At 34.3% G+C, this 144179-nt stretch overlaps 8 protein-coding genes, 3 non-coding genes and 1 pseudogene across 14 annotated transcripts; 7 read left to right on the top strand and 5 right to left on the bottom strand.

Moving 5' to 3' along the window:
• The first annotated feature begins 13716 nt into the window (after nucleotides 1–13716).
• Nucleotides 13717–13824, top strand: LOC126685212 (small nucleolar RNA R71). Its single transcript, XR_007643323.1, has one exon. It is a non-coding gene; the product is annotated as a small nucleolar RNA R71 (small nucleolar RNA).
• Nucleotides 13825–26703: 12879 nt separating this feature from the next.
• LOC126682532 (senescence-specific cysteine protease SAG39-like) lies at nucleotides 26704–28128 on the top strand (annotated as a pseudogene).
• A 7275-nt stretch (nucleotides 28129–35403) lies between these two features.
• On the bottom strand, nucleotides 35404–44448 carry LOC126682166 (uncharacterized protein At4g19900). The gene is made up of 5 exons (XM_050377756.2): nucleotides 43053–44448; nucleotides 42818–42967; nucleotides 40734–40868; nucleotides 39777–39971; nucleotides 35404–35909 (listed from the first exon to the last, which is right to left on the bottom strand). The coding sequence occupies exons 1-5, from the start codon at nucleotides 44357–44359 to the stop codon at nucleotides 35723–35725; spliced, it is 1974 nt and encodes a 657-aa protein (XP_050233713.1). The 5' UTR covers nucleotides 44360–44448; the 3' UTR covers nucleotides 35404–35722.
• Nucleotides 44449–46639: 2191 nt separating this feature from the next.
• LOC126681594 (uncharacterized) lies at nucleotides 46640–47308 on the bottom strand. The gene is made up of 2 exons (XM_050377142.1): nucleotides 47218–47308; nucleotides 46640–47061 (listed from the first exon to the last, which is right to left on the bottom strand). Exons 1-2 carry the CDS (start codon nucleotides 47306–47308, stop codon nucleotides 46640–46642), a joined length of 513 nt encoding a protein of 170 aa, XP_050233099.1.
• A 6911-nt stretch (nucleotides 47309–54219) lies between these two features.
• LOC126682223 (uncharacterized) lies at nucleotides 54220–57810 on the top strand. The gene is made up of 6 exons (XM_050377822.2): nucleotides 54220–54330; nucleotides 54801–55135; nucleotides 55612–56263; nucleotides 56341–56540; nucleotides 56633–56877; nucleotides 56980–57810. The coding sequence occupies exons 2-6, from the start codon at nucleotides 54867–54869 to the stop codon at nucleotides 57738–57740; spliced, it is 2127 nt and encodes a 708-aa protein (XP_050233779.1). The 5' UTR covers nucleotides 54220–54330; nucleotides 54801–54866; the 3' UTR covers nucleotides 57741–57810.
• A 5625-nt stretch (nucleotides 57811–63435) lies between these two features.
• LOC126683402 (F-box protein CPR1-like) lies at nucleotides 63436–66124 on the top strand. 2 transcript variants are annotated; one of them, XM_050379280.2, is made up of 3 exons: nucleotides 63436–64654; nucleotides 64733–64792; nucleotides 65875–66124. In XM_050379280.2, exons 1-2 carry the CDS (start codon nucleotides 63504–63506, stop codon nucleotides 64770–64772), a joined length of 1191 nt encoding a protein of 396 aa, XP_050235237.1. In that variant the 5' UTR covers nucleotides 63436–63503; the 3' UTR covers nucleotides 64773–64792; nucleotides 65875–66124. The 2 variants fall into 2 exon arrangements, with proteins under 2 accessions (XP_050235237.1, XP_050235236.1); XM_050379279.2 differs by having other exon boundaries at nucleotides 65852–66124.
• Nucleotides 66125–82390: 16266 nt separating this feature from the next.
• LOC126680117 (uncharacterized) lies at nucleotides 82391–85575 on the top strand. Of its 2 annotated transcripts, none has more exons than XM_050375172.2 (6): nucleotides 82391–82501; nucleotides 83226–83450; nucleotides 83533–83709; nucleotides 83823–84047; nucleotides 84145–84273; nucleotides 85051–85575. In XM_050375172.2, the coding sequence occupies exons 2-6, from the start codon at nucleotides 83238–83240 to the stop codon at nucleotides 85282–85284; spliced, it is 978 nt and encodes a 325-aa protein (XP_050231129.1). In that variant the 5' UTR covers nucleotides 82391–82501; nucleotides 83226–83237; the 3' UTR covers nucleotides 85285–85575. The 2 variants fall into 2 exon arrangements, with proteins under 2 accessions (XP_050231129.1, XP_050231130.1); XM_050375173.2 differs by lacking the exon at nucleotides 82391–82501 and adding an exon at nucleotides 82556–82793.
• LOC126685255 (small nucleolar RNA snoR14) lies at nucleotides 84643–84732 on the top strand. The gene has a single exon (XR_007643366.1). It is a non-coding gene; the product is annotated as a small nucleolar RNA snoR14 (small nucleolar RNA).
• Nucleotides 84863–84958, top strand: LOC126685247 (small nucleolar RNA Z101). Its single transcript, XR_007643358.1, has one exon. It is a non-coding gene; the product is annotated as a small nucleolar RNA Z101 (small nucleolar RNA).
• Nucleotides 85576–85664: 89 nt separating the features above from the next.
• Nucleotides 85665–87435, bottom strand: LOC126680121 (uncharacterized). The gene is made up of 6 exons (XM_050375177.2): nucleotides 87309–87435; nucleotides 87037–87213; nucleotides 86767–86943; nucleotides 86467–86691; nucleotides 86221–86349; nucleotides 85665–86075 (listed from the first exon to the last, which is right to left on the bottom strand). Exons 2-6 carry the CDS (start codon nucleotides 87211–87213, stop codon nucleotides 85848–85850), a joined length of 936 nt encoding a protein of 311 aa, XP_050231134.1. The 5' UTR covers nucleotides 87309–87435; the 3' UTR covers nucleotides 85665–85847.
• Nucleotides 87436–107524: 20089 nt separating this feature from the next.
• LOC126680120 (uncharacterized) lies at nucleotides 107525–115633 on the bottom strand. Of its 2 annotated transcripts, none has more exons than XM_056105704.1 (6): nucleotides 115541–115633; nucleotides 115199–115390; nucleotides 108948–109127; nucleotides 108602–108826; nucleotides 108396–108524; nucleotides 107525–107805 (listed from the first exon to the last, which is right to left on the bottom strand). In XM_056105704.1, exons 2-6 carry the CDS (start codon nucleotides 115379–115381, stop codon nucleotides 107578–107580), a joined length of 945 nt encoding a protein of 314 aa, XP_055961679.1. In that variant the 5' UTR covers nucleotides 115382–115390; nucleotides 115541–115633; the 3' UTR covers nucleotides 107525–107577. The 2 variants fall into 2 exon arrangements, with proteins under 2 accessions (XP_055961679.1, XP_050231133.1); XM_050375176.2 differs by having other exon boundaries at nucleotides 115199–115393; nucleotides 115541–115562.
• A 9367-nt stretch (nucleotides 115634–125000) lies between these two features.
• LOC126680119 (uncharacterized) lies at nucleotides 125001–126765 on the bottom strand. Its single transcript, XM_050375175.2, has 6 exons — nucleotides 126670–126765; nucleotides 126347–126536; nucleotides 126080–126259; nucleotides 125783–126007; nucleotides 125571–125699; nucleotides 125001–125498 (listed from the first exon to the last, which is right to left on the bottom strand). The coding sequence occupies exons 2-6, from the start codon at nucleotides 126527–126529 to the stop codon at nucleotides 125259–125261; spliced, it is 957 nt and encodes a 318-aa protein (XP_050231132.1). The 5' UTR covers nucleotides 126530–126536; nucleotides 126670–126765; the 3' UTR covers nucleotides 125001–125258.
• Between the last annotated feature and the right edge of the window lie 17414 nt (nucleotides 126766–144179).

Genomic DNA, 144179 nt, shown 5'->3' with positions numbered 1-144179 from the left:
AGACGAAAAAAATTCAAAAAAGTTTATTATTTGCATAGATTTTATAAATTGAAGGAGTGATATTTAATTAATTTAGACTTTAAAAGAAAAAATTCCTTCAAAAACAGTTGAAGGGTGCATGCATAATCTTTTCCATTATTTAATTGAGGTTTCTCGACAAAGAGTTTTGCCTTTGGCCATATCAATATGCCTTGGACAACGCCTAGAATTTTTTCGCCATATCAAAAATTTGTATTTGTATTTGTATTTTATACAATTTCTTATATAAGAATTAAACTTGTAATTTGTAATAGATTAGAATTAGATTTGTAGTTACATTAGAATTACTCTATTATATCTTTATTTGTCTAATTTTATTTAAATTAAACTCTTATTAATTTTATATTTTTAATACGAATTTTACCCTTAATGAAACTTATTATCATAAGAATTAAACTTGTAATTTGTAATAGATTAGAATTAGATTTGTAGTTACATTAGAATTACTCTATTATATCTTTATTTGTCTAATTTCATTTAAATTAAACTCTTATTAATTTTATATTTTTAATACGAATTTTACCCTTAATGAAATCTATTATCGTAATTTTGTCTGCCCCCCTTCCCACATATAAGATAGTTATAGATAGATAAGTAATTGAATGAAGAAATAAGGATATCTCGATCTATTTTTATAGAAGTGGTTTAGACATACCTAGTTGAGTCGTATCTGGATTGTGTCTCTATTCGAGATAGTATGAGAGTTTTCTGAATATTCAACTTCTTCTGGGACTTGATCTCCTTAGTGAATATATCATCTCAAAAAGAGTCATTTTAGGACATCAAATCTATTCCAGATAAGATGATTCTTATCCTTCAACGAGTATGTCGATGTACGCGATAGGCGAATCCTTGAAGGATAGCAAAACCTTGGGTGTTGGTCCTTTATTCAGATCCTTTTGGGATTTTTGGTCAAGTCGTCTAAAGCTCAAATATACGTTCAATATCCGAACTCTAAGGATCAATATCCATCATTTGCTCATCCACAAGTCTGCTGATTCCATACGACGTCTGTGCTTGTTTCTCTTTTAGGATTTGGTCACTTGTTTATCATTTGCATGTGCTTGTGTTTTTAGCAGTCCTTTTCACTATGTATCACAACTTTCTCTATTTTTTTTAGGGTTCGTGGTCCATATTTTAGTTTTGACGGCACATGTTAAATGCTCCCCTTGATTATTCTTTATGTTGTTGCCGTTTTTCGAGGAGGGACTTTTGGTTTTTCTCCTCGTTTTCTCTCCTAAGACATATTTAAGAGCCCTTCTTTATCATTTTTGAAAATATTACTCCCTCCGTCCCAATAGAGTTGTCCACTTTACCTTTATCACATACTCCCTCCGTCCCAATAGAGTTGTCCACTTTGCGTTTATCACACAGTTTAAGTATAGGTTTTATAAAATTTTCCTTACTTTTCTTATCATACCCCTATTAAATATAGGGTCCACTTCCAATTTACTCATTAGTGGACTTTAAATAGGGATAATATAGGAAAATTAAGTGTAAAAAGTTAGTTACTTTTTGAAAGTGGACAAGAGTTTTGGGACAATTTTTTTCTCAAAGTGGACAACTCTATTGGGACGGAGGGAGTATTAGTTTAAGAAAAGCAATTATTATTTATAGGATTTGTAAAATTTTACTTTCTTTTCTTATCATACCCCTATTTAATATAGGTTCCACTTGCAATTTACTTTTATTTTATTTATTAGTGGATTTTAAATAGGGGTAATATAGGAAAATTGAGTGTAAAAATTAGTTACTTTTTAAAAGTGGACAAGAATTTTGGGACAAAAAATTTTCTCAAAGTGGACAACTCTATTGGGACGGAGGAAATATATTTTTTCATTTCTTGCTCCCCGCCGTTGTTTTATTTCAAGCTTTTCAAATTTCTTATCCAAAAAGCTTCTCGTTTAAGTAACAATTTCAAGCTTTCACATTTCTTCGTTAGAGCTTCTTTTTAGGTATCCTTTGGAAATTTGAGTTGATTCTTTTTTACCTTTTTCTGTTTTACAGTGTTTGATTTTGTTCTAATATTTTGTTTGTTCCGGGTTTGTTGATCTTTTGTGTGTTTTAATAGCTTACTTTTTTGTAATGACTTTTTAACTTCGTAAACCTCCTTTAAAAATAACTAGTGAACTTCATAGTGAGGTTCTTGCTTATGTGAATATTGCACACTTTTGTATAGGTGTTAATGATATGAATTCTCTTAGAGAAGATTGTGCCATCCCTGAAAATAATAGTGTGATTACCCCAAACGCACTCTTCATTGCTCATCTTCACACCTCACAATTTAATAGTCTTTAAGGAACAGATCAATGGCATTAAATTTTCTCTCGAGCCTTTAAGGTTTGTATTGTTTTATGTATTCCTTACTGTCAACTTCTTTCCAACGCAATTCGGATCCTTGTTTGCTTTATTAGGATACGTAGAGCTAGAGGGTGGATGTGGAGCTTGGGGCTTTTTCAATATATCAATTGCTTTAGTAGGAAAGGTTCATGACTTTTTATTTATGTTAATGGTAAGACGAAGCAATTTCTCTTATCAAAACTTCCATCTTCTTTAAAAAAAAATGGAAAAGCTCTTTTCTTACTTCATGACGAGTGTTTTTTTCTAATATTACCCATATTTGGCTAAGGAGTGTTATTTCACCCAGCCATAACATTAATTTTTGATGAAGTTGCAAACTCTAACATCATAATAGTGTTAAACTTCAAAGTCTTTGGTGGATATTTATATAAATACGTATATTAGGAATCAAGAGTGACTTAAGACGATCCACCCAAAGCCATTGGTGCTCTTTCTTCAGATGAAGAAGATTCAGAGATGAAGGTATCATTTCTAATTTTTCTTTTCATTTTTTTAGATTTCCATGTGCCTTTGGAGTATGCCTCAACATCATCAGAATCTGGAATGCCATATTGATCCTGTTGGACATCAGACATATCAAGGAATTCAGAATCACCAAATCCTCTCTCTAAACTTTGTTGGACTCTTTCCGTCCATATATAGTGTGGCAATACTATTTGTACACCACAATGATCTCCACATTTTTGATCAATTTCTCTTGGCTATCCTAGTATCATACGCCTTTTCGCGTGACAAATCTTCCATATGACGTTCTCATAAAAAATAGGCGGGAATCTCATGAAGTCCGCCTTTTTCCAACCAAAAATCTTACTCAACAAATCCACACCAACAAAATAAGTCTTACCTTTCATTTGAAAAAACAGAGATGCTACTTTTTTCTACGGTTGGTGGACTATGGAGAAGAACTCATATGACAATTCCCTGAAGGAATCATGACAGTTGTCCTCCGACGATGTTAGACGCCATCTGCGGAGATGCTTCCTCGCCTCTTTCTCTATGCTAAGGCAGACATATTAATTATGTCAATCGCCCTAGTCTTATTGAATCTTCGCTTCTTAAATGTCTGGAAGCAGACACCTTCATCCATTGTGTAGATGGTGACCCGTATCGTGAAGCCAAGCCTATTTGAGGCCTAGACGACCACTCTCCAGAGGCTGCCTACGGCTGTTGTTGAGCAAAAACCCAACTCGTAATACTCGATAAATACGAGATCGAACCCACAAGGAGTGAATTAGGAGCAATTGATGAGAATGAATTTCAATTATGATTCAATTCGTTTAGCGAAGCACAAATAGTCGAAGTTTCAAGTATCCGATTACTACTTTAGAAATAAACTAAACATGAACTAGCAATTAACAAGTAAAGAGAATTAAATAACAAGAATCTAATTCAATAAAAGGGGAAAGTCAAGGAGTTAGTAATCCAATCTAGGTTATGCAATCATGATTGGTCAAAGTGTAAGCTACTAAGGACCGAGCGAGGCCTAAAACGTCATTCCCGCTCTCTCGAGCCTCAAGGAATGCCAAAACCGCTATCTAATCAATCAATCACACCAAGCTCACTCTCGTGTTACAAGGCAAACTAAACCATTATCAAACGATTAATCAATCCGCTCCAAGGTCACCTAGGTTCAAGCCCACTCTCGTGGTGCTCTAAAATCTAGGTTTTCTAACCTAAGAATTGATCTAATCAACCACCTCTCGGTGTATCAATCAAACTATAAACATTGATTAAGGTAGCTAATCCTAATCAAGCAATGAGTAATAGGGAAGAAACATAAGCATACAACACTAAGAACCAACCAATCAATCAAACCCCTAAGTTATCATACTAACCCCCTAACAAGGGAGATTTAGCTACTCATATTTAGATTAACACAAATAATTAAGAAATAAGAAAAGTAGAACATTAAAGTAAGAAGAATTACCTTGATTAAATAAGTAGAACAAACAACCATAAAGATAATGAAGATTCACACTAAGTAGCTTGTAATAACAATGAAGGTCTTGTTCTCATAAAGCAAATAAAACATGCATTAAGCTCCAACAATGGAGGAAATATAAAAAGCTGGAAATTCTATTGAAGAAGAAGACTAAACCTAGGGATTTCTAATTTAGGAGAAGATTCAAAAGTACACACTATAGAATAAAGTCTAGGAAAATCTCCTTAACCTAAAATAGAGGAAAGGTTCCTTATATAGTACTTACAAAAGAAGGAAAAAGACAAACATTCATTTACACATGTGTTGGGCCCAAAATAGCAAATTAATAAAGCCTTGTTGCATCTTGAAATAAGATTTCCCCATTCCAGCAAGCCCAAGCTCGAATAGAGCTCCTTGGGCTAAATGAGGAGCCCGATTCGAGCTGCCATTTTCTGCTCCGGATCTCGATCTTCAAACCTCCGTAACTCGGTGTAGAAATGTCCGATTGAGTCGATTCTTGAACCGTTGGAAAGCTTAGGACGTCTACCTTAACTTTCATGAAGATCACGAGTTCATTTGAGGCTTATAGCTAGTCCACATTGGTCAATTAGTGCCCAGGGGTCAGCTTTTCAGATTTGCAAATGAGCTTCCGCATCGCTTTTGTCGTCTTTTCCAACTTTTGCACCAAAATGCTTCTGTAATGCTCCTGAAATACTAAAACACGTAATAAGGCATTCGAAATACCATAAAACCGTGATAAAACGTTAATAAAGCATGCGGAAACGACACTAAAGATAGGAGTAAAATACTCCTATCAAACCTCCTCACACTAAATCTTTGCTTGTCCCCAAGCAAGAAATGAACTTAGGAAAAAAAACCGACTACTCGTCAACGAAAGTAATCCCAATCGATAAAGGTGCAAATGCAATTCTCTAATGTCAACAACTCATGATTCATGCAAACAAATGAAGAATGCAATAGATAAGACATATGAAAATGGCACTCAAGATAAAACAAAAGTTTAACAAATCTTTTCGAACGGCAATCACGAGAGTACTATCACTTAAGGGACATGCGAGCATTTGGTCAATCTTAGAATATGAACACAATGGAAATCACTCATAATCATTAAACACACGCAAAAGTATCTCACAAGATTTCGCTCTTACACACAAGTGTTTAAGGCAAAGAAATGAAGCAGACAAAACACGGAATTCCCATAGGTTTGCTCTTAGTCCTAGACTCCACTACTTAGCTCGGTGATCAATAATTATCATATGGACTTTTACGGGTTGTAACTTGGCCAAAGGTCGGGGTAGGTTGAAGTTGATATTTAAGCTAAACTTGACTTGAAACTAGATAATACATTAATATCAAAAACTTGGGCTAGCTTGGAATTTTAGCACAATTGAACTCTTTTTACATTTGAATGCCTTTATTTCTTTTTTTTGTAATTTTCTTCCTTTTATATTTTTTTTTCTTTATTCTTTCTTTGTTTTGATTTTCTTTCTTGTCTTTCTTTCTAGGCATAAAACTCTCTTATAAGATCAAGTTCAAACTTTTTCTTTTTCCTCAAGCTACTACCTCAACCTCCTTACACTAGTTCTCAAGTCAAGTTCGGGTGTTTAGAGTGGAAATGGAAGACGGGATTGGTGTGTGAAAGCGGTCATATCAACAAAGGTCTAGGCCCAACTTGGCTATCTAGAGGTACAAGATAAGCATTTAAAGTGGTCTCTAGAATTGGTTACACCTATTGCCATATTCATCTAATCATTAATCACTCAACAATGTAATCTCGAATGGACACTAAGCAAATTCTAGGAATTCCGGCACAAAATGACACTCACAATAATAAATTAGGCTCAAAATGCTCTCAAAATTTAGCAAAAACAAATGGTGTCATGCTCAAATGCTTAAATCCTATGAATTCATGCCAAAATATGCTCATACTCCAAGTGACACAAAAATTTCAATTCAAAACACATATCATGAATCCGAGTCAAGTACCTCGATCATACCCAAAAATCATACCATTTTAAGATTCGTTTTTGAATGCTAACTACACATGTCTAATTCCATTGCATTTCATTAAGCAAGCATCAACCATAAATTGTTTAAACTAGACAAAAGCATTTAGACATTCATAAACCGGGAGATACTAATTGTTGACAAATTTCCAAAAATTGCATAAGTCTCATTTCCATAAACATGATTTCAAGACAAGAGATTAGTGCTAAGCAACACTACAACTAGACTACTAACACAAACTAAAACAACAAAGCAAAATAAAACACACTAAAGCATAAAACAAGATAAATTTCAACTAACGACATACAATTGACTAACCCTCCTCACACTATTTCGAACTTAGTCCCTAAGCAAGAAATATAAAGTAAAATTGTATGAGTTGAGTTAGAGAAATGCAAATCTTGTTTTAGTCGAATTCCGGTGGTTCGGGCGATGAAGTTGGAGATGTATAAGCCGGCGCCCCCGGGGCATTGAAATAATCACGTAATTTCTCCTCGTGGCGTCTTTGTCGATCATGAAGCCTCGTTATGCGATATTCCATACGTGCCCACATCTTGCGTTGATCCTCCATGAATCGGAGTTGGGCGGCTTCAAAGTCATTCCTTGTATCCACATTATGAGCGGGAGGCTCCCATTGCACGCCCTCCGGTATTGCTCCTCCTTCGGCGCTTGTTCCGGCCGCATGTTTGTCTTTCCTTCGCACCGCCTCTTTAGGTCGCCTCGGCTCTACTTCTTGTCTTGGTGATGCGCGCAACCTAGGCGGAATTGGTTCGCCGGGATGTGCTTCCACCCAATTATCATGCTTGTACTTTCCCACAACTCTTTCCTTCCTCACATACCCTCCGATACTCAAGTGATCCATGTCTATCATTCGTGGCGGTTGAATTTGATACTTGCTTTCATCAAACTCCGGATCTTTTCGTGCCAAAAACAACACCAACCATCTGAATCCTTTCTTCTTTTGAGCTTTAGGCTCCTCTTGGAGCAACTTCATCAATCGATACGCCAAATGCACCTGCTTCTCTCGTTCCGTTGAGTGATTCAAAGCTTGCAAAAGGAACAAATCCGACCGTGCTACTTTGTGATGCTCATGGCGTCCATAGAAGGTGTAGCCGTACCACTTAAGCAAGATTATGGTGGCAATATCTCGAACCTCTTTCAACTTGGAAATGTGTGAGTCGTAACTTGGTTTCCCCGATGCATTGTTCCATATCACGTTTGCATCAAAATCACCCTTATCCGACAATTCTTTCATTCCTAAGTCGGTTAACCCAAAGTCTTGATACAAGTTGACCATGGAATATTCCCGCTCCTTGCCGTCCAACCGAAAGGTAATAGAAGTGTCGGTGGTGGCCTCAAGTGTAGTGAAGAATTCGTATGTGAGCGCTTCGCATTGCTCATGCGGTATCCTTATCAACTTATCAAGAAAAAGGAATTGAATAAGATCATCCAACTTCTCATGAATGCCCAATTTTTCCATAGTCATCCAACAAATTTCATACGCATCGGTGACACCCAATTCCTTAAGCTTCTCATAGTGCTCACCCTCACTAACCGAGCGGATTTCGAAGGGTGCCTTGTATTTCCGTGAGAGAGCCCCGAAAGTGGTTGTTTTCTTTGAAGAACGGATAGGTTGTGGTGGTAGCTCATCTTGAAATTCTTGCTCACTAGGGGGTATGGATTTTTGCTTGGAGGCTCGGCTTGCTCTTGTATTCCGGGACATTATAGAGGAAGGAAAAGGGTGCTTGGAAGTGTGTTTAGTTTGGAGTTTGGCTTTAGTATGGTGGATATAGAGCTTGAGGAATATTTGCTAGAAGAAAGAGAATGGAGTTCTTGGCTATGGAGTTTTGGATAATTGTGGAAAAGAATTTGGAGAAGAAGAAGTGTTGGAGTTCTTTTTGTGGTAAAATTTCAAAAATATGAGAGGAGGGGTGGAGATCTTGCCATGTCAATAATCTTTGTGAATTGTGTTTCTAATTTGAAGGCCAAGATTTAAACACCTCATCAATCCAAGAGCCTTAAAACACCAACCAATAGTAACATTTCAAAAAGAAAGAAGAAAAAAAAAATCACCCCCCCTTTTAATAAGGTGTAGCTCCAATCGAGCTACACCCATTAATGTGTAGCTCGAATCGAGAACAGATTTGTGTAGCTCGAATCGAGCTACACTTCTCTCAAAGGTAGCTCGATTCGAGCTACACAAATCTGTCACCAGATTTGTGTAGCTCAAATTGAGCTCTCCTTTTTCCAAGGAGAGCTCGATTCGAGCTCCCCTATACAAGGGGAGTTCGATTCGAGCTCCCTTATACAAGGGGAGTTCGATTCGTTTCCTTCTCTTTTTTTTTCTCGTCGTACCTACACATTCAAAACCAAACACACCGGCGTTATCTCGAACAAAAAGACATAAAACTAATAAAAAACAATATCAAACAATCTAAAGAAGGTAAAACAACAACAACAAAAACATTAAATCGAACCTCTTGGGAATGCCTCCCAAGTGCGCTTGTTTAAAGTCGAAAGCTCGACCGTCTCACGGTGGACTCATGTAGGAGTCGTGAAAGATATCTCATCTTCCACCCGATTCGTCAAGGGTCCAAGATATGGTTTGCACCGGTGACCATTAACCTTGAAAGTTTCACCCTTAGAATTCTCCAATTCCACCGCACCGTGATTCGCCACATTCCGGATTTTGAATGGGCCACTCCAACGAGATTTCAATTTACCCGGAAACAACCGCAAACGTGAATTGCAAAGAAGTACAAACGAACCAACCTCTAAAACCTTTGGGGAGATGTGAGCATCATGCCATCGCTTCGTTTTCTCCTTATAGAGCTTGGCATTCTCATATGCCATGAATCGGAATTCATCTAACTCATTCAATTGAAGCAATCTCTTTTCCCCCGCCTTCTTGAAGTCAAAGTTCAACTTCTTAACAGCCCAATACGCTCTATGCTCAAGCTCTAGAGGAAGATGACACGCCTTCCCATAAACAATACGGAATGGTGACATACCGAGTGGAGTTTTGTAGGCCGTCCTATACGCCCACAATGCATCATCCAATTTCAAAGACCAATCTTTCCGGGATCCATTCACCGTCTTCTCTAGGATTCTTTTCAATTCACGGTTCGAAACCTCAACTTGGCCACTCGTTTGGGAGTGATAAGGTGTGGCGACCCAGTGATGCACATTGTACTTCCTCATAAGAGCTTGAAATTGCCGATTGCAAAAATGCGAACCACCGTCACTAATAACCACTCTAGGAGTCCCAAACCGATTCACTAGCCGCTTAAGAAAACTCAACACCACTTTAGCATCGTTAGTGGGCAAAGCCTCCGCTTCTACCCATTTTGAAACATAATTCACACATACCAAAATGTATTGGTTTTTGAATGATACCGAAAAAGGCCCCATGAAATCTATACCCCATACATCAAATATCTCCACTTCTTGAACCGAAGTCAAAGGCATCTCGTCTCTTTTTGAGATGTTGCCTACACGTTGACACCGATCACAATGGTCCACAAATTCTTTGGCATCACGAAATAAGGTTGGCCAAACGAACCCGCTCTCAAGCACTCTAGCGGCGGTTCTTGCCAAACCATAATGTCCGGTCTCATGACATGAACTCAAAATGGGCATCATTTCCCCCAAGGCCACACATCGTCTCAACATTCCATCTCCACATATTTTAAACAAGAAAGTTCATCCCACAAGTACCTTTTAACATCGGATAAGAACTTCTTCCTTTGGTGGGATGTCAAGTCCGGAGGCATGACTCCCGATGAGAGGTAATTTGCAAAATCGGCATACCATGGTGTCTCCACTTCCCGAATCATCATAAGTGTTTCGTCCGGAAACCGCTCATTAATCTCCACACCCATAGGAATTGGTTCCGGATTCTCGAATCTCGAAAGGTGATCCGCTACCACATTCTCCGTACCCTTCTTGTCTCGGATTTCTACATCGAACTCTTGCATGAGAAGAATCCACCGAATGAGCCTTGGCTTCGCATCTTGCTTAGTGAATAGATACTGTAAAGCGGCATGATCGGTGTATATGATGCATTTCGACCCAAGCAAATATTGTCTAAACTTGTCGAGAGCAAAGACAACCGCCAACATCTCCTTTTCGGTAGTGGTATAGTTGAGTTGTGCTCCAGCCATAGTTCTACTAGCGTAGTAGATCACATGCACCCGCTTGTCCTTTCTTTGCCCCAACACGCAACCCAATGCTTGGTCACTAGCATCACACATTAGCTCAAAAGGCAAACTCCAATCCGGAGATGATATAATGAGAGCGGTCACTAGTGCCTCCTTTAGCTTCTCAAAAGCATCTTGACATTCCCTTGTGAAGTCAAACAGCGCATCTTTTACTAGCAAACTTGTCAAAGGCCGTGCAATAGACGAAAAATCCTTAATGAATCGCCGGTAAAAACCCGCGTGGCCCAAAAATGCCCGAACTCCTTTGACCGTAGCCGGAGCGACTAATTTTTCAATTACCGCCGTCTTTGCCCTATCCTCTTCAATTCCCGCCTCCGATATCCTATGCCCGAGTACAATGCCTTCATCCACCATGAAATGGCATTTTTCCCAATTTAGCACCAAATTTGCCTCCACACATCGTGCTAAAACCCGCCTTAGATTCGCTAAACAACCATCGAACGAATCGCCAAACACGGAGAAGTCATCCATGAACACCTCCATAATATCTTCAATCATATCGTTGAAGATTGAGGTCATACATCTTTGGAATGTGGCGGGTGCATTTCATAGTCCGAAAGGCATTCGCCGATATGCAAAGGTACCGTAGGGGCATGTGAAGGCCGTCTTCTCTTGATCTTCCGGGAGGATTAATATTTGATTGTAACCGGAGTACCCATCAAGGAAACAATAAAACTTGTGTCCCGCTACCCTTTCTAACATTTGATCGATAAATGGTAGCGGAAAATGATCTTTTCGGGTTACCTCGTTGAGCTTCCGATAATCGATGCATACTCGCCAACCGGTTACCGTCCTTGTGGAGATTTGCTCTCCTTTTTCACTCTCCACCATTGTCATACCTCCCTTTTTAGGAACACATTGAATGGGACTAACCCACTCACTATCCGAAATCGGATAGATTATTCCGGCATCGAGGAGCTTGACGATCTCTTTGTGCACTACCTCCTTCATATTCAGATTTAATCTTCGTTGCCTTTGAGCCGACTTCTTTGACTCGTCTTCGAGATTAATCTTATGCATCACAATTTGAGGACTTATTCCTCGAATGTCGGAGATTTACCAACCCATTGCTAACATGTGCTCTTTCACCACTTGCACAACCTTCCTTTCTTGATCCTTAGAGAGCTTGTTTGAGATGATTATCGGCAAGGTCTCATTCTCCTCAACAAAAGTATACTGGAGGTGTGGCGGAAGCGGCTTCATTTCAACCTTCGGGGGCAACTCCGAAGATGGTGGAGTCACACCATTGCTCTTGTTTAAACTTTCCGGCTTCGGTTCATCCTCTCTAGTATATTCATCATCCCCCGACTCGGAATGAAACGAAACTTGAGAGATTTGTTGAGGATAAATTTCTACCCTCTTTGCTTCGTTCAACAATTGCACATTCTCCCGGAGTTGCTCTTCCACAATCTCATCAATCACATCAATTCTCATGCAATCCTCCTCCTCAATGGCATTCCGCATCACTATCTTCATATCAAACTCCACACTTTCCTCATCAATTCTCAAGGTGAGCTTGCCGGCATGAACATCAATGAGAGCACGCCCGGTGTTCATAAAAGGGCGACCAAGAATCATAGGACATTCTTTATCTACCGCATAGTCTAAGATCACAAAATCCACCGGAAAGATGAATTTATCCACTTTAACGAGTACGTCTTCCACTATCCCATACGGCTTTTTGAGAGAGTGATCGGCAAGTTGCAATACCATCGAGGTGTGCTTTACCGGTTGATCACCAAACAAATACCTAAAAAGAAACAATGGCATCAAATTAATACTTGCCCCAAGATCACACAAGCAATTTATAGCATTCATATTTCCTATAGTGCAAGGTATAGAAAAACTCCCTGGATCTTTAAGCTTTATCGGTAAGTTGCTTTGGATTATGGAACTACAATGTTCCGTGAGCGGTATTGTCCCACCTTGCTCCCAACTACGCTTGTTCATAATTATGTCTTTCAAGAATTTTGCATATTGGGGCATCTCCCGTAGTGCATCCGCCAAGCTTAGATTGATTTGCAATTTCTTGAAAATCTCAAGGAACTTGTGAAATTTTTCGTTCCCTTGAGCTTTCCTTAGCCGGCTTGGGAATGGAACCGGTGGTACAAACGGTGGCGGCGGTGGTGGCCTCACATAGGGCTCTTCAACCTCGATGACCACTTCCTCACATTCCATTGGTAGTTCTTGGCTTGAGCTTGCTACATCAACAATCACTTGAGGCTCATCCTCCTCAACAACATGCTTCTTCCCATTGGCTTTCTCAAGGTTTCTCCCGCTTCGGAGCTCTACCGCTTTAACTTGCTCTCTAGGGTTGTTTTCCGTAGTGGATGGCAACCCTCCTTGAGGTCTTCCTTGAAGCGAAATCGCCATTTGAGAAATTTGAGTTTCCAAATGATGGATAGTAGAATCTTGATTCTTCTCCCTTTGCTCCATTTTCTCTAACTTCTCTAATACCTTGGAAAGCACATTTCCCTCATCCGTATTCTTTTGTGGTTGGAATCCCGGAGGGTGTTGAGGTCTACCACCATAGTTGTTTCCTTGCCCTTGATGGTTATGATAAGGGCCTTGATAAGGACCTTGTTGTTGGGGCCTATTTCCTCCTTGGAAACTAGGACCCGCTTGTTGATTTGCTTGCACATTGCCTTGGCCCTCTTGATTCCTCCATCCAAAGTTAGGATTGTTTCTCCACCCCGGATTATAGGTATTTGAGTAAGGATCATTCCCTTGGCGTTGACCTCCCACATAATTCACTTGTTCGCTCCAAGTTTGACCCGTGGCATAGCACTCATTACTTCCATGATTGAAATCTCCACAATGCTCACAACCTACTTGGACATACGCAACCGGAGCATTCCGTGGAGCCACTTTCTTCTTCAAGGCATCAACTTGACTTTGCAAAGAGGCATTCATAGCTTTCATTGCTTCAAACTCCTTGGATTGATCAAGCGTCATTAATGCCTTTTGAGCCGGTGGTCTTCTCCTTTCCGAGGACCAAGTGCTACTCACCATAGCCAATTTTTCAATCAACTCATTAGCCTCATCAAGCATCTTTTGCATCAAAGAACCTCCCGCGGCCGAATCAATGGTAGATCTTGTAATCTCTCCCAAACCATTATAGAATATTTGAAGCACATGCTCCCTTACAAGTCGATGATGAGGTACGTGCCTTTGGAGATCCTTGAACCTCTCTCAAGTTTCATAGAGAGATTCCCCCTCATATTGGTAATAATCAATGATGTCCTTTGTCAACTTTGCGGTTCTCCCCATCGGAAAGTACTTGTGAAGGAAAGCTTGAGCAAGATCTCGCCAATTGTGGATTGATGCATTAGGTAATGATCGAAGCCACAAGCTAGCCTCATCTCTTAGTGAGAATGGAAACATCTGAAGCTTGATTTGATCGGCGGTGACATTATGGAGCTTGAATGTGTCCAACACTCCCAAGAACTTGGATATGTGTTCATTCGGATCCTCACTTGGTAACCCAAAGAATTGGCACCGATTCTCTAGGAGTTAAATCGTGCTAGGCTTGATTTCAAAAGTAGTCGCGGTGACCGGTCTTGCAAAGTACCCATAGGTGGCATTATCCACATCCGGGAGGAAGAAATCCCCCAAAGTTTGCCTTTGTGCTTGATGGCCTTGAACTTGAGGGTGATTGTCCCCTTGTTGCTCTTGCCGATTTCTCTCATCGAGTGGAGGAGGCGGATGTTGCCTCACTCCATCGTCTTGAGGGTGATAATGCTCCTCCTCATAGTTATCGTCCCCATGTTCCATGATAACGGGTATACGATTCTCCCTTCTCACACTTCCTTCAAATCTCCCGAGGTTGTCTTGAAACGGTTCTAGCGGAAGATTGGCCCTTCGTGTATTGTGCATACACTATAGTCGATCTCCTACACAAACAACAACAAACAAACCACGCGTAAATCCGGAAAGAAGCAAAAACAACAAAAGTGATAAAAACAGAAAATAGAGCTAACTCGACCGAACAATAACTAATTTCAATCAATCAATAAACACTCGTCACTCCCCGGCAACGGCGCCAAAAACTTGTTGAGCAAAAACCCAACTCGTAATACTCGGTAAATACGAGATCGAACCCACAAGGAGTGAATTAGGAGCAATTGATGAGAATGAATTTCAATTATGATTCAATTCGTTTAGCGAAGCACAAATAGTCGAAGTTTCAAGTATCCGATTACTACTTTAGAAATAAACTAAACATGAACTAGCAATTAACAAGTAAAGAGAATTAAATAACAAGAATCTAATTCAATAAAAGGGGAAAGTCAAGGAGTTAGTAATCCAACCTAGGTTATGCAATCATGATTGGTCAAAGTGTAAGCTACTAAGGACCGAGCGAGGCCTAAAACGTCATTCCCGCTCTCTCGAGCCTCAAGGAATACCAAAACCGCTATCTAATCAATCAATCACACCAAGCTCACTCTCGTGTTACAAGGCAAACTAAACCATTATCAAACGATTAATCAATCCGCTCCAAGGTCACCTAGGTTCAAGCCCACTCTCGTGGTGCTCTAAAATCTAGGTTTTCTAACCTAAGAATCGATCTAATCAACCACCTCTCGGTGTATCAATCAAACTATAAACATTGATTAAGGTAGCTAATCCTAATCAAGCAATGAGTAATAGGGAAGAAACATAAGCATACAACACTAAGAACCAACCAATCAATCAAACCCCTAAGTTATCATACTAACCCCCTAACAAGGGAGATTTAGCTACTCATATTTAGATTAACACAAATAATTAAGAAATAAGAAAAGTAGAACATTAAAGTAAGAAGAATTACCTTGATTAAATAAGTAGAACAAACAACCATAAAGATAATGAAGATTCACACTAAGTAGCTTGTAATAACAATGAAGGTCTTGTTCTCATAAAGCAAATAAAACATGCATTAAGCTCCAACAATGGAGGAAATATAAAAAGCTGGAAATTCTATTGAAGAAGAAGACTAAACCTAGGGATTTCTAATTTAGGAGAAGATTCAAAAGTACACACTATAGAATAAAGTCTAGGAAAATCTCCTTAACCTAAAATAGAGGAAAGGTTCCTTATATAGTACTTACAAAAGAAGGAAAAAGACAAACATTCATTTACATATGTGTTGGGCCCAAAATAGCAAATTAATAAAGCCTTGTTGCATCTTGAAATAAGATTTCCCCATTCCAGCAAGCCCAAGCTCGAATAGAGCTCCTTGGGCTAAATGAGGAGCCCGATTCGAGCTGCCATTTTCTGCTCCGGATCTCGATCTTCAAACCTTCGTAACTCGGTGTAGAAATGTCCGATTGAGTCGATTCTTGAACTGTTGGAAAGCCTATGACGTCTACTTTAACTTTCATGAAGATCACGAGTTCATTTGAGGCTTATAGCTAGTCCAAATTGGTCAATTAGTGCCCAGGGGTCAGCTTTTCAGATTTGCAAATGAGCTTCCGCATCGCTTTTGTCGTCTTTTCCAACTTTTTCACCAAAATGCTTCCGCAATGCTCCTAAGTACCTGAAATACTAAAACACGTAATAAGGCATTCGAAATACCATAAAACCGTGATAAAACGTTAATAAAGCATGCGGAAACGACACTAAAGATAAGAGTAAAATACTCCTATTAGCTGTCCCATTGTGGCACTCACCCTACTACGCTTCATCAATGTTTCCAAATCTTCCTCTTCTTCATCAGCACGAGTGTTCAAAGAATGTTGGGCATTTTCATTCTAGAGGCATGTTAAGGTGTAGGATTAAAAAATTGAGACTTAGGGTTTTTCAAGGAATTTGAGTGAAACTTTTTATTTGGTGAAAATGGGAGATGATTTTGGGTAGAGAGAGATGACTTTTTCCAAATGAAAATTGGATTCATGAAATAGGATAAAGATTTTCCATTCCTTAACCTAAAAGATATATATGGTCATTAAACATGGATTACGTGGAACAAATTGACTGGGCGGTAGAGTCGTGGAAACACCTGTAAAGATTAGGGTTGGGTAATACTAAATTCGAGTGGATTTTGGTTGACTTTGACTCCAAAGTCCCCTCTTCAGGATTATCTTTTCATGGAACTTGGGACTTCAGGTCATCCTTGGCAGAAGACTCCTTAACAATATTGTCTGAAGGAGTAGGCGAAGGAACGTCTAATAAAATATCAGCAGCATTGCCAGCTAACTGAAATTCATTTCATTTATCTCGACGCTCCAACAGCTCGATCAAGCTCGGCAAATTGATTAGGATGGGAAAGGATTTGGCCGAAGGCCACTTCTTCTGGAATCCCTCCTAGGGCAAGCACACGGTCCACAACAATTCTACCGGTACCATCTCTACAAACCGAGGTACTAGCCAAAACAGGCTTCATCGTCTCCAATTTAATGGCCGAGATCTTAACCACAACTCATGTGGCTCACTCTCGCTATCAACACCCATGGGGAAGTCGGTCAAAAATTTTGGATAACACCCAGAATGGTGCTTCAAGTACTCTTCAGTTAGAGATTCTGTAAAGTCAGTAAGCTGCTCGGTCAACTTATTTATATTTCGCTTGCGCCTCTCCTTTTTTCGGGTGAGTCTCCCTATTTGCACAGACAGACAATTTTGGACCAGGATCAGCTTTGAGTTGAATGAGGTGATAACATTGTAAAAATCTTTCTTAAGTTGATCAAAATTTATGCTCTTCAATGCAACTCTGACTGCCAAGTCAATATTCTCCCTTTCCAGATCTTGGATCTCCTTCTTCATCTTGCTAACGGAGTCCGCCATTTTTATCCTCTTCTTTATTATTTTCCAAACATCGGAGTTTAACGTCTCGAATTTGGAGTCACACAGAGTGCTCCGCCTTCAACCTGTTGTGGGAGTCCTCTAGACCCATGTGATTATGGCGATACTGGTGGAAAGCAAGGAGACCCTGGACAGATGAGAAGAAAAAAGATAAATAACACAAGCAAAACTTATCCAAGAAGTAAAAGGAAGGGACAAATTACTTACTCTAACGAGAGAACACTGCACATTATCAACAAGGTCTCGCTTCTTCTTCTTGCTGAAGTAATGGCGTCCACGAGTCTGTGGGAGACCTTAGATTCATGGTGTTATGAATGGAAACCTTCTGCGGGAATCCTTAGCTTTATGGTGTTAGGAATATCGTACCTCTCCTCATTTAAAATTAAGGCATACTCACCCAAAACGTAAAGATATTCAGTAAGGGGAATATGCCCCTTCTTGGCAGCAGCAGGATAAATTGAGGATTCAGTTGAGAATTTCTTACGTTTCAACACAATAGGCTCCTCCTCTTCCTCCTCCTAAACCTCACCCTCTGCATTCTTACCTTTGGTGTTGGTTGCAGGAATTATATCGCCTGTATCTCATCTCACTAGAGCCATAAATTGGCTAGAGGACCCTTCCTAGCTATCCTCTACTATTCTTTTTTCTAAATCCTCTAGATCGGAGTCTGGTTATATGACATTTGGAGGGACATGAGAGGTTGACCTGTCACTAAAGCCTTCTAATAAAGACGAAGAAGAATAAGATGACACATATTTATAAAGAAAGAAAAACAATGTATAGTATAAAAACAAAGTCAAAGGAGATAATTTAATGATTTCTGGGAGGATGCTGATACTTTAATGACAAAAGTGAAGCTTAAAACAGGAACCAGTGGAGAAATAACAAGCTACAAGATGGTAAGATATCAACAGAGCACTCAAAAAGTAAAAGAATATCATAGCAAATAATCGAGAGTGTAAAAAGAAAACAATAGATTCTCACCTCCTTTTATAGGAAAAACAATGCAAGCAGTTTAGTGATCGACAACGTGTTTTAGCTTCTTTGACTTGACTATAGTTCGAAAAGTCAAAGCGACACGACTTTTTATATTTTGAATAATAGTTGAAGATGTTTGAAATTCAAACAAATTTGAATTTTAAAATTTAAAAACCAAAAAAGATGCCTAAGTCTTTTACTTGGTTGACCGGGGGATATCTGATACCGACCTCATAATATCCGAACTCAGGCGAGCCATGAATTGCCTTCACAACCATGGCTCGCCCGTAATTGAAGTTCTCCCGGATATTGAATGTATCACCATAAACATAGTCCTCCATGATTAATCATACATCTCCAATAAAACAAAATAGAGACAATATACAAACATACCCCCCCACTATGCGCAAATCTATGAAAACGTGGTTATACACGTGCAGATGAATGTGGGCTAAACCACGATCTGAGAAACAGCACCTTATGCCCACAGGCCTATATACCCCACTACCAGTGCTTGAAAAGGTATTTATTTTCTAACTCTAAATATTCAGTACATTCATTATCTATTAAAGAACCCTTACGGAGTTAAGTATCAAAGTGACTTTCAAACTTTTCTAGTCTGAGACCCTTTGAACTTTTATGTTCTCTGTGCTGGAAAATTAACAAGAGGCGATCTCGAAATTTTCTACCTGTATCAGTACTTATCTATTATATTGTCCTTAATATATTTATATGATTTTTTATTTAAAGTTTTAACTATAATAATTTCACTAAACTTAATTGAGTAATGAACCTATAGGCTATATTATAAGAATAATGGCTGATAACTAATTTAGCATTTAGTATAAAAAGCACATCTCCATTGCACTTCTATTTCATGTGCTAAATTTAGCATATGCTAAACTTTGTGCCAAATTTGTTAGAAAGTTTAGCATATGCTAAATTTTATTATATCTAAATTATTTACAGATTTGCCATCAATAATGATAATCACTTATAAAACTATAAATTTAGCATTTAGTTTAGCATTTTGCAATGGAGCAAATTTTAATAATATGTGCTATATGTAGCATTTTATCTTATTTTATGCTAAAAATAGCATAAAAAATACAACATGCAATGGAGATGCTCTTACCATAGAATTGGTTGATACAAATGGTTAAATAATTATTTAGTTATGGCTAATTGTTCAGTGCATGTCAGATTTTGTATGCTTCTTGATATACGTGACTCACAAGATCTGATAATTAACCATATTTTTTTAATAATTAGACAATTTTTAACATCCAATATTTATTGCACTAATAAATAAAACTAATAAGTACATTGATCAAAGAATAATTTTGGCAGATGGTACAAAAAAGCCATCGAGTTTTTTCAGTTGGTACAAATAACCTATTGTACTAAAAAAATACATAAAACCATCTGAATTCGATTTTTTTGGTACAAATAACTCACTGCCGCTAACAAAATCTTAACTCCGTTAATTTTATAAGTATAAGGTACAAAAAAACATCATACTTTTTAAAACGGACAAATATAGCCCTATAAAACATTAAACCTTATATTTATTTTTTAGACAATTATCTTATTACCTTAATAAAGGTATATATATTCATTATAATTTAGCATATTTTATATAGATTATATATATATATATATATATATATATATATATATAGTATTTGAAATATAAAAATATCTTTCAATCAATAATAACATATATAAATTATTTATTTTTATACATTCTTTAAAATATATATGTATATACTGAAATATTATAAATATATAATGATATTATCATTTCTAAGAATATAATAATAGTAATAATAATAATTTACTATAGCTATTTTAATAAAAAAATATTATATAATAACCAACGAGTTGTTACTCAAATGGTACAAGTGGACAACAAAACTGTCAAGATCGTGGATTCAATTCCTCTCACAAACGCTCCTCCTCCCTCAATTATAAAGAAATATATTATATAATATTAAATTTACATATGACTAGTATGTTAATATATATTATTATATTTAAATTTAAATTTAGAAATATTTTAGTACAAATATAAATTTATTTTAAAATTTACATATGATTAGTTTTTTTAATAAACATCTCATATTATTATTTTTATACTTTAGTCCTTATACTTCCATGTGTGCGCGCGCATGTGTGTATAAAAATATAGAAATATTTTTCAATCAATGTTATGTATAAATTATAAATTTTATATATTTTTAAAATACTAATATATAAAATAATATATATATATATATATATATATATATATATACATATAAATTTTTAGAATTTAATATTATTATACATTTATAATATAATAGTATATAAATAGATATTTTAAGAATGTGTAAAAATTAATAATGTATATAAGACATTAGTTAATGAAAAGTATTTTTATATTTCAAATACTATATACTCCCTCCGTCCCATTTAAGAAGGGACATATCTCATTTTTATTTGTCCCACTTAAGAAGACCATATCGTGTATTTTGTGACAATTTATATAAATTTTTCTTTTTTACCCCCTTTTCTCTTTACATGATTAATGACTATTAGTCTACACACAAAATACAACACTATCATAAATAGGGGTAAAATAAGAAAACACTATAATAGTTAATGCTTTCTTAATCTATGTGAAAAAGTCATTTGTCCCTTCTTAAATGGGATGTAGGGAGTATATAATTTACATGGTATTTTCTAAAATTATAACAGATATATAGCATTTTTAAGGAAATAATAGAAATGTTTAAAAAAATATAAGATTTAATAATCTATAGGATTTTATTTGTTGTTTTTAAAAAGTACGATGGTCTTTTTGTACCTTCTACTTAAACTATAACGGAGTTAACATTCTGTTAGCGGCAATGGGTTATTTGTACCAAAAAAATCGAATTCAGACGGTTATATGTACTTTGTTTAGTATAATGGGTTATTTGTACAAACTGAAACAACTCGATGGTTTTTTTGTACTTTTTGCCAATAATACACTTGAACATAACTTAATTAAAAATAAATAAAAAATGTCAGAAAATAATAAAATAAAATTTTAAAATTTATTCGATCCTTTTCCTTTTGAAATCTGCAATTACCTGAAGAAGCTATGAGAATTGATTTTGATTGAAAAATGTATAAGAATAATCATTATGTGGTGAACTTTCTATTATCTTTTGAGTAGTATTAAAATCTTTAGATAAATATTTTTCACTTGATTCCGTCAAATAAAAATAAGATAAAAATTTATTCAAATTATAAATCTATAAAATATGTCTTACAATAATATCACAAATATACGTGTACCTGATTTGTATTTTCCAATACTTGTAATTCGACATTCAGATATTTTTAATCATAATTGATGCATTCATCCCAAAAATATATTTCATTAGATAAGAAATTTTTATTTCATAAAAAATGATATAATGTTATATATTTTTGAGATTTTTTTACAAATACCGGGAAAAATGAAAATATTTATAAAAATACAACTTCAAAGTTTTGTTTACAAACAATACCATCTTTTTAAAAATATTTACCAAAATACAGTTTTTCTGTATACAAAAAAATAAATTTGTATACATTTAGCACAAAATTCGTATATAAAATCAGATAATATATATATATATATATATATATATATATATATATATATATATATATATATTTGTTATCAATAGTTCGTATATAATCTGTATATAATCCGTATATAATACGAATTATATACGTTTTAAAAAAATCAGATCTGGAAATAAAAATTTCAAATCAAAAGAATGGAGATGATGATGAAGAACTGGAAATTAAAAAACAAACTGAGAAATCATATGCAATAAATTCTAGATCTACAAATAAAACAACAACAAAATAATAGATCTATATATACAAAAACTAGACCTATACAAATAAATATGATTCCATAAGAGTTCATATTTGATTTTAAAAAAAAAAGAGCAGTGGCGGCATGGAAGAGCGGCTGCGGCGTCGGCATGGAAGGGCGGCGGCGGTGGAGGCATCGAGCAGCAGCTACGGCGGCAACATGTAATGGATGACAGCGGCTTCTCACGGTGGCGGCAACCTTTTGACGACGGCGGCTGTCGGCAAGCAATGGTGGTAGTGGATTGAAAGTGGTGGTGGAGTTAATGGAGAAAGAGAGAAAATAAAATTAGGGTTTGGGTGAAGAAGGTGGAAAAAAAGAGAGAAATGGTATTGTTGTTAATAAAATAAATAAAGGTTGTATTTTTGAAAATATGAAAAACACTCTTGAAAAGAGAAAGTATAAGATAACATGTTTGTAAATATTTTACCTTATTATGGTATAGAGTGTAAATAATTCTATATTTTTTATATCAATATTTTTTATGTCTTTCTTCTTTTCTTTGGACTTCTTAATATAATCCCTACTACCATCCTGTTAAAATAAAAATACAAATTTAATATGAAAATACAAATTTAAAATATTAAGTTTATATAAAATAACTCCATACTTTACATATAAAATAACTCTATATTTTATATATAAAAATTACATGTGATTTGGACTGACGTTTAAAATTCCTTTTTCTTTATAAAGCACCTTTTATCCTTTTACTTGAACGCCCAAAAGTCGTTTTTTTTTTTTTGAATTCGCATATAACAGGAGAAAATGTTTTGTTATCTTTTGAATTGGAGAGACTAGATCGATCATTACTTACCTTCATTATTTGTAAGTCTTTCAGTAATTTCTTGAAATCTTCACACGCATGCTCATGCATATCCTCACTTTCTGTTTGAAGTGTCAATATTTCTCGAAAATTATGACTCAAAGATGAATGCCTTTTTCCAATTGACTCTTGTGGATTACTTCCAACTGCAATGCTATAATTGTCCTCAATCATTCCAATCTTTTCATCTCTTATCAATTTCTTCAAGATGTATTATGGTGGAATCTGTTTAATAGTTTTCTTATCAAACATTTTCAAGGTATGTGCGCATAAGATTCCTACAAAAGTAAATTGCATACAACTACACTTAATTGATTGTGTTGATGCTTCTAATGTGACCAAATGTTCTTGATCTTTTCTACCACACTGGACATTACAGCTTGTAACATGTTCAAACTTGTCCACTTTCTATATAATACGATTTAAAATCTTCATATATTCATCTTGAAACATCTTAAACGCTGCTAGAGTATATATCTTTGAAGCATGTGTTAACATCTCTACATCAGCTTGTAAAACTGAAACCCTTTCTCTCATTTTGAACTCTATTAACAATTCATCATATCGTTCATTTGACAACAACCTGTTATAATTATTAAAGAAGTGCATAAAGTTATTCTTTGCATCCAAGTATTTCTTTAGGAAATTATTCATTGACTCACTTCGCTGAGTGCTCATCATATCAGTTGTAAATATATGTCGTCCATATATCATAGCCCATTATTTCCTCACTTCAAAAATTCCATTGCACCATTTATTATCAATAAGCATATACTTATTAAGCATATCATCCCAAGCTTGAAGCCATTTGTCTTCCTCTTCATAACCATATACACAAGAGCTAATTGTTCCAACAAGCTAAAATCATATGCAAATTGTTTTGATGAATGAAAAACATGACTTCAATTTTTAGCAGCATTCTGATAAATATGCTACACACATAATCACTGACGAGTTTTAGAAAATACTTCTTCAATTGATGTCACGACCCGATTTCGCGGATCGCGACTGGCGCTAGGGTATGGGTATGGTTGTACCGAAACTCGTAGATAGCCTTGCAAATAACCATACAAACATATAAACATGCAAGAAAACCACTGCTCGCGGGCAACTGAGACTCCAACCTAAGTCTAACAATTTATATAAACAATTATATAATAAAATGCTTGACTTAAACCCGAGACTCCAACAACATGCTTAAATAATCGAATCCAAAGTATAACATGCCAACAACATAAATAAACGTTCAGATCAATCGGACAACCAAAGTATAAATAATCATAAGCGACTAACTAGTTCTACTACGGTCTAAGAGTATAAAACAGTTGACTAGTTCTATTTAAAACAAGTGAACCTCTGAGAAAATCAAGAAATCAGAGATCGACCAATGCTCTCAATTCATAAACCTGGAAAATTTGGGAAAACAACGGAGTCGGATATACTGAGATGAGTTCATAATACTATTTACATTTATATAGTTGAAACCTTTAAAACCCGAAATTCTTTCATACTGATATATGTAAGATTATGGAATAACAATATTAAAATGAAATCCAAAGTATAAACCAAAGTAAATGGGAACAAATCCTCATCAATCCCAAAGTAGGCCGGACATTAGTCAGCCAATTTAAAGTACTTACTGGTGCACATAGTATCGATACAAGCCTATCGAGTAGCTCGTTTCAATCCAGATCCATAATCATTAAAATACTTCAAAAATATTTATGATATTAAAATAATATATATCACTTAATAAAGCGGTAAATAGCATTACAAACTCACTGCTTGCAAATTCACATGAAAACCTGGCAAGCAACTAAAACTGATTTGACTCTGAAGTACAAATAGCCGACGAGTCAAAAAACAAGGCACAGGTTAAAATCCATACAACCCCTAACTCTAAGAATACTAGACACCACATATATAGGACTAGCATCTCAACCACAACCAATGTGCAAAACAAAATATACATACATCCATACTAACCAATAAACAAGTTAAACTTAGATGAGTTCTCGCTTTAAAAGAAAAATCTGGAGTTCTTACATAACTTAGATAAATCATTTAAAATCAATTAAAATTCCCAGAGTAGTGTGTTAGCCAAAAACCATACTATAAACTCAACACAACATGTCGGGCGGCACAAGTCTAATCCGACCCAAACGTATGTCAATATATAATCCAAAGTTTAAATCTAAAATCCTTTAATTAAAACCAAAGTATTTTGAAAATGAGAACTCAAATAAAGCTTGGCAAACAACAATAATCCACTAGTAATAACATGTCAAACAAATTGCCAACACTTGGCAATTTCACCTAAAGTATTTACAATAAGATCAAACCACCTTAAATGAAATCAAATATGATTCTAATTACTTTTAAACACACAAACTCAGATATGAATTAATAATTTAATTAACCACAAAAACCTTTACAAAACCTAACATAACTTATATACCACTCCAACAATCGATTACCAAGAAATCTTAAACAATGCCAACATATTTAAATCACCAAAAACAGCCCTAAAACATTCTTCGGCAGCCACTGTCAGTGTCTGTTTGGTTTATTGGCTAAGAGTTCTGAAATGTGGCTAGCAATGGAGGACATGCTGCAATTTTTTTCTTGTGTTCTTAGATCAAAACAACGTCGTTGAACTTTTTAAAAACATTTGGGGAAAACGACGTTCGTTTTGACCAATTTTTAATTTGTTTTAAAAAGACTCAAAACAATGTCGTTTTTATTCAAGAACATAAAAGTAAAATTTGCATCGTCTTCTTCATTCGGCAACAACTGATATATAAAAAATTCAATTTTATACTCAAACTCATATTTTCTAGCTTAGGAACAAGAAAATGATGTCGTGATTTGAATTACATTTCGAAGAATTTCTAATTAATATTTTTAATAATGCCTCGTCTAACTTGATTTTGTATTTGATACGTCAACTATGATTATTTTTAAAATAATGTCAAATTTTAACCCATTTCAAATATGTCACAACTTTATTCAACATATTTTAATTACAAATGCTGACTGTCACTTAAAAATTGAATTAGTTACCTAAAAATTGGCCGATCAATTTGATTTTTAAATTAAGGATTATAGATGGTTTAGTTATATTTTAAGTGAAATATCAGCATTTGTAATTAAAATAAATTAAGTGGGCATTAATACGGCTGTCATGTGATAAAATTTGAAAATATTTTCAAAAATGACTACAATTGTACATTACAAATAATAATCAGACCAAATATGATGAGTTTGAAAGTATTGATTATAATTGTACTGCCCTATAAAATATTGGCATTTTTAAAATATTAAGCTTTTTATTTTTAAGTTAAAAAACATTGGACTATCTTTATAAAGACAAATTTTCCACTTACTGAAAATCAATCACCCTATATTCTTGCATTAATATGTCCGCGTGTAACACTAAAATATAAATTTCAACTTCACTACCACATACAACAATCTAATTAATAAGATCTCATTGTTCAAAAATTTAAGACCTCATAATGTTCATTTTCAAACACATGTCATACTTTGAAAGTTTCACATACTATTATTATTGGAGATACCCACATTACTACAATCCAACACTTTGAATGTTTCAGTTCTAACATTTCTTCAAAATCCTATTTAAGATGCAACTCATCATTAACTCAAAAACTATCACAGTAAACTCAAAACACTTTAAAAAAATCACTTCCCTTAGCTTCTACAACAATGGCTTCATTACAATGTTTTTCGATTGCCCTATTACTCATTTTTGCTAATCAAATAGTGTGTCGGGAGCTTCATGAGTTGACAATAGCGGACATGCACGAACAATGGCTTACGGAGTACGGAAAGTCTTATAAGAATAATGAAGAGAAATTAAAAAGGTTTCAGATATTCAAGAACAATGTTGAGTTCATTGAGAAATTTAATAATGCTGGTGAGGAATCATATAAGCTTGGGATTAATCAGTTTGCTGATTTAACCAATGAAGAGTTTAGAGCTTCTTGGACTGCTTATAAGAGACCTGCAGCTGGTGGTTCATTAATGGCAGCAACACCGTTTAAGTATGAAAATGTTACCGATCCACCTTCTGCCATAGACTGGACGCAAAAACATGTTGTTACTAGTGTTAAAGATCAAGGAACTTGCGGTAAGTTACATGACATTAGTCTAATTTGATGTGGCACCTCTCATAGCAATATAGTTTATCTTTCATTAAATTAATCTATGTCTATTTGATAATTAAAAATATTTTAATTTAAAACCAAATAAAATTTTGTATTGGTATTACCTTAGCATGATTAAAATTTTAAAACCAAACATAATATAAAAGTTTAGTAACATTCCAACGATTATATTAGCTTACTAATTTTGTATGAACAGGGAGCTGTTGGGCTTTCTCTGCCGTCGGAGCAACCGAAGGACTTCGCAAAATCACAAAAAATGATTTAACATCTCTATCAGTACAAGAGCTTGTAGATTGCGACATAAAAGGCGAAGACAAAGGTTGTGAGGGTGGTTCAATGGAGGACGCTTTCAAGTTCATCATAAACAACCGCGGAATCACTAGTGACCTTAAATACCCATACAAAGGAGCCGACCAAAAATGCGATCCCAAAAAGGTAACTTCACGCATAGCAACCATCACCGGATACGAAAAAGTTCCAGCAAACAGCGAAGAAGATTTGATGAAAGCGGTGGCTAATCAACCAGTGGCTGTCGCGATTGACGCTGGTTCAACATCCTTTTAGTTCTACTCCACCGGTGTTTATAGAGGAACTTGTGGAAGTAATGTAAATCATGGAGTTTTAGTTGTCGGATATGGCCACAGTAATACCGCGACAAAGTATTGGCTGGTAAAGAATTCTTGGGGAAAGAAATGGGGAGAGAAAGGGTTCGTGAGAATGGAGAGAAATGTAGAGTCTAAAGAAGGTCTTTGTGGTATAGCCACAGATTGCTCATATCCAGTAGCTTAGTTTTGTTCATTTATTATTAGCGTTTTAGTAATAAGTTGTTGATTTTTAATGATGTAGTTTGGTTCAATTTAGCAATAAATTATTTTTTAGTCTATTGATAATTGAGAATGCGATAAAATTTATTTACTTTTCAATATAAATATATATACCTATTAGCTCTACATTGCTTATACAATATTTTACGCTAATTTTAGCATAAAAATAAGGGCTAATTGCAAATTAAATCACAAACTTTACCCTAATTTACAATTACAACACGAACTTTAAAACTTGACAATGTCAGTAACGAACTTTCATTTTTTTGAAAAATTGGTACACCAATCTAAAAAACACTGACGTGGACATTGTACTTCACCGCCACGTGTTGTTGCATGATTGGTCGGTGTATCAATTTGCCAAAAAATGAAAGTTGGTTACTGACATTGTCAAGTTTTAAAGTTTGTTTTGCAATTGCAAATTAGGGTAAAGTTCGTGATTTAATTTGTAATCAACCCTAAAATAATAAAAATATTAGATATAGTGTATGTTTTAAATTTAAATTTTAACTTCAAAATAAAATGTTATATTAAATGACAAATCCCTAAATTTTGTAATTGGTTCTGATTTTGTATATAATGAATAGAGTTAATGTTAAAAAATCACGAACTTTACATGTTTTTTTCATTTTAATCACACAGTTTAAATTTTGTCAGTTTTACACAAGAACTACCGATTTTTTTTCAAATTCATAGATGGCGTTGAGTTGACAGTCATTCATTGGTGTAAAATAACTGCCACCTCAGCAAATCGTACTAATGGCGCCATGACACCTCAGCACCGTGTATGAATTTGAAAAAAAAAGTGGTAGTTCGTGCATGAAAATGACAAAATATAAATTGTATGATTAAAATGAAAAAACGTGTTACGTTCGTGATTTATTTTGACATTATCCCTAATAAATAGAAATTATTTGGCCTATTTTTCAAATAAAATGTAAAAAACTAGTTTCTTACAAATGAATCGTTAAAATTAATTCACCATTTTTTCTTTGTTCAAAATAAATAGCAGCAGAAAAGAAAAAGAAGAGGTACATTGAGAACGCATCAGAAACGCATCAAAAATATGATTGAGAAAAAAAATGACAAATAATATATAGTTAAACTCTGTTAAAAAAATTAAATAATTTTTTTATCTTAATTAAATTATAAATGATATTTTTTGATCAATTTAGATCAATATAACGATTTGGCAATATGCTGACTTTGTTTCAAATTTGGCATCAAATTTGAAATAAAATATACTAGTTCATTAATGAAGACAATATATTTTACCTAATAGAGGCCTTATTTGGTTCATTATAAAATACTTTTCAGGAGTTTATTTTTTGGAAATTCAATTATATACTGTTTGTTTCATTTTTTATTTCACAGGAAGTGTATATATACTTAGTATTAACATATTATATTACTTTATTAACTTTTTTTTTGGTAAATGATATATACATTAGCACATTCACAAGAAGTTGAAGACAAAAAGGAGCTACAAATTCGAGAACCGGAAACAAAGTCAATATCTAATAAAAAAAATCTAAACTCTTATAAACATCATTACCATCATAAGCAGAAGAAGAGTTGTGATAGTGGTAAAAAAATCACACTTCTTCTAAAACGAAGGGAAACTAAGTCCTAGTAGTCTGTTAATTTGTTGTTGAACATCCTTTTATTTCTCGATTTTTAGATCAACCATACGCTAATAAACCATATCGTTTCCCAAAACTTCTTGTACTTGCATTTTTCTAATACTACCCATTGGATATAGAAACTCCCGATATCGGACGGAAAAATCTACGCCTTCAAACTTGCACCAGAAAATCCAAGATGATTTGCAATGAATAATAATAAGTACCAATGTCTCCTATTATTTTTTTAACTAAAAGACATATATATCCTTTTTTATTTTTATATTATTAAAAATATATGTTTTTGTTCTTTTATATAATATTAATAAACAAAATTGACGCGTATCATTTGTCTTAGGGTTAATTTCTTATAATTCACCATCTTTACACGAAATTTCAAAAATAACACGACCTTTAAAACGTGTCAATTCAGGACATCACCTTTCGTTTCTTTTCAAAAACAACATCGACAATTTTTTGTGAAGTTTTTGCTGGCGTGGCATGACACGTGTCACTCCCATCGAGTGTCCAAGTCAGCAAAATTTTACCTAAAGATGTGCCCATGTTGTTTTTTAAAAGAAATGAAAGGTGATACCCTGAATTGACACGTTTTAAAAGTCGTGTTATTTTTAAGATTTCGTGTAAAGGTGGTGATTTTATATGTAAATGTAATTAACACTTTGTCTACTAATTCAAGCACAATTTTAAATATTGCTAACATTTTAAAATAACAATATATTTTTTGATAGTTTGATTAAATAGAAACATTAATAATTGCGGTATGATATTAATCAAAAATATTATTAAATTGAATTTCAATTTAGTTATGTTAGAACTAATGAATTGTTTTATTTTTCCTCATCCCTGCATCACACTCAATACTAGTAATAAATACTTTTTCCATCTCATTTTATTTATCATTTTTTTCATTTGCACCAATTTAACCAAAACAAATATAAGCAAAACCAACCCGAAAACCAACAATTAAACCACCAAACAAATAAACATCCAAAATATTAATTCTAAAACATCAAAACAGCCATATGTCTAGTATTTCCAGCCACCTAAACAATTTAAAAACAGCAAATATAACATGGCATAACTCACAATTCGATATATCCCTTAATATTAATTCTAGATCCACAATACCGAAGGTATAATCATTAACAACAACCTAACAATCTCTAGGCAATAAATCAAGGGATTAGAACCACATATCTTTTGATTAGCCAAACACAATCAAAACCTAAAAAATAAAGATCCAAATCAGCCTACAAACATACACACATAGAGCTATTGAATCTACAATCGAAAAAAATGATAAACTATAGAATAAACCACAAGAAATTGATAAAAAGGTTTACCAAGGATCAAAATAGGACCAAGGAATGATAGGAAAGGATTTTCAAAGAGTAATAGCAGTTTTAGGGTTTTAAGAAAGGCGTAAAAATGAATTAGGTCGAATAAGGTGAGTTTAAATAGAAATCAGCGAACTGAACAGTACACAAGTCGCGCCCGCTACACTTATGTCGCACCCGCGACTCACGCTTGTCGCGCCCGCGAAAAACTTCTATCCCCGAAAATTAATTAAATTTTTGAAAACGAGCTCGGGATCACTCCGAACCCTGAGGCCACACCCAAGACATCTAAAAACATATACTAGAAGGTTTGGAACTTAAAAACCATGATTCTAAGTGGTTGAACCACTCAAAACGAACCCAAAGTGAACGATAAGGTTAACGGAACTATATGGAAAAGTACGGGGTATTACAATTTCCTTGGTCATTGTGGGGCATTGATCTGTCAATATTGTCGTAGGATGCTTACCAAACACTGCACTGAAAAAAATCTCAAACAACCATTTAAATGATGATATAGTTTCGTCATATAGTAAAACTGCACCAAAAATAATACTTTTTTTATGTTGATTAACACCAATAAATGGAGCAAAAGGCTAAAGTACTCATTTGTTCTATAAGTTGTATCAAAACATACAACATCTCCAAAATGTTGGTAATCGATAATTGATTTTCCAGCTGCCCAGAACACATTTAATATGGAATTATCATCATTAACAAGTTGCTTGGGATTCAATTTGCAAAGATTATAGGTTTGGGGGGATGGGTATTTGTGATTTACGAATTACAAATTAAAGCCTCCTCTTCAAATGGATATGGAAGCTGCGCTCTACCAATCGAAACTCTATTTGGTTCGTTACTATGGTTGCCACTTCGGGAGTAAACTCGTGGGATTCTATTATTAATGATGATATTCGAAAGCTTTCCTTCATATGGCGTGGTATTCGAAAATGTTGTTGTCTTGATAAAACAGCATGGGCTTCATTCACAGGCAAAACGGGTTCTAGAATGGTAAATGATGGGTTAGTTTTTCTTTTGAATGACTGCTGCAAATTTGAAACTCCAGCTGCCATAACCTTTCACAGACTACATAACTTATCTCGGCAGAAGGAAACTACAATTCTCACGGTTTGCAGTAATGGTTGGTTGTGGCGCCGAAGATTGAGGATGACAGAGAAGTCAGAATTACAGCAGCTACAGACTTGGATCGATGGCATAAGTTACAGCAGCTCAGTTAATGATAGTGATGAGGTGTTCTAGAAATCTGGAAACAGAAAATTCACTCTGAGCTCCTTCGTTAAGCTTCGCCAAGTTCACACTCATGTTACCAAACAATTTTCTTTAATCTGGAAGTCGTATTCTCCGCCTCGACTGAAGTTTTTTCTTTGGACTTCCCTTCACGGTAGAGTAACTTCTCTATCCTTTCTCGCTTCTCGGAACATTATTTCATATGATAGTAATAGTTGTGAAATTTGTGGAGCACCGGAAGACCAAGATCACATTACTATGCACTGCACTTTTTCATATTCTGTTTGGAATTTAATTTTATCAAAACTTGGTTTGAATTGGATTATGCCAAGTACATTCGAGGACTTTATGGTGTAATGGAGACACTTGATTCAAAGGGTTCGATACTTCAATCTATGGTGTTTGATTTGGGAATCGGCAATTTGGGAACTTTAGAAAGCTCGCAACAAAAGAATTTTTTAGCCAAAGAACTCAGATGTTTCGTGATTGCTCAATGGAGCTTTACTAGGGCGGTTTTTTTTTTCAAATGTAATGATGCTAGATTTCCTTATTCTAGCATGTATTTATTCCGAAATCCAGATTGTATTGTTATGAACAATAGTTTGTTTCCTCATAATTCAAAGACGTAGCCTTTAATGTGAAATTAGCCATTATTAGTGCGTAATCTCTTGAGTTAGGTGTCTGCCACATCTTGTGGCTTTTTTAATACAATTTCATTCATAAATAAAACAAAAAAACAAGTTGCACCAAATTCTGTAAGAAGGATCTTGTAATTGCATTTTATGAAAATAATCCATAATAGCATGACGATCTCCTTTAATTATTTATGTTCTACGCTTGGTACACATATAGTTTCTAAAATCACTATCTAAAAATCCATTAAATTCATGACCTCCACTTCGTGAAGTTAGTAAATTAATAGTGAATTTAATATATAATTCAGCTTTTACAGCATCATCAGCAACAATTTTATGGGCTGATGTGATTTGTCTTTGTGATATTAACATATGTTTCATTGGTGTAGGAGTAAGTTCATGGCTATGTTTTCCATTAAAATAAATAACTTCAAACATACCGTTTAGTTTCAGTTGACATGTCATTTGTGCCAAACAATTGACTCGGAAAATTGGATGCTCAAATTTCACTTATTCGGATCTTTTGTCAACAGCTTTTTGACCTTGTCTTGAATAACAAATAGTTCTTCTTTTAATCTTTCCATCCACACGATGCACATATTGTTTTCTAACACTAAATCTAAGTTTAGGAACATAACTTTAATAAAAAGTATACACATTCTCTTCATTGTCAAATTTCATGCCAATACCTGGCTCCTCGATATCATAAATTTGATGAAAAAAATATATTTATTACATCAATTTTAAATCATTAACTAATTGTGCGATCTAAATTTTTCATTTAACACTCATTAGTTTTTTAAAAAAAATTATAAACAATATGGGTTTTCACAACAAATTTAGTAAGTAAAATAGTTAAATAAGGTTCAAAATAAACAAAATAATATTTTTGAACTAAATTAGAAAGTTAAGTGCATAAAATATAATGATAGAAATATATAAAATATTAAAGTAGTAATAAGATACAAGTATGTTTAAAATAAAAAATGCAAGCAGTACGTTAACAATTTATAGATTATATCATTTAAGAAGAAAAAAAATATTATTCAATGAAGAAATTAATAAGATGCAGGTCAATGTACTAATGAGAAGGACATATTAAACATATTTGAAGGATTAGAATTGGACAAAATAAAAAAAATAGGAAATGTCTAAATATAAAAATTTGGAGTGCACAAAATTAATGGAATGTAAAAATTCTTTCCCGATGGAAACTTTTAGCTAAATTTTAGATCATAATTTAATTTTTATGAATTGTTTAAATTTAAAGGTATTAAGTTTATGGTCTAATTATATAAAAGAATATGAAATTCAAACATTAAATTATTTTAATTTATTAATTATAAATAATAAAAAAAGAACTAGAATTATCCGTTTCTCGATGCTTGACTTCCGATTTGATAATTGTTTGCTTGATAAGTTGCTTCAAAGTCAATAAAAATATGAATACTCTGCATCACATGGTATAAATTAATATATTTTTCTTGATGAAAAAAAGACTAGCATAAAACTAATTTATATGATATCTGATTTTTTTCCGATATTTAACAATGGAAAAAATTGCTTTAGATAGAGGTGATTTTTAGTTTAGAATACTTAAATTAGAGTATTTGAATAGTATTCAAAATCATGTATCCTAATTAAAATTGAAACTTATATCATTATAGGAAAGTAAAGCATGTGAATATATTTAATTAACCTTCAAATTTTGTGAGTCCCGTATTTTTAGAAACATACAAAATTTGATTAATTATTCAGTTAAGTACATGGACAGAACTAGATAACTAACAATGACTAAATGGTTATTTAACTATTTGAATCGACCAATTCTATGGTAACGTGACAATGTTTGGGCCACTATTGCAGGAGTTCTTGTAAACACTATGGCAGGAAAATTTTGTTCTTTTTAGAATTCTATTGAAAATAAAAACCGAAAATACTAGATTTCATCGGGGATTGCTTGTTAAATCGGAAAAAAAAAATATTCAACTACCCCGCTCAACGAAAATGTAGTTTTTCGTTGTGTTAAGTTTACGGAATCCATGTCATAGATTCTTTTTATTTTCGATTTATTTTTATTGCTTATCTTGGATGGTGATTTAGTATTTAGTAGTTCAAACTTGAAAAATCATATTGTGCTTTTTGTGATATGACTTTCATTATTTATAATTTTGTTTTTATTAACGAATTCTTATTTAAAAAAAACACAGAACCAATTTTATAAGAATTTTAAAAATTTCAAACTAAATTAAAACTAAATAATCGATTATGTTAATTTTTTTACCATCAATTCAATTTGTTTTTCCCAATTCAATTTGCTCCAAAAGTGAACTGATTTTTTTGTTTATATAATTTCAAACCAAACAATTCAGTTTGATAGTTCAATTTCTCCGCTACATAACAGCGAGGCAAAATGGCATAAATAAAAACCAAGAATTGAACAATAGATTACAAGTACCCTGTAACTTCCCAAGAAAATTTATAGAAATTCTAAATTCATTAATTCAGAAAATTGTATATTTCTTAACCACCATGTATAAAGTGAACTCATCCTTTACAGCCACTTTAGGAACCAAGTTGTAGAAGTTTTACAGTTTGCTTACAAAATTGACTTTCACCATAAATTAGACAGCAGAAGATTAGACTGTACATATGATATGTTCTTCCTAATTTGACCATTAAACTTAAACCTCTCTATAAAAGCTAAACTATGCACCGCATATCTTTGGGATCGCCAGTAGCATTTCATAAATCTGGATTCCCTCGCTTGACGAAGTTTATACAAAATGCAGGAGAATCACAATATATCAGAGCAGTGGATACATGGGTGGTTCAGAAGCCGTGCCACGAGGCTGCCTGGCTCTGGAATGAGAGCGGACGTCGAGCTGCTCCAGAAATGTAATGTCAGCGACTCGCTCAAAATCTTACTGAACAACGCATCTTGTTCAGCCTTTTCATCCTCTGTTGCCGGTGTGGTGAAGTAACTGTTCACAGTTCAAACAAAATAAGGCACAAATTCTAAAAATAAGATCTTAGCCATTCAACTAACATGAAACTATTTAAATAAGAATTAGTACAAATAATTAAATAATCGGTCTCCCCTCTTGACCAATTCTAGTAAAATTTATTGATTGTAGGAATGGTACATGATAATCTGAATAGCAAAAATTAAATGATATGGCTATTGCTACAAAAATTACTTACCATCATCAACGACATTTGGAAATGGAAACGTGGAAATGGAAAACAGTAAAACTATATTTTTTCAATAATGGATTATCAATTTAAAAAAGTTCCGGGAAATAGAAACAAAATACCAAAACATAGGACTCATCAAGTTTTCGTGCAATATAGATATTTATAATCAGCCCTTGTGCAATCCAGTTTATCTAAATATACTGGCAAACAAGACTTGTCAAGCAATTTTTTTCATCTCTTCTAAAGGGGGATACAAGCCAAAATGCCAAGTTCATGGTGGTTTTTTAAAAGCCATGAGCTTGGTCTTAATTGATCTTTTGTGCCAAGTTCAGGGGTTAAAATGAATCTTTGTTGTCATAAAATGTATCAAAAAACTACTAGGTTTGTTGTATGCACAAGATTTCAAAATAATTCTACGAGAATACTCTTCATATATCACATGCTCATGTTAGCAGTATCTTGTACAAAGCTCCAACTAATTGTTGCGAATAAGTGCAGCAAATGCAATTTTCCATTTAATCAAAATTCACAACAGTCTCATATAACCATACACACAATTATGGCTGCATAAATTGAGACCTAGCTAAACTGTCCTTTTTTATTTCTTCCGAGTATGGAAACATGAAAACAGAATGGCGAAGACAACGCCCAAACAACATATCAACTGATAGCTGTGGCAAGCTCCAAATAGAGGAAACAGGAAAAGAAAGAAAAAAAAAATCTAAATCGAGAATTTGACTGCCAAGAAGCACAACAAAGCTAGTTTTCATACCCCGCCTTGTGCAAGCAAAGAAAGGTAGCACAAGTGCAATTCTCTAATTCAATTCTATCAAATATTCCGCATTTACCACGGTAAATATTGTAAGGACTTGAGAAATGCACCCAAAATTTGATCACGAGCTTTACAAGAAGATGAAACATTAGATGGGCATCCCTTTCATACATGTAAGAACAGCTAGTGGAATTGCCCCATTTTTTTCAAACTTTTCCAATAAACAATATTTTGAAAACGAGACAGGAGATCAAACTGGTTTTACTTTACAAGCCCATTTAACTCAGATTTTTATATTTTAATAATTAATAATTCTGAAACAAAAAAATTATAAAGGCCAATTTTAATTATAGTGACACGGACAAGTTTCTCAGTGCTGATATTAGTAGCATACGATCAAGCCAACTAACCAAGAACGAGATTGCGGAAAGCAAGAAAAAGAAAATTAGTGAATTCAAGTCCTAAAGCAGACTGCAGAGTCGCCAAGAAACTCAAGTTGCTGATATTATTAAGAATCAGCACAAGAGGAATGTAAAAGTGTAGCTCAAGAATTTTAAATGCCTCCACGTCACTGTTCATGTTTCTTGATGGAGGAGGAGGTTCAGCCATGGCGGTGGCGGTAATACATGGGATCATGAATAATGCAGCGGGATATTGAGAGGAGAGATTGAATTCAGAGAGAAAAGGGTCCATATTTTGGGTTAAAGATTTTAACTGTGATTGTGATTGTCATTATGATAGCAATTATTTAGGGAAATTCTTCCTTAAAGCTGCTTGAACCGCTTACCTGCCAATGCTGCCATGCCATGAAGAACCCAGTTCGCATACGTAAAGAAGGTGGTTTATTAAAACCGGACCAGTTTAACCTAATTTTTAATCGATGTTTAAATTTTTTGATTCTGATATCTAAACGGACCAGACAGCTAACTGGCCAGTCCATTCTGGTTTAAAAACGTTGCCAATAAATTATATTGACAAACAAAACAAGTTTTAGCATGTTTAGGTTCGGCTCACTCATCAAATGTACTTTAAGTTTAAACTCCTTATTTCATAAATAATTCCTGCTGAGCATAAAATTTTCATTTTCTTAGTTGAAAGAAGCAAAAAAAAGCTGAGATCAAGAGGGAAATATTTTATAAAACAGAATAATTTGAATAACTTTAATGGACAAGTTTAAGCTTGTAATTTCTTATCAGTGACATTTTCAAAAATACAAATATTTTCAAATATTAATTAGGTGAATTTTTAATCTTATAAACAAGATAATTCAAGTTAAACTCAATTTGTTAACTATACATGAACTAACCGTCAAACGTGCAGCCCTCAACATGCTAAGAAAGTCACCTAAGTTAAGCTTGGAATACCCATACCAAAGCATTTGAGATACTCTCTAACCTTAATAAGGAGTTTTTTTTTTTTTTGCTAATTAATAAGGAGTTCAAGAAAGCCATTACTGAACCAAGCTCCTAGTAGCTCACTGGTGGCTTATCTCATTTATAGCCAACACAACGATACTGAACTTATATTACAAATGCAGAGTACTCTTCAAACAATATGGAAGTGCCTTATAATGGAAGTGCAAGGAGCTCTAATTATGAAATTTGAATGTTTTTTTCTCTTGTTTTCTATTTCTACCTTGCTATGTAACAATAATAAGCACAGGCAAATAACAAGATTTGGAAGAACTATGGTCTAGCATAAATGTACAGACTGACAGCCTCTAAGAATCTTAATGAGTCTTGCATAGCTAAATGGAATTTTCCATCATGTTTATCTTTTATATGTGTGTGCCTAAGCAGGCTTTCTAGCAGCTGATCTAATCTGCAATGAGTTCTTTTGATTTACTATTTACGGTCAAGGATAATTGTACAACCCAAAGATGAGTGAAATGGACCAATATTGAGTTTTGGAAGTTCTGTTTGTGACATCAATCTTCAAAACGCAGCCTTTCTTCAGTTTTTGTCTATTAATAGTTAGGCTCCAATAGAGACAGAAGCAATGCAGATTCTATTACTTGAAGGCTACCAACATAAATTTCATAGGTACTATGCTTTTTAGGAGTATATTATTTATAAATTATAGGTCTTGACTTCTAAGGGTAAGATGACCTAGAATAGATCTCTTCTTTTCTTGTTAATTTATGCAATGTATAGTAGACTAAAACTAAATATTTCAGCCTCCAAAATCTCATTTCCCCATACTACCGAACATTAAGCCTTGATGACAAAATTGCCTCACAAATGTGAAAAAATTGCTCAATGAAATAGACAGAGTTTCCAGCCTAATGCAGCTCAAACTCCACAGTCCATTTAGCTAAAAGAATACTATTTGCCAAAAGGTGAGTGAAATATAGCATTTTCTGAACTTTTAAACACAACTTTTTTCATCTCCTTCCCGAAGTATAGGTAATACTCTGTTTGAAGCAGAGTGGGAAACAGGTCAGTGCATAAGAAATTATGTTGCATGTTTTTGTTTATTGGAACAGCCAACAAAAAGATCAACCAACTATGATTTTATTTTGGAATATGTTATACTATGGGAATGAAGCTGCAAGGATATGGCATCATTTTAGTACTATGGATGAGCGATTCTTAAGTTTTTCTGTCAGTTCCTTTTACAATTCAAGTTGAAAGAATTAGTTTTCAAATACAACTCATCATTAAACAAATATAGCTTGAAGCCTAAAGTTTCTGGTCATATTCCCCCGACTACTAAACATATTATTTGTCAAACAAACAAAACTATGGCACAGATATTAAAAAAGAAACAGAAGAAAAAATGCTAATTCTTAGTTCCTGGAAATGCCCACTCACCATATAGTGACATGCAAACCAGCAAGATTCTGCAAAAAAATTATTTTAACAAAAGCTTTAAACAATACCTTGTAATATCCTGTGAACTAATTGGGAAGAATTTGTAAGAAGGTTGCAAATTCAATTCAAGCTGCCTCAAGGATTTATCCTTTTTACTCAAGAATTTGTGTGCAACTCTTGTCAAAAGTTCAGCTCCGTTCCATCTCAAACGGGTATCATCATATGTCATATAGAACTCCTTCAAGCATTCCATTAAGAATGGACTGCGCAGAGAAGAAAACCACAAATTCAGAAGTAGGTTATATGCAGAGAAACTTAACTATGCTCAAGCATTTTACCCACCTTTCTTAAAATCTAATCAAGAAAAAAAAGTCAATAAATAAAAAATAGAAAAAAAAACGTCAATAAAAATGCAGTAAAAACAATTTCGTCCAAACAAATACTTTATAGTTTTTGCAACCATCTTGCCAAACTCCAACCCTTTGTCCCACCTTTCCTCCTGGATTTCAATCATATTTTTAAAAAAAAAAAAAAAAAACTGTAAAAAAGTTGATAGTTGCCCTGAATAAGAAATTTGGTAATGTGTTATAGTGAAGCACCGATACGTGGGAGGTTGCTCAGAAATTAAATAGCAGGCTGAAGCATCAAACTCAGAACAGAAAGTAAGTGATATTATACCAACGCTGTTGCTTTATGTGGTAACAGACGCAAGAATTACAGAAAGAATGGACAGTCTACCAAATTGCTATAACATTCTTGTTATACAACCACAAGGAAGAGTTGCAATATATCTCTTCAAGTTAATAACGGGAATCGAAACAGCGAAAAGAACAAAAGTCCCTCATTCAGTTAATTTGAGAAGGGGCAGTGGGAGTGAGAAGGTAAGAGAGGAGAAAGAGAGGACAGAATGCTAGGTCATTCAACCTCTGCAATTAGCACCATTATGTATTTAATGGCCGTCACTCAATATTTTGCTTCTAGTTTAAAAATTCTCTACAACTGAAGAAAGCAACAATCACGAGTACCTATTCTTTTTAAATGCCATCACAGCCCCATTCAAAGAACCTCCAGCAGTCTGGCCCTCCAGACCAACAGCATTATTAAGTGAAGATAATGGATTCAGAACTATTATGTCAGAATCAAGATAAATGCCACCATATCTGCGTAATCAGACAAGTAAATCCAAAAGTTAGTTTACAACAGCAAATGTATCAAAGCTAATCATTAAGAGTTTGTTGCGCACATCTGACGATTAAATTTAAAAAAAGGGTGAATTGGCATAAACAAAGGCCCCAACAGAATCTTTTAGCAATTTTTAATAATAGTCAAGGTTCGTTTAATACACAAACACTGCTCAGCAACAATTGGACAAGTATGGAATATTGGGGTGAGCCAAGAAGTTTGGTAGAGAACAAGGGGTGCTTCTAGTTTTGCCAAGAAATAATTTAGCTTATTTATTTAGTATATCTCTAGACTCTAGAGTCAATTTGCTTGTACATAATGATAGTTCTTTCTTTGATGTATAGAGGACTCCAAATGAAACCACTCATCTACATATATAAAGCACTTGAGATCCAATAAGAGAAAAATTTGAGGGTGGCAAGACTCACATAATAAAAAGGCATTATGTTTCCAACGACACAGGTACTCATACTAAAGTATCACTTTTTACTCCATATTTAATTTTTGTTTCACTCCTCTACTTGCATTGCAAATAATGGATTAAATGATGGTCCAAGAGCATCTCTATAGGTTGACATCATAAATGTAATATCTCTCATTTAATAATTGAAACGGAGGGACGAACTTGATGTCTAACAAAACTTCTTACATAGGACTTCTTGGGAAATGTTGGTAGGATAACTTCATGAAACCATATTTGGAGGATCGGAAGTATTGTAAATCTGATTCTTATCTGATGAGAAAAGTATGATGCAAATGAGCATAATCTAAGAGCTTAAGGGTGAAGCTGGAAGGTTTTGGATGTCTTTTCTTGACATGCACATTCTGTTTGTAGTTATGAAAAGTGCTCGTTGATTTGGTCTATAACATGGGATATGTTTGTAAAAGATGAGTGTTCACAAAGTAACAATAAGAAAAGGATGTTTGATTACCAAATCTTACTATCATCAATAATAAAGGAACAAGAAATGGCAAAGTTACTTCCCATGGAAAGCAACTCTTACGCTTCAACTAAGCTAGCTTCTTTCTACTTGAGAATTGGTATAGGATAAGAGCCTAAGTTTACCAACTTTTTAACTAATGACTAATTTTTTAAATTTACAGAGTAAGCTTTTCATTCACGGAAAACTGAGAGAAGTAGGTATCTTTTTTAAAACCTAGAACCCTATGTTTCCAATAACTAAACACCCTGAAACACTTCATCAAATGCTAACCTTGATCAAGACTCTAGAGATCTGTGTGTCAAGGCTCTCATATATTATCAAGGCCTGCATTTGTAACTATGATGGTCAAGGGGTTAAAGCAATTCCATAACAGGAAAAAAGGTTAAAGTTTAGTGATAATACTAATCTGCTTTCAACTTTCTGGATATAATTTGATATCCAAATGGCACAGAAAACTATCAAACCCTTGCCTTTTAAAGAAATAATCCAAATTAAAATTGTCCTAAACACCTTGCCTATTTCCTTGCTGAAATCACCAAATTATGAACTATCCAGGGAACATCTAACGTTCAGGCTAAATGATGTATCATTTAAGAAATCTCAGAAGAAGGACAAAAAAATACTTGAAGGGTAAAATATAAGGACATACTAGCCTCATTTCTGAGAGAAGAAACTTTAAGCTTTTATAACCATTGTTATTTTCATACCAGGCCTGGACCAAGTTTCTACTCAAAATTTGCTAGAGTTATTAATTGAGCATATTGCATTTCTAAGGAAAAGTTCCTCATTTCATATCGTGTATGGAGATGTACTCTGGCCCAACATCTTTATGAAAGAAATAGCTAAGTAATTTCAGGCCTATAAATCCAATATAGCAGCAATTAACGATTTGTTCAATTCATATTTGGCAGTTGTTAATTACTTAGCTTCTCTCTTCGATACAATTTTTTAAGGGCTCTATAAACCAGAAAATCTATACTCACTTGTAGATAGCAGCAAGCCGAACAAGCTCGCTATAGTGTGTGGCGTAAAATTTAGTTTTTCTCCACTCTGACCAAACATCAGCAAATACACTGGCCGGTGTGTCCTTTAGCAATTCATCAAGATTGGGCATGGCAACAGCAACTTTGTAACTGCATAGAAAGAACAGCAACCAACAACAATTTAGATTACAAACAAATAATTTAGTCTAGCGCAAATCCCAATGTAAGTCCATACCCATCTTTCACAAAGCTTCCTGCAAAAAAATCCAGCTCAATTGTCTCAGACAGAACAATAACACAAGCATCTCTATGGTGAAACAGCAGACTCTCAAGCCCCCTCTGGTGCCTAACCGTATACATCCAAGGCGGTGAGTTCCACACCATGAATACCCTCAATTCACACTTCCCCTTCCTGAAAAACGAATCCACAAAATCCGAGAACGACAAATGAGGATGCAAACGAGGAAAGTAACCCCATCGTTTTCCATCCGCATATATATAATTCAACTCCTCAGGCTTCCTTTGTTTAACTTTAGCCTCCCCATCTTCTAAACCACCCACTTGTTTCAATTCTTGAGCTACATTACTCTTTGCACCCTCATTTTCATCACCATTACTTCCTCTCTTACCATATGATTCAGTACTGACTTTGTCATCAAAAATCCGTCTTTCGGCAATCTTAGCGGCATCCCCACGGGTCATCCTTAAATCCCTGGAAGGCTTCTTCGCAATAAACGGGTGCTTCTTAAACTCATTGAAGAGCCATTTCTGCATTGCTTTATCACCTCTGGTCAATCCAGTAACCCCAACAGCATCAGGGTCTTGCAAAAGAGGATTATTTAAGGGATTCAAAACCTCGAAATTAGACTTAAACATCCTATCCCTCCTCAAGAAATCAGCTTTCTTATCAAACCAATCACCCCACCCTTGTCGTAGAGGCGAAACCTTTCTACTCCCCCCGATTTTGAGCAACAATGCATCTTCAATCCCATCAACTTCACTCATTTTCCTCCTCACATCTTCATCAACAGGAATATCATCACTCCCAAACGCAGCCCTACCACTACTCTTCTCAAGATCCTCTGCAAAACCCAATGAATTATAGTCATTAGAATCCCACTCGTCAATTGATCTTTTAGTACTAAAACCTCTACGAATTGATCCAGTAATGTGATCCACATAATACCCAGAAGCAGAAACTGGATTTTTCATGAGTTGGGTTTCATCTTCTTCATCGGTTCTAAAGCCGGGAAATATGGTGTCGTTTTGATCTTGGAAAGTGTCGAGCTCGTCAATATTGTCAGCTGTTGAGCTGCTGTTGTTATTATTGGCGTCGTCGGAGTCGGAGAGGAGGGTGGTGGTTGTTGAATCGGCATTATTGTTTTGAGAGTGAGGAAGGCGGTGGCGGTGGTGGGGAGAGGAAGAAGAAGAGAGGCGAGTGTGGAGGAGAGAGACGGAGAGGAGGAGGAGGAGAGCTGAAATGAGTGCGCAGAGATGTACTCCGTAACGTGGACGCCGACGGGACCGGAAAGAACGTAGCATTGATACTGATGCTTGCTGCCAGGATATGCCTCTTGTGTTTTTTTTGTTAGTGTGATGCTGCCTCACTTCACAACAAACAGACACACAGGCATTTTAGGGTAATTGATCGTAAAGATCACTGAATTTATGAATTTTTCATTTCAGTTATTAAATTTTATTTTATTTTAATCACTATATTTTTATTTTTTTTATTTTAATATTTTCCAGTTAAAAAATACTTAGGTGGGAGCCGGAATTATACCAACAGTATACCAAAAGTGTACACATCAAAATATACTGAAATTTTATTATTACATCAACATTACACCACATCGCATACTAAATATTAACCTAACAATATATTAAAATTATACCGATAATATACAAATTCTCTAGTTCATTACCAACTATAGTGAAAAATACATATAAAAAAAATATACATGTTATCAACTAGAAAATATATATAAAAATTTATAATCGATATACTGAAAATATACTGAAATTATAACAATAATAAACCAAATATTATTTTTAAATTATCTGATTTATAGTTTTAATATTCTAAAAGTATACCATAATTATACCGACATTATGCAAATCGTACTATTGTAGTTAATTTTCATTTTTTGGTACTTTTGCAATTAATTTTAAATCAGTCGTATTTTTGTAAATAAAAAAAGTTTATAAATACTTTTGTAAATATTTTTAAAATTTTAGATAATTTTGTCATCGTCCCTTTATTTTAACTGAGTGTCTTAGAGCATCCCAATGGCCTCTCTAAAATAGTGAAACTCTTTTAAATAAAGAGTTTATTAAAAATTAAAAGTCCAATGGAATCTCTATTATGTAAATTAAAAATAGAGAGTTGATTTGGCTCTCCACATATGGAGAGTCAAACCAACTCTTTATTTCACACATCATCAGTAATATTTCAGTTATTCATATATTTTTAATCTTTTTTTTTACTTTTCCAACAAACAGTTTCACGATCTCTGTTCTTCATTTATAAGAAACAAATAAACAGACCCTACATTCCTAAAACAAGAAAATATGAATTCTCAATTTGACGATGAAGAAAATTCTCGTATTGATTTATCGATAAATTCTCAATTCCCAACTCAGTTTTCAATTTCTGATGACATATCTCCTCCCACGGAATCCAATTCCAAAAAATCTCGTGGTGGAAATTTTATGATAGAAGAAGATCTTCTCATTGTATCATCATGGCTGAATATGAGTTTAGATGCTGTGCACGGTAATGAACAGAAACACAGAATATATTGGGCACGCTTATGGGAATATTTTCATAAATATAAAAAATTTCATCAGAACGGACACAGGTTTCTCTGATGAGTCGATGGTCAACAATTCAATTAGCTACCAATAAATTTTGTGGTTGTTATGCTCAAATTGAATCAAGACATCAAAGTGGTGTAAATGAGCAAGACAAGGTATTTCTCATAACTCTGATTCATATTCCTGTTTTTCTTGTTCTATAATTTTAAAATTGTGTTTTATTTTATGTAATTCTGATTGCTAAGGCAAAACTTTTGTACCATGAATTGAACAAAAATAAATTCCAATTTGAGCATTGTTGGAGTTTATTAAGACTTCAACCAAAATGGATGTAAGATTGTCAAAAGAAAAAATCAACAAAGAAAAAATACGTAATCTTGTTATTAATCTCAGTCCTAATTCAGAAACTCAAGTGAATTTTGGAGATGATAATGTTAGCTTTGTGGACCTAAAGAGACCACCGGGAAGGAAAGCTGAAAAAGATAAAAAGAAAAGAAAAGGCAAAGATATGGAAATCGACTTTGCAAGTTCATATGTGAGCTTAATACAAGAAATGAGGGAGGAAAAAAAACAATTGAATGAAAAAAAATGGAAATGTTCGAAAAAATTTATGTTCAAGGGCAAGAAAGACTTGCTTATGAGCAAGAAAAACTTAGATTAGAGCAAACAAAGGAGGATGAAAGAATAACGGCTATAGATACAGCTGGGATGCCTGAAATGCTTGCAAAATTTTATATCCAGTGCCAAAAGGAAATTATTGACAGAAGATCTAAAAGCTACTAAATTATGTTTGTAGTAGTTGAAAGGTTATGGCAATGGTGTGTTTTGTTGATATAGATTGGAGAAATTGTTAAAGGTTGCTTTTGTTTTTTTAATTACTGCACAATTTAGTTGAATATTTTTGAATGAAATTATTGGTTTCCTTATTATCTCGACTGCAATAGTCCAAATGCTCGTTCAACGTCTTTTCTTGTTGACTCATGAGCTGCAGCAAATGGTCTATGTTTATGACTTTTGTGGAGATGGAATTGTTTTCACAAATGTTGACCATGAAGGATAAATACCATCAGCAAGGTAATATCCCATTGAATAATGATGACCATTAATTGAATAGTTGGCTGGTGGAGATCGTCCTTCAGCAAGTTCTGAAAATACAAAAGATCGATTTAAAACATTTATATCGTTATGTGATCCCGGTAGTCCAAAAAATGCATGCCATATCCAAAGATCATGTGATGCTATAGCTTCAAGAATTATAGTCGGTTCACGAACATGACCAACATACATCCCTTTCCAAGGGACTGGACAGTTTTTCCAGTTCCAGTGCATACAATCAATACTTCCTAACATTCCAGGAAACCCACGACTTTCATTATCTTTTAACAATCTATCTGTGTCATTTTTATTCGGGGGCCTCATGTATTTTTCTGGAAAAAAATTGAAACTATTACTTTAACAAATTTTTTAAGACTTTCAATAGCAGTACTTTCACCAATTCTTACATATTCATCGACATAATCTGATGTAACTCCATAAGCAAGCATACATAATGCAGCTGTGATTTTTTTGGAGAGAAGACAAACCTAAATGTCCAGCAGCATCCCTTTTCTGAACAAAATATGGATCATGAGCTTCTATAGCAGATTGAATTCTGAGAAAAAGAGATCGATTCATTCGGAATCTCCTTCGAAATAAAGTTGGAGAATATATAGGATTTTCTCCAAAGTAATCGTGAAAAAGTTTATGGTGTCCATGAACTCTATTACGCCATATGAAAGTACGACCAAAAACTTAACCACGATGTAGTGATGTTTTTCTTTTTTTGTTGAGTAGTTCTCCAATGGCAGATATTGTTATTTCTAAATCGTCATCTGAATCAGAATCATCAAGAATAAAATTGATCAAATTGGTAGAGAGCATTTTCTGTACAAACAAATAAATTGGGAAAATGCCAAAGAAAGTTTGAGTTTGCAATAATATGGTTTATCTCATCTATATTAATTAGTAATCTTATCACAAGTTTATTTTTTGTTAGATTTAAATTTGATTAAAAAAATTTCCAGATTTTCAATATGAAAAACGTACTCTATAAATGGAGGGAAGAAAGAGAGGGAAACCGAAATAGAAAAAAAAAGAGGCAAATAAATTACTGCTATTTGAAGATTAAATTTGAAGAGTCCATTGGAAAAGAATTTAAATTATCATTATATATAATAAGGATGCTCTCTATTTTAATAAAGATGCTCTCTATTTTAAAAATAACCATTGGGGATGCTCTTATTACGTATTGTGTTTATCATGTTATGATAGAATTATTTTTAAGTGTTAAATATATTAGAGACAGATTTTAGTATATAAGTGATCTAAATGACCGTTTACAATCGATAGGGCGTACGAATAAAGGCATTATATTATTCGAAAAGATCGTCAGCTCTGTTTATCCTCCCTATTAGTAAACAGTTACTAATAATTGGAAGTAGTGTCCTTTGAGTACATTTCATGGGATCAGAATAAACATATGGACATTCAAAAGTTGAGTAGGTCGAATAAATTACTCTAGATGACTTATACATGGTATTTCATAAAAGTCAATATAATGTCATCTAGTTTATAATTGTACATATGTACATATGTTCTTAAATTCGAGGTGACAGTATCTCGTATATATATGATTAGAGTTTAATATTGTTTATCCCTAGATCTTTCATGAGTTAGGGTCGCGGGATGTGTTGACTTTAGTTAGTTGTATATGGAGATAGGTGTTTTACTTAAAAAGATTCATTATTCTGAATGAACGGAGATGAGATTCTATGCTATCTCGAGTTGTTCTTGATGAATGAATCCCTGGTCAGCAGAATATGACTTAATTAGAAAAGTTCTAATAGTAGAAAGTCGTTTCCAATATGTCATATTTATCAAAAATTAGATACGAGAGATAAGATCATTTGATCGAGACATTTAATGTTTGACTACATGTGACACTAGTCGAGATCTGAATCTAAATGAAGATTTTTTGAGTGTACGGTAATCATGAATATTGGTTCATTAGAATGCACCGAAATATTTATTTATATTTGGGAGTCGCGATATGTTGTTAAACGTCACTGTAGACACCACTTTTCCAGGCAGGTAAAAAATAATAAGGGACTAAGCGTCCAATGATGATTTTCAGAGTGACGAGCTATCGACTTGTTTGCTGGAATCTAAACAGACGTAATCAGTGCATAGTTGCGAAATTGGAGGATTAAAGCGTAACTAGCCGTAAATAACCTATAAAAATTCGAAGAGATTATAGTTTAAGTCAATAAATTGGACTAATACCAATGTGTTTAAAATTTATGTATGTAATAAATTCTAATATATAATAATATAAATGAAAAATGCTCGACGCTTTTCTTACTCGACAAAAGGTGCATTTATATACAATAACCACATCGTAGGGGATATAGTTTAGTGGTAAAAGTGTGATTCGTTCTATTAATTATATTCTAATAGTTAAGGGATAAAATGATTTCTTTCACTTCAGAATCCCAAACAATTCGATTCGGGGTCAATACACAAAAATTTAAGGCCCGCCAACGCTCATGAAAACCTGGATCAGTCCTCCCTGACCAAAGGTGTGAATAACGAGGCCACGTTCATAACCTTCTCCCCAATGTCCCTATTACCCTATGTTGTAGTAAGGTAGGACGGTTTTCTTGAGTTGCTCAACCGCCCCTTAGCCCGGTGCTCATGACGCGCTACGGAACCTCCACCGTGCCGGTGGCCAATTTGCAAGTTTGACAGGCTAAAATTGACCATACTTAAAACAATAGGACTTTAGGGGACTTTTTAAGCACTTCCAGGCATTAAAATGGACTTTTTGACACACTTTGCTTAGCCGTAAAGAATAATTCCGAATTTAATCAAACTATAATCCAAACACTAAAAGAGTTGTCACTTCACGCACTTGAACACTCCTGACCAAACTATACCTCTAGCTAACCATAGGTCACCCGCTATCACAATAAATACAACCCCTAGACAGTCTAGCCAAGGGTCGACAATTTCAATCCACCAAAGCATGCACCAAACCTTAAAAACTCTAATTGTTGGCTGAACCCTACACCCTGCACACAAACACACAAGTCAATCAAACTAAGCTTAAAACGCTTTAATTATTTAAGAACAAGCTACTACGTACTAATTTGAAACTGGATTCCACATCCACTTCGCCAGTAAACGAGTCAAGGACTCAAAACGGTATTTTAGAGAACCCTAATATCCTTGCGTCACTTTTTTTATCATAACTGTCAAATCATTATGCATGCTTAGATTAATATTATTGTTTTGCTATAACTGGTGTCAAATCACCATAATTGATGTCATAATATAATAAATGATGTTTTTATGTCTTTGCCATTCAATTGGGTTAGAAAGCATGTTTTACGTCCGCCTAGTATTTTTATTCAATTAAATTCGAAACTATCAAATTCCAACACTTAGGAAGCATGTTAGAATTAAAACTGCTTTTTGTATGTTCTTGACGTGCCTGTCGTCTTCTTCATTAAAATTGCCTTAAAAAGCACGATTTAGGGTGTTTATTGATTGTTTAATTATCTTAGATCAATTACATAATGTTTATATATCTATTTATGTGCGTTTAAAGTCTTTTTAATGTTTTTTGGCATGAAAACTGAATCAAAACGAGAGAAAAAAAAAACAACCAAATTGCTGCCTTCAGAAGAACCGGCGCCGCCACCATGAAGAACAAGCGGCGTCGGCACTGCAACCGGCGCCTAGTTCGTCCCTCCCCTATTTCCAGAATCGCTCCCGGATCCTTCCACCTTCGATCCAAATTTGTTTTTAAGTTTTTGGGCTCGTTTGGTCTCAGAATTAGGTTGTTAAAACCCAGATTTAGGGATATTAATGTACTTTCATATTCTGCTTTGTCATGGGCCAAACGTAGTGTAATTCGGCCCTCGAAGCCCAAACTTGTAACCGATAGTATAAATCGGGCCCATGAGCCCACAATCGACAAACCTAGCAACTTATAGACCAGATTTTGGGTTCACCCAAATTCGGAATCGATCCCGGTTTAAACTAGTGGAACCATATTGACGAGATGGACAACTTCGTTTTCTGTCCGAGAACCAAATCTGACCACGCCGACGGTCAAAACGTGGCGAGCGCCAGACGCTCAAGTCAACGAGGTTTAAAAGTATCCCTCCTCTTGTATGTGTATCCAACTGCAGATGAGCATGTCGATAATGTTTATTGCTTTCCAAAATCATGAAAATCCAAAAATTAACAGGCTAAAGGACTAACCACGTAATTTAAGAATCAAATCAATTCCAGCAAATAACCTATACATCTTAGGATTGCATCAAAATTGTAATTAGAGATTGTATAGGATTTTCAAGAATGACCTGATAAATAAAATCAATCAAACGTGTACATCCACTATTAGGTTTTGTGCATGTAATATATCCAAACCAACCAGACTAGTTATTTGTTAGAAACTGCCGAGTATATGAATGCTAGGAGTAATTGCTACTGGATAGTCCAAATCGAGTCATATGCACGTTTAACGTGTTTACCGCTTTCATAAGTGTTTATATTTCCAACATTATATCCTGTGAATTACAATGTATGTCAAGATGATATAGATACATCCAATAAGCAGAGAAAATAGAGGTTAATAAGCCAAGTACGTGAATCTCGGTGCGATCTACGAACCCCGTTTTTGGTCGGCGTACGGTAGCCTTACCCATAAGCGAGTAAGGTTATCGAGTCGATACAAAAGGCATTTTTTAGATGAGCTAGGTGGCGACTCCACACTTATTTCAAAACCGGTCCAGAATAGAGTCCTGTCATAAGTCTGGGAGAACGGGACCCCGAAACTCCCGCTTCCGCTCATAGTGGCGACTCCAATGGGAATGTATAAAAAACAGTCGTATTCAAAAACAAACAAAAACGTTTATAGAACTGTTTTCAAAATGGTTGTCATTCTTGACCGCATAGCTTGCGTCTTATCGACCTCAAATTCTTTATTGCATCTTATATGTACAGGATGACTCTTCCTATGATAACTTTGTTTTAGTCTATTTTATCAATTTTATTATTGGATGAATTTTAATAATTCATCCGATAATAACAAGTGGATAATGTTAGTGATATGCACTAGGTCAATCATGTTTGACCATGTTTTGACTTTATCATTTTATTATTTATTGATTGGCAGTTTTTATCATTTTATATTAATGATTAAAATACTTGAATGGTTAATTCTTTCTAAGGTCATCGAGTATGTGACTTGATAGTAGAACCCTTAGGTTTAATAAAAGAATTATATACCATCTATCCCTAGTCTTAATAGAACATTGAGACTAGTATGATGTTGACTGATGATTATGTTTTACTAATCATGTATATGAGATATTAAGTCAAATCATAGGTGCTATTTGAGAAATAAGGCACTGGATGACCCACTGTGAGAATACTACATAGATCACTGTCATAAGTAATTCTCATTACAGTTCTATTAGTATAATCCTTTGACCTTGAAATCATCATGGATTTCTACATAGCTATTTCATATTTTGATACAGTCTTACATTATCTTTAACAGGATAATGGAATAGATTGTCATTGGATATGAAAGTAACTATGTGAGAAATGTGAGTGACTGAGAAGGAATTTGTCCCTCATTTATTTGAGTAAGATATCTATGGGCCCCTTGAAGAAGATAGACTGAAGAAAATGCATGGCCATGCTAATTGATAAGAACTTATCATTTTCAGTCTACTTAGAGTCAAGAAACTAATGATTGAATGTTATAAGGATGACATAACTATGCCTTATATTCAATCTGGATATCGAGAGACAAAGGGATTAAAATATTATTGTAAATGGTTAAATCGGATTATCGATATTCATATAACTTGGGTAGTCATAATGTCTTGCTAGAGGCCACTTATGACTTGTGGGCTGAAATAGGGATTTCGAGCCTACTGCCAACGTTATATGAACCTACAGGGTCGCACACTAAAAACAGGCCCAAAACAGTTATGGGTTGTACAAGCCCAATGTGATTAAGTGATTAATTATATATATATATATATATAATTCGTAATATATATATATATATATATATATATATATATATATATTAATAAATATATATATTAATTCAAAATTTAAGGATAAGTGTTTTCCTTAATTTATTATTTTTTGGAAGATAATAAATATAGTAATTAATATATATGGATAATTATCAAAAAGGAGTTTTTGATAAACATAAACTTGTAGAATTACAATGAGATTGAAATTCGAATTTGTCTCAAACCCTAGTGTTATTTATCACTATAAATACTCATTAAGCAATTGGTTTGAGAATCACGAAATTCATTATTCACTAAATCACTAAAATTCGAAATTGCTTGTGAAGCAATAGTGCTAGCACACACAAGCACTAGTTTTGGCTAAGGTCTGTTCGTGTGGATACTCGTAGAGGACGCGTTCTTTTGGAGGCGTTTCTGATCCGAGGCCAGGTATCACCAAAGTGAACCACCTCCTTCCTTCCTACATTGCTGTTGAATTCGACATACAAGTAAGTAATTATTCTGTTAATTCGAATTACATGGATCTTGGTTTGGGTTTTTAGATAAATTTTTAAAATTACGCTGCGTTATGAACCTATAAAACCCAACAGATAAAATATAATATTAAACAAACAAAGATACCATAAATTTGTTCTTAATGGAAAATTATTTATTTTATTTTATTTAGACTTGGCTTTTTCAAATATAGCAGCCGAATCAGGTATACACACAAAGTGTTACTTAAACACATTTTTATTTTATCTTTAAAGTAAACTGTTAGCTTAGTATAAACACAATTTTTTTAATAAAATGAATTTCTCTTTTAGCCTAATTTTTTAGTTTTGAAAATTTTAATGTATACATTATAAGTGTATTTGGATGGCGCATCAGTGGTTAAAAAGTTTTAATAGATGACTGTTTGCCAATATCATCATTACATTTTTTAATAGTCGACTCATTGATGAAATATCGTTCATTTATATATAGTTACTATTTCACACTTTTTTTTCAAGCAAGAAAAGATAGATACATTACATTATAGTTAAAGGATGCAAAAATTTAACAAACCTCGCTTTTGCCAACTGGGCGAGGTTATGAGCTGCTCTGATATTCCGCCTCCCGACAAATATAACCTGACAAAGCTCGAATGACGATTTTAGAAGCCACAGATCTTGACAAATTCCAATGGACTTCTGACTTCACCTAGTGAAGGTTGTCTATGACACAAAATTTATTAATTTGAAAATACTTTACAAAAGTCCTTAAATTTAGAGATATGAGGAAGCCAAATAAAATTTAGAGATTTAAAATTAAAAGTGAGAGACATGATTAACCAAAACAATGAAAGTTTAGGAATTTAAGGAAGCCAAATAAAAGTTGAGAAATCTAATGAACAAAAAACGTATAGTTCAGGGACCTTAAAATAGATTTAGCCTATTCTAAAACATTGCTCAATTGCATACAAAAACGCAGCCGTTTCAACAGTTGCTGTTCCAATTTTATCCTTTGATGTGCAGCGCAATTTAGGGTTAGACTTTGAAGAAGAGGTTTATGGTTCATCAAAGCAGAGATAGCAATGAAGGTGCTGAGGCTTTGGAGTTTGATCTTTATCCGGTATGTATCTAACTTCATTGAGCTGTTGATTTGATTTGTTGTTTTCCTCTTCTTTTATACATATTTTTAACTGAGTTCGACTCAGTCATCAATTTCATTTTTTAACTGAGTTCGACTCAGTTTATACCCTCCCCAAACAAACATGATGAAGCTCCAAGAGATTAGTAGTATTAATTTTTTTAACTTTCTATGTCCAAAAAGTCTCTGTTAAAGGTTCAGAATTTAAGTTACTGATATGAATTGGGTACTTAATGTTTCTCTTTTTAGCCAATGGATTTTTGGTTTTTCTTTTTTCATTATTAAGTTTTCAATGTAAATTATGAAGTTTTGTGTCCGAGCATTTCTGAAACGGGATACATTGATTGAATGAAGCGTCCATGCTACCTAGGCTCCTAATGTTTACTTGTCTTAAGTTTGCAGCTGTTTTATGTTTTAGTTATGCAACTTTCTTGGGTGTTGAATTTTTGCAGATAGAATGCTGAAACACTAACAGCTTTTGATGGCTTAGCTAGAAGAGTCGGCTGAAACAATTGAATATGAGTATAGTTGAATCCTTATTTGACATTCCTGTGCAAAATCCTGCGGACGAGGAATTTTCGTCTGCTGATTTGACTTGGACTAAATTTGGCACACCTGATCGCCATGATGATGTAGCAATAATTCCTTATGAACGGGTTGATACTTTTATAATTGGTGAATGCTCTAATGTTGAATGCCCCACACGTTTCCATATTGAGAGGCAAAGAAAACGATCCAAGGGAAGTATCAAAGCGTACAAGAACGATGAGTTTTTGGAGTATAAGCTGTAAGTATCTGTTGGACTTCTCAAAATCAATTTAAAGTTTCATGTTATTTAAATTGCATCATTACAAAACTCAATGCTCGTCGATAAAGTGTTTTTTTTTTTTTGATTTCGTCAGCATTCAGTGAATTATTAAGTTAAATGTGATGCCCTTTTAAAGGGTGAAAGAAGAATAGCTTACTGTTATTTTCTTTTTCCTTGGAAGTTGGAATAGGTACCTGGCCATATATTTTACACTTCAGTTTTTGTACATATGGCTCTTTTAAACCATCAAGCCACCTTACTCACCTGACGAATTTTTGCTAAACTTGTATTTTACATATTGATTGTTATTTAATGTCAGTTTCAGTTGGCTGTAGAGCTTTTGGATGGAGATAATGAAGTTGTTCTGCATTTATTGTACTAAATGTTGGCGACATATTTTTGTTAAACTGAAATATCAAATTTGCGTGTTGATTTTGTGTAACCTTAACTGTAAGGTATTGGTGTTCCTTTGGTCCTGAAAATTATGGGGAAGGTGGAGACACATTACCTAGTCGGAGATATCGACTTAACACTCGAAATCGCGCTCCTAGGCCTCAGTCCATGCGCGGATGTACATGCCATTTTGTGGTGAAACGCCTTTATGTCCGTCCTTCCCTGGTACTTATCATATACAATGAGAGGCGTCATGTAAGCAAGTCTGGTTTTGTCTGTCATGGTCCACTTGATAGAGATGCCATTGGGCCTGGAGCCAAGAAAGTTCCATACATCTGTAATGAAATTCAGCAGCAAACAATGTCTATGATATATCTTGGAATTCCTGAAGAGAGTGTACTGGAGAAACACATAGAGGGGATTCAACGATACTGCAGTTCAAATGCAAAGGTCAATAGCCTAGCTTCACAATATGTTCAAAAACTTGGTATGATCATCAAAAGATCCACACATGAGCTGGACCTAGATGATCAAGCTAGCATCAGGATGTGGGCGGAGCGCAATAAGAAATCTATTTTTTTCTATCAGGATACTTCGGAAGATGGTCCTTTTATATTGGGGATTCAAACAGAATGGCAGTTGCAACAAATGATCCGTTTCGGCCATCACAGTCTTGTTGCGGCTGATTCAACATTTGGCATTAAGAGACTCAAGGTACTGTAGTTCTTGATATTCATTTGTATTTATTGTGGATCTGTAAAGTAGTTGACTGTTAAATGTCGGAATTGCAGTATCCGTTGTGTACACTTGTTGTCTTTGATTCAAGACAACACGCACTCCCTGTTGCATGGGTCATCACACGTAGCTCTGCAAAGCCAGATGTAGCTAAGTGGATGAAGGCTCTACTTGATCGAGCGTCAAGTGTAGAGCCTGGATATAAGATCAGTGGGTTTTTAATTGATGATGCTGCTGCAGAGATTGATCCGATAAGGCAAAATATTCTCTCTCTAAAGTTTAGTTTGATCTTGAAATATGCAACCATAATGTATGGTATTTTTATGCTTTGCACCGGCTTATCTCCAGGGATGTATTTGGTTGCCCAGTACTGTTCTCTCTCTGGCGTGTTTGTAGATCATGGCTGAGGAATATAGTAAAAAAATGTAATAACATTGAAGTTCGGCGGGAGATTTTCAAGCGTTTAGGAAAAATTGTATATGGCATTTGGGATGGAGATGATACTCTTGCTGCTTTGGAAGAATTAACTAATGACTTTGTTGATCAGACCACCTTCATAGAATATTTCAAAGCCTCTTGGGTGCCTAAGATTGGTTAGAATTCTTTGATCCCTCTCTTTCTCTCTCACACACACTTGCATGAAAATATGATGAATTAACCTTTTTGTGTGTCATTTTTTTGTCTGTGTTTTACAGAAATGTGGCTTTCGGCAATGAAAAGTCTTCCTCTTGCCAGCCAAGAGGCATCTGTTGCCATAGAAGCCTATCATGTAAAGCTGAAAACCAAATTATTTGATGATTCACATCTTGGCGCACTCCAGAGAGTTGATTGGTTAGTGCACAAGCTAACCACTGAGCTACATTCAAGCTATTGGCTAGATCGGTATGCAGATGAAAGTGATTGTTTTCAAAATGTTAAGGAGGAATATGTGGCTTCTTCATCATGGCACAGGGCCTTGGAGATTCCTGATTCGTCAGTTACTTTGGATGATAAGAATCAACTGTTTGCCAAGGTCTCAAGTCGAAAAGATGGCAATTTGATGCATACAGTGTGGAATCCTGGATCGGAGTTTTCGTTTTGTGATTGTTCATGGTCACTGCAGGGGAACCTTTGCAAGCATGTGATAAAGGTCAATATATTGTGTGAAAACCGTAAAGGGTACCAGCCGTCTATGTCTTTCCGGTCCTTAAAGGAGGTATTGACAAGTATGTGGAGAAAACCAATGGATGATTCCATTGCCCTAGATTTATCAATGGCTTGGGTGCATCAGATGCTTCCCCAAATAAAACAGCTTGTTGAACTAAACAATACAAATAATGTGACCAGTGTGGTAGAAAACATGCCCTTGAAATGGGTTTGTAAGAGAGGCAGAACATCAGTTGGCATACCATCCTCCATTCCTCTTCTTACATCTTCCCGTAAAATCAGTAGAAAGCGTAAGAGGTCGTCAAGATAGCATTCTTTTTGTCATGTATATATTTATTGTTTCGGAGTTCGACAGAAAATATATGGTGAAAATTTTCCAATCTGTATACAGTGGCGGATCTAGGATTTTATTTCAGCCCGGGCTGATTGACATGCGATTTTTAAAAAAAAAAAATTATTAGAGGCAAAAAATTAGAGGTTAGAAAATTATTATGTAAATTTTCAAACTAAATAATTTATGTAGATAAAATATATAAAAAAACTACTCAAAACCAAAGTAATTTGATTTTGAATGAAAAATAATTAGAGAATTATTAGAATTATTAATTGTTAATTGAAGATTTATTTTTATTTTAAAATATTACAATATTTAAATTATAACATTTTAAATATTAGGTTAGGGAATTGATGGAAAATCTATAAATAAATTCTAAAATTTTGGAAAATCAAAATTTTCTAACAAATGAGAATTAAAAAGGTTTTGAAAGATTAAGAAGAAATTGAAAAAACAATCATCAAATAACAGTAAGTAGAAACAAGAGGAAATTACACCCCATACCTCATTTTTCCTAAATGTATACATTAGTGACTCAGAAAATAAAAAAATGCAGAATTCTCTCATTTATTTTAAATACTTTTCATTTATATCTCAAAATATTTTTATTCTTATTTTACCCTTCAGTATGTCACGCACATTTGCTCCCTTCCCTTCTACTCATCTTCTCCGGAAAACTCTCTTCCTCCATTTTCACCACCGCCGCCATTAGGTGAATCGGCCAATCGGCCTGATCCAACAACCCAAATCGGACCGTCGTTGATAAAAGCTTGACCCGGTAACCCATCACAGTTAACAAAAGACTGAGTCATGGAAACAAGAAAAAAACGCTCAATATCAATAACCTCTTCATCAACTTGGTCGACGATGATCGTAGCAGAGCAAAAATTAGTTTGATTTCTAATAGTGGCTCGAATTTATCATCGATTATTGCTACGAGATCTAAATCGACTAAACATTATAGCTTGAATTTATAATAAGAACTTGATTTTATTGTGTTCAATTTTAAGGTGATGATAAGATGCAATCGGTTTTATTGTGTTCTCCAAGCTGCGCTTGATAATCTCGGCGATGGAAAATGCACTAGCCTCGCCACTATAGAAAGATCTGATCTAGCTAATGTGAGATTGGGGCCGGCTGTAGCTAAAAATTCAAACTCACAGCCTGCACATTCAAATCCTCATGTTGTGAACAGAGTCTACTTTTGTTGTTGGGCGCTTTGATGTGGATTTTGGTTACTCTACTGCTGCTCTTTGCTCAACCGACTTCCGTCTCGAGACACCCTAAAGTTGCTCATGTCTATTGTAATGTTGCTCCTGGCTGCTCATGGTCAGTTTGCTGATGCTCAAACAATAAAATCGACTTTGTGTCTTTTGCTGCTGAAAGAATCATGGGGGTTGCTGTCAAATTTTCAACAATTGTTGCTGCATATGGCTCAAATCATAATTCTGTTGATTCGCTTTCTCTCCTTTGAATTTATTTTTCTGATTTGCTGTTTATAATTTATATGTTTTATTAAAAAAGATTTTATTTTTATTATGATATGTTGAGGTTGTAACCATTAAAGAGGGACCTTCAATGTTTGGAAAGAGTTTGTGGATTTTCTTGGCATGTTTGAGAGCTATTTTCAAGTTGGCATCTTTGTATAATTTGGTATCTGTTATTGATTTTAGGCAAAGTGCTTCTTTTTCTTTCATATTTATGTCCACATTTTACACTTATCACATGCATAGGTAAAATTAGAAATGCCAAGAACATAAGAGAATGCATGTAAAAATCAGAGGGCTAAGTCTATTTTTAAAGTTTTTAACAAATGAAATGAAAAATACTAATTTTCTTAAACTGCGAACGAAGGAAGAGGGCAAAGTTTAAGATTAATTTTTTTATTCAAGATTAACATTTCATTTTTCTTCCATCTCGACGTCTTGACCTGAATTGCTCATCCGACTCTAAATATCAACCCAATGTCAACCAGTTGATTTTTTTTCGCGATACAGTTCAAAACTTTTATTACCATTTCTCCCCTTTAAGGTTGAAAAGTGTTCATTTTAACTGTTTTAATGAGTTCTATTTAATATGTTGAAACTGTTCTTGGCCAAATTTTAAATATCAATCAAATGTCAACCGAACATCAATTGAATGTCAACTGAAAATAAAATAAATGTCAACTAAACAACAATCGAATGTCAACCAAAATCAACCAAATGTCAACTAAAAATCAAATGAATGTCAACTATATATTCTAAAATTACTTTATTTTTGAGATAGTTTACGTCAAGTTTATTTCTGATTGTTTCATATTTATTTCTTGTCCATTTCCTCCATGTTGTTTTACCATGTTAACAAATCAAATTTTTCATTAGATAAAGAAACTAATACAATATACCATCAAAGAAAATATTAACATGTGAAGCATATACCATAGCCATTGCATCATCCCGTGATTTTGTGAAATAAAAATTCCTCTAAAAAATAAAAAATAGTTATTCTATTATTTATTGTCTATTTCGCTTTATGTTGAAGCTCTTATTTTTCAATTTTAACAAATTTTAAAGATCAATCAAATATCAACAGAAAATCAACCAAATGTCAACTAACAATTAACCAAATATCAACAAAAAATCAACTGAATGTCAACTTAAATTCAACTGAATATCAATATTATAATTTAGTTAACTAAAATTTTCGCGACACATTTCAAAACTACTATTACCATTTTTTTTTCTCCTTAATGCTAACAAGCATCGATTTCAAAAGTTTTGGGAGTTCGCTTTTTGTTTAAGCTCTTATTTTATAATTTTACCAAATTTTTTATGAGTTCTCTTAATTTGTTTGGAACTTTCTTTTGTAATTTGACTAAATTTAAAAAATAAACTAAATATCAATCAGAAATCAACCAAAATCAAATGAAAATCAACTAAATATCAACCAAATGTCAACCAAATATTAAAAAAAATTGGCTTTTCTTACCTTGTTAATAAAATCTTAGAAACTTCTGTGATGTCAAAAAATTCTGGAGTGCTTTCGGATTAGAAACTTTAGTGATGTCAAAAATTTCTGGAGTGATTTTTGATTGTAAGAATGAGAACACATGAGTAGCTAATTTTGGTGCTTTTGTCCTTGATATCATTTCCTTCTTCATTGTTAATATTTCCATACCAAAACGAATGAAAAAGAAAAAGAATGAGGAAACAAAATGAAACTAAAATATCCTTGCAAATCGACAAACATTCTTTTAGCTAGAAGTATATAACTCTATTCACTGAAATATAACATGAATTTAAGAACCCAATGTAGAAGAACAAATTTAAAAATTCATCACTATTTAGACAGGTAGGTCAATGCCACATTTACATAAATGTACATACATAATTATTCAGATGTGGCCATAGCAATTGACCAAATATATAAAACTCCAATTTACTCATTTTCTTGAGATTTTAATTGGCAAGTGGAGGAATGTATGGCGTAGGAATTATGCAGAAATCGAACGACAGCCTCCTACCACCGGCTTCACTCTCAAACCTAAAAAATCAAGATCTGTTTCAATTCCACCGTTTTGGTCGGCTATGGGAAAGAACTCTCTGTTCTTGAGATTTCTACTGTAATTAAGATAACTTCAAATTTGCTAAACTTTTTTGAATATATATAATTACAGGTCTGGAAGAAGGATAAGTGAGGACATAAACAATGTCTTTTCCTTCATATAGGCAGTAGAACAGAAAACGACATGTGCATCAGAAATAGAGTCTGCCTTCCACCATTCAGACGAGTAAAACCGATCACCTTCGTCCTAGACACGATGTCGTGTTGCAGTACATAATCAATGGACATTATGAAGTAATTCTCTTTTCCTGCAACATTTCGAACGTTCCGCCGCCATGATCGGAGATCTAACTTTCTCTGTTCAGTAGCTGTAATGTTTATCTACTTAATTTGTTTTTATTGTGTGTTGGGAAAAAGGGGCAGAATTGTCATATTATAATACTAAATCAGCTTATTTTGGAATTTGGGGTATATATGAAAACTGACTTTTTTTTGTGAGAGATTTTTGCATTTTTTAATTAGCTGATGTATTTATGAAAGAAGGGGGGCTATTTGGGTGATTTGTGTGCTTGGCCCTAGAAACAAATTAATATGGGCCATTTGCTTTGATGAAATAAAAGGCTGAACTTGTTTTAATAAAAGTGGGCCCTTAATACTTAAAGAGGACAATTAAACCACGTCATCCCCTTAAACATAAAGAACTGCTCATCTTCCTTATCAGCCCGGGCTAAAATGAAGAGGTGTTTTACAGTGAAACAGCGATAAACCAGTGCTCGCCGACCAAACCTCATTTAACCTCCGAATCTCCGGCGGCAACCCGTGCTGAAGCCTACCCTAGCCTAAGGGTAGATCCGCCCCTGTCAGTATATACATTATGACTTTTAAGATTCAAATTTTATGTTTAAAACTCTGCCTTGCTCTCCAATATATTATTAATTTTAATAAGAGAGTTATTTTTAAAGTACATTACTACTTTTAAAGTATATTTTTTTATGTAAATGATAAATAAATATACTCTACTAGTAAATCAATAAACCTTATGTCCTTTTCTTCTACACGACTACTCGTCCCTGACCAAGAAAATGTCGGAACGAATCTGTGACCCAGAAAATGTCGGAACGAATCTGTGACCCAGAAAATGTCACCTTCTGTTAGTTTCGGTGCGGCAATATGTAAAAAAATTTACTTTTAATGTTGATGGTCGATTAACTCAATTGAATTTAAAAAATGGGTCATATGAATGCAACCGATACGTGCTTTTACAATATTAATTAAATTAAACATACAAAAAAAATTAGCTTTTTAATTGTTTCACCTGAAGCATCGCGAGAATAATGTATTAGCAATATATTCTAAATTCAAAGTACTAATGGAAGTAATATGGCTATTATATCATTAGTTGGTGTTAAATGGAAGTTCAACATACAATACATTGTAAATTAATATGCAGTATTTGAATTATGTTTATTTTAATTTATACACAGTCGTTTATTATTTAAGTGAATAAATATTATATATTGTCGGTTTACTCACAAGGTACTATTATATTATCATATCATTTCTGTTAATGGTACGTGTCTTCTTCATCTTTAACATTGTCGGTTTATTTTATCGTTCTACCATTTATTTAACAAATTATTTAAACTTTGGTTTATCTTAATTTGTTAAATGGATGTGTATTTGGATGGGTCATATAGTAGCTACAAAGTTCACATATTACTATTTGTTTAAAGAATGATTCATTTCCTTCATGGGATGGTCATTCTTCTATATTTTATATATTGTTATCTTTGGCAAATAAATAAATATTATATATATTATTATTTAGATACAGTAGTAAGTTTTGTTTTTAATACCAGTTTTAGTAATGCAATGCCATTAATTAATTTTAATTAAAATATTGATGATATTTTTCATAAATTAATCTCATTTTATCTGAATAAAACAACTCTTTTTAATTTGTATATTTGTCCTGAAGTGTTCATCATTTAGAACGGATATGGTAGTGTTAAATTGAATTCAACAATCTATAAATAATTTACTAATTAGGTTAATTTTAAAATATTTTACAAAAACGCAGCCGTTTTCGCCAATTGCTGTTCCAATTCCTATAAATCAATAAACCTTCTGTCACCTTTTTATTCTACGCGACTGCTCGTCCCCTCTAAACCCTAAAAAAACCCGACCCAGAAAATGTCGGAACTAATCCCGCCGGAACTGGTAACCCTAATTCTACTCCGGTCACAAGTAGACACACTACTCCGGTGCAGGTCAGTCTCAAAAGAATGGCGTAGCATAATCGACGATCCAGATTTCATCACACAACACATGAACCATTCCACTAACAAATCCCTTTTCTTCAAAGAAAATTTTTCCGGTTACTTATTCCAACTCGACTTGGATAAACTATACGGTGCTGGCTCCATCCGGTTCTGTGACCAACCCGAGAACTCGGACAACCTATACGAGTTAGTAATCGGGTCATGCAATGGTTTACTGTGCAAGAGAAGTGCGAGAAACGATGGAATTTTGATACAGAATCCTCACACTAGAAAACACTACTCTTTGTCAAGCTTTTTGCCGTCTAATTTCATGCGTAAAGACGGGAATGGATTCGGGTATGATAGTGTCACTGGTGACTACAAGATTGCTATGATTGTGATGGATCCGCTATCGCGTCAGTTACAATCTGAGATTTTTATTTGCAATGTGAGAACTAAAGTAGTTCATGTTATTCAATTGCCTTACTTGGTTAGTACAGAGGGTAATTTTGTGGGTACGCTTGTTAATGGAACTTTGCATTGGCTTGTGAATAAGTATGATGGTCGTAGCACGGCCAATGTGATTATGGGTTTGGATCTTGGAACGGAAGAATTTGGAGAAGTTGCACATCCCGAGTTTAGGAGAAATGAGAGTGATGGTATTAAAATGTTTATTGGGGTGTTAGAAACATGGTTGTGTGTGTTTGTTGAGCATTATAGAGTTGGAATTGATGTGTGGGTTATGAAGCAATATGGGGTTCAAGAATCTTGGACTAAGCTTTTTACGATTCCTTGTGATGTTTTGAGCTCCGATTCTTGTGAATCGATCGCTGCCGTGTGTTTCTCTAAGTCGGGTTTGGAAGTTTTGTTGGAAGTGGATAATAGCAGGCTTGTTTGGTATGATATTGAAAGGAAAAAGGCGGTGGATATAATGATTCAAGGATTCGAAAGTGATTTATTTGAAACCATTATTTGCTTGAGAAGTCTTGTACCACTAGATGCAAGTGTTGTAGGATTTGATGAAGAAGAGCCTAAACAATCACATAATTCTAAACAGCAAAACAAAACAAGCAAGAAAAAAAAGTAAGATTTGTTCTTATTGATACCTTTATTTGAATGATTTCTTTTAACTTGTTGAATCTTGTTTTATTGTATGTGCAGAGATGATTTCTTGTCAACGGGTTTCAAGCTCAAACTGTAGTATCAAGGGCGATCAACAGGGTAAGATTTTTCGGAACAAAATCTGTTTTGTGATTAATGTGCAATGACTTGCTCTTTATGTTAGATATATATGCCAATCATTTGCTTATCTCAAAGTGTATGAGAGAAAGAGTTATAGTTTTAGTAATTAGCCTAATTGGTAGGATGGTATTTTGCATTATGAATTAGTCAGACTTCATTATCTTAAGCTGCTAAACTTTATAGGCTTCAAACCTTATAGGCTTCAAAACAAACTTACTTGTTGGTATATATCTATTTTATTTTATCGTCATTGATGTTGATGCTGAATTCTTGGTCATTTATGTTCTTCTTTACGCTGCTGCAGAATGATAGTTATATCAACAAAAGGACTAGTTATTCTTAGCGGGGTTAAATAATTGAGTGGTACTTAAACTATGTGGCATTTTCAATAATTGGAGATCTAAATTTTGATTGTATCCTTTTCTACTTAAACTTGAGAGGGTCATGTTCACGATATAAACCGTTCATTTTACAATGAACGGTGTAGATCAAAAAAATACAATTTTAATCAAATTAATCTACACCATTTATTTTACAATGAAGGGTGTAGATCATGAACACGACCCCCTCAAGTTCATTTGAACTTGAGGGAATCTCAATCCGATCTTTAATCAATATTTTTTCAGGCAAAAAATGTTTGAATATTTTCCGATTAAATTAGCATGATGTGGCAAGTTAGATGAAGCATATTCTTAAATCATACAGCCACATTAGTTGTAATGCTAGATAGAGACATTATAATTTAAAATATTAAGGTACTTTGACCTAAAATGATAATTAAAGAATTGGTATCATTACGATATGGTGTAATTCTAGTGTTAGAAATCATTTAGGTACTTGTATCCAGACATATAACCCTGTTCTAGTGTTGGAATTGGTTTTTTCCCGTCCCCTGTTTCCAACCCGATTATTATCACTTCCGTACATTTTTTTGTGTTGTGACTAGTTCATTTGATCTTTGCAGCACTAGTCACTTAATTAAATTTTGAATGTATCATTGCCAATTCTTATGAATCTTTTTGTTATTGTTTTTCTTAGGACTCATTTCAACTGTTTTTTAGGACATGAGAAAGCTTCAAAGGTGGAAGCACTAATTTTTGTTTGGTGATCTAATATCTGAGGTATGCACATTGAATGTTTATACAGTTTATATTTGAACCTTTAAAAAAATAGTTGGTTGTAAGTAATTTGGTTGCTCATCACTTCAACTTATTCTGTTAGTGGAGTTTTATATTTTGACCATTTAGTATTTTTTTAACTAACAATTGATTTGGTTTGATTTGTTTATGATCTTTCTTTACCACTTATGCATCATTAAGCACCGTACAACATAAATGGGGGAGTGTTTAGTTTAATCTTCAAATTTCATTCGTATCCAAATGAATTTAGATTGAATTAATTGTGAAATGAAGATGGAATAAATACTTGTAATATTCAAAAAGTCAAATATGAATTCTATTTTCAAATAAAATGGTAGAAAATGCAATAAATTGATTATAATGTAATTTGGGATACTGATATTCTAACTAAATATCTTTTTTTGGGTCAAAAATGTGATTTTTATGTATGAGGTTGAGATTTCAAAAAATATGTCTAAAAGGTTGATCATAATTTTATTAAAAGTTTAAATTTCTTTTATCATTATGTAGAATGCTATTAAAACTTAATTAAATATAATTAACTTTGTAGTATTTAGAAATCAAATCTTAGAGTGAATTAAATAAACTGTTAAATGCAAAATAAATTATGGACTTTAGCGTATCATGCAATTACAAGATAGATTTTAAATTTTGTCAATGTCAGACATGAATTTTTTTTTTGGCCAATTGAGTACGCCGAATAATCTTTGGATAAAGAAAATAGACGTCGATATTGGAATATACATCATTCTAACATTCATGTTTAACATAATATATTTTTTTGAGGAAAAAAGTTGCCCAATATTTTGGATCGCAACAAAATTGATTTTTTTTGTTTCTGACATCTTCAAATTTAATCTGAGATCGGAAATAAATCTGAAATGTATTAGAATTATATTAAATATATATTGAAAATGTATCAAATAGGTATATTAAAGATGTATCAGATACACACACACACATATATATATATATATATATATATATATATATATATGTATATATATATGTATACATATATATATATATATGTATACATATATATATATACATGTATACATATATATATACATACATACATATACATATATATGTATGTATATGTATATATATCAAATATGTTCGGAGATGTATCAAATTACATGTTTGATTATTTTTTCAAATTTTAACATAATTTAACAATAGTCTATTTAAAAAAATTTGTTGCTTCATTTAACGAACTTTCTCAATTAATATAAACCAATATCTAACTTTCCTTCTGTAATTTATTCAATTTAGTTAAATTTAGATAATTGCATTTCAATTACGGCTAAATGTCATGAGTAAATATCTAAGAAGCACGGAAACTTCGATAAAGTTGTGTGTCCCCTTTCAGAAATGTTTTGAAAACTAAAAACTTTTAGAAGCTCTCGAAAACTCATAAAGAAACATTTCGGGTTGTTTTTGTAAATAAAAAATAAATAAATAGTTGTATAAAGATCTAAAATTTCTCAATAAATAATTTTTTCGAATCAATGACCCACAATTTTTATTGTTTACATTATCTACAATATTATTATTTTTGTTGGGTTTAATTATATTTGATTTTTTTAATTAATTGGCATAAATGTATAAATAAAATTTTATATATATAACATTTTATAATTTTTAATATTATAGATATATTCTTATATTTTTATTATTTACACGTTTAATGTCCTTCATTTAAAAAAAATATCGTTTTCTCGTGTCCGTTTCGTGTTGTTTTTGTTTCCCGTTTTCATTTCTGTGCGACCTACGTAAATATCAATCAATTATATAGAACAGTTGGCTATAATTATCCGTGAACTTTACATTCCAATCTACACCAACTTTATTCCTTCCATTTTATACAGATCCAACCTCAAACCTTCTTCTCCATTGGAATCCCTCCATTTCCATCGATCAAAACGCTCACTCGTCACTGCAATGGCAAAATATTTCATTACAACACTTAACAGTATTCTCGTGTCCTTCCAAATCTGTAACTTTTCCTTTGTTTTTCCACTAAAAACCAAATCAAAATAATGCTACCTCGTAACAAAAACAACAAATGCAGATGAAAATAAAAAATTGTTAGCGCAACAGAAAATAAATAAGAAAAGAGAAAAAAACAATTATATAAGATTTTACGTGATTCGATCAATGCGATATACTCTACGGGCAGAGAGAGAATTTATTCTATATGTTTATTGTGAGTTTACAATAAGGTAATCACCTGTATTTATAGTGAACCCTTAACACACAGTTTAAGTCCTAATCCATTAAGGAACTAGACTACAAATCCTAAAAGGAAAGCAATGCTAAATAAAGGATTAAGTATCCTAATCCTAATAGGAGAAATATGAGCCATAACTCAACAATCTCCACCTTGGCGAATACACCCAACAAGATTAATCCTGAAACCTTCTTCAGCAAATCACAAAAGCCACCAAATTACATCACAGAATAAACTATTCACCTTAACTTATAATTACTCCAAGTCAAAGTTAACCAAGACCAACTCTCTCTCTGCCATTCATGCCCTTTAAGGGCCTCATGTAATACGTACATTGACCAAGTCCAAGCTGATCTTGAATTTTTCAGTAGACAACGACTTTGTCAACATATCCGCTGAATTAACTGCAGTGGCTATCTTCTCTATAAGAAATCTCTTGTCTTCCACGACATCCCGAATGAAGTTCATCCTCACATCAATGTTCTTTGATCTCTCATGATACACCAGATTCTTCGTTAAGCACAAAGCACTTTGACTATCGCAATAAATCACAGGCTTTTGAACTTCTAATCCCAAGCTATCAATCTGACCTTGCAACCACATACCTTCCTTGACCCCTTCCGTCAATGACATGTATTCTACCTCAGTTGTGGACAAAGCAACTGTAGATTGTAAAGTTGCTTTCCAACTAATAGCACATCCATATAGGGTGAAAATATAACATGTTAAGGACCTCTTTCGAATAAGATCTCCTCCATAGTCGGAATCTGTGTAACCCACAATTCCATCAGAATCACCACCGGAACCATAAACCAGACATATGCCACGTGTTCCCTTCAAGTACCACATAATCCACTTGATCGCCTCCCAGTGAGCCTTTCCCGGATTACTCATAAATCTGCTAACCACACTAACAGCATGTGCTAAATCAGGTCTTTTACAAATCATGGCATACATCAAGCTTCCAATCGCACTCAAGTACGGAACATCGCTCATGTATTCCTTCTCAGCATTAGTACTAGGTAGTGCATTAGCATCAAATTTAAAATGTGATGCCAAAGGAGTACTTACTGGATTAGAGGTCTCTATTTGAAAAGATTGCATCACCTTCTTAATATATTTATGTTGAGAAACATACAGCAGGTCTTCTTTCCTATCTCTCCAAATCTCCATGCCCAAAATCTTCTTGACTGCACCTAAATCCTTCACCTCAAACTCACTACTCAACGAGGCTTTCAAGTCATTAATTTCCGCTTTAGACTTAGTTGCAATTACCATATCATCCACATATAGCAACAAATAGATCAAGAAATCATCAGACAGCTTCTTAGAGCACACACAGTTATCAAACTGATTTCGAACATACCCATGAGAAAGCATGAAAGCATCAAACCTCTTGTACCACTGTCTAGGAGACTGTTTCAAACCATATAAGGACTTTTTCAGCAAATATACATAGTCCTTTTGATCAGAATCAAGAAATCCCTCCGGCGTTGACTTATAAATCTGCTCCTTTAAACTCCCATGCAAGGACGCAGTTTTCACATCAAGTTGTTCTAACTCAAGATCCAACGCACTCACCATAGCTAGAAGAACCCGAATGGTTTTGTGCTTCACAACATGTGAGAATACTTCATTGTAGTCAATTCCCTCCTTTTATGAAAAAACCCTTCGTTACAAGTCTTGCCTTGAATCTAGCTGATTCAACTCCAGGAATACCCTCTTTCTTCTTGAAGACCAATTTGTATCCTACCGGTTTCACTCCTTTTGGTCGAGGTACCAACTCCCATGTACTGTTCTTCTCAAGAGACTGCATCTCCTCATTCATGGCAGTTAACCATTCGAATGCTTCTCTACTCTCCACTACCTCGTTATACGACTGCGGCTCATCAGAATCAATGATCTCACTTATTGTCAAAGCATAAGCCATAGGATTAGTATCAATCGTATCAACACAATCCACATATCTCATTGGTGTTCTGATTTGCCTTCTTCCTCTCCTTGTTGCTATACTCTCTTCTACCACTTCTTCATTAGGCTCGCTTATAGGATCAGTAGTAATCCTAATTGGAGCTACAAACTCCACCTTCTGGCTAGCACCCAGATCAGTTTTTCCTGCAAGATTACTAAGTTCCTCTTTCTGGCCAAACATAGTAGATTCATCAAAGGTTACGTCTCTACTAATAATCAATTTTGGAGTTATATCCATCTCTGTGCACCATAGTCTGTACCCTTTAACTCCAATCGCATACCCTAGAAATACACATTTCATTGCCCTCGCCTCAAGTTTACCATCATAAACATGAGCATAGGCAACACAACCGAAAACACGCAAGCCAGAATTATCAGAGGGTTTACCATACCATACCTCTTGAGGAGTCTTCAAATCAATTACAGTAGATGGCGATCTATTCACCAGATAACAAGCAGTGTTCACTGCTTCAGCCCAGAAACGCTTTGGAAGACCCGCGTTTAATCGCATGCACCGAGCACGCTGTAGTAGTGTTTGGTTCATCCGCTCTGCAACCCCATTCTGTTGTGTTGTGTATCGTACAGTGTGATGCCTCACTATACCTTCCTTTCTACAGAAGTCATCGAATGGTGCATTGCAAAACTCTAACCCGTTGTCCGTCCTGAGTGTCCTGACTTGTCTACCAGTATTGTTTTCAACCATGGTCTTCCACTCCTTGAACCGCCCAAACACTTCATCCTATTTCAGAAAATACAACCACACTTTTCTCGAGTAGTCATCGATAAAGGTCACAAAATACTTGAGTCCCCCTATGGGATTTAACCCGAGCAGGACCCCATAAATCCGAGTGAATATAATCCAAGATGCCTTTAGAAGTGTGCCTTCCAGAAGTGAATTTCACCCTGCGTTGCTTGCCAAGAATACAAGTTTCACAGAACTTCAGCTTTCCTGTTTCCGCTCCTTCTAACAACCCTTGTTTACTCAATATGGATAGCCCCCTCTCACTCATATGACCTAACCTTCGATGCCACAACTCGGTTTTACCATCATGCACCTCCAAGGATCAAGCAACCGCCACTTTTCCCACTACCGCACTCCCTGTGAGAATATAAATGCCGTGTTGTAGCACACCCTTCATCATAGTCAAAGCACCTTTAGAAATTCTGATATGCCCATCTCTGCCTGAGTGGTTGTACCCTTGTTTATCAAGTGTACCACAGAAATCAAGTTCTTCCACAGTTCAGGAATAAACCAAGCATCAAATGTTCTAACCATACCATCATACATCTTGATCTGAACATAACCACTACCCTTGACAGCAAGCTCCTTATCATTCGCCAAAGAACATAAGAGAATGAGGGCTTGATCCTCTTCTTCAATCGAAACACCAACACCTTGTAAATCTATAACAATTCGATTGAAGTTATTAACATGATCTTTTACCTGAGTATTCTCCGTCATCCTTAATGTATACAAACGTTGTTTCTGATACAACCGGTTTGTAAGAGGTTTCTTCTGAAACTTGCTTTCCAACGCTCCCCATAAAGCATCAGCAGTTCCTTCACCAATAACCTCTCTCAACACCTCATCAGAAAGACTCAATAAAATCGTACTATGTGCCTTTGACATAATAACCGTCTTCTCTCTCACACACAAATCTTCCGGTAAATTGCCTTCTTCTTCTAACGCCGCAACGCATCCTTGTTGAACCAAAACAGCCCTCATCTTGACTTTACACAAAGTAAAGTCATTCGAACCATTGAATTTCTCAATATCGAATTTATGAAGCGACATCTTCAATCAACAAAATATCTTGAATCTTAAATTTGAAATTTAGGCTCTGATACCGCTTGTTAGCGCAACAGAAATTAAATAAGAAAGGAGAAAAGAATAATCACATAAGATTTTACGTGATTCGATCAATGCGATCTACTCCACAGGCAGTGAGAGAATTTATTATATATGTTTGTTGTGAGTTTACAATAGGGTCATCACCTGTATTTATAGTGAACTCTTAACACACAATTTAAGTCCTAATCCATTAAAGAAATATACTACAAATCCTAAAAGGAAAGCAATTCTAAATAAAGGATTAAGTATCCTAATCCTAATAGGAGAAATATGAGCCATAACTCAACAAAAATACTATTAACATAGATAATTAGGATTTCTAGTTTCAAGAGCATCCGTTACAATAAATCCACACGGTGCCGTTTGAACCAAATCCCCTACCGGAAACGACAGAGGCCCAATTACCGCCGCTATTGTTACTATCATCGCCGTCGCTATTAACCAAAAATTCCTCTTCCTCATCGCCGCTTAGATCCGAATTGCTATCCCTCTTCATAACCATCCAAGAAATATACTGAAATTGTAATCTAACCCATTAAAAGATGATCGAAATTTAGGAGTTTGAAGAGTAAGTGTTTGATAACTTAATTAATTAACATCACTATTGCAAATTTATTTATTTGTTAATTTACATAAGAAACAGTAACTAGTTCATAAAATTTAAAACTGTTTTATGAATTCTTCATCAAATTTGTTGGAGTTTTTTTTTTTATGAATTCAAATTTGTTGGAGTTAATAATAATAGAGAAAATTAGAGAAAACACTCTATTTTCTAAAATAATAGTATTGTTTACCTCAATAAGGAAAATATATAGAAAATACCTCACCTTTTTAGCATTTTTATTTTTTTTACTCTAAACTCTTCTTTTATTATAATAATACTTATTTTTTATTATTTTCTACTCTAAGTATTTTTTTATTACTCTAACATGTGTGTTTCATTTTTGTTCTCTGATCTGTCTCTCTCCCTCTCTCTCTCTCTTTTCTTCTTCTTCTTCTTCTTCTTCTTCTTCTTCTTCTTCTTCTTCCTTTTTTCTGCTTTCAATTGTTTCCGCCATTGTTCCTTCATCGATCCGCCGTCGTTCCTTCATCGATCCGCCGTCGTTCCGCCATCACACCGCCATCGATCTGCCATTATGCCGCCATCGATCCACCGTTCTTTCATATTCAGTTTTCACGATTTTTTTCTTAGATCGTGGTGATCATTACGATTTATTTTAATTCTCAGATCTATAAAAATTGCTCTTTAATTTTTTCAGTTTCAGATCTAAAAATTTGCATAAAAAACGATTTTATGCAGAAACAGCATCTGATTATCATGCCGGTATCACTATGACATTATCATATCATTATCATAACACTGCAAAAACAAAATTTGTCAAAAAAAAAACTTTATTATCATATCGGTATCATTTACGTTAGCATATATGTATCATAATGTTATCATATTAGTATCATAATATTATACAATTATGATAATAGTATGATAAGGTTTATGATAATAGTATCAAGAAAAGTGTTTCATTATCATTTCGGTATCATTAACGTTAACATGTCTGTATGATGATTATCATATCAATATCATAACATTATACGATTATAATAATAGTATGATACAGTTATGATAATAGTGTGATATAGTTATGATAATAGATAAACAACATTATGATAACAATATGACAAATTTGATGATAATAATATGATACCGTTTGATAATAATATGATAAGGTATAATAAAATGTTATGATATAGTTATGATAATATTATGATACTGTTATGATAAAGTACGTCATGATAATGTTATGATAAAGTACGTTATGATAATATTGTGATAGTATACTGTTATGATAAAGTACGTCATGATAATGTTATGATAATAATATGATAATCAAGCATTATTTTCTATATAAATTTTTTTTATTTTCTGCAGTGTTATGATAACAACATGATAATGCAATGATAATGATATGATAATCAGACACTGTTTTTGGCAGAAATTCGTTTTTTTTTTTGCAGAAAATTATTTTTTCTGATGAAAATCATTTTTTCGACAGATTATTAGATCTGAAAACTGAAAAATTGTAGGATCCATTTTTTAAGGTTTGTAAGTTAAAATAAATCATAAAAATTACAAAATCGATGATTTAAATCTCAAATAACGGTGAAACGACAATGATACGACGGCGGAGCGACGGTGATACGACGATGGAGCGATGGCGGAATGATTGCGGAGCAATGGGAGAGAAATAATAAAGAAGGAAGGAATAAGAATGGAGAGAGAGAGAGAGAGAGAGAGAGAGAGAGAGAGAGAGAGAGAGAGAGAGAGAGAGAGAGAGAGAGAGAGAGAAAGAGAGAGAGAGAGAGAGAGAGAGAGAGAGCATGTGGTGTCAGAGTAAAATCAGAAATATTAAAACATAAAGAGTAAAATTATAAAAATATTAAAACCGTGATGTATTTGTTCTAACTTTTCCTTATTGATACATAAAATCCTATTATTCTTGTATTTTAGGTAAATTTCTAAATTTCCCATAATAATATCAATTATTATCTTTATGTTTCTCATTACATTTCATCCTCAATATGGGTGGTTTTTTTTCCTGTGTGGATGATTCTTTTCTCTGTAAAAAAATCTTTTTAACACTTATCAATAAACTTTTAAAATAACTACTTAATTTAAAAATACAGTAAGTTAATTAAAAAAATTATTTTATTATTAAAATTGTTTTTTAGCGAAACCTATTATATAAGAGGGGCCTCCCAATTGGCCCCTCTAACTCCAATTCTCGCTAGATTATTTAGGAAGTCTCTTTCGGCATCAGGTATGATTACTCTAAACTATTATTTTATTTTTAAAAAAATATAAGAACATAAATGCTATGTTGGGGAACTCTTTCTGAATAATTTTTCAATCTACACTACTATATGTTACAGTAAATTCAAAATGTATTATTATTATTATATCATTTCTATTAATGGTACATGTTCTGTTCATTTTTAATATTGTTAGTTTATTTTTCTCGTTCTACCGTTTGTTTAGCAAATTATTTAAACTTTGATTTATCTTAATTCGTTAAATGAATGTGTATTTGGATGGCTCATATAGTAGCTACAAAGTCCACCTATTATTTTTGTTTACAAAATGTATCATTTTCTTTATGAGATGATCATTCTTCTATATATTTATATATTATTATTTTTGGCAAAAATAAATCTCCATTTTTTTTCATGTTATATATTTTTAATTTTCAAAAGTCATTATAAATTACTTTACATATCTTAATCATAGTTTTAATGACTTTAATATTATTAATTTTAAATATTTATATATACATAATATATATTTAATAAATTTATATTATAAAAATATGTAATAATTATTTTTATTTTTAATAAAATATCTATAAGGTTAATATGGGAAAAAATTATAAAAAATTATAAAATTTATTTCAAATATAAGTATATGAAATTTATTCTAATTTTAAATTTTGTATTTTTTCATTTCAAACGATATAATTCATTTATAAATAATTTTCATATAGAATTCATTCATAAATAAATTCCAATTGACAATTAGAATTATTTAAAGGGAGCCTAAAATAATAAGTGATAACTCCAGTTCTGAAGTGAGTCGTCAATCTCCCGCACAAAGAACAATGTGAGAAGGAACCAGGTAGGTTTTGCCTGATAACCACTCCGATGATAAAGTTAGTATGATGTATATGGTATGCGTAAGTGTTTAAGGGTGTGAATAGTGATTAACCTCTTCATGGTGTGCATCTCCAGATATTTATAGTCATATGAAGGGAAGTAACTACTGAACATGTGAAGCCCACATTCAGCGACAAATCCGGAGCAACTCACGATCCTATTGTTTGTGGTTCGATTGCCTCAGACGTAAATAGCGTCTCGCCCATTTAGCGGACGAGAGGAGGAATGAGCTCGGTAGAAAACTGGTCGGTAACAGATGTCCCCCCTGGCGGTCCGAGTTAAAGGCTCGGTTTTTGATTTTGAAATTCAAGTTTCGCGCTCTCCACTCGTCATGGTTTTATTAGATGCCGCTTCAGTTTCCCTTTGGCTTCCTGCATATGTTTCGTTCATCTCGAGGATAATCTAACCGCTTGATCTTCCTCGACTCTTCGTTTTCCCTTTCTCTTATATATATCCTCACTTTGTCATTTCAGCATTTTTTCCTTTGCTTAACAAATATTTGTATTTTGCTCCTACAGATTTCCCCGTTCGTGCTACCTGCCTCTTCTGCTCCTTTTGTTTTCCATATTTCCTTCGCCTAGTTAATCAGTAAGTTCATGTTTCCTTCTTCTTTTCAATTTTCTCTGTTATATTAGCCTTATGTATATGGATGAAATATCTGGTTCCTGTGAGTCGGATTCTTCTGATCTTAGTGGGGAGAGATACGAAAAGGTAGTGGTGTTGTCTAGAGATGAGGTAGATAGTGATAGGGGCGAGTCCAGTGCTGCCGTTTCCTATTCTTTGAATGACGATGTGATTCCCCCATATTTGCCTCCTTTAGGTCATAGGTTGTCCCTCCCTTCGTCTTCCGTAGTTCCTCCTAAGACAAAAAAGGTAGGGCTAAAACCGTCGGGCCTGTAAGTAAATGTAAGCCTGCTCCCAAGAAAACTCTTTGTGATTTTCCATGTGTCTTAGGAGACGATCATGTCGAGGGTGCTCGAGCATTGTACAGGATTCCCGAGGAATTTAAAATAAGGTTTACACCAGGCATGTGTGCTTTAGATGTTAAGCTGGCGAAGGATGAGGCGATCGTTTTTGTTGAGCAGCTACATGCGGGCCTTCGGATTCCTCTCATAGACTCGGTTAAAGAGTGTTTAAAGGACTTCCGTATTTCAGTTGTTCAACTCCACCCCAATGGGTATCGCTATATGATGGGGATTAAAATTCTGTGCAACCTGCATCCTCTGAAGTTCAGTTGTACCATTCTTAGGCGTCTGTACAATGTCCTTAAGAAGTCTGATGACGAGTTCATTAGTTTCCAGAGTCGCAAAAAGATTTTCCCCGACTATCCCTCCTCTATAAAACATTGGAAAGATCGGTTTTTTATTGTCAAACATCCTACCGCAGGCGGGTGGGGAAAGGTCTCCCAGGCATTCCAGGCGACTATCCTAAAAGTCCTGAATACTATCTTAGACTCAATGAGGTCGCTGTGGTTGATCATCTCATTTCCCTTGCGCCTGTAGATGGCTTAGAGTTGCTTTCCCAGCATTTCTGGAAAATGCCCTACCATTATAAAAAACGGGGCATAGAGAGTGCGTTCCGTCGTGGCTAAAAAGCCTATAATTGATGTTGATGAGATTCAAGACGTGGATGTGGGCGAGTCAGATGGTATATTTTGCCATCGCTTTAAGTGACGAACTCATTTTTTATAGTAGGCGACTTGTGTATGATGACTAAGTCTTCTGTCTTTGTGCAGTGGCCAACTTGAAACGACTCGTTGCTGGTAAGCTTGCTCAAGGTGCTTCAAAGGCTGCTGGGCTAAATCTCCTCCTGCCAAACTGCCTGAGACTGTTTCGGAGGAAAGAAACCCAAAAAACATGCGCGGGCGGTTACGAGTGACTCTTTGAACCAAGGGCGTCCTCCTAAGGCACCGATTGCCCAGGATGCGAAACGCCCCCAAGCCCTCTACAACAGTTATTAATTTACCGAATGGTACAAGTAAATCGCCGAAGGAGATGCTGAAGTCTCTCGGGAAGAGGTCCACCGATCTATCTGTGGGGAGGGCTTGCTCTCCTTCGTTGCCGAAAAAGACTCGAATGGCTAGTCCAGAGGTGGGTGCTGTTATGGAACCGATCTCCATGGTTCCTGCTATCCTGTCGAGATATGGGCCTGAGGCTTCTGTTTTAGATCCCCGGGTGTCTCGTGAGATCGCCCTTGGCTCTTCATTTCTGGCTGACCAAGAAATGTTTGATGCGATGACCGCCCGGGGTGTAGGCGATTACTTATTATGTAATGCGTCTCTGGTATGTACATGCTCTACCTGTATCTTGTACTCGTGTATGATTTGTTGATTGATTAATTTGAATTTATTATTTTTAGATGCGCGAGGGGATACTCGCCTATCGACAAGAGCGGGACTTGTTGAAACAGATGTATCAAAAGAAGCTGGATGGCATTAATTCGGAGTTGGAGAAATTCAAGTTGGCGAATGGCTCGCTGTTGGAGGAGAACCGGAAGAGTAAGCTGAGCCAAAAACAATTATTGACTGAGACTGAGAAATTGAACAGTCAATTGGCCGAGCAAGCGTTGGAGGTGACTCGCCTTAAAGCTGATCCGACAGAGGCCCAGTCTGAAGTACTTCGCTTGGAGACCCAACAGTCACAGGCAAAGGCTGCCTCCTTGGAATTGTCTTCTACCAAGGCAGAACTCATCCAAGCCAAAGCAAATGTTGTGTCTCTGCAGACTAAGATAACCGAGTCTTTAGAACGGGTTGCTTTGGAGCAGGAGAAATTCCAGTAGGCGGAGGAGAAAATGGCGAATCAGGTCGTCTAGTACATGGGTCAGGTGAAAGCGAAAGATGAAGGCTCAGAAAGACAATGAATAGAAGCAAGGAATGAAGAAAATGAACTGGAAAGACAAGAATAATCAAAATCAGGTTGTCTAGTAGACTTACGATTTCGGACAGGATATCGATGTTCTGTAGTATCCGCTGTCTCAGAAGATGATTGAGTAGTTGAGGGGGCAATAGGAGTGTCGGGATTCTCAGCAGGAGGTAGCTCATCATCGTCAGCAGTAAAAGGATCAATGCAAACAAGATCAGGCATAGATATACAGTGAGAGCGGTCAGGAATTGTAAAATAAGGAATATGTTCAAGAAAGACAACATGACGAGAAACACATAACTTATGACTGACTGGATCAAAACAACGATACCCCTTTTGTCCTGCACCATAACTAAGAAATACACATATAGCAGACCGTGAAGTTAACTTACTCCGTTGAACATGAGGAAGAAGAACAAAACATGTAGAACCAAAAACACGAAGAGAAGAATAATCTGGTGGACAACTTTACAATCTCTCATAAGAAGACAAGCCATAATTATGAGAAATAGGAATTCTATTAATCAAATAAACAGAAGTAAGAGCTGCCTCCCCCCAAAATTCACTAGGAACACTAGCAGACAGTAAAAGTGACCTAGCAGTCTCCAGAATATGCCTATGTTTCCTTTCAGCAACCCCATTTTGTTCAGGAGTATCAGTGCAAGAAGTTTGGTAAATTGCTCCATCTAAAGTAAGAAGTTCCTTATAAGCATGAGAAGTATATTCGCCCCCTAAATCACATCTAAAACATTTAATAACAGCTGCATGTTGAGTTTTCACAAGAGACCGAAACTCATTATAGATGCCTAAAAAATCTGAGCGACGTTTCATAAGATAAATCCAACAATAACGAGTGCAGTCATCAATAAAAGAGACATAATAACAAGAGCCTCCCTTTGTAGAAACAGGAGAGGGTCCCCAAACATCAGAATGAATAAGATCAAAAGGTGCAATAGAAAATGTATTACTTTTAGGAAAAGGTAAAGCAGAAAACTTTGCTAGTTTACAACCACTGCAATCAGAAATATCATGAGTTTTCAAATCTCCTAAAACTCCTGTAGACGCTAAAAATTGTAATCGAGACCTAGAGACATGACCAAGACGAGAATGCCACAAATAAAAAATAGAAGAAGACTGACTCAAACGAAAAGACGAAACATCCACACCAAGAACAACAGCTGCAATCTTAGGAGTTTTAAGCTGATCCAATATATAAAGTCCTCCTTTCCTATGGCCGGTCCCAATCACTTCCTGAGACTTTGGATCCTGAACATAACAAGCAGAAGAAGAAAAGGAAACTAAGCAACCATTATCACAAATTTGACCAACAGAAGCAGGATTTAAAGTAAGACTAGGAATGTGATAAACATTTGATAAGGACAACGAATGTGTAAGAACTGAACCAACACCTTGCAAGGGCATAGGTGTACCACTAGCACTCATAACAGGAACAAAAACTTTAGGAATCAAAAAAGTAAAATATGACAAATTAGGTGACATATGATTCGAAGCACCAGAATCTAAAATCCAGGAGGAAGAAGATATACCTGACGAACTAGATGACAAACCTATTTGAGATGAAGCTGACATGGCATGCGGCTGAGATGCAAGAAATTGCTGAAATTGCTCAATCATTGATGGATCTAAAGAAGAAGTGGTAAGTGCATTGTGATGGCGAGGAAGAAGAGGAGGTCCATTATGAGGAGTCGGCGGTCGATAACTCCATTGCTGAGGCTGCTGATGGGGCTGTTGCTGAGCATACTGCTGCTTTCCTTTACCCAACTTTGGACATTGTGATTTCCAATGACCTTTCTGTTTACAAAAACTACATTCATCACGAGCAACAGTTCCATAAGGCCTGACTTGCGAATTGAAATTGGGTCGTGGAGGCATGGCGAAGACTGACAGAGTAGAGACCGTAGAAAGTTCCTTTGCAACAGAAGGCTTTAGACGAATTTCCTCAGCCAAAAGTTCACTAACAACAGAATCAACAGAAGGCAGTGGATGACGATGCAGAATGGACCCACAAAGTCTTTCAAACTCATCACGAAGAGCCATTAAGAATTGTACCAATCTCTGCTCCTCTCTTCGTGCAATATAAGGCCCAAAAGCTCGTAATTCAGCAGATTCTGTGAGAGCCAGATGATCCCATAAATCTGTCATAGCATCATAAAATTCCTGAATACTCATACTTTTTTGCTGCAGAGCACGAATATCAGATTCCAACTGGTACTGTTTTGCAAAGTTAGACTGTGTGTACAGTCTAGCTAGATGATCCCAAACCTCCTTAGCTGTCTCATATTTTGCTAATTAGGTACCTATCGAGTGCTTAACAAAATTATTGATGCAAGTAATAATCTTGAAATTAGCAACTTCCCACTTATCTAACAAAGACACATAATCAGCAGCTGTGCCATCCTCAGACTTGAGGAAAGTACCCGAAATATAACCCCACTTTTGTTTACCCTTCAGAAATTTTTCATCACATAACTCCAATACGCATAATTTTTACCATCTAACTGAACACTAACTGCTTGAAGCGAATCATCTCTAATTTTAGACATAATAAAAGATCTAACAAATAATAAACAATTAAAATAATCAATAATAGAAATCAAACCCAATTATCCAAAGTGACCACCACCTCTGCGCACAAAAGAAATAAAATAAGAATCAACTTTGCCAAAAAATTGATAATGATGAACTTCATACACTGTATTCGTCAAATTATTTCAAAAGCTAATGCAATTTTCCCATAGCCAATAAAATTCTAGATACCCAGAACTGCTAAATACCCAATACTTCGGAGGAGAAAAAAAAATTCATCAATATGGCCGCAATCATCATCTTGAAGCAATAATAATTAGGCTCTGATACCATGATAATATTAATAAAAGAATCCAAACATTATTGATTTTAGAGAAAATAGAACAGTAAGAATAATGGAGGCTAATATTAGATAAGAAAGCCTTAAACCCTAAAATAACATAAGGGGTCTTTATATAGACAAATTACAATAAAGGAAAAGACTATACTACCCTACAATAGTATATTAATTACGCTAACAAACTCTCTTTGTCATCCATTCTGATGCAAAGGTTGTAGTGGATACCTTCAATTCGAAAGATTTGCCTTGTAATGATATTGGCCTAATTGGTCTAGACTGTTATAGCATGATGAACAGAGATGTTTGTGAAGGCTTTGTCTTTGCAGGAAAGAATAGCAACAAGGCATCACATGCTTTAGCAAGTTTGGCTTTTAGAAAATTAGACCAGATTGCTATTTGGTTGGGGAGTGTCCCAAATGTTATCGAACAATTTATAATGGTTGATTTTACAACTTTTAATTAATATAATCTCCTTTACCCGAAAAAATAATATTAAGAACCCAAATGAGAATAAGAAAACCAAAATTAATTACGTGTTTTTCTGACAAACTTAAATGGCTTTTCTATACTTTCTAGAGTGTTTATCCCATGCAACCGTTGCGCCACGTCATTTTTACATCAAGCCAATGAGCATTTGCGATAGGGAATCTTTTAATTATTACTTATTTTTTTTATCATTTAATTTTCCACATGGTTAACGCACAATTGGTTTGTTGCACGAATGACATGGCGCAATGGTTGTGTGCAATAATTTTTCTTACTTTCTACCAAAAAGAAATGAACATTTGGAGCATTAATTTCCACAATTGCAGGATGAGTGCAACATACACATATCCGCAGCCTTGGACAATAGTCAACAAAAAAGAGCCTAACAAAGCCGAATAGCTACAGCGCATTCATTGAAAATTTAATATATTAAACAAAAGTTAGTAGCAATTAATAATTATAGCTATAAATGATGATACCTGATTTAATATATTAAACAAACAAACACCCACTCTATTCTCTTCATCCTCCCACCATTCATTTTCCAGGTAACTAAACCATTTCTTGTTTCTTGATTTTCATATTTATTTTTTCATGCAATTGTATTGCTGGATCAATCGAAAAAAGTTTGAATAGTAGTCTTTTTTTATGATAATATTCTTGATCATGGTTTGTTATAGATAATCAGGTTTAAACATGCTGATGATAGTTTCCAGTAGCAAAAATAAAGTTTTATTTATGTGGTTTCTTTGTTTTAGTTATTCATCAATCGGTAGTGTGGCCACAGACACGGAAAAACAGGATACTGGATACGAACACGGCGAAACAGTGTTATTTAAGGTTTTTTTTATGTTAAAAATGAAGTTTCGTGTCCGAAATGACAAGTGACAGGTTTCCAAAATGGAAAACATGTACTTGGTCTCTTGCAATATTTCTCTGTTTAACTTGCATAATTTAAAGATCAATTAATTTGCAAATTTAAACCCTTGCCATTAATGATCCAATTTCATATCACCTGAGGAACCTTTTCATTTGCTTTTGATAAAAATAGTAGCAATTCTTAGTTTTTAATCTGAGGTTGGGACATTTTAACTTGTAAACATGAAGTTTTTTTTATGTTACTAACTTGCAGCTATGGAAGGATGTTAAAAAAATTTGTTCACTTCCTAGCTTGTCAATCCCATCTCTTAGATATCAAGATAAGTCTAGTTTTGCTTGGTATAATAAAGTCTTAATTTCTTATTTATTTTCTTGAATTTCTGCAATCTTCAGCGACATTTTTGAATGGCTCGATCTGCCCTGGATGAAATGTCGGAAATTGGAGCATTTCAAAGAACTGCTTCAACATTTCGCAATTTCATTTCGCGAGATCCAAATTCTCAATTTCCAGCTGAATCCGGAAGGTATCATCTATATGTATCTTATGCTTGTCCCTGGGCTTCCAGATGTCTTGCATACTTGAAGATAAAAGGACTCGACAATGCCATCAGTTTCACGGTATAATTCCGATGGCCATTCTATACTTTTGATTTAGATTCTAATGACTGAACTGATTTTTGTTTCCGTATTCCGCCTGTAGTCTGTCAAACCCATATGGGCAAGAACGAAGGACAGCGATGAGCATATGGGATGGGTTTTTCCTACTTCTAAGACAGAAGAACAAGGAGCTGAACCGGACCCCTTGAATGGGGCAAAAAGTATAAGAGAACTTTATGAACTTGCAAGTACTAATTATGCTGGAAAGTACACTGTTCCTGTATGTTCGTTTACTCGCTTAATGTTGCCTTTGAATCTATGTTGCACGGGAACTTCTCCATAGCTTTTTCTTTAGTTTATTGAGTTCATATGCTGCATTTTGTTTTATGATAGGTTCTATGGGATAAGAGGCTCAAGACAATTGTTAGTAATGAGAGTTCCGAAATTATTCGTATGTTCAATACGGAATTTAATGATATAGCTGAAAATGCAGCGCTGGATTTATATCCTCCGGAGGTGCGAGTTCATATTGATGAAACCAACGAATGGATATACGATGGGATAAATAATGGTGTTTATAGATGTGGTTTTGCAAAGAAGCAAGGACCTTATGAGGAGGTGAGATTTCTCTGTAATTGCACATTCTTAGACCAGCATTACTTTTAGAGAATTTGTCTGTCGATTGATTAATATTTTACTTGGATCTCCTCTGCAGGCTGCAAAACACTTGTATGAAGCTCTTGATAAATGTGAAATGATACTAGGACAGCAACGCTACATATGCGGAAACACTCTGTCTGAAGCAGATATCCGGTTGTTCGTCACCCTTATAAGATTTGATGAGGTACTACATGTTTTCATATAATTTTCTCATCGGTTCATGTTGCCTGCTTCTTCCTTCCTTTCAGTCTTTGATCATAATTAAACAGATTCCCTCGTGAAAGCATTTTCTATACCAAGTAGTAGGGGTGGGAAAAATTTGGTTTGATTTGGTTCGGTTTAATCTTAAACCAAATCATTCTATAAAAGATATATTAAAAACCAAGCTATATCAAATATTTATATAAATTCTTGGTTTGGTAGTAATTTTAATAGTCTGGTTCGGTTAATATAGATATAGAACAAAACTATACATGATAACTAAATTAGTACATATTAATTTACATACATACACAGACATATTTACTTATTACATTATCTTTGAGGGTTAAAAGCGAGGTGACGATAGAAATTCATGTGTCTGTCAATCCTCTGGCTAAACGTAAGTGTGATGTTACTGTGAATCCCGACTGGTTCTGATTGCTATATAACCCTCTATCTTGTTGATTTTCCTTTAGTTTTTATTTATTTATAGTGTTCGTTTGTTTTTTGCTTTAAAAAATGTATTCACGTTTATGGAAGAATGTTAATTTTTTAATATTTTTGCTAATAAATGGGGACAGAGGATGCATCTCATGATACCAAATGGATCGTTTGCATCTGAATTATTTCATTGATGTCTAATATCACCTTGGAGAACTGATGCCCAAGGGACACTGTTTTGATTTATAATTATAAAATGTGGTAGTCGTTCTAGCATTTTCTTGATATCGAACTCGGTAGTAATTTCCTTTTTCGACAGGTTTATGCAGTTCACTTCAAGTGCAACAAAAAACTTCTAAGGGAGTACCCAAATTTGTTGAATTATACCAAGGATATATTTCAAGTCCCTGGTATGAGTAGCACAGTAAACATGGAACATATAAAGCGGCATTATTATGGAAGCCATCCTTCAATAAATCCATTTGGTATCATTCCTCTCGGCCCGGATATCGACTTTTCGTCCCCTCATGACCGAGAGAAGTTCGGTAAGTAAATGTTTATGTGCATTTCAATTGAAGCAAATAATGGACACCCTTATGGTAGTGTGTGTGAGTATCAACTTGTGTTGGGAAATTGCATTATAGTGATCTTCCTGAGTGTAATAGGCCTTGTTTCTGTTGGATTTATTTTATTTTGAATGTTAAATTTGTGTCCTATTCTCATGATTCTTTTGCTAATAATAGAATTTGAGAAGATGGGCATTCATGTAGTAGACTTTGGTTTCTCAGGTTGATTTGAAGTTCTGCTCATCATAATAAAAAAAATAAATTGTTTATTGACCTCAGTTCACAGCAAATTAAATTTCAATTTCTCCACCGCATCATAACGAATTTAAGTGTGATTGTCATTAACAAATTTCTTCCAGAAAAAGAGTAAATCAAGAACATCGGTATGATTTTTATTTTAGGTAAAAATGGTCAACATACATTACCAAGAACATAAACAACAAGAAATTTTATTCAAGACTTGCTAATTATAAAGCATTTCTTAATCTCCCGTAAACGCAACTCCGATTTGAGATTTATTTCCGTCGACATACACTCATAAAACTTCAATTCATTTGCGATCTCTATCATGGGGTGATGAAAAGTCGATGTTAGGGCCGATAGGAATGATTCCAATGGGATTATACTGAGGATGGCTTTTATAATAATGCTTCTTAATGTGCACCATGTTCACAGTGCTACTGATTCCAGGAATTTGGTAAATCTCTTTGGTAAAGTTGAACAGATTTGGGTACTCCCTTAGCTGTTTTTCGTTGCAATTGAACAGAGCAGCATAAGCCTGCATATCATACCAAAACCAAAGTCATCACATACGTTCACTACAAAAAAAGGCGATTTGCGACTGATTTTGGACCGTCATTGAGCAGAAATCTCTAGTTGGTCCTCATAAAATAGCTTATGAGTAAATGGGGATGATGTAGTACCTCATCAAATCTTACAAGGCTGACAAACAGGCGGACATCTGCTTCAGTTAGTTCGTCGCCACACAAGTAGCGTTGCTCATTAAGTATTGCCTCACATTTGTTGAGGCATATAAAGCACAGTTTCACAGCCTGCAGATAATATGAGTGAATAGAATTACAGGCATCCGCAAATTAATCAATAATAAGTGTTACACTATGTATCACGGAAACAGAAATGCAGAAATGGGAACGTAAAAGAAAGCCTACTTGGTCATAAGTTTGTTGGTCCTTTGCAAAACCACAAGTATAGACACCTTTGTTGATCGCCTTATATACCCATTCGTTAATTTCATCAATTTGAGATCGCAAGTCGGCAGGATATAAATCCACCTCTGGATGGGTCGCGAATTCATTCATTTCTGTGTTAAGCATTCGGATGATTTCTCCACTGTCATTGTTAACAATTGTCGTGTGTTTCTTATCCCACAGCACCTACCATATCATACAAATGAATATCAACAATTGTTTGAGTTTTGATTAGCCGAAAGAAAGAAAATGGGAACATACAGGAACCGAATACGCTCCAGCATACTGAGGACAGGCAAGCTCGTAGAGAGCTCTTATACTGCTGGCACCGTACAAAGGGTCAGGTTCGGCTCCTGGTTCCTCTGTATCGGTAGCAGGAAACACCCATCCCATATGGTTATCAGTGTCCTTTGTTCTTCCCCATATGGGCTTCACAGCCTGCACACGTTCGGAACATTTAGAAGATGAAAATCACTGCGAGATGGATTTATTATGATCACGAAAACTAAATAATGATGATGAGTTTGATACCGTAAAACTGATGGCTCCTTGGAGCCCTTTAAGCTGCAAGTATGCGAGACACCTTGAAGCCCAGGGACAGGCATACGATACATACAGATGATACCTTCCTGATTCTGCTGCAAACTTTGAGTTCGGATCTCGCGAAATCCAACCATGAAATCCAGTGACCGCCTCTTCATTAGCCATCTGAAAAGTAGTCAATCACTCAATCTTTGTATAACTATTACGTAAAGTTACGAAGAAATCGAAACTTATTTCCTACACCCAAAAATGTTTGTTACCTTGAAAATGTTCTTGTTCTTCACTCACTTGCTTGAGCTAAAGAAACAACGTATACTTATAGTACTTAAGCTGAAGAAACAACTTATCTTGAAAATAAAAAAATACAGATACAGTGGGTATCATTTAATAGTAGAATAATTTATTTGACTTTTGGAAAAATATAATTTTGAACCTTCTCCGAAACACTCCTTTCAATTATAGATCTAAATTAGTTGTCCTGTTTTTTTTCCCTTTCCTTTTCTTTCAAATAAAAAAGACTTAATCATTTTAAAAAAAAATTACTTGTTCGATTTTGATCGTTTATCGTCCAAACATTCAATTTTTTTTTAAAAATTAGTCTATTTTTCAGTTTTCAGTTTTCAGTTTCAATTACATCCATTTGTTCACTTTTCCGATTTTGAGCGTTCATTCAAACATTCAAAATTCTTAATTTTAGTTTATTTCAGTTTTCAGTTCCAATTGTATTTATTTATTCAAATTATAGTGAAAAATATTTAAATTATGCTCTTCATATAGCTTCGTATTGTTCCAATTTTAATTTTTACCACATTCTAAACATGAAAGGTAAATGTGGAACCTTTTTCCACTTTCATTTAAACAGATGGATATGTAATTGAAATTAAAAATTAAAAAATTAACTAAAATTGACAATTTTTGAAAGATTGAATCAAAACAAAAAAACAAAAGGTGTAATAATTTTTAATGATTGAGCCAATAAAACCCCCTAGATGCGTAGAGTTTATTTTTTCTCTCTGGCTATCATTAATGGTTTAATATTTTCATTGATGATAGCTTCATTTTTTTTCTATTTATTTGCTTTATAAATATTATAGATGACTAAATTGAATTCAAAAAATTAAGATGACTAAATTAATTTTTATCTTCTTTATTTTGGTTGTTTAAAATATTTATAAGATTCAATTTTATACATGATTTAAGAAGCGAAGATAGATAATGACCTTTCAGCTAATCATTTAAGGGCTATAGCAATTTATTATGCTATCCGTTTCTTACTATGATTAGTGTTGATAAACTCTGATTATAGACAGAGGTGATTGAATCAGTAAAATGAGAAATGATTCATTAAGCTGAAAGAGTTACATGAGCTGCCTTTATATACAAGAAGCAAGCTCAGAATAGAAAGCATGAAAACATAACAGACTAACTAAATCTCTCTAACTAACTTAAATATCCAACTTCTTCTCTTTACACTCCCCCTCAAGAGGAGCATAAATGTTGTTGATGCTCATCTTGCATAACAAATTGTGAAACTGACCAGAGCTGAGAGCTTTATTAAATATATCAGCCAACTGCTGATGAGAAGGGACATATGTGGGCTTGAGAATGCCTGTTTGAATTTTTTCTCTGATAAAGTGACAATTCAGTTCAATATGCTTCGTTCTTTCATGGAAAAATGGATTGTTACAAATGTGTAGAGCTGAAACATTATCACAGAAGAAATTGACAGGAAGAGAAAGAGGAATCTTGAAATCTGTCAAGAGATAGACCAACCATGTAACCTCTGCTGCAGTTGTGGCCATTGATCTATACTCTGCTTATGTGGAACTTCTGGAAACAACCTGTTGTTTCTTAGATTTCCAACTGACCAAGGAGGAACCAAGAAAAATACAGTATCCAGTAAGAGATCTCCTGGTTTCTGGACAGCCAGCCCAATCACTGTCACAATAAGCACTTAACTGCAATGAAGCAGATGAAGAAAAATGAACACCTTGACCAGGAGAACCTTTAAGATATCTCAACACTCTCAATGCAGTTTGTAAATGTATAGAAGAAGGCTTGTCCATAAACTGAGTAAGGACATGAACTACATAAGTTATATCTGGACGAGTGAAAGTGAGATATAATAACTTGCCTACCAACTGTCTAAAACCAGTAGGATTAGGAAGAATATCTTTAGTTTGGTGAGCAAGTTTGTGATTGGCTTCAATAGGAGTAGAGACTGGTTTGGAACCTGTTAATCCATATTCATCAAGCAAATCAAGGACATATTTGCATTGACAGAGAGAAATACCAGACTTATTTCTTGCAATTTCCAAGCCAATAAAATATCTAAGGGATCCCAAGTCTTTAAGCTTAAACTGACTGGCCAAATAAGTCTTGATGCAAGAAATAGCAGTCAAGTTTGAGCTAGCAATGATGATATCATCAACATATACCAACAGAGCTATAAAGCCATTTGAGTCTGACTTGGTGAAGAGAGAATAATCTGCTTTTGATTGAATAAACCCTTGAGTTAACAAGGCAGTGGTAAACTTTAAGTTCCATTGTCTTGAAGCTTGCTTTAAACCATATAAGGACTTATGAAGTTTGCAGACAAGCTTGGTAGTTGATGTAGCAGACATCTCCCCATCAATCTGATAGCCTTGAGGAATAGACATATAGACATCCTCATGCAATTCTCCATTAATAAAAGCATTATTGACATCCAATTGAGCTAGATGCCAATTGTTAATGGCTGCTAAAGCAAGGAAAAGTCTGACAGTAGTATGTTTAGCCACTGGACATAATGTATCTTGATAATCAAAACCATATTTCTGAGTGTATCCTTTAGCCACTAGCCTGGCTTTATATTTGTCTATGCTTCCATCAGTATGATGTTTAATCTTGTAAATCCATTTAGATCCAATTACATGCTGTCTAGGAGGTAATGGAACTAAAGACCGGGTCTTGTTCTGATGAAGAGCAAGCAATTCTTCTTTCATTGCTTGTTGCCAGTTAGGAGATTGGACAGCTTGGTTATAAGTTTGTGGTTCTGTATGAGTAGATACTTGCATAACAAAAGACAAGTATGATGGTGATAAGTGAGATGTGGATAGGTATTTATGAAGAGGATAGGGTGTAGAACAAGTAAAGACATTATGCTGATATTGAGAAAGGTAAGAAGGAATAATATAAGGTCTACTGCTTCTGCGAGGTGGTAATGGATTGGAAAAGCATAAACATTTTCAGAAATAGGTTCAGGGTGAGAAAAAGAAGGATTAAATGTATAAGGAGGTATGTTTGGTAAAACAGGAGGTGATGAATTTGGAAGAGGTAATGTTTGAAAGGGAAAAACAGTTTCATGGAAATTGACATCTCTAGAAATGAAAACAAGTTGAGATTGAAGGTCATATACCTTAAACCCTTTAGTGTGCATAGGGTAACCCACAAAAATACATTTCTTGGCTCTGGCATCAAACTTTTTCTTGTGTGGATCAACATTGACGGCAAAATAAAGTGATCCAAATACCTTTATAGACATGTAGTCAGGCTTGTGATTGTAGAGTATTTCATATGGACTGGCATTCTTGAGAAGAGGAGTGGGAATCCTGTTGATGATGTAAGCTGCTGTCAAAACAGCATGACCCCAGAAAGTGATAGGCAAATGAGCTTGAAACAGTAAAGCCCTTGCAACATTTAGAAGATGTTGGTGTTTTCTCTCTGGAACACCATTTTGCTGGGGGTGTATAGACACATGTAGTCTGATGTATTATACCCTTGGATGAATAAAACCCTGACAGAAAAAATTATGTTCCATTGTCTGTTCTAATAATCTGAATAGACTTGTGAAATTGAGTGAGAACCATCTGATGAAACTGAGTAACCACCTCAGCAACTTGAGATTTATTTTTCAACAAATATATCCAAGTGACTTTTGAGTAATCATCAACTATTGTGAGGAAAAAATGGTGACCATTCAAATCTGCAACTGAGTAAGGACCCCAAACATCCATATGAATAAGCTCAAAAACAGAGTTTGTATTATTAGTATGAACAGGAAAACGTAACCTTCTCTGTTTTGCTTTAGGACAAATTTCACACACATGTGACAAATCAACATCAGAAATGGATAAAACAGACTTAAGTAAATGCATTCTAGGCTTAGAGATGTGACCTAGTCTACAATGCCATAAGTCTGTATTGGTTGTGGTTACAGTAGAAACATAACTGTTCTTAACAGAATTATGAACTAATTTGTCCTTATTATCTTCAAGTTGAAGATAATATAGTCCTTGAATGACTTTAGCTTGACCAATCTTCATCAAAGTTTGGTGATCCTGTATCAGACAGTAATCAGCAAGAAACATCAAGGCATAATTTCTACTAAAAAATCAATCTACTGACTGAGAGCAGATTGAATGAGAATGAGGGAACTAATAACACATTATGAATTATTAGTTTAGAGAAGAGATGAACTGTCCAATGTGGGTAATAGGGGCTTTCATTCCATTTGGAAGCTGCACTGACCAATTAGAAACATGTTTATAAGTTTTGAATAAGTCTAAGGAGCATACTATATGATCAGTAGCTCCAGTATCAACAATCCAGGTATTTGTATTATTGGTGCTAGATGCAACATTCATAGCAGCAAATATAGATGGTGAAATGATCATACCAGTTGAAGGATTAGCTGGTTCTGGAGAGAATTGAGGTTTATTACTGGAATCACTCAGCAATAGGTAGAGTTTCTGAATCTGCTCAGGAGTAAGATTGAGTGAATTAGACTCATGTGTCACAGGTGTATCCTCATTACACTGTGCTTGAACATTGTATGCAGCTCTAGGTGCTGGAGCAACATAGTAAGCAGGGGGTCTATAATGTCCTGAAGCAGCAGCATGATTTGGTGGTCTGTGTTGAAAACTGGTGGTAGGATTGTTGATCAAATTAGGATTCCTTGTAGGATTCTTAAACTTGAAATTGGGAGGATAACCAACCAGTCTGAAACAAGATTCTTTCTTGTCACGACCCAAATTATTGAGCCGCAACCGGCGCTAGGGAACGGGAGTGGTAGCTCCGGAACCCGTAGCAAGCCTTAAATCACTAATAATTTTTCGCAAATATAATATAAACAAACAATATCAAACAACGGAAGCAAATATACATATATAACATATAATCATACATTTACACTAACTGTTTCAAAACCTCGCGGGCTCTAGTTACCGTACCCTGTACGAACTGGCCTCGCGGTACTATATACATCAGTTAGTGTTTCAAACATCTCACCGGCATCTGGGCCCGTGGATCATATACTAAACACGTAGCCTATCAAAATGCATATAAAACAATAACAGCAGTTAATATATACAATCAAAATGAACTGCTGTCTAGGCTACTATACTATCGACGAAGGACCACTACTGCAGCATTCACAGAAGTCAGAAACTAACATATACAGCTGACTTCTGGACTTCAAAATTGGCCTCTAGCTAAGTCCACAAGCTAAGCACCTGAAAGACATCAAAGGTGAGGGATCAGTATTTGGAGAAATACTGAGTGAGTTGACATTTACTAAGAGTATTAATATAGAAACATAGCATCGCATCTCAAGAAAATATTAATATAAAACATATAAATATGTATTTGATCCGTATGAAACTAATATCCTAGCATGCGACACATTTCTCGAATAGTCATTATCATTCAACCCAATCGTAAATATCAATCGCGAGTCCAACTCGCTGGTGGCCCAGCCACTAGATACGGGGACTCCGGACTACACCGTAGCCGAGTACTCACTCGTATCAATTCATATACCCAATCGTAAATTTCATAATCATCATCAGCTCCCAGCTGTGTCAAGTTATTTCTCAAATGCAAACATACTAGACTGACTCGATACTGGTGATCACACAACCTATTGACACCCAATAGGTAGCTAGTTTCTTCGGATCGCATACTAGTTCTCATATATATAAACTAATAAAACATATAACATTTCAATCAATTATATGTAATACGATGCGTACAAACAATATATATATATATATATATATATATATATATATATATATATATATATATATATATATATATATATATATATATATATATATATATATATATATATATATATATATATATATATATATATATATATATATATATATATATATATATATATATATATATATATATAAAATAACTTTAATATATAATACGTGAAAGTAAAATACAACTCACAGTGACCGCAATCCAAGAAATGATATGATCGATCTGATAGTACGCTCTTGCTAGTCCACTTCTATTGACTTCACTACTCGCTGACACGTCTGATAAATCGTTTAATAGTTAGACGTGAATCTCGTATTCCTATACGTATAATACTTTTAAGTTTTAGGATTTAGTTTCATTTTATACGTATTTACATATTCGATATCTCTAGTCGTAGAGATGACTTAGCGAATACCATATCTCATGATTGCGAATCGCTTAACGTCCTTGACGTTTTCCATTATTATTATTTATCTAAAACGTCGAGCTAATCTCGAGATTAATGATTCTCAAAGTCCGAAACCCATCCTTTAGAGTCAAATTACTCAAAACGTCACACACCTAGATCAATTACAGCTTGCATACGCGTGGAGGCAAGTCAGGGTGCACGGGCGTGCCCTTCGGTAGGTACACGTTCGTGTACTAAAGTACACGTTCGTGCACCTCACTGGTGCACGTTCGTGTACTTCCAGTACACGTCCGTGCACCATGAAAATTGCACGTTCGTGTACTTCAAGTACACGATCGTGTACCTTGCTAGGTGCACGTTCGTGTACTTCCAGTACACGTTCGTGCACCCGTGGTGCACATTCGTGCACCCGTGGTGCACGGTCGTGCACCACGTGCACAGCTCCCCGGAAGTCGATTTCCGGGGTTTTACTCCCATTCCGACATGCTAAACACTTCCCTAGTCAATACCCATATCTCGGTTTCTTCAAAAACGCCATAATAAACTCAAAAACGTCGAATTCAAACCAATACGCTATAAAACTTAAAACAGCCTTTTATTATCGATTTTAGCACCAAATTTCAAGAATTTTACCTCGAAACGAAGCTTAGGATCGATAGAGGACAAGATTCTGAAGAGATTGCCGCTTGAATCGCTTGAATCGGACGTCGAACGGCGAAACGGCGGCGAAACAACGTAATCGGCGATAATGTCACAATTTTCTCGATGGTTCTCTCTGCTTCCTTCATTCATACTTCCTTAATTATATATGATTTGGCTAAAAGCTCACTTGAGTCCTTGTTCTTTTTGATTCTTATCACTCATCCTTTAAACTTTTCTTTTATACGATTTAGTCCATAGCTAAATCGATAAACTCTTTTATTACGACTTATGCGTATTATTTATATCCGATAAATAATACAAAACTCGATATTAACACTTTCCCGTCAAAATCCAATATTTTTATTTTCGCCACCAAGTGGCTAAATTACCACTTTGGTCCCTATACCTTATTTTGGACTTTTCTTGCCATTTTTCCTTTTAATTTCAATTATAACTTTAGAATTGAAATATAACCTTAATTTTCTCATAATTAATTTTCTGAAACCGACCTACTTGAAATTTATTTATCTTAATTTTATCTAAATCTTTCCGATTTCGCCACTTTGGCGAATCTAAACTGAACACGTGGTCCAATTAGATAATTAGACATTTTGGGGTATTACATTTCTCATGACCTTGTTTACCACAGTTTGAACATATCATGTCAAGTTTGTTCTTCTTGACAGCCATAGCAGCAACTGTATCCATCAAACTCATTTGATGAATTGATAAAGCCCTCTGACTTTCATCTCTCAGTATCATATTGTAAGCTTGGTCAATATTGGGAAAAGGTTTTGTGTTCAGTACTTGTGATCTCTGATTTTGAAAAGTTTCATTCAATCCATTCAAGAATTGAAAAACATAATCCTTCTGCTGTATATCTACAAACTTTTGAAAACAGTCTTGATTACATCTTCCACAGCTACAATGTGGAAGAGGTCTATAACATTGAAGTTCTTCCCATATTCCATTTAACTCAGTATAATAAGTGTCAACAGAATTAGTACCTTGAGTAATAGTACATAATCTCTGCTGTAACTGACAAATCTTTGCATCATCAGGTTGTAAAAATCTCTGGCTTAACTTTTCCCATATTTTTGAAGCATTGTCCATGAAGAACACAGTGGAAGCAATAGATGGAGATATAGATCTTAATAGCCAAGCTATCATCAAATTGTTACATCTTGTCCAAGCATTGAACTGCACATCAGCATTTGCAGGTTTTGGAATCGATCCATCCAAGAACCCTTGCTTATTCCTAATTGAAACAGCAAGGAAAAATGATCTTCTCCATGTAGCATAGTTTGAAGAACTCAGTTCTGGTTGTACAATCACAAAACTATGATTCTCTGTAGGATGAAGGTAAAAAGGTGAACTTGCATCTTCCATTTGAGAAAGATTCGCCATGATCAAAGAAGAACTCAGTAGATTTGACTGAGGTAATGGTGTATTTGTGAATTGATTCAATGAAAAATATTAAATTTTTCAAAATCAAAATACTCTGGAGAATCAGAATATGTAATTTTTAGTGAAGAATCAAAGAAAAATGGAATGGGTCAAGACTGTTTGGTAGCTGAGAAAGCGAAAGAAAATGAGCAGTTATCGCAAGAAAAGTAGCAGTTATTGAAAGAAAAATACAGGAATAACTTGCTCTGATACCATGTTGATAAACTCTGATTATAGACAGAGGTGATTGAATCTGTAAAATGAGAAATGATTCATTAAGCTGAAAGAGTTACATGAGCTGCCTTTATATACAAGAAGCAAGCTCAGAATAGAAAGCATGAAAACATAACAGACTAACTAAATCTCTCTAACTAACTTAAATATCCAACTTCTTCTCTTTACAATTAGTACTACAATTTTACTATTCTTTGTAAAAGGTTAAATTTTTCTTTATGAAGAGTTTATTTGTTTTTTTTATATGAGGAGTTTATTGGTTTTGATCTTATTATGTTAAAATTATAATATAAAATTTATTTTATAAGGCGGATTGTGAATAATAGTATATATGTAATTGTTTATTTTATGTTATTAAAAATGGTTTAATTTTTTTTTGAATCCTTATATTTATAGTTGTTTGAAATTAATGAAAATTAATTTTGTATGTCAAAAGAAAACTAAATGAGTTGTCAACAATAATAAACGTTAAACCATAGTATCTCAGAAATTAGTTGTCCACCATATTTCATATACAAATGTGAATGCATTTATATCCTTCTAATAATGTAAGAATTGTATAATGCCTAGTCAACTTGATCTGCATGTTACTCCAAATAAATCTGCTTTGAATTGGTGTATTCAGATTTTAGTACTTATTGTGATTGATTAATGTTATGAATTACAAGTGTCTAAGTTGATGTGTTTTTTTACTGATTAATTTGATTGAATAATAAGGGTTTAATGTATTTTTTAACTTGTATCCGTTAATCTATCAGACATTTATTTTTCATTTTAACCTATCTAACATGTCAATTTTTAAATTTGCCTACTTAACTTCCATAAGTATTATTTTTGGATCCATTATGAATCAAGTGTTTGATACAAACTGAAAAAAGACGTGCGGATAAATATTTTTAACTAACATGTCATATGATTAAGATATTGATGGAATAAGCTCACAAGCAAAAGCACAAAGCATCTATCAAATACATATCCCACATCGACTAAGAAGAACAAGGAACACATGCTCGGCTATAAATAGATCGGTCTCTCATTCATAAAGAGGACCGGATTCAGAGACATATTACCACCTCAATTAGACTAAACACTCAATTGTAATAATGATCTGATCCTATATAATCTCTAAATATTACCACCTCCATCATTTGGCGCAGTCTGTGGGAAAATTGTTCTCAGAAAAATAAAATTCTAGTGATAAGAGTGGTGAGCAACCAGAACTTTATAAACCCACAACCATACATTTAGGCAAGTTAAGATGGACACACACGAAAGGAGTACTATTAAAAAGAGAAAGAGAGACGAGACTGACGACAACTCTCTGAGAAGATACAAGCGGAATAGAACTATGATGCCGGCGGTAGAATGCAACGTGAGTCCGAATCTCGAGCCGAGAGAAGCGAGAGCCGCAGTTGTGGTTCCGGCAAAAGTAGGAGGGCGAGAGGTCTGGAGAGTGTTGGTGGACCCCGGATCATGCATTAATATCATCACGGATAAGGTCTATTGGGCGACTGGGGGGAGTCAGATCCGCGTAAGGGCAAAGCCAAGCTACATACGAGGAATAAGAGGCGGCAGACTTCACACGACGGGAGCAGCGGAAATTCGAGTGAACTTCGACGACTGGAAATGCCAGGAAAGGACAATTACTTACCCTTTCCATATTGTGAGCAGGAGCCTTCTATATGATCTTATACAGTGAACCGTCTAATAATTAATACTCAATAAATTAATAATTCTAATAATTAATAAAAAATTTGGGAACCAATTTGAATATTAAGTCTTATAAAATATTCAATAAATTAATAATTCTAATAATTAATAAATTTTTGGTCCACCATGTATATTAATTATCAGAGGGTCGACTGTATTGGGTCGGCCGTTCCTCTACGACTCGGAAGTAGTCCTCAATATGAGAAACGGAAGGATAATGATCCCGACCTCTTCAAGAACAATGATCGTCGAAGGAAGCCAAGAAGGCGCGGAAGCCAGCCACTGGGCGGCCATGGCCAAGCTACTCCACATAGATGGGATATTGGAACTGCCATGTGAGGAATCAACAGCCGAGCCGGTAGGAGAAACGAAGCCATGGGAAGTCCACAATGGAAAAAATGTGAAAATGGGCACTAACCTGCAAGAAGTTACTGAAACGGAGATCCAAAAAGTGCTCAGGGAGTTCGAAGGGACGTTCGCCACAAAAGTCTCTGATATCAAGGGTGTACGACTGGATGTAGTGTGCCACGAATTAAATATCGACACAACCATGAAACCAATTCGACAAAAGAAGCGACGACACTCGGAGGAGCGACAAAGAATCATAGCAGAGGAAGTAGAAAAATTGCTAGGGGCGGGGTCCATCAGAGAAGTCAAATACCCGGACTGGCTAAGCAACGTGGTCCTAGTGAAAAAGGCAAATAGAAAGAACCGGATGTGCATTGATTTCACCGACCTCAACAAGGCATGCCTAAAGGACTGCTTTCCCTTACCCAATATCGATCAATTGGTCGAATCCACCGCCGGATATGTGATGTACAGCTTGGCGGACATGGCGCAAGGTTACAACCAAATTCCGATGAAGGAAGAAGATCAAACAAAAACAAGTTTTGTCACGGATGAAGGAACCTACCGCTACACGATGATGCCCTTCGAGTTGAAAAATGTAGGAGCAACATACCAACGGTTGATGAAACACATGTTCAAAGACCAAATCGGAAAAACAATGGAAGTATACGTCGATGATGTAATCGTGAAAAGAAAAAGGGAAGAAGATCACCCCAAAGACCTACAAACGATGATGGAGATACTCGGCAAATTTAACATGAAGATGAACCTAGAAAAATGCACATTCGGAGTGGAAGGAGGAAAATTCTTGGGATACATGGTGTCCTAAAGAGGAGTGGAAGCAAACCCAGAGAAAATCAAGGCTATCCTGGAAATGACCCCACCGAAGAATTAAAGGGAAATACAGGTTTTAAACAGAAGAGTAACGACCCTCGGACGGTTCATCTCATCATCAGCAAAAAGATGCCTTCCGTTCTACAACATGTTGAAAATAAAAACATTCAAGTGGGGAGAAGAGTGCGGCCAAGCCCTCGATGAACTGAAAAAGGTCCTAACAAAGCCACCATTACTAAGCCGACCAAAGAACGCTGAAGTTCTATACCTGTACATTTCCATATGCAGGGACTCTACTGCAACGGTTCTGATAAGAGAGGAGGAGGGACAACTACCGATATACTATGTAAGTCGGACCTTAAAAGACGTAGAGCTCAGATATCCAGAAATTGAAAAGATGGCTCTAACATTGACAACGACGACGAAGAAATTGAGGCCATAGTTTCAGGCGCACCCGATAGTCGTACCAACTGACCAACCCCTACGACATGCCCTTCAAAGACCAGAACTGTCAGGAAGAATGGTCAAATGGGCAATACACATGGGAGAACACGACATCAGTTACGAACCCAGGCAGGCAATGAAAGCTCAAACCCTGGAGGACTTCGTAGCGGAACTTACCGAAGATCCCGCGACAGAACCGGAAGTAAAAGAAAGATGGAAATTCTACATCAACGGAGCGAAAAACGAAAAAGGGGCAGGAGCGGGAGTCATCCTTAAAGGCCCACACAAGGTGCAAATCGAATATGGAGTCCACCTAAATTTCATGGCAACCAACAATGTGACAGAGTATGAAGCGTTGATAGCAGGACTGCCACTAGCAGTAGAAGTAATAACTAAACACTTGAGGATCCACTGTGATTCACAACTGGTAGTGGGACAAATAGATGGGACGTTTGCCACTAAAGAGGAGAACCTGTTAAAATACAACAAAAGGCAAAGGAACTTCTATAAGAAATCGAGAAGCGAGGAGGACAGTGGCAAGTAAAAAAAGACCGGAAGAGAAGAAAACACGGAGGCGGACGACATAGAAAAAGCGGCATCCGAAAAAAGCGATAGATTCTAAATAATGGAATTCAAAGAAGAGATCACATCACCAACGATTGATGTGCTAACAAGTTGCCCCATACAAGAGCTGGATGTATGGATGGAGCTCCTCTGGAGATATTTAGAGGAGGGAAAGACACCGGAAGACTTAAACGAAGTGCAAAAATTAAGAAGTACGGCTATTTAATATGCGATTTATGAAGGAACGCTGTACCAGATATCCATAAGCAATCTGTGGTGCAGATGCGTATCTCGGAGAGAGGGATAGTATATTCTGAGCGAGTTATATTAGGGAATATGCGGCGCACAGGAGGGACCAGCAGCCCTAATAAGAAAAGCATCCCTGCAAGGATACTACTGGCCAAGCATGGAAGAAGACTCAAGGAACTGGTAAAGAAATGCGGCAAATGCCAAAGACACAGGGACAGATCCCACAACCCAGCTCAGAAAACCAAGCCCGCGCCAAGCCCATGGAAATTCGCAAAATGGGGAATAGACATCATGGGACCGTTCCCAACGGCGAAGAACCAAAATAAATTCATTTTCGTGACAATCAACCACTCCACAAAATGGGTAGAAGTTGAAGCGGTCTCCACGATAACAACAGCAAAGACAGAGGAGTTCTTCTGAAGAGAAGTAGCATGCAGATTCGGTATCCCCAAGACACTAGTAACAGATAATGGGAAGCAATTTGACAGTGCAATATTTAGGGGTTTTTGTGAAAACCTTGGCATAAACCTACAATTTACATCAGTGGCGCATCCCCAAATAAATGGAATGGCAGAAGTAACCAACATAACGATCTACAAAGTGTTGAAAAAGAGGCTGGACAAAGCAAAAGGCAACTGGGCGGAAGAACTGAACAGCATAGTCTTGGCATACAGAACGACTCTAAGGAAAGAAATGGGAGAAACACCATTTCACGTAACATATTGGAGAAGAGGTAGTCCAATCGAAATCAGAATGCCATCAATAAGAACAAATTGCACTACAACGAAGACACAAACGAAGAAGAACTAAGGCGATCCGCAGACCAGTTAGAAGGGAAAAGTACATGTGGCCAACGTCTAAGCCAAAGCTTAGGTATCACAACAAAAAGGTGCAATCAAGAAGTTTCAAGGCAGGAAACCTGGTCATAAGATATGCGGCTACAGGAAAAGGCAACGCTGGCGTAGGAAAGCTGGAAAGCAAATGGGAAGGACCGTGTCGGGTAAGCAAGACTACCGGAAGAGGAGCATACCGTTTGAAGACAATAGAGGGACAAGAAGTACCTAGATTATGGAATGCAGAATACGTGAAATTGTATCATGAATAGAATGAAAGAAAATATTGATGGGAAGCTACAAAAGCGCAAACAAAAAATAATAATAGAAGAAAGAAAGAAACAAAATGCAATAACAACAAAAGGGAAAACAACTCCCTAAAGGCAACGACCACCACATTGAGAAGCATTTCTCAGGGAAAATGACAATAAACAAACAACAAAACAAAGAATATGGAGACATATCCTATAATAAACTCGAGGAATATTTCTCAGAGGCAAAAGTACAACAACAACAAAATAAAATAGAAAAAGAAGCGACTACGGGCAGATCATTCAACATAAACTAATTAGAGGTTTAAAAAAACGCATTCCAATAAATCAAAAAGAAAAACAAGACCATTGTTCAAAATAGATGCATAAACTACTAAAAAGATATTAAAAACGCATGACGTGTTGATTTGGAGTTAAAATCATGGTTTAAAGTGGTTTAAAACTAAAGTTATATAATGCAGAAAATTGAACTTAAAAACAGTATATGACACTAAGTTTAGACCACGATTTGATGGTCATTGAGCGATAGTTTTTTAGAAAGCTTGAGTATTATATCGTAAATGATATACGGGAAATGATACGTGATAGTCGGATTAGAAATTGGATCATTGAATAGGGCTGTGATGATTGAAATAGGTGAGGTGTTGAAAATATAAAATCTTGAAATTTTGGAATCAAGTCATGAAGGCTAGTTCGCCTATAAAAACGGACCTCAATCCATAATAATATTAACCCAAAAATGAGTGGAATAAATAAATGATGTTGCATAGATGAGATTTAAGAAAAATAAACGTGGTGTTGTTAATTCGGATTAAAAGTTATCAATGTCGGAAGTTAAGTCAAAACAGGAAATATAAGTTAGAAAAATAAACTAAGTGTTAAAACATAAAAAAGGGGGCAACTTTGGAATTAAATTGTGAACAAATGGTAAGTCAGAATTAGTTGAAATCTTCACAGATATTGTAGATGGAAGTGTAAAGTTATGAATGTCAAATTTGTTTTGGAATTATCCGTTGTAGTTACCCTGTTCCGCTGTCTGAAACATCAGCGTTAGAAGGCCGTTTTTAACAGCTTTAATTTCTAGATTTGAGGTACCAACTTCAGGACTAATTTCTGACACCTTCGGGTACTAGTTTTAGTCTGAGGTCTAAATGGAAGTTTTAGACGACATTCTGAACTTTAGGAATGCCAATTTTATTTTGAGTTTGGGCCACTGTAAGTCACATTTTTAATAGCTCAAAGTTGGTCGAAAAACATGAAATAAATAGGACATTTTTATAAGCTAACTTTGAGCAATATTTTGGAGACCTTAGAGATGTCGAATGAAGTTCGAGTCTATTGGAAATTTGTTTAGATATTATGGACTACAGAAATGTAAAATGTGTTTGGTAAACGGGCGGTTTTAGATGAGCGTTTTTGATAGCCGAAGTGGGCTAGAAAAGCAATTTTTGAACAAGTTAAAGTTAACTTAAAATGTTAAATTATTTGAAGTAAATTTTTTTGGTTAATCAAATATGATTTTGATTAATACCAAAGTTAAAAGGCGTTAAATAAAAGGGTTTATATGATATGATTTTATAACATTAGGGGCTTAGTTGTACCTTTCTGAACGTTAGTGGCCTACTTGACCCATAGGCCAAACGTTAGGGGCTTAACTGATCCTTTTCCAATTTACTTTTAACATTTATTTTTTATGTTAGACATAATTTTTAGTTTCAGTAGATTATTGTTTGTTCGATTTTGAATAATATAATAGAATTATTTTAAATGATATAATAGAATTAAAGATTCAGATTTCTTTTTTAATATAAGTAAATTTATTTATTAAATATTTAATTAAAAAATAAAAATAAAATGGGAACCAAAGTTGATAAATTTATTTATTAAATATTTAATTAAAAAATAAAAATAAAATGGGAACCAAAGTTGTCCCTATTAAATGGTTCATATTAAATGAAAACTGAAACTCATCCTCCTAAATGGGGACGAAAGTCGTCCGCGTCCAATGGGGACGAAAGTCGTCCTTATATAAAGGGATGACTTTCGTCCCCCAGTTAGGGACAACAATCATCCCCAAAATAGGAACAATTTTTCTATTTCCGTCCCCTATATAATTGGGGATGGAGGCAATAGGGACGAAACATGAGGACCAACTTAATTGTCCCCAAAATATTTGAGGACCATTTTTTTTAACAATAGGAGACCATTTTTATGGTCCCCTTATCTCCCTTATTTTGTAGTGATTGTAGTTGACTTTAAACTCAATCTCTTTTCAGGATTATATCTCCAGAAGTCGGTCTTCTTAGTTATTCAGCCGACTTCTAGGATGATCGGTCGTTATCTTCATTGGGCTTAGTCTATATTGGCTTGCCTTAAGCCGGTAAATTTTTAAGGATTCGTCTATGCCGATACATGTCGTCTGTTTACTTCAGGGCGAGTTTTGAGGTAGGTTTCATTTGACTGAACCCTCTTAGGATTCGGTCCATCCTTAGTTGATATAAATTGCGTTTCCATCATTTATGAAAGAGATAAATTTATTATATTTTAATGATTTAAATGATATTTTCAAGTCAAATAATATGTAAACGACATTGTTATTTAGTATAAATAGGGTTAATTTCATAAAAAAATCACAACCTTTATACGAAGTTTTATTTTAATTACAACCTTTAAAAGTTGGAATTTAAAGGCACAACCTTTTATTTTGTTTTAGATCTATCACCAAAGTAAAAGTTGGTGTATTTTTTCTAACAAAAATTACGAATCCTACAAACTCTAACCGAAAGATAATAATATCTGGTGTCGATTTATAATTTGAGTTTTTAATTAATGGTTTAATGAAGAACTCAGTACAAATAATACACTAAAATGATAAATTTAAAAAAAATGAAAGATCATGTTTTTATATGAAAACTTTTAAAAGTCGTGATTAAAATGAATTTTTTTGTAAAGGTCGTAGTGTTTTATGGAATTAACCCGTATAAATATGAGAGGCATATTTATATTTTTCTAAAATTTATACATTATTCGAAAGTTTCATTTAGAACTCATAATGAATTACATATCGTGTTTATATTGTTAAGATGAAATAAAAATAAGCATATATACATTTTATATGTTAGAATCAAATTTAAAACAAATGTTACGATTTATTGAATTGAATCAGTTTGAATGAATGAAATAAAAAATTTGATGTTAAAAAGTAATTTAAATTTTCATTAAGATCTTAAGAGAAGATCTCATTAAGGTTTTAAGAGAAGTTTAGTTCGATGTATATCTAGCTAAGACAAATGTCAAGAATGCTTTTAATGTTTAGTTAAGTGTCAAACATAGGTTAAAAACTATCTTGTTTTGGTAATTTCATAAGGTATATGTATATATAAGAGGAAGAGGAAACGTAACGAATTTCCCATTTCAAACCTAGAACATTCCTCTAAACTTGAAATTCTATAAATTCGTAAGGTTTTAAAAGTGATTCAAGTTCAATTGGTAATTATTTTTCATCTAATTTCATTGTTTCATTGTAGTTCACTCAATTCTGTTTGTGAATCCGACTTTACAGCCTTAGGGCGTTGAATTCTATAACTCTGAATTAAATTCTGTTTGTTGATACTGAAACTTGAAACTGTTGTCTACATCTTTTTAAGTTTAAGTGTTGCCTTACTCAGTCTTGAGCATATTTGGTTTGTTCAAAATATTAAATTGCTTTGTCCGTCCTAGTAGTTTGAACCATATTTAGGAGGTATTGTATAATTTGGTGTATAAACCTTGGGTTGGTGAAACTTCTTTTGGAAATGATTATAGACTCATATATCTAAATATCCACCGAAGGGTTTGGTCTAATTAAGTTATAATGATCTTTTTATAAAATTTAATGGAAGTCATACGTTCTACCTAAGAAGTAGAATTAGTGTCTTGTTCATAATCATGCTTCATTCATATAAGTTTGAACCTAAATGTCTGTATAAAGATTGTTATGGGCATTAGAGAAGAAAAATAGTTAGTATGTGTCATGAAATGTGGGTTTTTTTGTTTGCAATGGAGATATAGGTGATTAATCAAGAGCCGGAGGGGCGGCTAGGCGGTAAGGCAGTTTGGAGTGTGAAATGTAGCTTGTTTAAATAACTATTTTGGTGAGTATATATGCAAGCCGTTTCTATACAAATTTATACTTTATTTTCAGTACATATGTGATATTGATTCATAAGTTTAAGATGTGATTTTGGTGACAATTTGGATATGCACAAAAGCTGATTGATGAAGTGTCAAAGTTAAAAGTTCAAATACTACTTTATGTATTTTTGTTTTTAAAGAAAGTTACATTGATTTTGATATGTGAATTTGAATTTTGGGAAAATCTTTGTGCTTCTAACATATAGGTTTAATGTTTATGAAATATATAATGCCTTTTGGCAAGTTTGATAGTTATTTGTTTTTATAAATGGCTTGTGAAAATGATTGATTTTACAAACATTTTGATGTTTGTTTGATCGTCAAACTGTGATTGAGTTTGTGACCAAATGATTTGAGATTTATATTTGTGATATTCCTCCTCTGTAATAATGTATGTGAGAGGTGATAAATTTGTAATATACACCCGATTATATGCTGTTATTCATATATGTACATGAGAGATATTATTTGTGTGTCTATGCACATTTTGATACAGGGCACTTGATTTAATGATCGGTGAAGGGAGAAAGGCCGAGCCGTGATAATGACGGGGAAGGGTTAGCCATCAAACATATCTAAAATGGTTGGACCAGGATGTGAGCCAGTGTTGTGTTTCTGGTTACATACTTAAAGTTTGGTCGATTATTACAAATATGGATATTACTATGTTGATATGATTTTAATATTTTTTTTATTATGAGTTGTAAGGATGGTTTGTGTTATATTCTTGAGTATATTGTATATGCTTTTATTTACTCTTTTGAATAATTTTTAAGAGCTTATGAAAGCTTAACGGTTTTTAATATTTGAAATTCGTATTTGTAAACCGAAAGGAATAATATTAGGTTAATTACATATAAAATCACGACTTTTACATTGATTTACGAGAAAAACATGACCGTTAAAACATGTCAATCGCAAGCACAATCTTTCGTTTATTTTCAAATTCATCATTGATATATTTTCTTGTGAAATTTCGCTGACTTGGACATCGGATGGGTCTGCCACGTATCATGCCACGTCAGCAAACTGCCCTCCCGATGATGAATTTGACAATAAACGAAAGTTTGTGCCTGTGATTGACATGTTTTAAAAATCATATTTTTTCGTGAATCAATGTAAAGGTCGTGATTTTATAAAATTTTATACTAGTTATATATATTCACTATGCTTTTTGCTCATTACTTTTCAAACTAATTTCCTTTTAGGTAGCAAAGGATATCATAACAGAAAGTGGCTATTGTAAATTTGAGAGTGCTAGACTTCTAACATCACACCACATCTTACGCTAAAAAGTATACCAATATTACACCGCAGCGTATACTAAAAATTAACTAACAATAGACTAAAATTATACTAATATTATACAAATTTTCTGATTCAATACATAATGAAAATAAATATAAAAAATTTGTATATATTACCAACCACAAAATACATAAATTTTTTATTATCAACAAATATATAATGAAAATATATAAAAAAATTATTCTTGATTTACTAAAATTATATCAATATTAAATCAAATGTTGTTTCCAAATTCTTTGTTTCATAACTTTTAAATATATTGAAATTATACCAACAATATACGTACCGTATTTTTGTAAGTAATTTTTATTTTTTTTATAGTTTTATCAATATTTTTAAGTCAATTTGATATTTTTTTAAATATAAAAACCAGCACCTATTTTTATAAAAGTCCCTACAACATTCTTAATCTCATAAAAGAAGGTCAAATAGCATTCTGATGTAATGCCAGACATCCCTCCATGAAGATCATTTAGCAATTTTGTTTTTTAATACAACTTTATCATGGAATGCCGAAAGATCGATGCTAAGACTACGCGAACCTTCATAGGATATATGATAAGCAATTGACAACTTTTTAAATTTATGTTTTGGATGATACCATTCGTATAAATATAATAGTACAGTTTAATCTAGTTTGTAATTTATATTTCCCAACTTAAATTTTTGTAGGATTAACAACAAATTTACCTTAAAAAACACATAATTTTCAAAAATATGTTCGAGGTAAAAACATTTCAATTTTATCTAAAAAATCATTTTTTAACATTTTTATACTTTGTGTGATACATATTTGATACATACTTAATACCTCAGACTATACATTGCTCATATATATTATACATCTCTGGTACGGATATATACAAAACGATTTTTTTAGATATTTAGTAAAATCGTTATGGTACCTCGTATGATAGAAACATTAGTATCTAGTTTTGTTTAGACTTTGCATCTTTCCCTTGTAACAAAAAAAAGAAAGAAAAAGTGGGCGACTATATATTGGAGGACGGATAGAGTATATAACATTTTACATTTTTGCCCATTTTATGAAGAATTTCTGAGTCTGGTTAGGGCCAATAGGAATGATTCCCATGGGATTATAATCAGGATAATTTTTATAGTAATACTTCTTAATTTGCACCATCTTCACAGTGCTACTGATTCCAGGAATTTGGTAAATATCTTTAGTGTAGTCGAACAGATTTGGATACTCCCTAAGCAGCTTTTTGTTGCAATTGTACAGAGCTGCATAAACCTGCAGAGATAACAAACAGGCAATAGATTTAAGATGACATGACAAACCGGCTGAATTCTATCTTTGGAATAAATATTCTGACTTATCAGCTTTTTATTATGTAAAATGACAACATATTTATCGTGACAACATATTCTAAAAATATATTTCAGCCACATTAGTCAATTTGTTCAAAAAATATCAAGATATAAGTTCATATTAGTTTAGTGGGTTAATGTAAAAAAAATCATGAACTTTACATGTTTTCTCATTTTAATCACGTAGTTTAAATTTTCTCATTTTCATGCACGAACTGTCATTTTTTCTGAAATTCATACATGGTGCTTAGGTGTCACGGCTCCATTGGTGTAATTCGCTAAGGTGGATATCATTTTGCACCAATGAATGAGTGCTACCTCAGCGCCGTGTATGAATTTGAGAAAAATTGGTACTTTGTGTATGAAAATGAAAAAATTTAAACTGCATGATTAAAATGAAAAAATATATAAAGTTCGTGATTTTTTGACATTAACCCTAGTTTAATTTCTGCAAATTTTGTATGGCAACCATTTGAGATAGATCATCATAAGAAAATGGAATAGATATAGTACCTCATCAAATCGGATAAGGCTGACGAACAGCCGGACGTCCGCTTCAGTTAGTTGGTGTCCGCATATGTAGCGTTGCTTTTCAAGTATTGTCTCACATATATCAAGGGACTCAAAGCACAGTTTCACAGCCTGCAGGTTATGACAATGAATAATATTGCTGCCATCACAAGCCAATTAACATGTGTTAAGTATTAAACAAAGCTTACTTGGTCGTAAGTCTCTTGATCCTTTGCGAAACCACATTTATAAACACCTTTGTTGATTCCGGTATATATCCATTCGTTAGTTTCATCAATCCGAGCCTGCAGGTATGGAGGATATAAATCCACCTCTGGATGCGTCGCAAATTCATTCATTTCTGTATTAAGCATTCGGATAATTTCCCCACTGTCATTGTTCACAATTGCTGCTCGTTTCGCATCCCACAGCACCTACCAATACCATATCATAATAGTTGCAGCATCGCCTTAACATACGTCAAGTAGAATTTAAGTATACGAGCTAGATATACTACGCGAAGTAGCCCGAAAATATGGAGAAGTTAGAACATACAGGAACGGAGTATGCTCCGGCATACTGAGGACATGCAATGTCATAGAGCTGTCTCATGGTTTTTGCATGATACAAAGGGTCAGGTTTAGCTCCTGGTTCCTCTATTTCTGTAGCAGAAAAAACCCATCCCATATGGTTATCGACTTCGGGTTTTGTTCTTTCGAGTATGGGCTTCACAGACTGCACACAAAGAATTTAAGAATTCAATGCTAATTAAAAAGCTCAAGAAAGAAGATAATTAACGAAACGCGATGGCTCTCAACCCAAAACCCCCCCAAAACCCTAACCCTAGATTTTTTTCAACAATTCTTCATGGTAATCAGGCTTCCTCTTCACAGAATCTTGACGTTGGAAAGGTCATCTCTACCAGCAACAATCGTTCGGAAGGTAAACCTGTTATCTATTTTGAGAATTTCCCTAGAGCATGGAGATATCATGACTTGGAGAAGGTTTTTGCACGTTATGGCGTTGTGGGAAACGTTTCGTTAGCCTCGAAACTTACCAAAAGGAACTGTTGTTTCGGCTTCCTAAGACCTAGTATTGATAAAGAGATTTCCTGGATGCTAGCTCAATTGAATTTAATCTCTATTGGACGATTCAAACTTCGAGCGTTTATCTCTAGGTTTCCGAATAAAACAAGGGTGTTGCAGCAAGGAATTTCTGCATCGGATACAATTATGGAACCCTTGAAGAAATTGATCACCAAGCCTTCGATTAGGGACCATCGATCCTACGTTCATGTTGTTGAGGATGGCCCTATTACTGAATCTGTTCGGGGAAAAGCTGTTGTGTGTGAGGATGTTGTTGCTGATTTAAGCCCTATGACGGCGCAGAAGGATCGTTCGCATGACACTGATTTATTGAAGTTAACAGTTTGGAAGGAATCTGTGGCGTTAAGTAATGATGAGTGGATAGACAGATCTATTGTGGTTAGGGTGAATGATATTCAATCAGTTCTACAGGCTAAAACTTATTTGCAAGAGAAGAAAATTGATTACTCAAAGATTTCATTAATGGGAGCTAATCTGATTTTGCTCACCTTTGTTACAAGAGAGGATGCTGAGTATTTCTTGTTGGAAGCTTCAATCCATCTGAAGGATTTTTTTCAAACGTTCTCTTGGGCAAAAGATTTTCAGAAGCCTTTCTATAGATTGGTATGGGTATCAATTTCAGGTCTGCCTCTTTCTCTTTGGGCACCTGAAATCTTCATGGATGTGGGTAATTTACTTGGTGAATCTATCAAGGTTCATCCTTTGGTGCACTTGAAGGATCGTTTTGATTTGGGTTCAGTTTTAATCTCAACTACTTCTAGATTTATAAATCAAGAGATTGAGGTCATGTTTAGAGGAGAGAAACATTATGTGTCGGTTTTAGAGTCAGACAGGCCGGTGGTTTTTGATGGAACTGGGGATGATTCTGAACATGCTCTAGAGTCAGATGATGAGGTTGATTCTGAACAGTCTAATTCTGAAGATTTATCCAGCGTTGTGAAAGGTGTTGATGCAAGCGTTACCTCAGCTCCTTCTCTGAGCTCAGTTCAGAAATCCAGAACAGGTAAATCTGTGAATATTTCAGCAGTGAGGAAGGATACAATAGTCTCTTTATCAACTCATTCAACGTCGAAGGTGGAAGCAACAGCTAAGGAAGACCTTGGTTTACTCCCTGAGCTGGACCTTGTACGCAATTCGGGTCAGATGGAAGCGGGTTCCATGTCAGTTCTTGATTATGACAGGATAAGATTTTTGGGAGAGGAATTTATTTCAGGAACTCTTGGTTCATACTCTGCTTCTGATTCAGAGATTAACACAACAATTCGTAGCAATCAACAATTAAAGGTGATAGAAAACCTGGGACAGATTCATTCTTGCTCACACAGTGCATACGAAGACGAGAAGGAATTATCTGACTGCGACATTATTAATATGAACAGAGTAGCAGAATTAAACTCAAGGAACATTATTGTTGCGGAACCGAGTAATGAGGCTTTAGAATCTTGGAAGCTCGGACTGGAACTCGGGATTTTTGATAAAGATTGCGAAGCAGAAACGGTCAAGGAACTTTCTATTAATTTGGCTGCAGAGGGTGACGTTCAACAGAGATAAGTCTTTTTTCCTTTCGAGGTTTTTTTATGATTTATGTCTGAGCCAATTATTTTTGTTTCATGGAATTGTAGAGGGGGTCTTTTGAATTTCAGGAAGCAGAAATTCATCAAATCTTTAGTTTCTACGAATAAGTTGCTTTTTCTAGGTTTGGTCGAGTCAAAAAAAGAAGTTGTTGATGATTTTTTGATTCGTAATTTATGGCCAAATCTTGATTTTGGTTATGATTGGGTTCCATCAGTTGGTGCATCTGGGGGTTTGATTTTAATTTGGAATGCGATTTTATTACATTCTGTGTCTATTTCCAAGGGTCCTAGATGGATAACTATGGACTTTATTTTTCAGAATTTATCTTATCGTCATATCCTTATTTATGCTAGCAATGTGGCTTCAGAGAGATCGTTTTTTTGGCAGGAACTTCATGATCAGTTATCATTCCCAGGGATTACTATGATTAGTGGAGATTTTAATGAAATTATCCGCCCAGAGGAGAGGTTGAACTGTGTGAATTACTCTCCCTCTATGGAAGCTCTTAATGATTTCATTAATTATGCAGAGATGCATGACATACCTCTTTCAGGAAGACAGTTTACTTGGCACAATTCAAACTCGAGATCGAGAATTGATAGGTGTTTGGTTTCGGCTTCTGCTAGCTTATGTTGGCCGAACCTTTCTCTCACTGCTCTGTCTCCGGGACAATCTGATCATGTTCCTATTTGTTTTCGTTCAGCTAATAATTTTGATTGGGGTCCTCGTCCGTTTCGATCTGTAGATGCTTGGTGGGAGCATGAGTGTTTTTATGATTTTGTTTTGAATTCTTGGAATTCAATATGTTCTTCTTCTGGTAATCTTACTCAGAGACTGAGAGAGTTGCGCGGTCGTATTAAAGTCTGGAATGCCGATGTGTTTGGGGATCAGAATAAAATTGTCAGAGAGCTTACTAGTATCATTCTTGCTAAAGATCTAGAGGCTGAATCAAGAACACTATCAGAGGAGGAGCTTAATGAGATTGCGATTCTCAAAAATAATCTTTGGGTGGCGGAAAACCGAATTGAATCTCTTTGGATTCAAAAATCTAGGGTCAAGTGGATTTTGTCGGGTGATAGGAACTCGAAGTTCTTTCACAGTATTGCTTCTAATCACCACAGGAACAACCTTATTACTTCTATTCAAGTAGGCGAGGAAATTTATGTTGAGCCGGCTGATTTGAGGTTCCAAATTAGAGACTACTTTTGTTCTCTTTACAAAAGGAAAGCGAGAATGCGGTATGATTTGTCAGTGTTAGATTTCAAACGTATTTCATTAGAGCATGCTGCTTCTCTGATTCGGCACTTTGATGAGGAGGAGATTTATGCGGCTATTTGCTCTTGTAGTGGAAGAAAAGCACCAGGGCCGGATGGTTTTAACTTCTACTTCTACCACAAAGCCTGGCCTATTATGAAAAGAGAAATTGTTGAGATGTTTTGTACCTTTCATAGGACGGGTTTGCTGCCTAAGGGAATCAACTCTTCTTTTATGGTTCTTATCCCTAAGGTGATCGGGTCTTTTGAGCTCAAAGACTACAGACCTATTAGCCTTGTGAATGGTATTTACAAGCTTCTATCTAAAACACTTTCTATTCGTTTGGCTCCTATTTTACCTGCTGTCATTTCAGATTGTCAACATGCTTTTCTGAAAGGTAGGAGCATTCTGGAGTGCTCTATGATTGCTAATGAGTTACTTCACATGGCTAATAGGCGGAAACATAAATTGTTGGTGCTGAAACTTGATTTTCAGAAGGCTTTTGATAGCATAGATTGGAATTATTTGATTTCGGTTATGCGTTGTATGGGCTTTCCTCAGATGTGGCTTGACTGGATGTCATACTGTTTTTCATCTGCTACCACAGCTATTTTGGTGAATGGGAGTCCTGTTAACCCTATTCAGCTGCAGAGGGGTGTGCGACAGGGAGATCCTATTTCTCCATATTTATTTGTTCTCGCAGTCGAGGGTCTGAAATGCTTGATGGATAAGGCTTGTCAGATGGGCTTTACTAAAGGTTACTCTTTTTCAGACAGGTGTGATCCTTTATCTCTTTTACAGTTCGCAGATGATACTCTGATTTTTATCCCCTATGATATTAGTCAACTTAAGAATTTGACGAGGATTCTTCGGTGCTTTGAGGTTGTTTCTGGTCTGAAAATTAACTTTCATAAAAGCTCAGTTATGGGAGTCAATGTTAACGAGAGTGAGTTGGCGACTGCAGCTAATGTGGTGGGTTGTAAGATAGAGAATTTTCCTATTAAGTATCTTGGTTTGCCTCTGTTGAGACGACAACTTGCTACTGGGTTTTGGGATCATGTGGTGGACCGGTTCAAAGCTAAGCTTGCTTTCTGGAAAGGTTCTCTCCTCTCTCCTGCAGGAAGATTAGTTTTGATTAAATCGGTCCTGTTTAGTGTGCCGGTCTATTTTATGTCTGTTTTCAGGATGCCGTGTGGGGTTCAGAGTAAGCTGGAATCGTATATGAAGCGCTTTCTCTGGAAAGGTGATGTTTCATCTAGAGCCCTTTGTAAAGTTTCCTGGGAAGTTATCTGCCAAACTTTTGAGAATGGTGGTTTGGGTATTTCTAACCTTAGAGTGAGAAATCAAAGCCTATTATTTAAGTGGGTTTGGAAGCTGCGATTTAGTGACAAGAACTCTCTTTGGTACCTTGTTGTTTCAAACTGTTCTCTTCTCTCGGATTGGGATTCTCTTTTGCTTGGTGACTCCAAAAAATCGTCTAACATTTGGAAGGGTATCAAAAAGTGTTGTTGTAATGACAAATGTATCTGGAATATCTTTATTGATAACGTGCGATATAAAGTGGGTGATGGGCATACTATTTCGTTGTGGTTTGATAATTGGATGGGGAATGCGACAGCTTTTGAGCGTTTCTCAAAGCTTTTTCATCTTTCAAATCAGAAGAAGGCTTCTATTTATCATATTTGGCGGGATGGTTGGAAATGGAGACGGCGATTGAGGGGGGCAGAATCTTATTTACTTGTTGATTTTCAGAATAAGTTTAATAGTTTAACAAGGCGGGACAACACTCTGGACACCATCTCTTGGAACTCTTCCTCAGGAACCTTCACTGCAGCTTCCTTCTGCAAATGCTTGGCTGCTGCTAAGGTTTTTTCTCAGGTTTCTGCAGCTGCTGTGACTCCAGGAGCAGACCTGATGCACGTAAATGTCACTACTACTGCCCATTCAGTCAATGATTTTGACCTTATCCAACGTCAAAGGCATGCTGTTTCTTCTCCCTGGGATGATCATTATGTTGGTGGATTAAATAACGGTTTGGCAGCTGCTTCTCTTCATGGCTATTTTAATACTGCAACAGGTCCACTTTTTCTTCATGGAGCTGCTGCCAATGGCCATGATCTTGGAGCTGTTCATTCTCATTCTGCTTTTGTTAATCAATTGACGCGGAGATCTTTAACTCCGTTCAAGTGTGTTTGGACTTCTTCAGCGCCCCCGAGAGTTAAGTTCTTTATTTGGCTTGCTCTTCATGGTAGAATTCCTTCTCTTTAGTTTTTGACTATTCGCTCTATTATCTCGACGGAGAACTCCCTATGCTCTCTTTGTGGTGTGGTAGAAAGTCAAGACCACATTTTTATTCATTGTAGTTTCGCTAGAGGTATTTGGTGTGATATCCTTCAAAAAATTGATGTGGTTTGGGTTTTTCCATTGTCATTCTTTGATTTTATGACACAGTGGCAGGACAGTATTCCGAGAGGTCGTTATCGGAAATTATGGCAGGTTTTATGGATGATTGTTACTTGGGAAATTTGGAAGTGCAGGAACGGAAGAATTTTTAATAATAAGGTGTCAGACAAAAAAACAGTGATCTTTAGTTGTTTTACTAAAGCAGCTTGGTTGTTTAAAATTTGTGATAGGAATTTTTCATATTCTGGGTTAGATTTCTTTAGAAATCCCAGTTGTATTCTTTTTCCGGACTTTTGATGTTGTCTCTTTCTTAAGTTGTAGCCTAGAGTGTGCCACCTTGAGTGTGCCTCTTTTTTGTGCGAAAACTTAAGTTTGAGTCTTTGCCACGTCTTGTGGCTTTTAATATACTTTGATTTATCAAAAAAAAAAAGAAGATAATTAACTAAGTAATGCTGTTGACTTTGATACCGTGAAGCTGATCGCCTTTTCGAGTCCTTTAATCTTCAAGTATGCGAGACATCTTGAAGCCCAGGGACATGCATAAGCAACATATAGATGATACCTTTCAGGTTGAGCAGGATATTTTGATTCCGGATCTCGCGAAATTGAATCGTGAAATCCAGTGATTGGCTCTTCATTAGTTCCAGCCATTTGGTGATGCTGCTGAATTGATTGCACAAATTCAAGCAGCAAAAATATATAAATCTACCAATTTTTGTACATTACAGCTATTACAAAGAACTATACTGAATTGACTTTGAACTAGTAAGTTTTTACAGGTAAATACCAAAGCTCATAAAGAATTAATACCCTGAAATTGAACGAAGCTAGTACCGTTTTTCTTGTCCTCGACTCAAATGCTTAAGCTGAATGCTCACACTGAGTCGTGTATTTGAAGCTTTATCCTGATATATATATTTGAGTTCTTTAATTATTTTCCTCCACAAATTTAATAGGGAAAATGTGCAGATATATCCTTAATGTTTAAGCCTAAGAGCGAATAAGCCCCCTCGTCAACTTTTTGGAATAAACGGACCCCTAATGTTTCGAAAACGACTCAAATGAGCCCCTTCATGTAAGACCTTTGCGAAGTATATAACCTGATACTTCTGTTTTCTGAAGGTATATAATTACCTGATGATACTTCCTGCTTTGGCCAACTAGAAATTGAAAACTTAATTAGAAGAAATAGAAGGAAGATTTATAATTCTGCCATTGTTACATCACTCCCCTTCTCTGAAGTCGCAACATATTGTATTTGCTTGTGCTGCTATTCTTAAGCAGCTTAAATAAATCTACAAATATAAGCAATTCTTACAAATGATGACTATGATAAGACATGCTCATTTCAAGGCGTCAAAATGATAAACATCTACTAAAATTAGAGTGTTATCCCGTATAATAGATGTGCCACGTCATTTTTACAACAACCCGATAATAATTTGCGATAGAGAATCTTTATTTATTGCTTATTTTTTTATCATTAAACATTTGCGTATGGCTAACGCCTCATTGGTTTGTTGCACGAATGACGTGGCGCAACCGTTGCGTTTGTATAATTATTCCTAAAATTAATTAAATTAGACATATGTAGTTAGAAGCTTAATTCAAATCAATTCAGTTTCAAGCTAAATAATTGATCAAAAAACTAAAAAGGAACTAAAGATGTAGAGCTTCCTATTAGAAAAGATTCATCAAGCTTTTGCTGCAGCATTATTCTTCTAAATCAAAATCATTGAGCGAAGAATTTCAGTTAGAGTTCTGTTTTTAAGTTGGTTAAAATTCTGTTAGAGTTTAACTGTTTGTTATCAACAATGTTAACTCAAATGTTAAGTTCCTAGCTGCAACGTACCGTTGTTGCCTATGTTACCCAGATTCCTATTCAGGTTGTCCAAGTTGGACACATTCTGCAGTTACGAATCGTTAATGTTATTTTTTCCAGATACCGAGATACGGATCAGAAATACGACATGGATGCCGGAATCGTCAATTAAATATTCTGTAATTCTTTTTTTTTTTTTAGGAATAAATACTCTTTTTTTTCATTCCCCTTTCTTTTGCAAAATATACTTGAGAAAATTACAATGTATAAATCAAAAATTGAAAATTTTATGTTTGTGGCCCAATTTTTTTCTTCAGCAATCACCTGATTTTAAAAATTTCTCTGTATGTGTATTGATGGACACCGTACAAGATAACCTTATTTGAATCACACTTGGTCATACCAAAATAACCACCGAGATGCGGTAGAGCTTTAACATGTCCCCGACTCAAAATAGTTGTCACCCGCATCATAGGCAACCGAATAACTAACAAGATCATCTCAAATCCCGCATATTTAGAGATCATGATAAAGCTCATTCTATCTTAACAAGAAAATAGAGTTCGAATGAAGTTGAGTGTTAGACTCACACTACAATACAACTACGAAAGTATATATAAGAGGACACTTAGGTCAGGTAAATACGATTCAATTCTTTTAGTATGATTATTCATTTAACCTACAACCGAAATTTGACTTAAGTATCAGATTGTATTCGGACAAACACAGATCAAAATCATTCTAACTTATTCTATTTTGACAGGCTGAATCAAAGGCTACCCCGGCCATGACAAAACCATCATTTGGCACCGTCTGTGGGAAAGAGTATTCGTTTCTAATAAAATACAATCTTGGTTTTGTGGCTATAATGAATGACAAGGAAGAACCACCACCATCAGTAGTGGTCAGAACGTCAGAAGGATTGCTTGGTAGTAATGGCTTGATTCCGCCGTCAGTCTCTATGAATGGGGGAATTAATGGCATTGCACCTTTGGAAAATGGAGCAATACCAGCAACTAATGGAGCAGCGTATGATATCACACCACCTCAGGTTCCTAGAGGAACCAGTGTAGGGGTCTTTCCGGCGCAGGCAATCCCACCTTTGGGACATTACAAACCAGCACACCAGACGCCCTTGTCATATCAGCAATCAGGTGGGGGATGGTCACCAGGATACTACCCCTAGAATCTCTAGAATTACCGGAGTTATCTTAGACCCATTCAGCCCGTTCTTTTTCCCTCCTTAGATGCAGAAGGAACAGTTACATCAATAGTTACATTTTTGCGACGTAATTTGAATTATTGCGATGGAATTATCTGTCACAAAATTAGCAACGGACTTGTTATTTGGTCGCTAATACTGTTTGCAACAAAAAATGTAGCGACGGACATAGTCCATCGCAATTCCGTCGCAAACGGTGTTTTGCTATGGAATTTAGGGCTTTAGTGACGGAAAATTCCGTCGCTAAAGCCCTGTTTTCTAGTAGTGGGAGGGCCAGAGGAGCCAAGACGCAGAAAGATGTCCCAAACGTAGTAAAGGGAGCAGGGACGGTTGTACAAAAGAAGAAGGGAGGAGCAAATCCACCTCAAAAGGGGTTGTCATAACTAGTGTCACAGAGAAGAAACGACCTTCCAAACAAGGCTGGAGCAACCGCGCCCCTACCGGGAAGGGTTAGAAATAGATCTCTAGTTTCTAAAAAGCAATCATATCAACATTGATGAGGAAGAGGAATCAAAAGGAGTTACCTCGGGATGGAAACAAAAGAAGGACCTATAACAACAAAATTAATAAGGAGAAAAAGAAGTGGAGAGTCTGTCCTCTAATAAGAGAAGAGAGGTGGAAGAGAAGAACACCGTTGATCAGAAAATCAAACATGCTATGAAAAAGTACCGGAAAGAGGGGAAAGTTGACGATGAAGACCGAGAAGATGAGGACTCCCCTCTGAAGGCAGGAATCCAACTGGTAAGGTTCCCTTCACGTTTCAAATTACCAACATTTGACTCTTTTGATGGTAATATGAGATCCAAAAAGCCATATTTCAAAATTCAAAACAATTATAATGTTGCAAGATGTGACAGACCCGATGCTCTGTGGAGTGTTTCCCGCGACACTGAAGGGGTCAGCGCATAAATGGTACTCCTACCTCAAAGAAGGCTTCATTGCCTCTTTCTCAAACCTATCTTCAACATTTAAAGCAAGGTTCAGAACAAGCATCCCTATGCAGAAAAGTTCTAATGATCTAAGGAAGCGCAAGTAAAGAGAACAAAAAACATTGAAGAACTTTGTAGAAAGATTTAACAAAGAAGCAGTCCAGATAGAAAGTTTGAATCATGATACCACCATAGAAGCAATGAAGATAGGAATCCGATTTGAGGAGCTTCGAGACAAGATTTTGATGAAAAAACCGACGAATTTCCAAGGCCTGATGTTGATAACAGACAAGTACGTCGAGTTAGACGAAGCCAGAAAAACTTTGACGAAACAATGACTCAACCAAGAACGACGACTCCATATATTTAGGGAAGAAAGATAATGAGCAGTCTCGGACACAGAGATATAATGGAGGGAACATAACTTACGATTTTACACCCTTAAATAGGACCCCAATATACACACTTAATTGGATGAAACACAATCCGGTCATGTACAATGAAGATGGACTCATTCAAACAGAGAGGTAAGAGCAAGTATTTCCGTTTTCATGAAGGTTACGGCCATGACACTGACAGATGTGGGGACCTCAAAAGATAGACCGAACAACTAATCTAGATGGGGGTACTAAAGAAATTTGTCAACACCGGACCTGGAGAAAAAAAAGAAAAAGGGAATCCATAGAGAAAGAAGTGCCCAACAAGAAACCCAAGGAAATAGCAGGTGTTGTACACATGATGGATGGAGGAGAGCCTTATAGAAGCACAAAATCAAAGAAGAGAAATAGAAGAGGTTCTATGACTATCTTTGCAATCGAGAGAGATATAGTCCAAAAGGTAGCGTATAGACTTGAGGATGAAACACATGTAAAAGAACCACACAGCGATGTTTTAGTGGTGGAAGCATTAATAAAAAATCATCTTGTCAAGTGAATCTTAATGAAGGAAGCTATAAGAACCTGTTAACACTAGAAGCTTTTAAGAAGATGATGGGCTCTATTGTTTGAGGCTATATTTGTTCTTCTGGCAGTAAATATCGGCTCACTCTCTTGGCTAGCCCATGGTCTGTTATGAGAATCCATGCGTCCCATGAACCATTGCTTCATTTCATCTGTTTGACTTTTAACGGAATACATAACCTCCTTCTTTAGCTAGTCCACATTGGCTCGCACTGCGGCTGGTAACCTTTCATTTGATTCTGTCATTCTAGCTAAGTTGACTGATCCAAAAGTTCTATTGGATGAAGATCTTCTGGAGCCGGAATTGCTTAATAGCTCGTAGACCTGTCTGGCTAGTTGTACCAGTGTTAATGGAGTTAATGGAGACTTGGTAGGGCTACTCGGGTTGATGAGTCTTCTTGTTTGTGTATACTCGAGAGCAGTTGGGCGAAGTTTGGCTGTATCCACAAGGGTTAGTATATGATGAACAAGATTCTGGATGCATGAGATGCGTGATATGCATGATATACAGGGTTAGGTAACGATAACATGTAGCATGTAACATTTAACACATAGAACGGTTGATATCATAGAGACACATTATTCCTTCCAACCTTATTTCTCCCACACACGTGTTCCGGGCGAGGTTTCATTCTTAGGATTTTTTGGTCTAGACCTTTGCATCGCAATGCTAAGGTCGACGTGTACCTACAAGCTCTCTTCTAGCAGTCCTAATACAGACAAGCGGCAATAGTCAATGTAAGAATTTTTTGTCTCCTTAATTGGAAGTTGTGCAAACATAGAAATAGGTAGACATGGCGATCCCCTTAAAAGAACATCTGGAAAATAATTGAGCCTAAAGTTGGTCAAGTGGATGGATTGTCACTTGACTTGATTGGATATTAGGGGTTTAACCAAGTAAATGGACTTTACTCGATTAGATCTTGTATTTAAGTCTGGCATAACAGGTTGTTTTTGAAAGATCTGTTTTTGAAAACTGAAAAAGTTGTTAGGCCTGAACTAAGATTGAGATTGAAATAAGAATTTTTAAAAATGGATTCAGAATCCTTACATTGACAACATGCCTCAAACACAAATATTATATTAGGCGTTTTCCAATAGGGTAGTGTCTAAGCTGGAATGCATGTAGGCTGAGTCTATGGGTTTTGGTAGCAATCGGTTTAAGGCACTCACAGAAAAATATACCTTTGATAAGTCTCCTCAATCACGAGTACAAGCGAACAAGGTACTGGTCCGCATAAGACGTTTTAAATGTTGGATTGCAATGGCATAACGTGAGATTAGCTATGAGCATTGGAGGCTAGTATTAGGTTCCATAGAGAGTAAGATGCGGAAAGAAAGTCCGATGTGATGCAGCAGGCGCAGATGTGTGTGGTAAATAATTACGATCGATAATACGCAAGTCATGTGATTATGTCCATGGCAACTGTTTTTGAAAACAATTCTGAAAATGTTTTGAGTTTATGTTTTAAAAACAGTAATATTTCCCTAGTGGTGTTAACCAGGCTTATGACTAACTTCGAGATTTGCAAAGGTTTGAAAAATATGGAGTCACCACCTAACTTTGTTAGGAAATGCCTTTTCTACTGACTGGATAACCTCACTCGCTTATGAGTGAGATTATCGTCCATCGGATCAAAAGACTGGGTTCGATGGACATTACCAAAACTCTTGTACTTGCCTTATCAATCGTATTATTATTTACTAGAAACATCTGGTTATCTTATCTCAACAATCATGCAGTTCACTAGATATAATACTGGAAATGTAAAAACATCTGAAAGCGGTAAACAGATAAGACGCGCATATGACTCGATCTTGACTGGCATGTGAGACATGTAACATTTACTCCTAAGCATTCATCTAATCGTAGTGGTTTCTATCATTTATTAGACAGTGGTGGGTCTTACCATTTTGTATGCATAAAATCTAAAATTAACCGGATATATAAGCGACTTTGATTTTATTTTTGTCATCTTGAATGTATATACAACCACTAATTACGTTTTCATGGTAATTCTATGATTTCTAGGTGATTTTCTTGATTTTACTTAGTTAATGTGGTTAAGTTCATTAGCTTGTTAATAATGGATTTGATCATGCTTTGGAAAGCGATAAACAGTTTAAACATACCCATACGCAGTTGATATACATACAAGGTTAGAAATACTTTTAAACCTTATAGACCTGGAGTGCCTAGCACTCGTCTATCATCTGGAAGTTTATGTTGTCGGAATCTGGTTTCGGTTAGCGGAAGTTCTTTGTCTCATTGATACAGATCTACTAGTTTTAACCGGGGTCGATTCCGAGTTCAAACGAACCCGAACTCGCATCTAGAGTTGCTGGTTTTGTTGGGCTTGGCTTCGTGGCCAGGTTGGCATGGAAGATTATGATTTTGGGCTTTGAGGCCCGATACAAATTGGGATTGACCAATTATAGATTACAAATAAGTCATGCAACTAATTACAAGTTCGTGGGCTCAAACAGGGCCCAATTCTGAGTACAAACGAACTTGGAAACATAAAAACAAGGTTTTGGAAGCATTCTGAAAGATCTGGAAGCGTCTGCGTACGAAGAACAAGGAATCATCATGGAGCCATAAGGAGTGGCGGCGGCGCCGTGATAGGTAGAGGGATAGTTTGTCGTTTGGTTCGATTTTCATGCAAATTCATTCAGAAAACGATCATAAAGCATAAAAAAAACATACGTAATTGAATAATAAACGTTCTAAACATCCCAAAATTGACCTAGAACATGTTTCTAATCAAAGTTGATGGCAGTTATATCAAGAACATTAAAGAACATAAAGCATGGCAATCATGACAGTTTAACTATAAATATACGTTATGGGCGTTTGATTTTAACAGTATCAACATACAATTGTTAAAACACATATAACAGTCTATATACATGTTTCTAATGAGAATTCATGGCAATCATGTTAGGAATTTAAAAGCATGACAAACATGGACAAAATAGTTTATCAAGAACACAGTTTTAGACAATTTCACAGCAAAACAACCTAACATGCGTTCTAACATATCAAATTAAAAGTTCTTAATTATGTGTGACAAAAAGTGATAAAAGAAGGACTTGGATCCCCAAAAGTATCGTTCTGAGTCCTTAGCTCGTTTTTAGGTGATCCGGGCGTGGAACCCAGTTTTAGATCGATGTGCAGCAATGTGTTCTTGAGTGATTGAAGCGTCTTAGCTTTGTTTGATCGAATAGTATGCGTGTCTCTGCTGGGTGGGGGGGAGCGTCGGCCAACACTGGGAATTCTTAGAGTTTGTGTGCTTTGATAGTGGTGAATTTTTTCGATCTTTAGCTAGGCTGTCCTAGGATTCTATTTATAGAGATTCAAAAAGACCTAGGGTTTACCAAGAGTCAGTGTTGCATGAGGAATGTGAAAGTGTGTGGAGTTATAACTCTAGAAGTATGATTATAATTAAGTCTAGCCTAATATCTTTAAAAAATTTAATTAAAATTTCGTATTAATACTTGCTAGCCAAGTAAAAGGGTGTTAAAAGTTAGTTTTAGTGCCCAAAAGTATTAAAAATGACTTCTGGGACTCTAAGAGTTTAAGGTCAATTTAAGTCAGTTAAACTTGCAAATTGGCCTATAAACTTCTAAAATAGTGAATCAGTCCAATTTCTTAAGACTTGTATCACAATCTCTTTGGATTTTTATAGACTATTTGCAGCAAATTATGTTTCAATTCTTCAAGTTTACAATTGCACACGGATCAAGCCAGCCTGAATCCAACTAAGCGGACCACAAGATCGTCATTCGAATAAACTTCTATGAAAATCATCATTAGACATTTCAGTCCGTTATCATTTTTTACCTGTCCGGAAAATAGGTGTCTATAATATGAAACTATAATATTTGAATATATTATTTTATCATAAGACATAATTGTATAAATTAATTTTAATGGGTTAAACAAGTAATTTATAAACTCAAAAAAGTAAATAAATCTTTATAAGTAAAAATAATGAAACTCTACATGTAACTCTAAAATAAAATAAAAACATTAGGAAAAATATTCTCTTTTTTAAATAACATAATTTCCTACCTCAATAAGAAAAAGATAGAGAAAATATCTCATCCTTTTAATATTGTTATTTTTTACTCTAAAATATGTTTATATTATTATATCTATTTTTTATTATTATTTTATTCTATTTCTTTTATTCTAAGTGATCTCTCTCTCTCTCTCTCTCTCTTTTTCTCTGCTTCTTCTTCTTGTTCTCTGTTTTTTTTATTCGTCATTTCTTTTTCTTCTTCTTCTTCTTCTATTCTCCATTTTATTCTTTTCTTACTCGTCGTTCCGTCGTCGCTCCACCATCGTTCTGATGTCGCTCCGCCATCGTTCCGTCGTCACTCTACAGTTCTTTCATATTTTATTTTAGAAATTTTTTCCTTAACTCGTGGTGATTATTACGAATTAATTTAACTTTCAGATCTAAATAAATTACTCTTTAATTTTTTATCAATTTTAAATCTAAAAATACGCATAAAAAACGATTTTATGATGAAAAAAACTATTTCCAGCACAAAAATGATTTTCTATAAAAAGAAATAGCCTCTGATTATCATATGAGTATTACTGCATTATCATATGAGCACCATAACACTATAGAGAAAAATATTTTTTTTATAAAAAAATAGCGTCTGATTATCATATGAGTATCATTGTATTATTAGATCGGTATCAGCATTATATGATATGATAAAGTTATGATAATAGAATGATATTATAGTGATAATAGTATGATAGTGTTATGATAATATTATGATGATAGATAGATAATGTAATAGTATGATAATATGATACCTATATGTGGAAAAAAAATTACAAAAAAATTATGATAACGAGATGATAATATGAAGATAATAGTATGATAAGGTTTTATAATAATAAAATGATAAAGTTATGATAATAATATGATAATATGATACCTACATGAAAAACAAATTATAAAAAAATTATAATAACGAGATGATAATGTCATGATACCTGCATGATAGCGGAGTAGAATCATAATTATTTTAAAACCGTGAGTAAAATATAAATCTGAAAAAAAAACGTGGAGTATTTTCTAAAACTTTTCCGTTTTGAAGTAAAAAATAACTATTTTCATTTTTTGAAGTAAATACGTAAACTTCCAAATAAAATAAGTTTATAGAGTCTGGTTGGAATCAATTTACTCTAAACTCTGGGATCCAACTCGTTTTTTGAGTTGGGATGGAATTGCCCTTACTGACATAAAATGATCGGGAAATTTATACCATTAATCAAGGTGATTCTTATTAAAAGAAAGAAAATCCAAGAACATAACACAAACATAGACATGATTTTTATTTAATGTTAAATAGTACAATCCACGAATGATAGAAATACAGTACAACGGCACGATTTGATATTTATTCATAACTTACTAATAAAGCACTCTTAATCTCCTCCAAGAAGATCAAATATGATTCTGATGTGATGCCAGGCATAGACTACCAAGAACATCACATGACTTTATTTAATTTGTTTTCATATAACTTAATTATTATAATAGCCCATTCTTAATCTCTTCCATGATGATCATATACCAATCGGAAACTTGAGCCTATTATGAGGTTCAGAATAGTCAATGTTAGGGCCAATCGGAATGATTCCCATGGGATTATAATCAGGATGACTTTTATAGTAATGCTTCTTAATGTGCACCATGTTCACTGTGCTACTGATATCAAACATTTGGTAAATGTCTTTGGTAAAGTTGAACAAATGTGGGTACTCCCTTAGCAGCTTTTTGTTGCAATTGAACAGAGCACCATATGCCTGCAGAGATAACCAAAATTACATTCGTATGCATAGAAATTTGTTAGTTTTTTAGTCTGAAAGATGTGGTACCTCATCGAATCGGATAAGGCTGACAAAGAGACGGATATCTGCTTCGGTTAGTTGGTGTCCGCACATGAAGCGTTGCCTTCGAAGTGTTTTCTCACATCTATCAAGGGATTCAAAGCATGGTTTCACAGCCTGCAGACGATGGTGCATAAAGATTACAGCAATACTCAAAACAATTTTGGAGTGTTAATTACTATGTATAAACCGAAGCTTACGTCGTCGTAAGTTTGTTGGTCCTTTGCAAAACCACATTTATAGACACCTTTGTTGATATTGGTGTATACCCATTCGTTAGTTTCATCGATCTTAGGACGCAAGTAGCGAGGATATAAATCCACCTCTGGATGCGTCGCAAATTCATTCATTTCTGTGTTAAGCATTCGGATGATTTCCCCACTGTCATTGTTCACAATTGCCTTTTGTTCCGCATCCCACAGCACCTATCAATACCAATACAATATTTATCATCTCAACATCCATATTAGTAAGAATTCAGGAGTAGTTGAACATACAGGAACAGAGTATCCTCCGGCATACTGAGGACAGGCAATGTCATAGAGCTGTCTTATACTTTTGGCACCATACAAAGGGTCAGGTTCAGCTCCTGGTTCCTCTGTACTTGTTGCAGGAAAAAGCCATCCCATATGGTTATCCACGCCGGGTTTTGTTTTGCCCCATATCGGCTTCACAGACTACACGCACAAATATTTGAGCATCTCAATTAGGTTGACACGCACTGAAGATAGAAAATGACTAAGTAATGATGGTGGATTTGATACCGTAAAAAGGATGGCCTTTTCGAGTCCTTTAATCTTCAAGTATGCGAGACATCTCGAAGCCCATGGACATGCATAAGAAACATACAGATGATACCTTCCAGGTTGAGCTGGATATTTTGATTTCGGATCTCGCGAAATTTTATCGTGAAATCCGGTGATCGGCTCTTCATTAGCTCCAGCCATTATGATGCTGCTTATTTTATTGAACCAACAAAAATATATAAATGTATCAATCGTACACAACAGATAACGTAAAATTATGCATTCGTCTTCGACTAAATAAATCATAACTAAATTTCTGCAGTGGTAAATTTATACGTTACCTTGGTATAAAACAAGGTGATACTTCGTGAATCAAATGCTTAAGTTGCAGAAAGAAGAAATCATGAGTCCTCTATTTATAGGCTTATAGTGAGTCGTATATTTGAAGCATTATTATTACAATAGAATCAAGTGCCGAGGCACACACATAACATACATAATAATTGTTACTAAAGTTTACTTATTAGTCATTAGGCAAAAAGGTATAAAAAAACTCTGGACTTTTTTTTAAAAGTACAAATGAGCACTTTTATTTTTTTGGACACAGTTAAACTCTCCAGCTTTTAAAATTGAACAATTAAACCATTTTTATTTTCAAATCAAACAAATAAACTCTCGTTGTTTTAAAATCGAACAAATAAACCCTTATAACTTACTTTTTGGACACTTACCCCCTCAAATTTTCGATAAATATTTTAAACATTGAAATTATTTTTGAACTTTTTTCCTATATGATTATGAGAGACATGTCGATTACTAACGAGTGTTTCTAATAGTGTTGGACGAAAGGAAATATTTATTATATTTGAAAATAAAGAAAGTTTAATTGTACTCAAAAAATAAAAGAGTTAATATGTACTTTTATGAAAACTACGACGGTTTTTTGTACCTTTTGCCTAGTCATTACTGTTATCGATTTTTTTTATTTTTCATTACTTAATAATAGTATATGATTATAATTGTTTATGTTTTTAATTTCTATAAACTTTTAGGAAAATTAAAATATTATGCAAAAATTAAAACAATAGAATTTTCTAAAACAATAAATAATTCCTTAATAATACATTTCAATTCCCTTACATATAATTATAGAAACATTAATTAGTACAGGATCAAAAAAATAACTATAAAAATTATAATATTCATATCTATTTAAAAACTTTATTTAGTTGTGAAAAAATTAAGTTAAATTCAGTTTATAAAGAATTATTAAATACATAGTTAATAACTGGTAGACAAACGAATTATTTTTAAATATTTGTTTTTTGAAAATAATTACAACATTTTTAGGACATATTTCCTAAGTTTCAACTGCATACATGTTTTAAAAATTTAATTTCAAAAATGACTCCTCATAATTAGGATTTCCTTCCTTAATTCTTATTATCAGTTATTTCTTTTAAACACAAAAACTTCACTCTTTTTCTCTCTTCTCTTTCTCTTTTTTTTTTCTTTTTTTTAGGTATGTGACCACAAAATAATTGCTTCTCAGCGTCATTTTTCTTCCAATGGTATTTTCGATGCCGTTTTTTTTCCGATGATATCTTTGGCGTCGTATTTTTTCTGATAATATTTTCGACGTCGTCCTTATTCCACTACTATCCTCAATATCGTCTTTCTTCCGGTGATATTCTCGACGTCGTCTATTTTACACTGGTTTTCTCAACGTCGTCTTTTATATTTTTTGTAATTGTTTAGATTTTTTAGATGTTTTGTAATTTTTTTTTATAGAGATTATTATAGATCTATTTTTCTCTTGTTAATATAATTGTTCTCATATAATTGTTTGCTTGTTTTAATGTTACTAATTCCATGCACATTTGTGGTGTTTTGTAGTGATTCCGTACACAACAAATTGATTTATGTTTTTATAGTGTTTTTATGGTGTATTTACGCTAAACAAAACCATAGAATACAGTAATAAAACACGATAAAAATACTAACATAAAAACACTATAAAAAAATCTTAAAATACACAACAGAAACACTCTAAAAACACCATAAAAAAATATCATAAAAATACGGCTAATAATCACCCATGGCCCCTAACCTTTGAGGGTACGTGCACAAAATCCCCTGATGTTTAAAAACGGACACAAAACCCCTTGATCTTTGTGGCGGCGGTATTCACGGCCTTTATGGACGAAGATACCCCTGGCGCCGTCTTTTTTTTTTGCGGCTATCTTTAAAAACAAAAAAATTGCAGCGCCATGTGTCAGTTGACACGTCATCAAAAGACAAAAAAAATAAAAATACCCAAAATACCCCTAAATATAATATCTGATTAAATCAAAAAGTTCAAAGCAAAATCCACCCAACTGCCGCAGCCATCCCACCCCCACCCAACCGCCGCCGCCATCCCACCACCGTCTGAAAATTTTACGGTCATCTTCTCCGAGTGAATGATGACCGGAAAATTTTCCGGTCATCCCAAGCTTGATGTGGATCTGTTTCTGAAACAGATCCACCATGGATCTCTTTCAAAAACATATCAAAAGTTTTAATACACGAAAATTTTCCGGTCATCATTCATTTGGAGAAGATGACCGGAAAATTTTCTGGCGGTGGTTGGGGTGGCGGCGGTGGTTGGTTGTGTTGGTGGTTGGGTTGGTTGTTGTGGTTAGTCAAATGGTTTAGATTAGATTGGGTTGATTTATTCTCTTTTTTTTGTCTTTTTCTAAATTAAATTAGGGGTTTTTGGGTATTTGGAATTTTTAAGGTATTTTGCTGATGTGGCGCCGTCAGTTTTTTTATAACACTGATAGCTTACTGAAAAGACGGCGCCAGAGGTATTTTGGCCATATTTGGAATTTAGGGGGTTTTGTGAGCGTCGTCACAAAGATCAGGGGGTTTTGTGCCCGTTTTTAAAAAATCAGGGGATTTTGTGCACGTACATTCAAAGATCAGGGGTCATGGGTGATTAATAGCCTAAAAATACACTATAAAACACCACAAAATACTATAAAAAAAAACATCAACGAAAATACAAAAACAAAATCAAAAAAAAAACACAAAATGAAAAAATAATAAAAGTACTTTTTAAAAAATTAGACTAAAAAGAATCATTTTTTGTCAATAAACATTACTAAAAACAACGCTTTAGCGACGAACTATATTACCGTCGCTAATTTTTGATTTAGCGATGGATTGAGCGACGAAAAATTGTGTAGCTAAATTCCTTACGGATTAGTGATAAATTTCCTCTGCTAAATTGAGCGAGAATTAGGCTCAAAAATTTAGCGCAAGATTTAACAACGAAAGTTCTTGCTAAATGAGGCGCCAAACTTGAAGTAGTTTTTTGGAGGAATTTAGCGACGTATTTAAGGGTAATCGATGGATCGTGTGGGTGACCTATCGGTTGATTGTGGATTGAATAATAGTTAAAATAAATATCTTTTATAATTTAATTTAAAATATTTTTTAAAAAATAAAATAAAGAACTCGTCACTAATCCATCGCTAAATGATCGTGAGTTTTTAAAAATTCAATATCTCGTCCGTCGCTAGTCGCTTATTTAGCGACGAATTGTTTTTCCGTTGCTAACCGTTTATCGGCGAGGTGTTTAGCGACGAATATTTTCTATCGCTAAACGTGATTAGCGACGTATTTAAGAAATTTAGCGACGGAAATTTTGTCATTATATGCTTGTTTTTTAGTAGTTCATGAAGAAGGTATGGTAAAGGATCCAATTTCTAAATATAGTGGTAAATAAAATAAAAAAACAAGGAAATGTGGGAACGTTTCTCGTAGATAAATAACAATTATCTCAAGTTAAAAAGATAATGTAAAAAATATATAAATAATATCTACAAATATATAATTTTATTGAAATTTTTGCAAAAATAATTTTCAATTTATTATTTAGGAACGGAATTGTAGTGAAACATAAGTACTATATTAGCAAAACAATTTGTGATGTTATTTAAAAAATTAATGATCAGCGAACAAAAAAAGTTTAATAAAAATAAAAAATTCAATATTTTGAATATAAATATTAATGCTATTATATGATGGAAACTCGATTTCACAAAATAATATACGTGAAGCGAGTTCTATAGAATTCACCTACCGAAGTGAACCTCAGGCTTCATTGAAGAATAATAAATCAAGACGAGATCAACCCGCGGATAGTCACTAACTTGTACTAGTGAGGCCCAGTCTCAAAAGACTCGCCCACTTATAATGTAGTCTATATAGATTCGCCTAAAAAGTAATAGCCGAATCTCATAGAACTCGGCAAACGTGGATACTTCGAAGTATACTAAGATGTAATACAAATCTTATTCGAAAATCTAGAATCCTAATTCAACTATAATACAGATAATTACATAGGTTTTAGAAGACTCTAGTCTTTTAGAGGAATCATCACAATAAGAGAAGGCTAGGAGGAATCCTACGGGACTCTACCGATGGAATAGATTATAAATCATGACATCAAAGAGAAGGATTTTGAACCTAAAGGTTAGATGCTGAAGCTAGAGTTGGACGAAGAGAAAAAAGTAAACTTAGGGTCGGTATAGCCTCAAAATTCAAAGAAGAAATTGTGTCGGTCTTAAAAAAAACGTTCAAACGTTTGCCTCAAAAGCATCAGAAATATTTTGGATTAACCAACATATTATAACCCACGAGCTTAATGTAAATGAAGGTGCAACACCTGTGAAACAAAAGAAAAGACAATTCTCATTAGAGAAGTTCATTACCCCAAGTGGGTAGCCAACGTGATGATTATAAAGAAAGCAAATGGAAAAATCGGATGTACGTAAATTACACGAAAATGAACAAACCATGTCCAAAGGATAGCTATCCGCTACTAGACATAGATCAGCATATGTAGACACAATTGCAGGACACGCAATGTACAATATGACGGACGCTGTCTAAGGCTACCACCATATCCCCATGTAGGAGGAAGATCAAAGAAAAACATCACTCATCACCGATAGGGGAACGTATTTCTATAACATTATGACCTTCGGTTTAAAAAATGTCGGCGCAACATACCAAAGACTCCTGAATTTTATGTTCAAAGATGAGATTGGGAAGAGAGCCCAGATGTACGTAGATGACTTGATAAAAAAAGTGAAAAGCATATTTTCACGATATAGACTTAGAAGAAACATTCAAAATTCTAAACAAATACGGAATGAAACTTAATCCTAAGGATCGCAATGATCCACAGACGGGAATCAAGTCGAAACTAGAAAAAATCGAGGCCATAATGGACATGAAACCCCCAAAAAATATTAATGAGATCCAAATATTTAATGGGCGAGTCACCGTCCTAGAGACATTTATGTTATGCTAGGCAAAGAGATGCTTGCCTTTCTTTAAGGCACATAAAGGCTCTTAGAAATTCAAATGGAATGAAGAGTGTCAAAAAGCATTCAAAGAGACTCTATATTTGCACACTTGTGCAAGGAAGGAAACAATTGGAACTGTCATAGTTAGAAAAGAGGACAGAGATTTAAAGCTGATCTACTACATTAGTTGAGTGCTAAACGGAGCAGAATCAAGATACCGGAGATATAAAAAAATAGCGCTAGTAGTCGTAATTACGGCCAAAAAGCTACTTCTAGGGTCACACTGTGGTAGTAAAAGAAAATCAACCCAAAAAAAGCACTACAAAGACCCGAGACCTCTTGAAGGCTTGTCCATTAATCGATCCAACTAGGCGAATACATTGAAAGTTCAAGCGCTGGCAGATTTTATGGCTGAAATCATTCCATGAGAACACAAAGAACCAAACTTAGACCTCCTTTGAGAGATATATGTAGATGGAGTTTCGAGCGAGAAAGGAGCCAAAGTTGGGGTCATTGAAAGGACCTGGTAAAATTAGAATGGAATATGGAGTGCATGTCAAGTTTGATGCAAGCACCAACTCCGCAGAATATGAAGCACTAGTCACAGAACTCGACCTAACACTAGAAATAAAAACTAAAGTCCTAAAGATCACAGTGATCCACAGGTAGTGATAAATCAACTCAAAGGGGGATTCCAAGGTAAGGAAACTGAAATGAACAAATACTTAATTAAAAACAAAAAGATGCTCCAAAAATGGGAAGAACAAGGACAACAATAAGAGATCCATCAAATTCCATAAGAAAAGAACGCATAGGGTGATTCCATAGCAAAACCTGCCTCAAAACTAGGAGATTTATTCAACAAAATGCAGCGGAAGGAAACATTAGACTCACCAAATATCGAAGAAGTAGAGATCATGGCAATTGACGAAGAAGAAACATGGAAGGCACCATTCATCAAATATTTAGAGAATGATGAGCTACCATCATATAAAAATGTAGTCGTCCGGATCATCCGAAAAGCAGCCAACTAATCTTACTACGACAAAGTTCTTTATTGAACCTCCTTGACCTATCCGTGGCCAAAATGCATATTACCTAAAAACGGAAAACTCATCCTACAAGAAATTCATGATGGGATATACGGAGCCCATGAAGGGGCTAGCATCAAAGCACGAAAAAACTATGTTACAAGGCTACTACTAGTCTATAATAAAGGAAGATGCTAAAGCAATAGTAAAAACAATATGACAAATGCTATAGCCATGACAGTATCAGCCACTGACCCTCCACACAACAGGTTTGGAAAGCCCTTGTCAGTTTTCCATGTGGGGGATGGTATAATTGGACCTTTTGTCACGACCCAAATCTGAGAATTGTGACCGTCGCTAATGAATGGGAGTGGTTGCTCTAAAATCCATAGAAAGCTTAACATTAACAAACAATCTAACATATATCTATATAAACCAATGCTCGGGGAAAACCGAGTCTCCAACAATATGCATATAAACATTAATAATAATATCATCTATTCCGCCTGAAAACAAAGTACAATTATACAAACATACATATAATACTTTTATGACCACTACGGTCTAGAGTTAAAACATTTAACTTTTGAGGAAAAGGGTTTGGAAGTGACACCACGCCCACAAACGATAAACCTGAAAGTGGGGAAAACAATGGGGTCAGTTAAAACTGAGTGAGTTCATATCATTATAAATAATTAATAAGTTTAGACCATTTAAAATGTTTGTTAATAGTTATCGTTATAGATTATAAATTGGATTCTTAGTCCACAATATGAAAAACCAACATATACATAATACTCATATAATCATCATATCCAAAAGGCCTTAGTTCCGAGACCAGAGCTCTAACCGAGTTATCACTGACTGCACTTAAACCTCAAGTGGGAATCCCAAAAGCTAGGCTCCACCGAGTTGCTCTACCAATATGGATTCCGAGAGCATAGCTCCACCGAGTTACCCGAACCACATATATGGATCCAATATCAACTCATATACCTTTACCCAATCATAACCGGTGCGCACGCAGTCCTAATAATGCCCAATAGCTAATACGTTCCAATTAATCCATAACAGTATATAAAAACAATTCCAAAATATTTATACATTATATCTAACAAAATGTATATAAATTACTTAATAAAAGTAAATAATAAAATAAACTCACAATTTAGGATCATTAATCCCGAACTCCAACATGCTCCACAAACCATATAAAGTATTACCAATTAATCGCATATATATTAGAAATCATATCAATATAAAGTATTACCAATTAACTGATCCATATGAAACCCTAAATCTCGATCCACAATATATATAGACAATTCTCTAAATCGTCCAGTAAGTCTGGACCGTGCATATTGGACAGTTATCTCATAATTTCACTTAATACAATATATGGACCGTGAACTAAGTTACCGTCGTCTCCGATATGTTTTGGGATCTGTGCCGTGAACTATGTTACCGTCACCTCAGGTTTCCCGTTATGTCTAAGCCGTTAACAATTTACCGTCGACATATGACTTAACACATCGACACACTTACCTCTATACCAAACACATGCGTGTATCTACAATAGTACTAGTGATCACACAATCCTATTGACAACCAATAGGAAGCTCGTTCCAATGGATCTTTATTGGTTCATCTATACTAGTGCGATTTATTATTTAAAACAGTTTAATATAAATATTCAAAAGTAAAAACCAAAAAGTAAACTCATAGAACCGATATCCCCCAACCATGTGCTCCTGGTAGCCCACTAGTCAAATACCCTGGTGCCTTAACTTGGCAGATCAACACTCGTCGTATCTAGTTTGAATTCAAACGTCAAAACAATATCAGACATCGAATTTCTAACTTTAGTCATATCATGATGCGGTAAACTTTAAGCAATTCGCGTATATAAACGACTCATTTATAATATCTAATTCTATTGGATATTTCCATTTATCGATTTAATCGATCGATAAATTAATGAAAACGTCGTAACGTTTTAATAATTCGAATACCTTTACTTTAATATTCTTTATAATATTCGAACGTCAAAACTCACGTTTTTATAGTCCATTTAAACCCTTTTCGGATCGATTAGCTAGAACGAACCGAATCGAATCGAACCAATTGAATCGCACCAGATCAAACCGAACCCACTTAATCAAACTAGATCGAACAGAACCAATTTATGTAAAACGTCTGAAAATTGTCCTATCGACTAACCCATTGTGCGTTCGCACCGTTTGACGAATGTGTGTTCGCACAGTAGCCAATCCACAGGTGCTTGTGCGTGCGCACAAGTTGACGTACACCCCCAGAACTTCGGTTCCGGGTTTCCCGACCTAATTCCGACTCCAAATTTCAATCCGAACATCAATACGAGACTCAATCCTACTCGATTCCAAAATTTAAACTTTAAAACAATACGAATTCGATCGATTCGATACTGTTAACATTATATATTCTATTATAAACCGTTTAATATATATAACCAAATCCAAAATGACGATTATTACCTCGTAGATTATCGGATTCTCGAAAATATTTGAGTTACAATCGAAAAATCGTCCGAAAAACGAATAAACCCTAATCCTATGAAATTACGCAGCAAAAGAGGAAGAAGACAACTTGATATTCTATTTCAAATCGTGATATGGCCATAAATATATACATAATGGCTAAAGTTTCATTTGGTACGAGATCAATCATGCACTTTAATCCAATTTCTTATTTAGTCGTCTGTAGCTAATTATGGAACGAAATCATTATTTCGCAAAATTTTACCCCACAATCCAATAAAACATCAAACGAATAAAAATATAATTTTTATTCGTACGGTACTTCAATTTTATTTTCTAAAAAAATTTAACGATATATTGGGTCCCGCTCAGTCCCAACTGATAAAACATACGACGTCCCAATTTTATAAAATTGATCATACAACTATTCTACGTGGGCCTTAATCTGCGCATACGAAAAAATAAAAACATGTTAAAAAAGACCTCTTGAAATGCCCGTTTTGATATCTTTTTACCCAAAATTCCATAAAATATAAAATGAATAAAAACATAATTTTTATTTGCATGGAATTTATATTTATTTTTAAAAATCTCGGAAGATTTATTGGGTCCAAATCAGTCGCGCTTAATTATAAAACTACGTCCAAATTTTATGAAAAAGTTGACGATAGCTTTCTAAAATTATTTTGCGAATATTGACATTAAAAATATTTGCTCGAAACTTATAAATTATTTTATTTTAATTTATAAGTTTTTTTTAGTCCTGATTAATTCTATTTATTAAAATTTAAATTCTCAATTTAAATTTTAAACTTCTATAATTATGATAAACCTTTAGGAACACTTAAAAATTAAATTTATACTTAAATTTAATTTACGTACTCCTGGTTCATTAAATCACTTCCCGCGATTTAGTTAACGGCCTAAAATTATTAAATTTAACTTTATTTTTTGATAATTTAAAATAAATCTTTATGAATATTTTCCTTCATATTCATAACACAAAATAATATTTCTAATATTTTAATTATCTAAATTTGATTTTGTGGCATATTTTATTTACTTAAATTATAGGGTGTTACATCGCCTATCAAGACTAAACATCCTAGGATTCGGCCACACTACGCTCTGAATCATCAAATAAGATCTTATCTTATCTAAAACACAAACTCCTTATATTAACTAATACAACTCAACAGTAATTTAGAAGGTTATAGTATCGTCTAGAAGACTCTCGGACCATCTATACGGTGACCGAAGAATCCTACTCAATTTATATCTACTGCGAAATATGAATTTTAATTCTATCAGGACACTACTAGGTATGATATAACCTCATTACTGTAAAAGAGGCTTGAGGTATTTCCTATCAACATATATTATCATCAATAATCATAGCTCTTAAGCTATCAACGATTGTCAATTACTGACTTTATCATCAGTGTGCTCATCGGATAACCACTGTTCGATCAGCAATCTAATTTTTATTTTGAAGGTTATATGTCTAGAGACAGACTTCATCAGTAATTTTGTATAGTATAAAAAATCTATATTGAATTAATATAGTAATAAACATTAATAGTTAAACAGGTTAATATTGGTGAATTAACCGATCAAGAAAAGGAAGAAAGAAACAATTGTGGCAGCCTCTTAAACTGCCACATATTGGCCAGCGGAAAAAATTTGTACTGTTTTTTTTATATGCACATGAGATGTTTTGAACGGATTCTAACTATAAAAGGACACCTTTAAACCTTTCACATTTACACTAATTTCATTCGAGTCAAGCAGGTCTCTTACGAAAGGAAAAATTTTGACCCAAATTTTAAACGGATAAATTCGCGACTTCACTTAAACCAGAATAATACCATACATGAATGCGGTTCTGTTTTTAATTTCAATACTTTGAGTGCATGAATTAAAAGAACGGTTTTAATTAGCTTTCTTTTCACAACATACATGTTTCGTCATTTGTTGCAAATAGCTTTCCTTTATTAATGTTAGTTTTGCTTCACTATTTTTTTATATTTAAAAGTTTGGGAAGTTCAGAAAAATGAGGAAAATCAATGCCTTATTTTATCTTTTGCTAGGAATTTCCTTTTTTGATTTTTTTTCTTGTTATATGTGACATGATTTCACAAAAGATATTAAATTTTACTTATTTTTAATATACTAAAATATATTTCAACATGGTGACCAAATAATAACTACTTTAAATTCTTTCAAATATTCTTGGTAAATAGAGAATTATTCGGAAATAAATAGAGTCCAAATGAAAACCAATTTATGTAATACTTTGAGTGCATGAAGCCAAAGGTGGATTCTATTGTTTCTTTCACACGAAGATCAAAAATAAATTCTTTCTTTACATGAAACACGTGAGGCATAATATCATTTTATCAATGACAAGAAAAGAGACGCATGCTAAAAAAGGTTAGTGTGATGATTATAGAATAGTTAAATAATAACTTCTTTTTTAAAATAACCGGACATGCATAGTATTTAGGTCTTTTGTATGGTGAAGTCCTTATATATATATATATTAAAATTTTAAATAGTAAAATATAGCTAAAAAAATTTAATATAATTATCTTTTATATATAATTCTCACAAATCAAATTGAATATTAAAAAAACATAAATTACTAAATTTGATTGTTAATTGATTTTATATTTTTATAATATTTTAACATAATTCACTGAATAAAAAATATAATCGAATAAATTAAAAATTAGTAATAAATGAATAATTAAATAAATAAATATTTATAAAATTTAATAGATACTAAAAAATAAAAGATAAATTAAAGCTTTGATCAATTCAATTGAAAAATTAATTAAATTATATATATATATATATATATATATATATATATATATATATATATATATATATATATATATATAATTTAATAAACTTTTCAATTGAATTGATTAAAGCTTTAATTTGTAAATTTCCATTTTAAAATACGAGAATGGAAAATATTTTCATATTTCTGAAGCCTATTGTTCTTATTGTCAAATTTGTAATATTATTCTTTTTATATGGGTGCCAAAAAAGTAAATTAGTTGGTGTTTTATTTTATTTTATTATTCTTTTTTTTATTTGGTGAAATGCCTTTGAATCTATTAAAAACAATTCTACAGTATATTATTTTATATTTTATTTTCAAATTTACATTGTTTTTAAACATATTTACAGGTCGTATCTTCTTTTTTCTTTATAATTTTTTTATTTAATTTTAAAAATATTTTTTTATTTTTTTAATAATTTATGCTCTTTTTTCATAGACTTTTTTTTTATATTCTTTTATCGTATTTTTTTAATGTAACTATAGTATTTTTATAGTATATATATGGTGTTTTTAATGTAACTATGGTGTTTTTATAGTGTATTTATGGTGTATATAGTGTATTTATAGTGTTTTTGTAGTGTTTTAATAGTGTATATATACCATAAACAAATAGTATATTTATGGTGTGTATATATAGTGTATCTATAGTGTGTTTGTAGTGTTTTTATAGTCTATACCATAAAAACACTACAAATACACCATGAATACACTAGAAAAACACCAAAAATACATCAGAAAAATATATATACACCAAAAATACTCTATAACGTAAATACACCATAAAAACACTGCAAATACACCATAAATCAAATTGTTGTTTACAAAATCCGTAGCAACAAAATAAAAGAACAAATCTATGAATTAGAGAAAGACAAAATAATTATATAAAAAATATAAAAAATATAAAAAATATAAAAAATATAAAAAATATAAAAAATATAAAAAATTATAAAAAAAAATAGATCTATAATAATCTATCTACAAAAAATCTAAATTATCACAAAAACACTAAAAAAATCTAAAACATCTAAAAACAATATCGATAAATCCATCGGAAGAAACACGATGAAGATAAAAATCAATTAAAGAATTGCGACGATGAGAAATCCATCAGGAAAAATGTGACAGCGAGAAAACAACGACAGGAAATCCACTAGAAGGCGCGCGATGACGAAATGGAAAAAAATGGCGTGTGGCGGAAGTAGATAAAAGGAAAAAAAAAGTTAAAAAAAATAGACAAATGGAAGAGAAGAAGAAACGAAGAGTAACTTTTAAGAGTAAGATAAGTAGAGAGACAGAGAGTGCGGTTGTATACAAAATGACCTAAAATGAGTTTAAACCTTTTATATATAGTATGGTATTTTTGTAAATATGTTTGTAAAAAGAGTACCGGCGAAAATTATGCAAAGATGGATAAAAAATGCGTAAATAAATTTGAAAATTAAGTATTTTAAAAACAATCCCATCTATTAAAGCTTAAATCATTCACAACTAAAGAAATAAGCCACGGCTTATAAAATAAATATAGAAAACAAAATAAGGTTAATCTATATAAAAATTCTCTCAATTCTGATAAGGATTTTAGGAACCGAGGGGAGCAACACTTCCTTCATACGTCCTCATCAAAACATCATGATGAGTCCAGGATTGTATCATCTATGCATTGATCTAAACATTTTCATAAAAAATATTGTATTAATTCCTCACCGAATATGGTATATGGTGCAAATAAAGACCATCCTCCTAACTCTGGCTAGAAGACTCTTTCTTGTAGCCTTTCTATTAAACCAAGACCACTCTTTCCTCTATCCAGCAAGCTCTCTATTGCTCAAACAAACTTGAATAACCTTCATGGTTATACTCTTAGACACATGATATAAGAAAAACACAGATGTTCAATAGATTCAGCATCACAATTGCAGAGAACACAAATTTCATCAGGAATACAATCCCGACTCTTCAGCTTATCTTTAATTATTAGCTTCTATTTTATTGCAAGCCAAGCTATAAAACTCTGTCTGATAACATATCCAGGACTCCATAGAACTTTCCACTGAGAGACCTTAGGAGTTTTATTCGTGAAATGATTCCAAGCTAAGTTTATATAGAACGCACCAAAATTTGTTATGCCTCTACGTGATATTATCCTCAATACACTCATTCTTTGTATAGTTCCATGATGATTTTTCAGGCCTCCTCATTGCAATTACTCATACTGTCTGGGACATGTCAATTACTTTTACATGAATAGTCTTTCACACAAGCTAGTTTGGGAATGTCATAATAAGTTACAGAAATGGTAGAATTGGCGACGTAATTGCAGCGAGAGTTTGAGCTTAGGATTTCTCAGTAAGAGGAACTCTTGCGGATTACTTAGAGGTGATGATTCAATCAGACGCATACTTGTGTGGACAAGCTTGAGGTTGTTGTACTATCGAGACTAAAAGTATCATTAGAGACTCAACATAGATATTGTTCGACTGAGTTACCTTTGACTTACAGTATGAATCCTGAGAGAATGTTACTCAATCGAGTTACTCACGAGATGCAGATCTCAAAAAGAATTTTAATAGAGTTAGCTCACCGCAAGACTGGAGATATTAATCGAGTTAACTGACTGCGAGGCCCACGAGCTCAATCGAGTTTCCTTATAATGTTTATTATTATTAGACGTTACTTATACAATATTTTCGTTTAACGTTGTTATTCGTAATTTTCGTACGTTATGTTTATTATCACTAGTGCGTATACAGTCCTATTAATGCTCAATAGGTAACGCGTTCCATCGAATCCAAAACGGTGTTCAAACCGTTTAAGTGCATATGTGATTTAATAAAAGCCTTTCATAATATAAAACAATGCACTTTATTAGTACTCAATAGTAAATATATAAACTCATAGTGGTTTTGTTTATCCTTAAACTTCTCTTACTAATGTTGATTTTCTGATCCCGAGGCTCTTGACCTCGTCGAATCTATCCAATAATCATATGCCAATATTTCGACCCATAAAAGTAATGACCTAACTCTAGAATTGACTATATATGGACAACTATGGTTTGATGTTGTCACACCCATGACACTCTAGCGTCGCGCAAGCAATAAAATTTCTGCCTAAAATGGTTTAAAATTATTTTTTGATCCGGTGGTTCGGCGATCGAACGAGGCATCCAAAGGACCTAGGATGATCTCTTGATACTTGAAGAAAGCTCAAATTACATAGAAATTTATTATAGAATCAATTCTGAAAGTTGTAATAGCCGCTCGTTATTTTGTGGCTAAAGAATAAAACCTATAGAGTACATGATCATTTGTATGTGATTGTATGATTTATTTTAGCTTATATATGTGAAATATGATGCATGCTAAAATGATTTATGTTGAAGGTGAGACCTAAATAACTTTAAGACCCAAGTAATCTTTCTAAGAAGTTGAAACACTAAATTTATATTGATTTATCATTAAGTTAATTTATCAATGGCTCTCGAATGAAGCAATAAACTAACAAAAATTTGAGTTATCATCATGTTTTTGCTATAGATATATAGGGGTAAGGTGATAGTATCAAGAGATAGTTGTTGAGTTTATTGTTAAACATGTGATGTTACAGGTGTAGTCAATATAATATAATGGCGAGAAAGACAATTAGGCGTACCCTAATCGTATATGATTCAAATTGATACATTTTAATTGATTCAATGGGCGAAACTTAACTAATTAGAAAATCCAATAATAGCATTAAGTACTTGAGTATGAAAGCATTAGAACACGGAAATGATTGAACCTCATATAAGAAGATATGATGAATAAAAAGTTGTTCACTCATATAACATTATTATCCAAAAAACAGCATTAAATACTTGAGGGAAAGACTAAAATTTATAAGAATTTAATCACCAACTTAAATCTTGTCAACGAATATTTATGTTTCCTATTTTGGAAGTGTGAGATTCGTAAAAGATAGTGGGAGACCATTTTCATATATGACCAAATCATTATGGATAGGTACAAGATAACATGAATACTAATTAAAGATCTTTGCTATCTTAGAATTGATAAGATTAAATAGAATCTATTAAAGTAACATTCACAATAATAATCAGCTAGTGATTAAAATTCATTTTGATTGATGAAGGTATTTGGATGACTCTAATGCAATAGAGAAAAAGAAATGCACATCGGTTAACAAAGAAAAGTGTTTTCATTGTTAAAGATATAAGACATCATAAGTTATTTTCGGAAATAGTTTGAATATTTAAAAGGCGGATCGATTGATAAAAGAAAGTGTTTGTTTTGTTAAACCGAATAACATTAAAAAGGAATCTGCATTGAATGTTTAGAATACTTAAAGGGAAAAGACGAGAGGGAAGATAATTCCATCATGAATTTATCTATCTCGTATTCAAATATTGATAGTTCATATAAAAGTTTAAGTATTGGATATCAAAACTAATTCTCACATTTGTTCATCCTTTAAGAATTTAGTTAGAGTGAGAAAGTTGAAAAAAGATAAAGTGATCTTAAACCTCGAAAAATGACGCAAGCGTTGTGATAAGAAGTATATGATCGACTTTAATTTTCTAATATAAACATAAGTTGTACTTAAATAAGATTTTGTACTTATCCAACATATATATAAATATCAAGTCTATTTCTTGTATGAGAAGATTACGATATCATTATCTATTTATAAAGGAAATTTATAATATTATCTATGATAATAAAATTATTAGGTATGAATATGTACAAAATGGTTTTTCTAGTTTAAAAAAAGATGTTTAATATAAAAGATGTTTTGGAAATAAATATCATAAGTGATCGAACATCTAAACAACTTTAGTACTTAGTATTAGGACATATTGCAAAAGATAAACATAAAAATTTAGATTGGATGAGAGTCTTAAACAATCGGGATTTCACATCGCTTTTGAAATACCCTCACCATAATGACATAAGAATTTGACGTGTGACACACGTATCGTTTAAGGTTCGTTGAGATACGTGTCGTTTTAGTTATAAAAATGAAATTTATATACGAGAACATCATAAAAATATCCTAATAACCTCTCTATTTTTCACCGTTACTTTTTCTTCAAACAGAATTACATTTCGTACAAAGGAATAATGAAAGTTTACATCACCACGTGACCAACAACAGTCTGACACATGTTTAATGACATCAACTCGGATAAAGATTCATTGGCACGGGATCCGCGATTTATTCTCTTCAAAACTCACAATCAATCCAATTAAATTACAACACGTGGCTATCTTTAATTGTATAACAAAAACACTTCCCTTTTAACAAACATCAAATCTAAAAGTTTATCTAATTAATACACAAATATTAAAAGCATCATCTCTTTTTCAAATATTTATCGCCATTATTGAAGAACCACAAGTATAAGTTTATAAAATAATTTATCTATTAATAACACACACTATATTTTATATGTGTATATCTATATCTATACTATATATAAAAGCACGGATGGGGGAGGGGGTGACAGGCAAAATTACTGAATAATCCTTTTCAGTTTACTACTAAATAAAGGTTTTATAGTCATTAACGAATTAGTTATTTAATTAATCACTATTGTAATTAAAGTTCTAATTAGAATAGGTAGCTAAATTATCTCCAATTTAGTTTTAAGTATGTAAAAAATAACTAAATTGTCTCCAAATTAATAGGAATATATCTATCTTTTAGTTTGATTGAACTACAAAATTAAAATACTGTATTTGGTCAATATAATATTATTTAAATTTCTATTTTATTATTTTTAATGATACTATTAATAAAATTTAATTAATTATTTAATTATGATTATAAAATTAAAAGAATAATAAATTCAGTATGGAAAAAAATTTAATAACCGAATATATTATATTTACTTTACAAAAATTCTTAACTAATTTAATATTAATTATAAATAAAAAATTAATGTAATTATAATAAATTTAATAATATGTTTATTAACGAGTTACGTTACGAGCCACGTGCATAGCACGTAATGCGAAACTAATATATATATATATATATATATATATATATATATATATATATATATATATATATATATATATATAT

This window comes from Mercurialis annua, linkage group LG5 (assembly GCF_937616625.2).
Source record: "Mercurialis annua linkage group LG5, ddMerAnnu1.2, whole genome shotgun sequence".
Lineage (NCBI taxonomy): Eukaryota > Viridiplantae > Streptophyta > Magnoliopsida > Malpighiales > Euphorbiaceae > Mercurialis > Mercurialis annua.
This window is presented reverse-complemented; position numbering and strand designations above follow the sequence as displayed.

Excerpts from the sequence above, each read along its gene's own strand:
- LOC126682166 (XM_050377756.2), bottom strand. The coding sequence starts at position 44,359 with ATGCTACGTTCTTTCCGGTCCCGTCGGCGTCCACGTTACGGAGTACAT. Across the intron at positions 39,972-40,733 it reads ATGGCATTTAAAAAGAATAG|TCCATTCTTAATGGAATGCT; the intron begins GTACTCGTGATT and ends TTCTCTGCGCAG. Across the intron at positions 35,910-39,776 it reads AGTTCACAGGATATTACAAG|TTACTTCACCACACCGGCAA; the intron begins GTATTGTTTAAA and ends AACTGTGAACAG.
- LOC126681594 (XM_050377142.1), bottom strand. The coding sequence starts at position 47,308 with ATGAATCGATCTCTTTTTCTCAGAATTCAATCTGCTATAGAAGCTCAT. Across the intron at positions 47,062-47,217 it reads GGATGCTGCTGGACATTTAG|AAAAATACATGAGGCCCCCG; the intron begins GTTTGTCTTCTC and ends ATTTTTTTCCAG.
- LOC126682223 (XM_050377822.2), top strand. The coding sequence starts at position 54,867 with ATGAGTATAGTTGAATCCTTATTTGACATTCCTGTGCAAAATCCTGCG. Across the intron at positions 56,541-56,632 it reads GCAGAGATTGATCCGATAAG|GGATGTATTTGGTTGCCCAG; the intron begins GCAAAATATTCT and ends GCTTATCTCCAG. Across the intron at positions 56,878-56,979 it reads CTCTTGGGTGCCTAAGATTG|AAATGTGGCTTTCGGCAATG; the intron begins GTTAGAATTCTT and ends TGTGTTTTACAG.
- LOC126683402 (XM_050379280.2), top strand. The coding sequence starts at position 63,504 with ATGTCGGAACTAATCCCGCCGGAACTGGTAACCCTAATTCTACTCCGG. Across the intron at positions 64,655-64,732 it reads AAAACAAGCAAGAAAAAAAA|AGATGATTTCTTGTCAACGG; the intron begins GTAAGATTTGTT and ends TTGTATGTGCAG.
- LOC126680117 (XM_050375172.2), top strand. The coding sequence starts at position 83,238 with ATGGCTCGATCTGCCCTGGATGAAATGTCGGAAATTGGAGCATTTCAA. Across the intron at positions 83,451-83,532 it reads ACAATGCCATCAGTTTCACG|TCTGTCAAACCCATATGGGC; the intron begins GTATAATTCCGA and ends TTCCGCCTGTAG. Across the intron at positions 84,274-85,050 it reads CCCTTATAAGATTTGATGAG|GTTTATGCAGTTCACTTCAA; the intron begins GTACTACATGTT and ends CTTTTTCGACAG.
- LOC126680121 (XM_050375177.2), bottom strand. The coding sequence starts at position 87,213 with ATGGCTAATGAAGAGGCGGTCACTGGATTTCATGGTTGGATTTCGCGA. Across the intron at positions 86,944-87,036 it reads AAGGAGCCATCAGTTTTACG|GCTGTGAAGCCCATATGGGG; the intron begins GTATCAAACTCA and ends GAACGTGTGCAG. Across the intron at positions 86,350-86,466 it reads ACCAACAAACTTATGACCAA|GCTGTGAAACTGTGCTTTAT; the intron begins GTAGGCTTTCTT and ends TATTATCTGCAG.
- LOC126680120 (XM_056105704.1), bottom strand. The coding sequence starts at position 115,381 with ATGGCTGGAACTAATGAAGAGCCAATCACTGGATTTCACGATTCAATT. Across the intron at positions 109,128-115,198 it reads AAAAGGCGATCAGCTTCACG|TCTGTGAAGCCCATACTCGA; the intron begins GTATCAAAGTCA and ends CTTTGTGTGCAG. Across the intron at positions 107,806-108,395 it reads GCCTTATCCGATTTGATGAG|GTTTATGCAGCTCTGTACAA; the intron begins GTACTATATCTA and ends TTATCTCTGCAG.
- LOC126680119 (XM_050375175.2), bottom strand. The coding sequence starts at position 126,529 with ATGGCTGGAGCTAATGAAGAGCCGATCACCGGATTTCACGATAAAATT. Across the intron at positions 125,700-125,782 it reads ACCAACAAACTTACGACGAC|GCTGTGAAACCATGCTTTGA; the intron begins GTAAGCTTCGGT and ends CATCGTCTGCAG. Across the intron at positions 125,499-125,570 it reads GCCTTATCCGATTCGATGAG|GCATATGGTGCTCTGTTCAA; the intron begins GTACCACATCTT and ends TTATCTCTGCAG.